The following is a 125,385-nucleotide window of genomic DNA, read 5'->3' on the forward strand; positions in this document are numbered from 1 at the left end:
TATTAAAGGCTGCATGGAACAATCGGGTGAATTTAGATGGTGTTTGCCCGTCTTGCCTCTTGGATGGATTTCATAATCCTTCCAATTGATTGTTAGTTGAGCACTAGCACTAGTAGACAATTTGCACGGTTTCCATGCATATCGCTGTTGTTTGAAACTACTACACAATTTGCACCGTTTCCACTAAAAACGTTATTTACCCGTTTGAAATTGTTGGACTGGTAGCTGATGATTGCAAGAACCGTTTCCATGCATATCGCTGTTGTTTGAAACTACAAAATTGTCGTGGTAATAACAGTACTATATATATATATATATATATATATGATAGTTTGGAGTGAGTGTGATGTAAATGTACTTCGCTTGTTTGTATTTAGACTTGCTAGCTTTAATTAGGTGGGAAATAGACTACATAAGAGGCACTATGGTGAGTTCATCAGGAATAAGGAAAGGTGCATGGACCAGGGAGGAAGATATACTTCTAAGGGATTGCGTTGAGAAATATGGTGAAGGAAGATGGCATCAAGTTTCTTCCAATGCAGGTATGTAAATGACTTCGTTCATGCTTGTAAATCAATAGATTTTCTCATGTTTATATGCCTATATCGAGTATAGTCTCTCGTGTTTGGTTACAGCGACAAAGAATATTCAACTAGCTGGACACTTCGAAAAACTGTACACTGATTCTTAATTTTCATTTGCAGGCTTGAATAGATGCAGGAAAAGCTGCAGGTTGAGGTGGTTGAATTATCTCAAGCCAGGTATCAAGAGAGGACAGTATTCTGAGGACGAAGAAGACTTGATTATCAAGCTACACAGGTTGCTTGGCAATAGGCAAGTGAAAATGTGTAAATATATTATATATTACATGCATTGCAAACCTTGCATGGAAGTATCAATACTCGATCTGAGATTGTTGAAGAAAAAGATGTAAAAAACAAGAGATGAAGAAGTGGTAGACTATATTGCTAGTGATCTAATAAAAATCACCAATGGCAGCTAATAGCAAAAATAAAAGAAATTCTTGTAAGAGAGAGAGGGAGAAACGAGAAAGTTTGAAGGCTTGAATTGATCGAAGCTTACTTTATTTAGAAAGTTGATGAAATATTATTGGAAGGAGCCAACAAGAAAGTGGCTCTAAGAAATTACACAGTTACAAAGCTCAAAATATCCAAGCCAAAAGGCCATGCTGTCTGTGACCTTAGTTTTCCAGCCCTTCAGCAATAGAGTTCCTTTCTCTATTGAGATGCTGAAAACCACAGTCTAAATTACTAATCAAAATTGTAATCCTGCTAAACAAGCCTTGAAATCTCCATGGTCGGTCCTGACCAGAGTCTTCCATCTATTAAACAGCGTTGACCGAATCACTCTCAAGTAGATCGAAGCCATATAGCTTAGGGGAGAGTTCAAAATCGGTACTTCACTTGGAAGCTAAAGTATTTTGGATTATAAAGAGGAATTTTTTTTAATGATAAGAAAACCAATTGTATCGAATTGAAGCCAATTAGATTATAAAGGGAAATTCTTCATTCAGTTATAATTACCTCAATTAATTTCACATATGTTGCGCGATATATGTACATATATACAAACTACATTATGTTTTGTTACACAGGTGGTCATTGATTGCTGGTAGACTTCCAGGAAGAACAGCAAATGATTTAAAGAATTATTGGAACACAAACCTGCGTAAGAAGGTGGTTTCTGGCACCAGAGAAGCTCAAACAAAACCAGAACCAAAAGCCAGCATAATAAAGCCTCGACCTCATAAATTCAAAAGTTTATGCTGGTTAGGAGGAAAAGGTATTCCATTTTTCAATGGTGGTTTTCAATATGGGTACGATCTTTGTAAGCCATGGTCTTCATCAGCATTATCCCCTTCCGATATTATTGAAGTTGAAAGTATGTGGTGGGAAAGCTTGTTAGATGACAAAGAAATTAATGTATCGAGCAACACCGGATGTCTCCGTTCGGGGTCAGAATCTGACCAAGAGCCCATCAAAAGTCTTTTTGCAGAGGACAGCGCTCCAGAAGGGATGAGAATTGGAGACGTGTTCTGTGAACAAGGACAGCATTGGTGGAGTGGCAATTCTTTTGATGCAGCAGGCCTTTGGAATTTAGTCAATACTTGAAATACGTTAGTTTGTATTGTTGCAATATTTGGCGCCCGACTAATATTTGGTGCCCGACTAATGAAGTGCAAATCTAAAAGGGTGGGGGTGTTTACTGTTTAGCCGACAATATTCACACATTCACAAAAAAAAAAATCAAGGATATATTGTTTATTCCTCAAAGTTTTATATATTATTTTAATCCTAATTAAAGACTAATTGCATCTAAATTTTTAGTTAAAGGTGAAATTAAAAAAAACAAAATAAAAAAGATATCAAATATAGAAGGCATGGCAGAAAATGCATGAAAAATACACTTAGATCCGTGATCTTTTAAAAAATACAATTTATACAATTTAGGTCTTTTAAAAAAAAAAAAAAAAAATTGATACACCAAGTTCATTTGCATTATTTGTTTTGTACCTATTTAGAGAGAGAAGAGGAAGGGTTGCTGAATTCTAGTGATGAGATAGAAATTCATTGTTCATTCTATTTTCGGCAACCAAATTTGTACTATTCAGAATGATTTGGTTAATGAGATGGTCTATGTTTTTTTTTGCTTTTTTTAAATTTTGTATATAAATTTAAAAGGAAAAACAATATTGAACCTGAGTTTATAGTCTAGATCACGAATTTGCCGAATTAAACCACAACAATCAACCTATTTTTTTTATATTGTTTTTTTTTCTGATATCTTATTTTGATATATCTTTTTTAAAAATAATTTTTAAATTTATGTTTCAATTGATATCCCGCGTATATATGTCTATTTAATCAATTTATCTAAGCCTTTTAAGACCTTCACATAGACATTATCTTCATGTCAGATTCTAAATAATATGAAGGAAGCCTTAATTAATTCTAAGTGGGCAAAATATCTGAATAATATGAAGGAAGCCTTAATTCTAAATAATATGAAGGAAGCCTTAATTAATTAACAACAGCCTTAATTATTTTGGGTAAGGTTGGTGGCAAATATATATAATCTCACAACTCCATTGGAGCCCATATATATTATTCAGATCTAGTTTTGGCCCATTTGAGTCACCGTGTGGTAGCTGGCCAATTCATGGCTTGGCACGTGGTTCGATATCCTGCATCTAGCTTCGGGGGCTTTTATCAAAATAAAATTCTTCTTGAGCTCGGATTAATGACGTGTCTATGTTCAAAAAAGAAAGAAAAAAAAAGGATGAAGAAAAGGCAACCGCCTATTTTCAGACTTATTTTCTAGGATTAATAATTTGTCAATGTTCTTGAGCGACGTGAAAAAATTATTTCGGTTATAAATATCGATCACATTTATCCGAAAAATATCTTTGTCGTTCATGAAATAGAGATTATTAGATATGTCTATATAATATATTTTTATTCACTTAAAAATGGACCATGATAATTATAATTATTCTATCCAATAAGAGATATGAATGATCAAATGCCTAGGTTACTGTATCAACTTACATGTTATTCAATTAACTTTTAAGTTCAATTTGTTTTTTATTTTTTAGGTGAAAAATAAAAAAAAATCAATTTAAAAAAATGCTTAATAAATTATAAAATCAATTGAATTTGTAGTACTTCACAATAATTATTAGACCGTCTCAAAATTCAAGTCATAACTTAATGAGATCAACTTAATCTACCTCAAACAACATTGTTTTACATATATAAAAAAATTATTTTTTAAAATTAACTCATTTAAATTTTACCTGAATTTAGTTGGATTTTAGTTTGACTAAATTGACTAAATTTTTAATTAATTAATTAAATCACTTTAATTTGATAAAATCAACTTCTAAATGTATCAAAAACAAAACTAATCTAGGTTAAATATTGAGTTAGCAAATCAAGTTAACGCACAAAGTTAAATTGGGTTTAATAATTATAATATTTTAATCAAATGAATAAATTATCCAATTTAACAATAAATCAAACCCAATCCAAAATTTCAAATTTATTAAATATAATAATAACAATCCATGGATACGGTTATTATTTGGACCTGAGCCTGCTCAAAACCAGGCCCATAAAATAACTCCTATAATTAATGCAAAACTATTTATATTATATATTATTTTGAAGCTCATGGAGCTCGAGACACCGCCATCACCAACTAGTGTAAAGAGACCAAATATAGAGACGAAGAATCAGAGAAAGAAACGGAAAGGCACACAAAAATAAAATAAAAATAATAACCTAGTTTGATTATTCATCAGTTTCCAGAAACACGGCTTCTTTATTTGGAAAAGGATTCCAACAAGACCAAAATCAGAACTATAGCGACCAAGAATTACTATTTCAATACCAAAAGAACAAGAACAAGATAGGCAGTGCAAGAATCTCAGCACCACACGGTGGAAGGGGTGCTCTTCCTTCTGACGGTGGTTGCCCTTCTGATCTCCTTTTCTTGGCTGGCGGTGGCAGCTGAAGTTTGACAGTTTCTGCGTTTTCTTCTCTTTATTTATACTAGTTGCTGTATAGAGATATATTTTGCAGGTTTTCTTTAGGAATATTTGTATTTGATTGAAAAAAGATATATAATATAAAGATGGTGCTGACGATAAAGAAGGTTCCTACTGTGGTTTCAAATTACCAGGAGGAGAATTCTGAAAAAGGGTTTGAAGGGTGTGGCAGGAATTGCCTTGGGAAGTGTTGCTTACCTGGTATGTAGGTTTTTTTTTTCCCAGATTTTTTGTTTGATTAATCTAGGTTGGAGATTATGTCTTCGTGTACGTAGAATAAAGAGACTTTTCAATTCTCATGACGTTGTTGTTGACATTGGTAATTTAGTGGCATGTAAAGCCTTGTTTGCTTGTGGAGAAAAAATGGAGAACAGTGTTCATATGAGCGATTGATGATGGGTTGTTAGGCAGGGTGTGGATGAGTTTTCATTATGAAAATCTTGGCTTTTTTTATTTTCCCTGATTTTGATAGCAGGCAAGAGTTGAACTTTATGTGCAAAAACCTTCATACAGGAACTATGTCCTGTTCCAAATAGTGGAAAAGTCTAGGAGGAAAAGAGAAGATGATTCTAGCAAAGCGTTGTGATTAAAAGTGTTATTAAAAAAAGGAAAGCAGCAAACTTGTTTGCTAATTCCTATAGAATTTAGAAACTATGAATGGCTTTGACAGGGAATGTGTAGAAAAAAGGGACAGAATATTATGGATACGCTCTTGTTTTTCTCCACAAATTCTTCTAATGCTGAATTATTTTTTTTTCAGTGTCTAAGCTGCCTCTGTATGCATTCAAGGAAGACAATTCAAATTTGATTGGAAATAGTGTTGAGAAATCATCAGAAGAGCAGCCTCATATGTGTTTCCTGCACAACCTGTTGCTGGGACAATGGGAGGATCGAATGAGCCGTGGCCTTTTCCGCTATGATGTGACTGCTTGTGATACAAAAATCATTCCTGGTAGATATGGTTTCATTGCGCAACTGAACAAGGGCCGCCATCTGAAGAAGAGACCCACTGAGTTCAGGGTTGATAAGGTGCTTCAGGATTTTGATGAGAGTAAGTTCAATTTCACCAAAGTAGGACAAGAAGAAGTGCTTTTCAGGTTTGAAAAAAGCATTGACCACGACAGACATTTTTTTCCTAGTGCGCCGCCTATAACAGCTGATTCCAACAGCTCAAGTGTTGTTGCTATCAATGTAAGCAAATTGATCTTATTATTCTGATTCTCTTTTTCTCTTTTACTGTTTTCCACTTTTCATATTTCATAGGAATTTATGTTTTGCTCGTCTCATTTATTTGTGAAATACTGATGATCAGGTGAGTCCAATTGAGTATGGACATGTTCTCTTGATACCCCAAGTTCTCAATTGCTTGCCTCAGAGGATTGATCATGGCAGCTTCTTACTTTCTCTTCATATGGCTAAAGAAGCAGCAGATCCTTTCTTTAGAGTGGGTTACAACAGTTTGGGTGCTTTCGCCACAATTAATCACCTACACTTTCAAGTAACTTTCTATATCCAATTGCTAACGTTTTGCTATTTATGCGCTATTAATTTATGGTTTAGGGATCATTTGGATTTTAATTACGAATAAATTTTCTAACTCTTGCAGGCTTATTACTTAGCAGCACCCTTCCCTGTTGAGAAAGCTCCAACTAGAAGAATAATGACAATGAAGAGTCCGCAAGATGAAGGAGTAATCGTTTCGCAGCTCCTGAATTATCCAGTGCGAGGTCTTGTCTTTGAGGGTGGAAATACAGTTCAGGATCTATCTGATTCAGTAGCTAGTTCTTGCATTTTCCTCCAGAACAACAATATCCCTTTCAATGTGCTCATTGCTGATTGTGGAAGAAGAATTTTTCTCTTTCCACAGGTAAATATTCCTCTTTCTATAACCCACATGAATTAAAGTTTATTGTTGAAGTCCTTTAGGTACATGATTTTATGAAGTGGAGACAAGATTTGTAAGCTATTTATAATTAGAACGGAATAAAGAGACAAATAATGTGTACGTCCATACTTTAGGCTTTGTTGCTGTCAGGAAAGTTTGTGTTAACTAGAAATCTGAAACAACTATGACATTGACCTTGAATATAATATGTTTCTTAGAATGGTCATAACTTGAATTTCCCAAGCAATTGTTGGCCAAGACATTCTGGCAATTAACCTGCAAAAATCGATTAATTTTAGAGTTTGATTTTCTGCCTATTGTCTGGGTCATGCAACCTGAGGTTTTCTTCCACAAAATGGTGCATTTAGATATAGGACATAGCTTGGAACACTTTAAATCCTGGGCGGTGATTTGGATTTTACCTTTGCTTTATGCAACCTTCACCTCCCAGGAAGACGTACATTTTTCAAGTGGAAACTGCAGTTTTTATTGCTACCCTTTACATAGTGTCTCGTGAGCTCCCCCCCCCCCCCCCCTCCCTCTTTTTACTGAAAGATATCTGAAGTGCTGTTTCCTCCATCCTGATGAACTTTCAGTGCTATGCCGAGAAACAAGCACGCGGAGAAGCAAGCCAGGAGCTTCTGGACACTCAAGTTAATCCAGCCGTTTGGGAGATCAGCGGACATATAGTGCTGAAGAGACAGGAGGATTTTGACGATGCCTCAGAAACATATGCATGGAGACTTCTTGCTGAGGTTTCTCTATCAAACAAGAGATTCCATGAAGTAAAGGCTTATTTATTGGAAGCAGCAGGCTTTCAGACAGATATAGAGGAAAATAACAGAGATCTTGAGCGAGAATCCATCTATGAGCAACCTTCCCCTGAGGCTGTAACACATTTACCTCAAGATTGCATGGTCTTTTATTGAAAGGCTATGTATGGTTATTACAAAACTATCATTTTGTAATAGTTCTCATACCCTATTTTAGCTGTCATTTATACCAGAAACAGGTTCTTTCCATTCCCATACGCTTCGTTCTGGTTTCAATCCATTTAATCGATGTCTTGGTTTAGGCTTTCAATTGAAGTTTTTGCGTTCCATTCATTGCTGAGTCTATCACATTATTGTTGTAGAGGTGCAATGTGGCAGATCATTTTTACCTGGACAATCTGAGGAAGAGAATAGTTTCAGAAACCAATAACCATTTTTTTCAAGAAGCCTGTATAAAATTTCTCCAGCTCACCTATGATCTGCCAACATAGACCACCATGGAAATTTTGAATAGCTGATCCAAAGACCCCAGTAAATTCCCAGTAACGCAAAGAGGTGAACAGCAAAGGTCCACCATCTGTTTTACAGTAATCTTACCACAAAGCCTGTAAGAAAGGCACATCTTTCTCCAATTGATTAGAGGTTCAACTTGCTAAAGAGAAACGAAATGTAATTACAGAAACTGATTTAACACTACTCGATCCAATCATTCAATCCAACAAATAAATGAATAGATAAGGTTAATGATGTAAGCTTTTGCGCAATCTATTAACACTTGAATACGAAAGGATCATATAGTGGAGGACAACATTAGCTTAGCTTCAGGTTTTAAAAGACTGTAGTTTATGATGCTCTGTTAAGATGGCGACCTCTGGTTGTTCAAAATAGCATTACTACTGGTATAAGCTTCTAACAATTCCAGCGGTTGCCTATCCTAATCCTATCTTTGACCACCATTAGTGCTGGTGTAAGCTTCTAGGACTTCCAGGGGTTGCCTATCCTAATTGTTGACCTCCATTAGTAGTGGTGTGATCACACCCACATGGGATAGAGATTTCTTGGAGGGCTTGTCGAGATAAGAATCCTTATAATAAAGCTCAATCAGTCTCTCAATTATACTTGTACAGAAGTTTGCTGAAGGAACAAGTTATGGCTTTGATTCCCACCACCTACACCTCAATCCGAATAATAAAAAAGAAAAAAAAAATCATTTCTGGCACGTAGTTCGTATACATGCCTCGTCAACCAATGAACGAAAAGGGAAATGGATAAAAGAAAGACGTCCATCTATAAATCAACTCTTAATTACTTGTTGACTCAGGGGTGGTGTGTACGGTGTTGCGGGTGTAACATGTGTTTCATAATTTTTAAAATATTTTTTTATTTAAAATTATTTTTATACGTTAAAGTTAAAAATAATTTTAAAAATATAAAAAAATATTATTTAAAATCATTTCCAAAAAAAATATTTTAAAAAGCAACTATATTATATTCTCAACTAAATAAAATTTATAAATGGTGTTGTAAAGAAATTTCTTGTTCATATAAACATTTATTATTTACCTAAATTTAATATAAATTTTTTTAAAAAAAAAACAGTATTCTTCTGGAAAGTAATACGAAAACCTTATTTATTGTCTTCTAAAACCCAATTAGATATAAACTTAATTCCATACACTGTATATCCCAATTACAACCACTACAATTTGACTTTATCAACCATCAAAATTATTATTAATATACAACCACAAGCAACTCCAAAAAATATATTTGAAGTAATCAAGTTTTAGATTTATTTTTTAATTAATCAAGTTTTAGATTTATTTTTTATAAATTATTAGTTTAAATTTTACAAATCTTAAAATTATTAAAAATTTATATGTTCGTTAATTTCAAGTTTATAAAATTAAAAATTTATAAAATTAGTTAAGATGTGAACAAATTAATTTAAATATTTATATTAATAATAAAAAAAAATATAGAACTAGAAGTATCGGAGGAGGAAAAAAACGCGTGACTTGAAAAGGATGGAGCAACCAATTAAGAACCCAAACCAATGCCGTGTTGAGCTCAGCATTGGAAAGGCAATCGGCAGCAACCACACACACACACACACACACACACACACACACACACACACACACACACACAGAGAGAGAGAGAGAGAGAGAGAGAGCACATAATTTTCGTGCCCCCACATGATTCTTGTTGATATAATTTCCACCAATCCCATCACAAGTTCATGAAGAAACTACCTTTCACCTTAGGATAATCACGAATTCAAAATCAAAACCACAATTTATGAAAGATTAATCAACAAATAATACCATAATTTGTTGGTAAATCTTATCTAATAAGAGAATTAATTCCATTATTTCTATGTGACTCCAAATTCATCGAACCATGGTAAATCTCATCTACTTGTTGGCATGAACTTAAGGCGTAAAGATGAGATATTTTTAATTAAATTATAAGGAAAAGGATATAATTATAATTAATTCAAAAACAAAAGGCAAAGAGACAGTCACGGATCACGCAAGCACAAAAAAAATATTGAGAATACAAAGAAAAACAAACAAGGTTCTTAATTATCTCGAATCATGTGTTATTATAATTCATTAAGAACAAAATAGCTAGAGATTTATCAACAATGATCCAAATTAAAAACTACTAAATTCCACCACTGTTTTTGCAGATTAAAGTTGCCTCAAACCCGCAAAAACATCAATGGAAAACTAAAACAAAAGGAAAATTAAACCCACAAACTGCTAATTATATATAATTACACCATTAATTGTCTAAATTAGAAACCTAATCCTACAACGCTAAACCACACCTAAGAAATAAAATGAAAAACATTGTAGTAGTAATTAATTAATTAATTAATCTACGCTAACCCTCTAGTCATCATCTTCTTAAACTCCTCAAAATTAACATTACCATCACCATCTTGATCAACTTCACGTATCATCTTACGACAATCACTCAAGCTACACTTCAACCCCAACATCTTCATTACCGAGTGCAACTCATCAACTGAAATCAGCCCGTTCTTGTTTTTATCATACAAATCAAACGCATCCCTCAATTCTTTACTATCATTGCCACCGCCATCGCCAAGTCCACCATTCTGGATGAAGTCGACAAACTCATCAAGATCAATATAGCCATCACCATCTTTGTCGAATTCTTGCATTATGGACTGGACTTCCGCTGGTGATATCTTGGTGCCCAGTTCTTTAAGGTTGTCTACAACCTCACTACAAGAAATCTTGCCATCTCCATTTTTGTCGAACTTGTTGAATATTTTCCTTATGTCGTCCATGGAACCGAAGGTCGTTGGGTTTTTTGATTTTGCCATTGTAGAATGAAAAGAAAAGACAGACTTTTGGTTTTGCTGCTGGAGGAGGAAATTAAAGAGTAGACTAGAAGGGTTTTTTTCCTTCTTTCTGAGCGTATTTGTGGAGATCAAGAAGCATTTTATATAGGGTATGTGGTGTTGGTTTAAACGCGGCTTCCACGCGTTTTTGTTTTTTATTTTCCTTTTTTGTTTTTTTCCGGCAAGTGACCAAATATTTACTTTTTGCAGAGTGGTTTAGGCGTGGGTGGATATGGAAGGAGAGTGGTTAGGGTGTTTGACCTTTTGAAGGAGAGTTAATTCAATTTTATAAAGTATTATTATGGTGAATTTAAGTCATGCATCTAGACAAATATGTTCTTCAATTTTATATTGGGACAACCTTTAGCATCTTACATTGCATGATTTACCAATAGAGTTAAGAAAAGGTAAAAAACAATTTGAGTTTTTCATCACTCTAATCCCTTAAAGAATCTCGCCCTCTCTTTTATAACCAAGAATAAAAAAAATTATAAAGGGTATAACTCAACTAATTAAGTTGTGGATTTGTTTCCTTATCAGTTTGAATTTTACAAACTTCAAGGCTACTAGATATTTATATAGTTATTAACTTTAAGATCCATGAGATTAGTTGAGGTACACATGAGTTGACCCGAACACGTACATTAATAAAAAAAATAAAAAAAGAAATACAGGAAAAAAAGAGAAAAAGATAATTAAAAACCCCATTAAACTATTGGTTCAAGTATAAGCAGTCTATGAACAAAAAAAAGAGGATGCAATTGATATCTAAACAAGTTTGGGATTAAAATGAAAGTATTTAAAAAAATCAAGTAGAGTTGATAGAAGGTCTCGATTTCAATTCCAAATCTTTTCATGTGCTACTTGCACTGGATTTTTTCGTTCAATGACTAATATAGTCAAGCACGAGGATGGCACGTTTTTATTAAGAAAAAGATAAATATAATCCAAGTAGTGGTCTCAATTTTAATCCTCAATTTGTTAATTAAGGGACTAATTACACTAATACTTTTATTCAATGACTATTTATGCTTTGACTAGAGGGGGATCGATCGATAATATTTTAGATGATAATTTCATAATCAATTTGGAGATTATATATGGGTATGGTAATTTGTTAACCAAATTGGTTGATTTGTTATTAAAGAGCCTATCTTTTAGATATTTTGTTTTATAATGGATCTTTGAGATGATTATAATTAATAATGATGAATACTCCATGGAAGGAAACTTCTTCTTGTTTGCTAATGATAGGGACTCACGCGTGAAGTAAATTAATGGGAGTATATTTATGATTATAGAAACCCCAATCAAATTTTATTATTATTATTAATATGGGTGTTCGAGTCAGCTTGCACGTACCTTAATTAATATATCTCGAAATTAATGATCATGTAAATCTATAATGATTATTATATTATAAATTATAAAACTCGAACCTGATCCTAATTAAGTTTTTAATTCGATTGAAAATGTGGCAATAAAGGTAATATTAGAGATTTTCGAGCCATTTTAAACATAATTTTTCTTCGCTTTATCTTATACTGAATATATATATTAACCTTAAGGAATTGGTTATATCTTTTAATTTTATGGGTTTAAAATTTGGGATTAAATTTATAAAATGCCTTTAAAATCATTTAAGAAAAGTATCTAGTCTAGAAATATCCTTTATCGTAAAATAAAAAATAAATCAGTTTAATCATTGTTAGGCATGTGATAACAATTTTGGACAAGAACCAAATTTCTTATAATTTCTAGATTTATTAGAAAAAATTTATAAAGATTAACAGATGATTATATATGTGCCATGGATGCTAAAATCTGTAGTAATTAATGATGTAACAGAAGTTGGCATCATGATACCTTACTTCAAAGATGAAAAAGAAAAATATATGCATTTAGCCTCTTTGAAGGAAGCGCGTAGTTGCTAAAGCATACCATTCACTTGAAAGGAACATGTATGTTAACATATTATTCTTTCTCGTGGCATGGTATCATTGGAGAAATTGAGATTATATCATTCTCTCGTATTAGGTAAGGAAAAAAAATAGACTATACACAAGAAAATTAAGAAATTTATTATAATTTTTTTTTCCATTTTAGTCTGATGGAGATTTGAATTTAAAAAATTAAGAAACGAATGCATCTTCAATCATCAATTCATTTTTTTTAAAAGATAGCATTCAATTATTGTTTTGCAATAAAAAAAACAGTATTACTTATAAATTCATTCTAAAATTATTTCAAAAACTATTATTTTGTTTTTATCTAATCAATCAAATATAACAATATATTATAAAACATGGTATCTAGAGATAATAAGAACAAAAGCCTTAACTTTAAATAATATAATTTAATTAGTCAAATCCTAGATTTACTCCCTAAAAATCATCAGTTCGAGTCTCATAAATCTTAGAATCACTAGAGACTTACATGGTTGTTAACTTCAAGACCCGTGAAATTAGTCGAGTTATACGCAAATTAACCACACATCCATATTAATTTTGTTTTAAAAAAAGCCCTCGGTAAAACATTTGAAGCTGCTTTTACACCATGGAGTCTTTTTGCAGTCAGAAGGCAAATGTCCACGGACAGAGAGATGATTTATTCTGTGAAGTCGTCCTCATCTCTTGGGTTAAATTCCGTTGTCCAAATTCTTTACTTTCGATCCGCAAAATTGGCCAAGATTGGATTTTTTTTATCATAATTTAATTTCTTGTAATAATAATAGTAAATGGCTAGAAATCGAGTTAGTATATCATAATCAAATTTGGCAACTAGCCTTTATTTTACCATTTATGACTACGAATTAATAACACACACTAAAAAAAACTATATATTAAGAACGACGTCTTAGAAAGGGGATAAAAGACTGCCCACAAATTGAGAGTTTGCTAGTATAATAATGAAGGAATACTTGCTCAACGCATGCGTGCTCCTATTGCTTATGTGACTTTAGAAGCGTGTAATCAAAATCTTGAAGCAAAGCAGAAACGGCTGAAAAGGACATCATTGAAGTCTTTTTTTCTTTTTTTCCTTTTTTTTTTTTTGGTTGCCAATATTCTGAGGAGTTTTGGTAGTTATGACAGTTTGAATCGAGTATTCAAACCAGGCAAAAGGATGGATTCTTGCATTCTAGAAAGAGAAAAGTCTGGTCTAAAGTACATATACCCATGTGGATGCTTTGCTTAACAAATCCAATGGAATGTTATTATTCGTTGTTTCATAATAGTTTATGTTTTTGTGAGATAGACGGTCAGAACAATTCATTTGAGTTCAAATATTCTAGATATATATAACTTGAAATAAAATATAATTTACACGTTGAAACAAAGAAAAATGAGTTGAGTTTATGGGCATTAATTAATTAATACATATTCGTGATTTTTGTTCACTCAAGGATTACATGTCAAGGATTCCTTATACCTTTTCCTCCACCCATCACTCAAAAACTTCACTTTAAATCCTCCCACAAAACATTATAGACTGACTCACTAGGTAGCTGTTAAGAGGGGGGAAAAACTTACTGGTCTTCCTTAGAAAGTTGTGAAATACTGGACAGAACATTGGATCTAATTGGACCTTATTTATTTATTTATTTATTTATTTATTATTATTATGAACTAGAAGATTAGATATTCTGTTATTTTGATATCCGACAAGAGGGCCGACATTGTACCAGTTTTCTGACATATAAATACGCGTCCAAGAACATTTACCAGCTCAACTGGGACACTTCCTGAAAGATCCTGAATAGCCTTCAATGTATACCGACTAGGATATTTTTTTTTTATTTTTGTGCTCGAGTTTTTGTTTTGTGCATACTATTCATTAAAAAATTAGTTTTTATAATTAAATTTTATACATAATTAAGTTATACATAACTTCAACCTTAATTACAACCACTAAAACAAACAAAATCAATTCAAAAGATAAAAGTTTCGTGTATTTAAATTATGTGATAGCAAACAGCTCAAGTTTTTTTTTTCAAAATTTTTTTAAAAAAAATTATTTTTTTTATATTTTCAAGTTATTTTAATATGTTTATATCAAAAATAAATTTTAAAAAATAAAAAATATATTTTTAATTAAAAAATACTTTAAAAAACATTTACTATTAAAAAAAATTGTGTTTGGTATTGTGGTAACTTTTATGGTTGTGGTTTCAAAAAAGTTGTTTTATAAAAAATATAATTGAAGTTAGTTTGGAAAATATATGTTTAGTTAAAATTGTGGTTGAAATTGAGGTTAAACAAAAAATAATTTAATGTGTTTGGTTAAGAATGTTTTCCATGGCTTTCTGAACGTACAATAATATCAGGTAAAATATCATCAGAAATAAATTTGGGATTGCAATCAAATTCTGTAAATGCTACGTCATCATATAATCTTCTTCTAATGTGATTATGTAATGTCATTGAATAATGTTAAACACTAGTTTTTCAAATAAAATACAATGCCTGAGAAATTTTGTTGGATTTTTTTATTTTACTGGGTCAGACCCAGTCCAATGCATTTAGATTTGGGCTGGAACCTGTCCAGGTCATGAACAGTAGAGACGCATCCGAGTCATGAACCGCAGAGATGCTCTCTACTGTTCACGTAAACAATAGAGCGTGAATTACTCTCCACTTCTCCACCTCTCCACCATTCACGTGAATAGCTGAATTAGTTCACGTGAACAGTGTAGCAGAAGCATAGAAATTTTGCTTTTGTTAAACCGCGGTCACAGTCGCAATTTAAGTGTGTTTGGAACGATGACAACTTTTATGGTTGTGATTTGAAAAAAATTATTTTATAAAAAGTACTTTTGATTGAGGTTGGTTTGGTATTTATATATATTTGGTTAAAAATGTGTTTGAAATTGAGGTTGAATAAAAAGTAGTTTAATGTGTTTGGTTAAACATGCTTTTCAAATTGAGGTTATAAAATAATTAAAAAAGATATATATTAATATTGATGGTTTTTAACTTAAATATTGTAGATTTAACTACCATTATTACATCATTAAATAAACAATACTTTATATCAAATATTTTTTATTATTTTATTAACTTATCTACAATTTCGTCATGTATGAAATGCATCTGATAAGAACTATAGTTTTCATGATTTTTTGAGCGTGCAACAAAATCAGGTAAAATATCATCAGAAACAAAATTAGAATTGCGATTAAATTTCATAAATGTTACGTCATTATGCAATGTTCTTCTAATTTATGTAGTGTTATTAAATAATATTAAATACTAGTTTTTCAAGTAAAAAATATTTTTTTAATATAAGTAGTTATAATCATAACACTGTTAACATGAACAGTTCCAGGTGAAATTCATCTGGCACTATTCACATGAATAATGCCCAAGTGAATTATCCAGGTTAGTAGACGTGATAAGCAGCTCTTAGCTGCTTTGTAGAAACCGACGTTTCAACAAAAAAAAAATACATGGGTCCCATACAAACAATCTATTGCATTTTAATGTTATCGAATATGATATTTATATGGTGAGTTTTAAAAAAACAGAAGCTATCACGTAAATAAATATCTTCTAAGTGGGTCTCACCAAAACAAAACTCAATTTTTAAGTTAATCAAACATTAATATTTATGGTTGATTGTCATCCTCGGCTGCAACATCATTACTAATTGGTACGTGTGTTTGTTGCAGTTTTAAATGTAGTGACAAGCACACAATTGAACCTTAACGTCGAGTGAGTAAATTCCAATTGGGTCGAGGGAACGTTCAGCATGATATCTGGAGAAGGGGGAGATAATGGAGTAATATACTGTTAAACGTGAGTGATTGTGTCTGCTGTTGAGTGTTATGGAACGAATTCTGTAGGGCTTGGACTTGTAATTAGTTCAACTAATGCTGCCAGCCAATTATACTTTAATTCTATACTTCAAAAAAAAAAAAAAAAAACCCTAGGGAGTCATTATCGACACTCCCTTTTCTTCTTCTTCTTCTTTTTTTTTTCAATTCGACTTACCATTTTTTTAATGGTTTTAATTAATGGTCATTTTCGACAAAATAATAGTAATTTGTTAACTTCATTCCATGTTATAACACCGTCAATATGAGCTCACAATTATAACTATAGTAACGGCGTTTGTAGAGAAAAATAGTGGGTCAATACGAGTTCCATGTTATAAATTAACCTTTTGTCTTTCAAATATAATTATTAAACCTGGCTCCTTGTAGAAAATTTCAAGCTTGACTAAACAAAGTTAAATTTTATACTGTTTTTTATATTAATTTAGTTAAACATGAATAACTTGACAGGTTAATTCATAATTTAATAGACCTAATCAAATCTGATTAAATTAAAATTTTAAAATAATTAAAATAATTTTGCTTTGAATATAGTAGATTTGAGTTTTCTAGTGTCCCGCAAGTTAACTAATGACTCTAGACAAGCATGACAAGTATAATTTTCACATTTTTTATAGTTTTAATGTATTGTTTATATGATTTTTATTTACTAAAAATATTAATACAGTACATATTTAATGAATATATTAAACAAAAACTATGCATTATTAAATTTTATTGAGAATCTCAATGAATTTATAATAAGGATAGTTGCTATTAACATCCACAAAGCTTGCAGTCCATAATGGCACCATTTAAAAATATAATTGTTCATGAGGATCTGGAGAAATTTTATGACACTCAAATTATAACTATTAAAAACTTATAGTATATAGTATATGAAAGAGATAGATATAAAAAGAGATAATTACAAATAATTTTTATTTAATAGGAAAAGGAATTTTTATCACTTTTTTATAGGATCAGATATCCTTTTTTTTATATTGTAAATATCCAATAATTAAGTACCATAAAATAAAATTTTCGGAGAATTCACAGTGTTTGGAAATAGACGGAAGGAATCAGGAATGAGTTGGGTCGACAAGGAAAGGGCACTGGGCTTTATAACTTTCTGCTTTATCTGGGCTTGATCCCTATTTATCTGGGCTTGATCGCTATTTTATATTTTCTATCTATTTTTTCGTGGGCTATATTTACCGGCCCATGGATAAGATTAAAATGCATAAGTTGTCTTTAATCTTGTGCTATTGAGTCAATTAACGTGTTGCTGGGATAACTATTTTTATTAAAACAATAATATTTCAATCATTTTTTTTTATGTTCATCTGATCAAGTCTAAATTAGATTTAAGTTTGATTAAGTCAAATAAATTATGAAAAATCTATTTAAATTAATATTTTATTTTATTTAACTAAAAACTCTATCCAAATTAAGTTTTTAATTTTAATTTGTAGGTTTTTCTTACTTACAATTGTTTTGATTTCGAACAATACAAAGTGTTTTGGATTGCTATCTAAACAACGCCAATACCATAATCAAAATCATATTTTTTTTTAAGGGAATCATTAAACAAATAGGGAAAAAACTAATTTTAGTTATAATACTCATAATAATTATTTTTAAAGTATTTTTTATTTAAAAATATATTAAATTAATATTTTTTTTATTTTTAAAATTATTTTTAATATTAAAATGTTAAAATAATTTAAAAATATATGTGTAAAAAAAACTTCAAAATTCTTTTATATCACTTTTAAAACATAAAAATAAATTTATGCATTCCAATTTGACTCGAGAGACCAGAGAATAGCCATCAACAGACTACCTAACCAAAGCAAGAGTAAAAAGAGTCGTCTTGTCCATAATCCACAAGCTGACAAACAACAAACAACAAACAACAAACTACTTCACGCTCTTGCATCCTCCGCTCAAATCTCCATTGTTTTTATCCAACAACACTCCCTCCACCCCTCAAAACACTCCATATCTCTCTCTAACAACTAAGTCCAAAACCGGTTTGGCTTATCGGATCATAAAAACTAAGCAACCACAATTTGTTAGCAAGTTTTGATTTTGGAGTGCATGGCTGCTCTTCACTCTACTGCTTTTTGTTTAGGTAGTGTGGCTTTGTCTTCTCGTCAAGAACTTAGTTTTAGACGAGGGAATGTTAAAGCCTCGGCTTTTTCTTGCCCTTCTTCGGTTTCCATTCCTCGATTGAGCTTCCAAAGTAAGCATTTTTTGTTTCTTGGAATCATAAATTACTTCACTTTATCTTGATTTTTGATGTATGTCAAAGTATTTTTTTCCTTGATGGGTTCTTCATAGTCAGTTTAAATTGCACTGATTCTTGTTGGAAACGACCGGCCATGTCTTTTAAATTGAAGTTTCGATGATCAAGTTTTGGATTCTGCCAGTTTTAGTCTCATAATAGCGTAGTAGATGTCAAGTTGAATCTCAGGTTGTGTTTTTGTTTTTAACTTTTTTTGTTAAATGATAAATTTAGAAGAGTCAGAGAATATTTTTGAGCTTTAAGGCCTATAAAGTTCCAATCTTGTAGATGTCATATCATCAAGAAGCTTCCAATTCTTTAATAGTTTTGGCTCATTGAGCTTTGCTCTGCTATCTTGAGAAATATATTCTGCTAGAAGGACAGGAAGAGAGAAGAAATTTTTTTTGCCTTTATAGTTCAAATTCCCTTGGGCATCAGCTTCTTTTACCAAATGCATTACGTTTCTGTTTTTGCTATCTATTTAGATATATGAACTTCTTTTCTCTTTTTTTTCAACTTTTCATCAACTTGTTATGTGACTCTTGACCCTTTAATTTGTTTCCTTTCTTATGCATACTAGGTAAAGCATTAGGAGGTGATGGGTTTCCAGAAACGAAAGATTCCTCTCTTGTGGTTTGCTTTGGTGAAATGCTAATTGATTTTGTCCCGACCATTAGTGGACTTTCATTGGCTGATGCGCCAGCATTTAAAAAGGCTCCAGGAGGTGCACCTGCTAATGTTGCTGTCGGTATTGCTCGTCTTGGTGGCTCATCAGCATTTATTGGGAAGGTACCATTATGATAATATCAATCAATTTTTGTGGAAATGAGTAGAAAATAAGGAAGCAAGGATAAATTCATTTTCAAATAGCCAATTTGTTAAGGAGTGGATTAAAACTTCTGCCTGACTGGTTTTTTGATTCTATAGGGCTGGGTAATCTAGGATTGTGGTATTAAATTTAGGATCTTATTATAGTGTCATCTATGTTTCCTTTCTCCATCTGAATTGCTTCAAGACACAGAACAACCTTCTTGTTTCACAGAGATTTCGCTTGCTGATTCCAGGAGTTTTCTGAGTTTGTATGGCACAGCAGCATAGGAATTTAAATGCTTCCTAGAAATTCATGATATCTAACAGTGAAAAAATGTCATCAACCTCTTTGAGTTGAATGGAAATTGATTTATTGCTTATAGACTATGGATAGTTGGAGATGGAACCTATCTGTAAAAGCCAGGAGCTGTCAAAGCAATAGTTCGCTTTGTAAACAACATAGTTATATTGATTGTTCTTTCAACCTAGTGCATTCTTGACAAAGGATTGCTTATTCCCTCTTTCTTCTAAAAATTAACTGTGCATCAGTTTCATAGCATGCCATTCCATGCTTTTATTTATCATATTTGTGTGTTTTCGACAAAAATTAACCATAGATATTTTATCTCTCGTCTATTCTCTCAGATCTCGAATCTTTTGTACGACATGCACAGGTTGGTGAAGATGAGTTCGGATACATGCTTGCTGAAATATTAAAGGAGAATAATGTGAACAGTGAAGGGATGCGTTTTGATCGTGGTGCACGGACTGCTTTAGCATTTGTTACATTAAGGAGTGATGGGGAACGTGAGTTCATGTTTTACCGTAATCCTAGTGCAGATATGTTGCTTCAAGAAGCTGAACTTGATCTAGATTTGATTAGAAAGGTATGTGAGGTTTATACTTGTAATGATTGCTTAAAAATTAAAAGCGCAAAAAATCCCTTTTATAGAAGATTTTTAAAATGGAAGATGCAGTTCAAATATTGTCAGTTCATCTTCATCTTCATCACCTTTTAAATATTTTTTTGAAATAAAGTGATTTGCTTAGGCACCTTTTGAATTTTTTATAAAAGAATGATAAATCAATAGGGCAGAAATGGTTCTTGGACTCAAAAGTCTGTAGTTTCTTAGAAAGAAACACCTAGCAGACCCAAAATGGAAGCATAGATTTAACTTAGCTATGTAAACTTTTAATGTACGTATGAATTACGTTTCTAATTTGAATGACAGAGATTATAGTTTTTCGTTCTTTTAGAACTTATGAAGATTTTACTGCTCTTCGGGCACCTTATTAGATAAAACTAATTTAAAATCTAGATTTAAGACCCACTGGTTTTAAAAAAGATAAGATAAAAAATCGTTTGTTTCTCCTCTTTTCTGTCCCCTGGCAGGCAAAAATATTTCATTATGGCTCTATAAGTCTTATAACAGAGCCATGCAAATCAGCCCACATTGCTGCAGCAAAAGCTGCCAAGGATGCAGGTGTTGTTTTATCCTACGATCCTAACCTGAGGCTTCCACTATGGCCTTCTGCAGAGAGTGCCAGAGAAGGGATTCTGAGCATTTGGGACACTGCTGATATTATTAAGGTAAGTACCTGAGTTCTTTTTGGCAATTGTTTTCCTTCCCCTAATGTACATACTAGACACAATCTGGATAAAAAAAACCACTCTGACGGTCACATTTAAATTATGTCTTTCAGATAAGTGAAGAAGAGATATCCTTCTTGACTAAAGGAGAAGATCCATATGATGATGTTGTTGTTCGTAAGCTATGCCATCCAAATCATAAATTGCTTCTTGTCACTGAAGGGCCCGAGGGCTGCAGGTATTACACCAAAGTAAGTCCTAAATGTCATTTAGCATTTACTTTTACAACTTACAATACTCCCCCTCCTTCTCCTCACCCATGCATGTCACTGAGAAATATTGTTTTGCTGTATTATTTCTTTGAGATTGGGTGATGACAGGAATTGATGTAAGATGCACTTCCACAGCCTTAGTTCATGAGAGAGAAAGAGAGAGTCTTGCTGCAGCATGTAACATTGTAGAACAACAGGCATGGAGAAGCAATCTAGATATTTTGATTTAGAGAGAATTATTGTGACTGGAAAATATTTTTATCAACTCTAACATAAAACTGCAATTTTATAAAAACCTTCTCTGCTTATGTAAGTTTGTTCTGTTGAGACCAGCTATAAAATGCTGTCTTTCTATCAATTTGGAGGATTTGACTTGTAAATTTAGGGAAAATGTACTATGATTTTTAAACTGATTGAGCTTCTAACATAGTGCTAATGCCTTGTGAAATCTCCCTAGCTTGCAGATAACCTTTTCTTCTAAATTTGTTGCTAAGTAGCTTCTTATATGTTTTCAGGAGTTCAATGGGAGGGTGAAGGGCTTAAAGGTAGATGCTGTGGACACCACTGGTGCTGGGGATGCATTTGTTGCTGGAATATTGTCACAGCTAGCTAAGGATCTCTCCTTGCTCCAGGTAATGCCATTAACAATTTGATTTAAAAATGGTAGTTTCTTCAGGTCAATACTGTTGCTGTATGTGTGCATGCACAAATTTACATGTATGCATCTTCGTCATAATGTAACTTTGTTTGTTCGAATGTATTGCATAATCCTACCTTTGCAATATATCAACTGTTGAATCAAACATTTGAGTTTTGGATCTGCCCTTGGCAATCTCAGTAACCGTATACGCTCCTGTTCTATCATTTCATGCAAACATATAACGAATATAGGGCGCTTTCTTCCATTGTATAGAAGAAACTTGATCTTTGGCTGTACTTAGAAGGGATAATATTTGGTAGGGAGTTTGTTATAACCATGCAAGGACTTCATAGAGCTAGACAATGTCGAGAACTTCTCAAAATTGCTTAACTCCCAATTTATTTTTCTTTCCAGCATCTAAAATTTATGTATCTATTTATGCAATTTTGGTTTCCAATCTCCAGTATGATTATTTTATGATATTCTTTAATTTACAGACATTCCAGGTTAATGTTGTCATGCAAACTAGTGCAATATTGTCTTTGGTTTTCATGATTTCTTGTTTAATAAACAGTGCACTTCATCTTGTAACATCGTAAAGTATTTTACCATCTGATCCATCTTATTTTAATTTTAATCTTTAAGAATGAGGACCGATTGCGAGAAGCTCTGATGTTTGCTAATGCCTGTGGTGCGTTGACTGTTAAGGAGAGAGGTGCAATTCCAGCTTTACCAACCAGAGAAGCTGTGCACAATGCCATCCTTCATTCTGTTGGATAGGGTTTCTTGTGATATCTGTGATTAGGTAATAAATTCCATTCCGATTCATTGGATTGTTCGACAATGCTAGCAATGGAGGGTGGTGGTAGTGTAGGATCTATTTAATTCTATTGTTCAAAACATATCTACCCAGTTCATTGTTGTAAGTTTACCATAATCTGTTGAGTGAAATCATTTGACTCTTGCGGGTAACACCAAACCCCCTGTCTCACACCATATTGTAAACATTCAGCTGAGGACTCCACCAATAAAATAAATTTACAATTTTTGTGATTTCTATGGTCTTTTTCTCTGCAAGTTATATGATTCCCTCACCCTACTAATGAAGTGCTTCTTGACAAATAAGGCCTGCAAAATTTTGATAAACTCTCAGCTGTGATCTTTTAAACAGAAAGAATCTAACGAGATTGTTTCTCTCCCTACTGGCTTCCCGCAGAAAACCTAGCCTTGATATGACCCACATCAACATAACTGCAAAACCAATATTGTAAGTTTGCTTGAATATTGAGCATCATCTAATTTGCTCTCAAATATCTTCTTAATTTTCTACAACGCTTCTTAGGCTACAAAAGGAAGTAACTTTTCCCATTCTTACCCCCTCTCCCAAGATTTGAACCCAGATCTTCGAGGGTAAATCTCAAGTCTTCCAATATTTGAACCTGAGAACTCCAAGTAGAGATATCAAGTGCTTAATAATTTGGAGGCTCTCTTGGGGAGGACTTGCTTTCAAAGTTATGTTGTAATGAAAAGCTTAATATTATTGAAACAACCAAAGAAATTTCCCATTAGTTCCTGTCAAAATTTAGACATTTATCTACACTCGCAATGTTTCAACACGAGTCCCAAAGAACAAAAATCTAAAGTAGCTATCGCTTTAACTATAACTCTTCATTATTTGACAAGCTGATGTCTCAACCAATGACACATCCTATGTTTCCTTGTAGGAGTCGAGTCATACGAATCACATCCCATGTTTTGTCCTAATTTTTCTCTCGTTTTTTTGAACAAATTCTAAGTTTAGATTTGTCCATTTCAACCGATGGATATTTATGGACAAAATAGTTGAGAGTTTTCGGGCAATCCATTCCTTTTCCGAATTCATTGGATGAACTTAGAGTTAAACACAAGCAAATCATCTCTTTAAAAACCCAATTCTTTTACCTCCCAATCATCCTCATTCAGTTACAAGACCAGGATCAAAACACTCTTTTAACACCACCATGGCTGACGAACAAGCTGAGCTGAATCGCATTTTCAAAAGATTCGACTTGAATGGTGATGGCAAGATCTCTGCAGCAGAGCTGGGCGATTGCTTGAAGACCCTCGGCTCAGTCACAGCAGAGGAGGTCAAGCGCATGATGGCTGAGATAGATACTGATGGTGATGGATCCATTTCATATCAGGAGTTCTTAGATTTTGCTAAGGCTAACAGTGGCCTGATGAAGGATGTTGCTAAGATATTTTAATCTTTCAACACATATCCTTTCCTATTCTTTGTTGTTTTTACTATGTGCTGTAATCTATGATTGTTTAAGGCAGCGGCAAGTCTAAATCAATTTTGATTGACACAGACTTGCTTTCGTAGCTACACTACAAACATCTTTATCAACTAATGTTTCTATATGTGAAATTAGGTATCTTGAGTATTTGGATGTGATATTGCAACAACAGAGTGGTTTTGTGGTCAAACAAGACGTTGCCAGTTCACGCTTTCAGATCCCATACTGAAAAATGGCTCCTATTCCAGAAAATTTTAAATGCACAAAAAATTGACCAGAATCTTTATTTTAGCTAGCATGACGACAAAAAATTGTCGTCATGCTATCATTTTATGGTCATAGGATGCTCAATTCCTTGGCTATTTACTACAGTATGATCTTCAAGTTCTGTGATCATGTACAAAAATTTAGTGAAAAACCATATGCTAGTATGCAAGTTATGGCCTCTCGAGAACTCAGAATTCACATTTCATGATGGACTGCTTTGTCCCACTTGATCCATGCCAACAAACACACGCATGAACGATAAGAGGCATCATATTCAAGCTTTTCTACTGTCAACAAGTTAAGAAAACAAGCAAATCTGCATGTTGTGTTTAAGAAATATAAAATAACAACTCTAACCTTGAAATGAATCTATTACTCTCAGTCTTTCCAATCATCAAGGGAAGATTACTAGAAAATCAGCATATTGCTTCCAAGATTATAAAATTAGAAGTCTAGCCTTTAAATAAAATCTATCTTCTTGGCCCATTGAAGCCAAGGGCAGCAGAATGAAAGCTATTTACACACTTCTAAGCAAACTCGTTTTTCCTACTTACAATTTTTACACTCGTTTTGATTCTGATTTTCAGGCTTTTTCTCTTCAGAGAGAGAAAAAAAAGGCAAGCAAAACCAACAAAGAGAAAAATCAGAAAGTTGAATATACCATGTTTTAACGACAACAAAGGTGATCATCATCCTCAAATTCCGAAACTCCTAACATAGCCAAGGCTAAGTGACTATTCATCTCACTTTTTGTCTGTTGTAGTTGAGGGTAACAATCTATAATCCCAGAAAAATTGGACTTCTTCCTGTTTGAGTAGATTGGTTGTTCTTCACCTCTCAGCATGCCAATAATTTCGTCTATTCCTGGCCTTCGAGATTCTTCGTTACTTACACAGGCGGTGGCAGCCTGAATCATCTGGATTATTTGAGTTGTATTTCTCAAAGTGCATTCAAGTCGTGGATCAAGCAACTCCTCAATGGCTCCTTTTCCCTTCTGCAGTATAGGTTTAGCCTGCAAAAGAATGCAGGGTCCGTGATGTTCAATTTCACATCCAAGCCAAGCAGATACTATTCATAATAAAAGAACAAATGTCATCATGTTGCGAACAAATGGCCAATATTTATGATAGGCTTGTTTGCTACTTGCTCAAGTTGAAATGATTTTTCATAGTGCAATCAAATCCTACTATGACTGACCTTGTTTCCAAAGTAAAAGCACGTGGTTTTATTGGAGCTTTAAGGCAAAAATCATAGTAAAATTAGTAATGATAGGATCCTTCAAAATAGCAAAACCATGAGAACAAATAAAATCATCCTCTACATGATATTACAACAAATTTGGCAAATTCGTGCATGATTCTGGGATGACAATTGCTTAATAATTCATATTTTAGCTGAAGTCATCATATAATTGAGGTCGAAAGTAAACTAGATGGAATTGAAAATGGGAAGCGAAAGCCTAGAATTCTAGCCACCAGTATAACAGTCTTTACTGTCAATCGATTTCCCTACAATCTGCAGGGAAAAACTGATGCATAATTTCATCCTTTTTACAGAACTACAGGATAGAGGTTATATTTGCTCAAAGTTTACTAAGAATTGTGATGTTCGCTTGATGTCTGATTAAAGGATTTGACTTAATCTAAATAGATATGATCAGAATGTGGCTTGTAGACTATGGCATTGCCTAATAGAATGCCTTATCTCTTCATGGAAAAGCTTATGGAGGGGCCCTTCAATCAAGCATTACAAAGTCAAAGGGACTAATGGAAATTTTAAAGGAAATAATTCAGTAACCTACCCATAGGACCAAATTCTCTTCCCCCGGTGGCCTTCTTGCTTCAATTGGCTTCCTTCCGGTAATTAGTTCCAGTAGGACCACACCAAAAGCATACACATCCGTCTTATCAGATATTTTCCCATGCTGGAAATACTCAGGAGCCAAGTAGCTGTGCAATAAAGATTTAATCAGAAAATTAGAAAAGAAATATAAATTTGTTGAACCATTAAAAAGACATGTATGGTTTCTTTTCTCATACCCAAATGTCCCCTTGACAGTTTTACAAAGGAAAGGGACTGAAGGTGCAGAAGTCCAAGTAGCTAAACCGAAATCACACAACTGCGAGCAGAATTGTCATTATTGGTCAATAAAAATAGCATGCGTAGACTAAAACTGACTCCGAATACCACAGAACCACTTAAATGAGAGGTTGTAAACCATAAAACAAACCCCCTTACCTTTGGGATTTTCTTGGAAGAAAGGAGTATATTTGAGGGTTTAATATCTCTATGAACAACACATCTTTCAGTTCCATTATGCAAATATGCAATTGCTTGTGCAATTCCAAGTGCAACCTTGTATCTCACAGACCAGGAAAGGCCTGAAGAACCCTTGACTCCTACCTTTACTTTCTTCTTATCTGCAAAAGGGTATTCCATAAATTACTCAAATTCCACCAAATTCAATCAAATTTCAAATTTCCAAATCAAAGAACAAGAAATTATACCGTGCAAATGGCGTTCTAAGCTCCCACCAGATACATATTTGTACACCAAGAACAAACCCTCCTCCGGATCAATACAGAACCCCACAAGAGGCACAATATTTGAGTGGTAAAGAGAACTAGCAATCATTAATTCTCTACAAAATGCTTTTGAAGCCTCTTTATCCTCTTTGTCTAATCTCTTAATTGCCACAGCAGTCCTCAAGAACCCAACTTTACCTCTAAAAACAAAGCTCAAAGCTCCCCTTCCCAAAACTCTACCTACCCATCACAACAAGAACAAATCAAAATCTCAAGCAAGAAACCAACTTCAAGATTCAAAACCGAAAACAAAAGATTTCATTTCTTACCTTTTGAGAAATTATTAGTAGCAGCAAGAATTTCACTATAACTGAATCTGACCAAAGAATTTGCAACTGGAGAGATACTCCTCTCAAGAGACTGAATTCTCCTCCATTTAAGCTCTTTAGCTCTCGTCTCATTCAATCCATTGTCCAAATTCACCATCAAAACAGTTGCAGAAGCTGAAGAATTCATGTTCATTGACTCAAGCTCAACTTGAGAGCATAAACTGAATCTGAAAGAAGAGTGAACTGAGTGTGGATCAGCATTTGTTAACTCTGAACCACTACCACAACCACCGGACTCTGCCAGCAGCCATGCCTTGTTGTGTTCTAAACTTCCATTCTTGTTATTACTCTTTTTAATGGTTTCATCACTATCATTTGGTAAAAAACAGGCCAAGCCAGATTGCCATAACATTTTTGACAAAAAACCTTTCATTTTCAGCTCATTATCATATTCAAAGGAATGATCTTTGGCTATGATAGTTGAAGCGGAGAGAGCATCACAAGTAGAGCTATTTGATGGCTCTTTTGTGTTTCTACAAGTGCCTTGACAGAACCCCATTTTGAAAGCAGATCACAATGAATGCACAAGGGCCCAGAAACCAGAAAAAGAGAATATAAAAAAAAGTTAAAGTTGATGCCTCCTTTGCTTGAAGGGCGGGGGAGAATTTGCTTTTCTCTATACAGACTAGAGAGAGAGTGAGAGATGGGAAAGAAATAAATGGACTTCAATGGTTTATGGTCCTTGTTTGCATAAATCAATGCAAGTATGTATGTATGTATGTATGTATGTATGTATGTATGTATAGGTAAAGCCGTGAAGGGTTGATTAGTTTAATGGGGATTCGAGTAGAGGGAGAAGGTGGCAATGAAGAAGTGGTGTATGGTCCCTTGAAGCTTATAACCTATAAAAATGAAATGGGTTTTATTGGGGTTTGGATTCAGTTGATGGTATTTTATTATTCCAAGGGAAAAATGAGTTGATTACGTAGAGAAACAAGGGATTCTTTCAGCTAATGTCAGAGTGGACAAATAGAACCCCACGAGTGCAAGTTTTAGGCATGAGCTAAATGAAAGAAGAAAGGGCACCAACCAAGAAGATGAAGATTGTGGGTTAAAGGAAAAAAAAAAGGATGGTGGGTTAAAGAGTGTTTTTCAGATTGGGTCATGAAATAAGAACACGAAAGAGATGACGACGAAGGGGGCAAAGGCTTATTATATGTAAAAGGTGAGGCCTGTGACTTTATGGGGTTTTTTGGGAACGAAAATTCAGACAAGAAAAGAAATTGATTAGGACATGTGTATCATACCAAGGATTGCTTTGTAGTTTGGTGACCATCCAAAGGTCTTTACTCTTTTGCCAACCTCCAACAACCTCTCTACCTGTACAGGCAAAACTAGCTATAGCTCGAATTGTCAGAAAACTTTCATGAGAAGGTGAAAGAATTTAAGTTTCAGTTCTAAGTAAACAAAGGAGGCTATATATATATATAACTTATGAATTATCAGAATTCACCTAACTTAGGATAAGAAAAGAAGATTTATTCGTTATTGTTGACTTATATTGTTTTTTTCTTAATAGTAAATATTGATTTAGATGGTAAATGGAATTTGTTTTAAATTTTCTATTTTACCTGTTGGGATTCAAATGGGAAAACAAAATGAAACAACAAAATTTTGTGAATATATCATATATATGTGAATGGTTGGCCTATATTATATCTCGTACATGAAAATTGTTAAAAACTTTAGATTTATGTCTGAAAATTGTTAAAATATTTTTTATTATTTTGATATACTAATATTAAAAATAAATTTTAAAAAATAACTTAAATATATGCGGAGAAAACCAATCACTCAAAACTTTTCTACCATTTGGAAAGGTGGTTAATTCTTATCGTGGATATACATTTTTATAAGTATTAGGTTAAACATACTATGGGTAACATTTTTATAATTATTAGGTTAAACATACTATGGGTAACATTTTTATAATTATTAGGTTAAACATACTATGGGTAACATTTTTGTAAGCACTCCTTTTTCCATGCTTTTATATTTTTTTTAATTAATGGTTAATAAATCACAAATAACCAGGAAAAAAAAAGATTTATGAAGAGCTTCTCTTAATTTCTTATATGAGAAAGGTCTTGCTTCCAAGCAATGGGAAAATAGTTTTAACTTCTCAATAATAAGCATCTCATGTTTCGAAATTAAGCAAAATTTTAAAAGGTGCGTCCCTTTTTTGCATTTTAATAACTTTATAAAAGCCAACTCTGCGAGTTGGCCTTTGTATTTCGATTACTCGGCCCTCACCCAATCTAAATTTAAAAAAAAAATTAATTTGACTTAATTAATCAAAAAGATTAAATATTAGTTTAGTCAATCCAGTCAAAATTAATTTTATTTTTTTATAAAATAGATAAATAATATCTTTTTAATTTTTTTAAAATTAAAATAATATCATTTTTTTAGTTTAACGTGGGTGTCCGGGTCAGTTTGCACACACCTCAACTAATCCTACAGGTCCTGAAGTTAACGACCATGTAAATCCCCAGTAGCTATCATATGAGCAATCACAAAACTCGAACCTTAAACTATAAAAAGAACAAATCTCTTGATTTCAAACTCTTACTCCTAAACCATCACCTAAATAATTAAAAATAATATCATTTTAATTCATCTAATAGTTATCTCAAGTTACCCCTCGCAAAAAGCTATCTTTAATAACTTTGATTTTCTAGGAAATGGAAATTCTGGTATTTACGTCATGATGATGTTATAATGGTATGCTTTGTTATCTATTTGAGTACCTTGTCTTTTTATCAAATCTTCCTTAGTTTCTGTACAAAGATTTTGGGAAAAGAACTACTTACATATTTATCTTTGACAAATTCTAAAACAGGGTTCTTACAATTTGATTGATTTGATGATGAAACCTTACCTACGTAACCTCATCGACTCAATTGCTGGAAAATTCCTTCCAAAAATCATGTTTTTTTGAAAAAGGAAATTCCATAAAAAGGTACGGGAAAAATAATAAAAAGAAAGTTTTGGTAATAGATTCAGAATTAAAGAAACGATCAAATTTGTTCTCTAATTGAATATATATATATGGTAGAGAGTGCGAAAGATTAAATTATTTTCCTTAAATGAATTTATATAATACAAGATGTATTTATATTTGACTAAAGTTACTTCTTGTATTAATATTGTCATATATTTTTAAATATTGCTTATTAAGTACCAAAACGCAACACACTTCAATATGATTTTAAGGGAAATAGGATGGATTCTATAGTTGAGCACACATAGAAGAAAAAAAAAATTGGAAGTTCTTTGTTGTTGCAGTCTGTGATGCTACAACACAAATCAAGAGTGTGATAGGATTAGGAGAAAGATGCTCGACAAAAAAAAACAAAAAAGGTGACCATTATTTAAACAAGATAGAATTTAAGCCGAGCCTAATTAGACTAGCTTGACTATTAATAGTTTTTAAAATATGTTTGGGAACGAGATGCAAACCATGTTTTTAAAAAAATTTAAATTTTTTTTGTTAAAATTTAATATGATTTATATGTTTTTTATTGTTTTAAAAATAATTTTAAAAAATTAAAAAAAAAATCATTAATATCCATTACAATATAAAAAATTATTCGAAAAGTAACTAACATCTCCACAAGAATTATTTTAACATAAAAAGCTTAAGCTGAGCCTCAGCCTATCTTGGTGGTAGAATCATTGATACAAAAGGGACCCAACTTGTCTCCTCACCGAAGAGAATTGGGATGCGATGCCATTCGGGACCCAAGCATTGGATTTTTGACAAGGCTGGCTGTGATGCTAGAAATGGTAGAATTCAGGTAAGGTTGGTCACTTTTGACTGGTCCGAAATAAGGTTATCCAACTCGATAATTATGGTTTTGGTCGTGCACGTGTGTAGCCGGTGCCTGATTAGGACCTACCAAAGAGATTAGGCGGTGATTAATTAGAATTTGTGAGTTTGGTTACAATCATTCTGATCCTCTTGTGCGGCAAAAATCCATGATGCATGGCACACTTTCAATGCTTAAGTACAGACAGATTGGGCATAACCTGTGTAGAGTTGCTTTAAGGTTGATGATTTTTGTTCTTTTTCTATAGTAAGTAACATATTAAAAAGCATCCCATAAAGATGAGTTTATTTTAGCGACTAATTAGGGAAACCCTCTAAAGCTTAGTTTCCTTTTCATCCCAAGATTTTATTTTAAATCCTTTTAGAATATATCAAATTCTAAGGACTTTGTTTCTTTGAGAAAGTTCGACTTTTCCTGGATTTAGAGTGTGTGATTTATAGTTTTAAGATAGTATTTGGTTACTAGACAAAAAAAGATGTAGATAATAAAAATATATGAGACATAAATCCATATATTTATTCTTTAAAAATATTAAAATTTACTAGAAAACAATTTCACTCATTTTATTAGGTATAAAGATGAAAGGTGTTGGAGAAAACATTGTTTCTCAACAGTATTGTTTTTTTTTCTTTTCATCGTGACCCTTTTTTTCTTTGGTTATTGATTTTTTTTAAAATTTAGTTCTTATATGATGTGTTTATAGGGATTTATAGTTGATAATTTATTTTAATTTGCTTTTTATATGGTTATCACGGTATCAAAAAAATATCTCAGCATCAGGTTGATATCACAAAAATATATCACAGCATTACGATATGGTCTATTTTAAAAAAAGTTTAGTTAAATAAAAAATAATTTAAAAAAAAACTATGTTATCAAATTTTGTGGAGTCCATGACTTGGTTTATGAGTTTGGCGAGGTAACCCTGGTTACCTCAGTTCACGTGTTTAGCGATAGTTTATTTTTTACTAATTGAACTCGATTATGTGATTGTCTATTTTTCTTTTTATTATATAGTTAAAAAATAGTTTTTTTAAAAAACATGTTATTAAATTTTAGAAAATCCATGGGCTTGTTGACGGGTTTAGCGATTTTAACTTTTTTTTTTTTCATCCTTCAATATTGAGCTGATAGAAAATTGAGTTTCATAATTTGTTTCATTTTTCTTTCTATAAGGTTATCATAATCTTAAGAGAAGTCTCAATATTTGTTTGATGCTCGATTTCGCAATCATCAATTTTTGTTATCATATAGTTAAATAAAAAACAGTTTAAAAAAACATGTTATTAATCTCATTAAAGTTTATTACCTCGTTTGCGTTTGTGAGTTTAACATGTTGACTTAGGTTACTCGATTAACAGTTTTAGCAAGTTTATCCAATTCTTTTTTAATATTGAATTGATTGAGAAATAAAATTCATGGTTTGTTTTTTTTCTACTTTCTATAGGCTTATCACAAACTCAAATAAACATTTTTTTTTTAAGTCGGTGCTTGATTTTATAAGCATCTAATTCTATCATAAAATAAAATAAAATTAATTTACAGAAACATCAAAGTTACTAAATCCATTGGAGTTTATGACTCAGGTCCCAAGGTAACTGAAGTCAATCTAATTTGGTATTGTTTCAATATTAAAAAAAATTATTATCTTAAAGTTTTTTAAAAAGTTATATTATATTTTTACCTGACATTCAAGTTTTTTTTACCTATTAAATTAAATAATTTATTTTGTATCAGTTTTCACATAGTTTAATTTGAAATTCAAACTAATCGGATTTTCAATCAATTGATTGAATTTAATAATACTACTACTATTTTAAAAGTTTAGGAAAATAATAGTTTTATATGCAGCGGAGGGCAGGCAGATGTAATATTATATATATAAAAAATAATGATGTGTGGAAAAACTTAGTAGATATCCTATATTTTTATTTTTATAACTTTTAAATTGATTTTGTCTACAGCACCATAACGACAACTATTTCCGACATTGATCACTTATAATTCATTGATGTCTTTGACACAATCATTATGCATTGAACTGTTTGAGGCCCACCTCGTGAATCAATTAATTGATTGAAATTGGGTTGAAAAGATATGATATTATCCATAATAATTTCATGGATTCCAGCTAGGGTTCATTGAACGTGATGTTGAAATGATATGATGTTGAGGACATTCCTACATAAGAGAAGAAAGCATGACCAGTTCTTAATTTGATCCCAAGGCCAAAGGCCAGAAAGCATGACCCCAGAGGATATTCTTGAGAAAAAAAAACGACGTTTGTAATTTTATATTTACACTTCAATTAAGAAAGTAAAATATAATTATTTTTTTAGTAATAAAATAGCAACGCTCTATTGTATACCTTAATTGACAAAAAAATTAAAATTGCAATTATACTAAAAATACAATTAAATATATCCTTAAATGATATTAAAATATTATTAAACAAATATATTGTGAGCGATTAATATCAGATTGTCTGTTTAGAAGTGTGGTTGCGGTTGCTTTTTTAAAAAAAATTTATTTAGAAATATATTAAAATAATATTTTTTATTTTTTAAAAATTATTTTTGATATCAGACATCTTAAAATGATCTAAAAACATCAAAATATATTAATTTAAAGAAAAAAAATTTAACTTTTTTAAAAGTATTTTTAAAATGTAAAAATAAACAGTACCCTGTAATACTGAAGTAGTTAAGTTATTGTTTTTAAAATTTCAGGGTTGCCTTTCTCATCCGAACCCCACGATGTTTATAATATTTTTTACTTAATTTTTTATTTAGAACAAACCATGAAAACAATATTTGGCACAAAGTGAAGTCTCGAAGAGTATTATTTGTTAATTTTTCTTTATATTTCATTTTAATTTCTTTGCATTGATAAATCTGTATCCATATTAGCATTTTCTGGTGCTGGCAAAGAAGGAAGGGGACACAGTTATCAATAATTTCTATATATGCATTGATTAATTTGATGTGGATTTTAATTTTTTAATATCATAATAGAATTGTGCTAGCAGAATTAAGAACATCTTCTATGTATTCTCTAAAAAGGAAAATTAGAACATCTTTTTTTCTGGAAAAAAGGGAAATTTGACGAGTAGAGCATCTCTTTCATTTTTCTTTAGGGGCTGGGAAAAGAATAGTATCGTATTTTATAAAAAAGAAAGTAGATTTACCCAGGAAAAGATTGAAAGAAGTGCAGAAGAAGGGAGATTTCTCACGTAAAGAAGAAGAAGCACGAGAACAAAGTGTACACTGTAATGTTCTGTGTAGCCCGGCTAGAAAGCCATGCTCTTTGAGTTGTAATGTCTCCTGTGACGTGATCCCACAAACTAATTAATTGAAAATTATAATTAATATATTTGTCTTTCTCCCGTATTCTTATGTGAGAAAATTACTGTAGGCATTTGTGCTCCCAACAATACAACATTATGATTCTTCTGTTAATTTATTTATTAGTTCTGCCAAATCTCTCAAAACCACTAATAACTAAAAAGCTCGTACAATTAATAACAAGACAAGCTTTCACACCTGTAAATTAAAAAAAAATTAGATTAATATGAGTGTTCGAATTTCTTTTCGCGCACCTCAATTAATTTCATGAGTTTTAAAATTAACGACCATGTAAGCCTTTAATGATCATCATATTAACAACCATAAAGTTCAAACCTGAAACCATATAGAAAATAAATCCCTTGATTCCAAACTTTCACTACTAGACCACTTTCTAAATGGTTACTAAATTTTTCTTTTATCATCATAAGTTGATGTCTATATAATCCTTGATCATGAATTGATGTATTATTAATAAATTAGTTTTGTACCAATATTAGTTTTGTACCAATATTTTTTAGGATGCAAAAAATCAAAATCCTAAATAATAACTTACATGGATTTGTATTAAAATATGAACTTGGGAAGAAATATAGATGAGTCAAATGACAAGATTATTAGAAAATAGTATAAATTATATTTTATAACCATTTCATTTACCTGAAATTTTATCAATATATTCTACAAATTTTACAAGTATGATTATTTAACGGATCAACTTGTTGTAACAAAATGGGTCCGAATTATTTTCTTCCCCAATATTCCTGTTGCTTCGTAGGGCAACCCTGTATATCAAGGTGGACTATGTGGTGGTCAGTATCGTACATGAGCCGTTGATTTTCAAACTTTTGAAAAAAAAGAATGACATAAAAATTCACATGGTGGAGCTTATATTTCAATTGCTTCGGTTTCTTGAATCGGTTTCGTTGACTTCCATGCACATGATCATGATACGTACACTGATGCCCTAATTATTCTAATAATATTATTGAATCTTGATTGAATAATAATGCCATGTTAGAGCCTCTTTTCCTCCTTGAATCTTGATTTCTTGGAGAGTTCATCTCGTGGATTGAACTAATTTCTTCTAACAATATGTATTAAATTTACTTTATCTTTTTTAAATATGAAAATAGCAACACTTGAATCCTTGTTCAATGGCCGAGGTAAGGATCGAAAGAACATGTAATTAATTACCATTTTTGTCTTCTAAATTCGAGAATGGGATTGGAAGCCGATTTGACCCTCTACTCTCTTTTTTTTAGCTTTATTTTAAATTAAAACATCAAAAAAATTATAGTTATTGTTTTAATATATATTATTTTTTAGAACGTAAGGTGATTTTTTTATAAAAACAGCTTAAATTTATATTAGTTTTTACTTTAAATAATATAGGAAACATAGAAAGTGATGTTTACTGAGATTAAAAGGAAAAAATAACCCTGAATATTTTAAAATTAACTAATTTCAATCTTTTTTGTTTTATATATAATAATAAGCTGATATTTAATTACATAGTTAATTATAACCTTAAAAAATTTAAAATTAACTAACCTTAATTATTTTATTAAATATATGAGCTCTTAATTTATATGAATCTTAATTAAATTATTTATATATGAATCTTAATTTATTTACTAAAAAATACTATATAATATTTTGATTATCATTTCATTTTTACTTGTGTTTCTTTAGTTTCGTTAACAACACAAATATCACGATACAAAATACAGGCAAATTATAGGCCACGTGTACAAATATCATCCTGGCATTAACTCTTAATGCTAGAAGTTTATTTGATGGAGACAATCTGGAATATTCTTTCACTTTGCTTTGTTTATTTCTTGATTTTCCTTTTATTTAATTTTATGATGCTCCTGTATAACACATCCATTCAACATAAGGTATTAATAGTCTTGCACATTAACATCCTCAACTGTTGTGGGCGTGCCGGAGTGGTTATCGGGCATGACTAGAAATCATGTGGGCTCTGCCCGCGCAGGTTCGAATCCTGCCGCTCACGATTTTTGTTTTTTCACGTTTTCATGCTATATTTCTTTTGGATCTCCAGAGGGAGACATAACTTTCATGGATGATTTTTTCAGCCCAAGTAAACAAAGGTACTATGGCTTTAGAAGCTACTGCATCATTAGCCACAATAATATTACAGGTAAAATTAATTTTTATATATATAAAAAAAGATATTTAGATATTGTTGGTTTTTTTTAAATTAAAAAAATGTAGGAATTGATCTGATGACTTGGTGGCTTTAATAAATCCAAAAACAATCTAGATAATTGGTAAAAATATAGTTTAAGTCAAAATAAATACTTAAAATGAAAATTTTTTTAATAAATATTGAAACAACAATATATTGAATCGATTCAGGTAAATTCAAATTAACTCAAATTATGAAATCATAATAATTTCATAGAAACAAATTATGAAACCCGATTTCCAATAAATTTAATGTTAAATAATGAAACTGAAAAAAAAATCAATTAAAAAATCTAAAAAAATTAACAGAGTCAACTGAGGTAAACTTGTCAAACTCACGACCTAGATCATGAAACCAAGATAACTTAAAAGAAAGTAACTGAGACAAATTATGAAACTCAATTCTCAATCAACCTAATGTTAAAAGATAAAATTGAAAAAAAAATTAGTTAAAAAAGAACATAAAAAATAACTCGAGTCAACCAGGTTTAACTCACCAAACTTATGACCCGAGTCATGAGATAGGAATAACCTTATAGAAAGTAGACTGAAACAAATCACGAAACCTAATTTTCAATCAACATAATATTGAAGGATGAAATTGAGTAAAAAAATTAATTAGAAAAATAGAAAGAAAACTCGAGTCAATCAAGTTAACGTGTTAAAATCGTAGTTTGGATTATAAGTATGAGATAAACTTACAAAAATTAAAATGAAAAAAATTATGAACTCAATCTCAATAAATCTCATATTGAAAGATATAATTGAAAAAAAAATATTCAAGTAAATAGTGATATATAAGGAAGTGTGCAATGATAAATTATCCTCCTCCTTTAGTTTTTTTTTTAAAATTATTAATGTTAATCTATTTAGCACACTTTATACTTATTCCAATTTCTAAAAACATTCTCATATCTCATACCCAAACCTTTCACATTCCTTGTCACCCATGTCTTGTTCAATTACCATTTTGCACCAAATCAAATGCTACAATTAATAGGAATTAGAGGGTTAGCCATGAATAGAATTCAAGCCATTCATAATAAAAATCTTACGAGTTTTCTCATGTGGATAGTCTACCTTTGCAGAAAAGTCAATTTAATATTGATGTGCAACAATTAATTCAAAATACCTTTAACCACATGAAAAAAGATATAAAAATTAATGCCTTTAACAACCGAAATGTCCATATTAGTTACAATTATTTTGTAAAATAAGCATTCAAGAGGAAAGAAATGTATTCAACGGATAAAGCCTACATTCCAAAAATGTTCTCCTAGAATATTTTACCCCTAAAAATTAGGAGTGTTTGAAAATATAATTAAAATAAAAAAAAATATCGTTTGAAAATAGAATTAAAATATATTGCTTGAGCTCAAAAACAATTTAAAGGCCAGCGAGAGGAGGGGAAATAAAGAAAAATGGAAGCGCTAGAAGGAGGGCTTGAACCTCCGACCTTGTGGTTAACAGCCACACGCTCTAGCCAACTGAGCTATTCCAGCTGCTTGAAATGCTAACAACTTTACATTAATATATACAGATTCACAGACAAGGTTTCTGGACGGTTTATGGCTTCTCTTGAACAATCCGAAGGAAAACAAAGTTTCTGAACGGTTATTTAGCTATATTCTCACTCTTTTTATCCAATAATTGCAGCTCGTTTTTATTTTTTTTATTATTATTCTCATCAATTTTCTTTTTGCTTCTTTCTTATTCAAAAGCCATCAACATGGCATGTCTCGAATGGAAGGTGTATAGCATAAAGAAGCAGAATAAAAAATCAAACTTTTAACTTCAAAAGCTGAGTAAAGGGGGAAAATACCACTAGTACTCGCTGCAGGAGAGACATTTCTAAGGGGAAGAAGTTGCTTGAATGGAAACTTTCATTGAAGTCATGATCTGGGGTCTCAAGTGGAGATGAACTAAATCAGTAAAATCCAGTCATGCTGCAATTCTAACATGGGAGATCTAATCTAGCACCAAAACTACTGCTAGCAAGCTGCGGCATCCTTCGCATGAGTGTACTATACTGAATGGAGTATTGCATAGCAAGCATTTGAAGTGCGATGTGCTCCGTGAAATACAGATTAACAAAGTGATCTGTTTAATCAAACACAGTGCGAAGGAGTGTGTGCATGTGGAGAATCAATACATTTACAAAAACGAATAAGTGAAATACCGTATGCTTATGTAGATTGTGTTTGATTCTTGAAAAAATGAAGGGAAGAAAAAACACGAGACAAGAATAAAAATCCCATCTTTGGAAATCTAGGAGAAACTAGAGGAATAAATAATTCTATACATGCCTAAAATGGAAGTTGGCTTCTGTTCTTCTTAGAAACTTTTTGATTGAATTTTCCAAAGATTCATGAAAGTTCGGAAGGAGAAACCCAAACTAAGGGAATCCCAAGTTTTTTCCTCTCCCCCTCTCATTGAAAAAAATAAAAAAAGAAAAGGATTCTAGGCACAGGAATGGTGTTCCAAGTTCTGCAAGATGAACGCTCAAGTGCTAGACAGGAGAAAGACACCTTTAAATAGCAAGAGAACCACATGTAACACAAACCAAAAGGAAGCCAGCAGGCATAGCGAATGAAAATCCACATAAAAACTAAATGAAAATCCAAATAATAACAGGAGAAAGACACATTTAAATAGCAAGAGAACCACTATCTTGATGTAAGCAATATTGAACCCCCCGCCTCAAAACCTCTTCTTCTTGAGGCACTATTTGCCATGAACATTAGGAACATATTCATCAGGAATACGAGAAACACTGTTCACCATTAATATTGTCTTGCCAAGACAGTGGAGAGGAATCAAGGTGATACATAGATTTACAAACAGGAAAACTATAATAGTGGTGGTATCTACCTCAGAATCTGATATGGACAAAGGGATACTCCTTAGGTAAAGTTGAACGTCCATCTAATAATGATTTGAAGGATAATCAGCTAGAATGACATTACTCAGCATTCTACAAATACATCTAAGAGTCACAATTTTAAATAGCATTATGATAAAAAAGGCTAGGGCACCCATTTAGGGTCATGTGGTCTTTTTTTTATACAGCATGAAACATGTGTGCAAGTCCTGCAGCAATAATTGTAAGACACCAGTTAATGTAAGCATTACTAATATTATTTAGTTTCAACAGATTTTAGTCTACCCGATGAGCTTTCCACTTTCTCAGAAGTTCCTCATACAAAATTGGCTTCTTCTCCTCAGTAAGCATCTGTTTCAACTTTGATAATGACGAAGAGGTCAACTTGATTCCCTTTTCAATCATAACCTCGGCATACTTTACTGCTTCTGGAACCATATGATGATAGCGGAGCTCAACAACCAACATATTTCCAGCCTCTTCCAAGTCTGATTCACCATAATTCTCCATCATGCATTTCCACACTTTTATAGCCATATAAGGTTCCTTCGAATCCATATATGCCTTAATAGCAGCATTGCAATTTGCTTTGTTAGGAAAGAATTCATTCTTGATCATCTCGTTGAGCACAAATGATGCCTCCTTCAACTTTTTATACTTAATCAAGTATTGGAACAGCACATTATATGTTTGTGAGTCAGGGAACACTCCATTATAAATCATCTCATCCAAAAACTTGTTCGCTATATCAGTTTGGTTATCATAACAATGTATAGCAATCATCAAATTATACAGCTGAATATCAGGCCTAAACCCAACCCTTGCCACCAATGTCTCCCAAATCAACATAGCCGCTCTAACATCATTACACTTCAAGCACTCTTCAAGTGCTAGTCTAAAAAACTTTACCCCAGGAAAACAGCCCCTATCCTTCATCGTGTCAAAATGCTTCATCGCCTCGCGCAACCCATCATACCCCATAAGCAAAGTACTCAGAAACGTATCATATGCCGGAACATTCCTTGGATCCCAACCAACCATGCTCACCATATCTGCAAAAGTCGTTCTCGCACTAGCCACATTCATTTCCTTTTCCCACCCCTCTAATAAAATCGCATATGAATCAGCATCAGGTAAAATCCTATTCTTTGCCACATGTAAAAACTCAACAGCATCAAAAGTTCTACCTTCTCGACAAATAGCACTTAACAAAGAATTCAAAGCAACAACATTTCGAGTACAACCATATTGATCCATAACTTCAAAAGTCATAATAGCTTCTTTAACTCTATCAACAATAACATAACTACTAAAAACTGAAGCAAAAGTAGCTAAAGAAACCAAGTTTTCTCTTTTCATAGACTTAATAGCACCCCACATAGCATCAAACATAGAATTCTTACCTAAAAGATCAACAACAAGATTCCAAGAATAAGGACTATGTTTGTCATTAAGTTGCAAGCCAGCCCATCTGAAGAACTTGACAGCTGAGCCAGGTGAAGAATAAGACAATTTAAGAACTTGTTCTACATCGGTTTGTTTAACACGTATAACAGTGGCATCAAGAACTGATTCCACATTATGAGAAGGTGTGTTTGCTATGATTTCACAGAGGAGTTTGATTGTTGGTGGGAGATTTGGGGTTTCAAGATAAGATTGGAAAGAGGGTTTCTTGCTTATTGAGGAAGAGGAGGGAGAGTGATGGTGGCGGTGTTTTCTGATGAGGCCTTGGTTAAGGTCATTATTGAGTTGTCTCTTCTTGCTGTTGCTGGCCATCGATATTTGACAGAGAAGAAAGAAGGGTTTGCCTCTCTGGTAAGACTTTGCAGAGTCGAGGGGTTTTTTCCTATTTATCATTTTTCCAATTTCTTTTATATCGGCTTAATAAAGGAAAGGGAAAATTACTAAAAGTCGTATAATTTACTAGTTTTTTATATTTAAAAAAAAATATAATTTACATAATTATAAAATAGATTAAATTATAAAATAATTTAGAATATAAATTATTACACATACATCAAAGTTTTAAAATAAATTAAATTAAAAAATAATTTAGAATGTAAAATATCATGTATATAATAAATTTTAAAATATAAATCGTAATTTTTTAAAACACAATAAAATAAATATAAAAATGATTAAATCATGGGATGTTTAAATAAATTTTGTTAATTATTTCTATCAATATAGTAAGTATCATTTTTTAAAACAAAAATGATTTAATTATTAGTTAATTTTTATATGAATTAAATTCGGTTTAGAGATATGAGAATTTAAATTTTAAATTAAAAAATTTAAATTTAATTTTTGAATAGAGTGTTCACGAATGATTTTTACCTTTGGATTTATTTAAAAGCTCAAAGGATTGTTTGGATATGGTTTTTTAATGAAAAAAATACAATATTTTTATATTAAGCCCATGTCTCGTTTGAATTTGATGCGATTATCCAGATTCCAACAAGCAATGAAATATACGATGCATAAACAACACACCATCTATGCATATGACACGTTATCTTTATATATAATTTTTTTTTAAAAAAATAAGTCAAACACGAGCCAAAATGAGCCTAGACAGAGCTGGGAATCATTAGTTTTTAGATATGGTTTATGACCAATTTGGTTTAAGATTTAAATTTTAAATTTTGATCAGGTTATCAGGTTATTCAATTTAATTTTAAAAATAAAATAATGTTATTTTAGTAATAAAAAAAAACCAGGTTTTGACCAAGTCTTGTCAGGTCGCCGGTCAACTCGCGAGGTTACACCAGGTTTTTTTTTCCCCTGTTTTTTCTTCAATCTTGTCCAATTCCAGTCTCGGATCGACCAAGTCCCGAGTTGACCTGTCGGGCTGGGTTTTTAAATTATGTTAGGCATGCCCGCCTAGACTCTAGTTTTTTTTTTGTCATATTATTATTATTATTTATTTTTCAATGCTTTATTGTGTTGGATTTTTTTTACTTTTGTTATTCATATGAGTTTTTTCATGTTATTTTATTTAATATCTCACACGTGATATTTTTACAATGAAATTGTAGATTTAAAAGCATATTAAACTAGTTAATATGTTTATGTAACCTTTTTATTATTAATAATTTGTAATTGTTTTTCAAAAAACCATAACGGGAAATTATTAATGCATATGTATAATTTAAAACTTTAAACTATGATTTTTTTTTCTAAAAATAATACCACCATTAAATAATATTAAATGATTTTGAAAAAATAATTACAAAGAATATTTCAAACAAAACTTGGATAACACATTAAGTTTCAAGGATAAAATAGTTTTTTTTATATATTTTAATTTAATTGTTATTTCCTGTGTGTTATCTTCTACTATCACTATCACTTCAGATGTTCCATGAATAAAATGAAACAACAAGAAATTATTTGTTTTTGTATTTTAAAAAAATAAAAATTTTTAATTTTTTTTACTTTAAATAATTTTTTAATATTTTTATATTATTTTAATATGTTGATGTCAAAAATATTTTTTAAAAAATAAAAAATATATTATTTTAATTTAATTTTTAATAAAAAATATTTTAAAAAATAATTATTATCATATCCTCAAATACTCCCTGAATATTGTGGGAAAAAGGGTAACAAAAATCATTGTGCATGCTTTTCACATTTCATATGTATTTATTGTGATAAATGTTTTTCATTTTGATTCCTAAATTTTTTTTTAACCAATTGCATCCTTTTCATACTTAAATTGAAGTGCAATTGCTTTAAATTTATTGACCAAAAACAAGATTGAAAGAATGATGACTAGAGTGATAAAAGAAGAGAAGATAGGTGACAAATTTAAAATTGGATAAAAAAGTTCACTTTGATCCTTTTACTTTTCAAATTATAAATGTTTGGTCTCTTGAGTTTTTAGAAATTTGATTTTGGTCTAACATCTTATTTCCTTTATTTTTCAATATTTTATTTGAGAAATGAGAAAGAAACTGATTGGATTCTGGTTATAAAGAAAAAAAAATATAAATTAACATCAATTGTAAGTATAAAAAAAATTAATTTTAGCATCAATAAGTTATATTTAACCGATGAGAGTTTATCATAAGTATCCTTTTGTCTTAGATGGTAAATATATGCTTGAAAAGTTTTTTTAAAATTTTGGATTGATTTTAGATTTTTAAGTATATTTTTTAATTTTTTTATATCACATACATATTTATATTTATCAAGATGTTTTATAGGTTTTTTTAAATCAAATATGAGTTCTTAGGTAAACAAACCATTAGCCCATATAAAAGTAGCCAGTATGTCATCTAACTTTATTTTTTTTCAAAAACTTTTTGGGGCGGATGACTCATTCCCCCGCTGCCATATAAAGAAATGCTCATATGTGTGAGTTTTTTTAAAATGTGCTAAGTGTACGAGGGCTAGCAGCGCCTTTTTTTTTTAAATTGCATTTTTTTTATATCCTTTTTAATGTGTATTTTTTAAAAATATTTTTTAATTTATATTTAAATTAATATTCATTTTTAGATTTTTTTTAGTTTTTTAACAGTTGTTTTTTTTTATTTTATATCTTTTTAGCATCTCAAAAAGATTACTCTAATTCATTTATAATTTTTTATATATTTTATACAAATAAAATTTATTTTAAAAAATAAAAAATATTTATTTCTAGATAATATTTCTAATATGTTTAACTTTGCATGATATGTTTCTCTCTTTGGTTTTATGTAATCGATTTAATGTGTATCTAATTTTATTATCATTTTATTAAATAAAAATTGATTTTAAAAAACAAAGTCATTAAACATAATACCTAGATTCATATTTATTTCTTAATTTTTATAATTTTGTCTCTAGTTATCATTAATGATTTTTATTTATTTATTGATATAAATGGTTCTTATTTTATTTAATTAGATGTATGTATAGACTTTTTAATTTATATTTATGATTATATATGCAAAAAACACATTGAAAAAACCCATATATTCTATTGTTTTTATTAAAAAAACTTATTTAACCACATTGAAGTCAGTTCAAATAGCTATTTGTTTTCTAATTTATAACAAGTATCATCTTTAAATTAATCATTTTATTAATCAAAACTAAATTATATTTTCAAGAAAAGAATTTAATTGTATCCTTATAATTAACTTTTATGAACGTATTGTATGAAATTCTAATTAATTAAATTCTTGGTGAAATGATGATCCTAAAACATTAACTAATTTCAATTGTAAATTTTATAATAAGAAGTCATTACTCATTAAAATGTACCAGGTAATTTTATTTGTTCTTAGCTGCGAGTTGAATAATTTTTTTAATAAAAATAAAATGCAACTCGATATATTTTTTAGCTCGAAGAATTTGTTTTTAAATATTAAAGTCACCACGTATGTTTAATAAGAATTAAATATATAAATAATTATATTCTTCATTTTTTTTCAAGTTTTATATTGTGGCACTCTCTTTTTTAATTTTGTTTTTTTTATTATAATTTAAAACTTTATTTTATGAAATTAGATCACAAAAACATTAAAAAAATAAGAATAAAATACAAAAAAAATAATATATGAAACACCTTCGTAGTTCTTATGAATCGTGAAACCGACCATAGCTCTTGTATGGTGTATTTGATAATACATTGGAAGATGTTTTTATAAAAATATTTTTTAATTTTTAATATTGTCATATAAAAAACTTTTAAAAAACATAAGAAAAAATAAATAAATTTGAATCACACTATCAAACACTTTAACCAGTGCCACACAAGCAAGTACGAAAGACTCGCACGCACGTGTGCGTGCATATCGTATCTAGCTTAAATCTCTCGAGCACCAGTCACAAAACCAGTTTTCATTTTCACTTTCAAAACCCTCTTTTAACCATGGATAATCCGACCGAATCCGAACTCTCTAACCCAGCTTCACCTTCTCCAGCTCCTCCGGCTCTGGCTCCACCTCCACCTCCTTGTACCACTCCTGATTTGGCTCCACATCCAGTTACATCTCAAGTAATAGCTCCAAATCAGGCGCCAGTTCCTGACCCGACCCCAAACCCGGCGCCAGTTCATGAACCGACCCCAAACCCAGCGCCAGTTCCTGACCCGACGCCAAATCCAGCTCCAGCTCCTTATTCCACTCTATCTCCGGCTCCGGCTGCCTCTACCACTACCCTTACATCTCGGGTTTCTGAAAATATCTCTTTCTCCAAGAAATTAGTGAAAAAAGGTGACTTTTTATAGGTTTGCATTTTGTTGAAAGTCTGGTTTTTGAGTGTTTACTTTTTTTGGGACTTTTTTAATGGGTTTCTGACTGGGTTAGTTTCTGATATATATATATGTATATATATATATATATATATATATATATATATTTGTGGGGAATACAAAGTTTGTATCTTGAACGTTTCTGGGATTTTTCTTCCATATTCTTACGAAACAAACAGAAAGAAAAAGAGAGTTGAATAAACTTTCTTTTTGGTGCATGTCTTGGTTATTTAATTGCATTTCTTTAATGTGTTTTGAGTTTGGTTCAATTTTAAAAAGTACTCATTTTTTTCTCCTATCTAAAAAAAGAGGAATCACTTTTTTTTTTGTTGTTTATAGGCTACCAAGTGACAAAATATCTTGTTTCTTTGCTGTCATGGGACAGTGCTTTCTTTTTTATTAATAGTAATTATTATTGGATATTAGTCCCAGATAGCGTTAGTTTCACTATTTGAAAACGTTGTGATAAAACAGAAGAACACATTTTGTTGGTGTAATAAGTTTCTCTACTTGACTATGAAGGCAAATTATTTAATGATTCTGGAATAATTGTCAGAGGTGGATGTACGCTGACATTATTGGATAATTGCTTGATTAAGGAAAAAGTATTGATTGTTTCATGTAAAATCTGTTTCACTGTGTTCAGTAAAAGGTCACTCTGCTATTATTGACTGTAAATTTGACTAGTTGTCATTCTTGAATCCTATGATTTTTGTTCCAACAATGTTATGGAATTTACCAGCACAAGCTAGCAGATGGCCTTGTGCGTCTTGCTTAGGGAACCATCTTAATTTATCATGTGCAAGTGATATTAATTATTCTGTATTCATGAATTTTAATTGTGGTTTGATGGCCACCCACCATTGATATTTCACATTTAGTTTGTTGCTTGCATGTTTTGTATGTAATTGTTTAAAGTTTGATTATATTTGAATATTTGATAATGCAGATGGATTAAAATTTTTATTTGCATGGAAATTTTCAGGCCTTCCAGACAACCTGATGTACAAGAATCGTCTGCAAGAATACACACAAAAATCATCTTTACAGCTCCCTGTATATCAAACTTTAAATGAAGGACCTGCTCATATGCCAAGGTTTAGATCGACTGTGTGGGTAGATGGAGCACGGTATAGATCCCAAAAAACTTTCTTGCATCGAAAAGCAGCTGAACAAGATGTTGCGAACCTTGCACTTGAGAGTATCCTAAAAAGAGTAAAGGATGAAGGATGTCCACTTCTACTTGGGGTCTGTGAACAAATTGTAAATTTTACCTTGTCAAATGCTATTAACTTTTCTTCTTCCTTTTGTTGTTGATCTTCAGGGAATTTGTTCATATTTTAGTTTTTTATTTTAGGCTAATTACATTCTTCCAAAGATTAAGTTCTTGTTGTGACAAGCTATGTGGCATCCCTTAGTTTTAAAAAACAACAATAGTTTTTTTTGTTCAAATAAATTATCGTTAGTTGTCTTTAATCTTGATGTCAATGTATAGATCCCTCCCCTGTTTGCTTGGCGGTGAATGCCATAGTCCTTGGGAAATTTGTTCACCATAGTCCTTGGGAAATTTGTTTACTAGGTTCAAGGAATGCTGCCTCTGATGCAATATTGCTGATTACTATATTTCAATACTTGATTCACAGTTCATTCTACAGTCTTTGATTTTTTTAAATCCCTTCTTATTGATGCATATAAATGAATAGAAAAAGGCATTGCACTGAAGCATAATGGTTTTGATACTATTTATATACAAACAGTTTTAGTATGTTGGTGCCAGTTTTTCTTAAAATGTTGCTTTGTGTCTTACCTTTCCTTGCTTTTCACTTTCTATTGTTTGGTTATAATTTTTTAATCTGTCCTGTAAGTCAAGGTGAATATGGAATAGCCCAGTTAGAGCACTGTGTTGTGACAAGAATGTTGAATTTGCTTCTTCCTTTTCCACCTATTATTTTCTTGTGTGATTATTTACAGTTTGCTTCTTCCTTTTCCACCTATTATTTTCTTGTGTGGTTATATTTACAGGACACGGTGTTTTGCAAATCCATTCTGAATGAATTTGCAGTGAAGGTGAATCGTGAAAAACCTACTTACAACACTGTTCAGTCGCCTGGGCTGCTGCCTGTTTTCATATCTACTTTGGTTTTTGATGGTGTAAGTTATACTGGTGATGCTGGCAGAAACAAGAAAGAGGCTGAGCAATTGGCAGCACGTGCTGTGATCCTTTCTCTTATAGGTACCCTTACCTATATTTTGAATTGGGAATTTGCTTCATATTATCGATTATATATATATATATGGGTCATGAGAGTGATGACTAATTCAAGCTATGAAACAGGTAATTCTGGGTCATCAAAAATTCTTTATGAAATAATCAAGTCTAAAAGCAAGCTCTATGCTGCATTGGATAGGGTTAAGGACCCAAGCCATTCCCAACCCAACATTGTACCTGTGGCAGTAAAAGTTGGACATTGCTCTGAAACCACAGTCAATCAAGAGCAAGAGGTAAGCACTGCTGTTGTTAGGGATGCTGTACCAGTGAGTGCAAACATTGTACCTGTGGCAGTAAAAGTTGGACATTGCTCTGAAACCACAGTCAATCAAGAGCAAGAGGTAAGCACTGCTGTTGTTAGGGATGCTGTACCAGTGAGTGCAAACATTGTACCTGTGGCAGTAAAAGTTGGACATTGCTCTGAAACCACAGTCAATCAAGAGCAAGAGGTAAGCACTGCTGTTGTTAAGGATGCTGTACCAGTAAGTGCAATTCCACCTGCAGCTTCAGGAATGCATCCTTCCCACCATGACTCCAAGAGACCAAGACCAGATCTGCACACTGTTTCAGAACAGCCTCTGGGTGTTGACTTTGGTTCTAGTTCAGCTAAAAAGAGGAGGAAGAACAAGAAAAAGGCTAACAAAGAAACTGATACCCAGTAAGTTTTAATATCTTTTTCTGTGCTTGCTGCTGTGTTCTTTTGTTTATTTTTGCTTGTGATGGATCATGTGTCTTCTTCTGAATTTGCATGTGCATGTGTTTTCTAAATGCTTTATGGGTTTGACAATTTAGTGAATAAACCAACTTCCATAATTCATCTTTACACGATCAATCTATGCTGTTTGCTAAGAACAAATCTTCTGGAAGCAAACCAGAAGATAATATTGATACAAAAGGATCACCTTCCACCTCTGAAATTTTGTTTTTCTGGAAGTAACCTGAATTTTTTTTTAGGGGAATGTACTTCTATTAAACTTACAAGGCTGATTTATTTCAGTTTATCATTTCATTCATATTGAATGAACACCTTTATACTTTCATTCATTTCTTTGAAGCTCGTTTTTGTGCAACATGCAGGTTTCCTACTGATGCAATTCCTCTGAATCAAGCATCACCTTGTTCTGTAGCCCAATGAATAGCCTGACCTGTGTTTTTCTGCTCCTGCCCGCAGTTAATGACTCTTTATGGGTATGCATATTTGTTAGGAGTATATACTAAAACTTGTCATTTGTTGTAAAATAGGATTAGACATGAGACACTAATGGTAGGAACTATGGTAATTGTTCTGTAGAAATAGTATTTTTTTGTTTATGATTATTGGTCTTCTATGCTTCCTTTTTACTGATATGATAGCTAACAACAATAAATGAGCGTATACCCTAAGCTGCTTCTTGCATTATATGACCATTGACAGTTTGGTTACGACTGGTTTTCCTTGAAACAGCGTCCATGACATGTATTCTGCTCCAACTTTTCATGACATTTATGGGGCAAGAGAGTTTATCCCTGTGCAGAAAGCCCCGGCTGTTATTGAGGATTTAGTTCCTTAAATTGAAGAGTCATGTGAAGGTCCATTTGTATGTTTTGGCTAGTTGAGAATTACTCCCTCAAATGTTAGAGACTTAAATTGGGCCAGCATTTTCTTCCATATTTTTGTTGGTGGATTTCTCTAGCTACTTAGTTTTGTTGTTTGTGAGATAGGTTTTCATGAAAAACGAGATTATTTATGTAAATTGATTATTTTTTATTATTTGATAGCTTCATGTAAATTAAAAATTAAAGTTGGAAAATACTTTTGGAAAAATGACTTGGAAATTGATTTATTAATATTTTATTTTATTTTTTAAGTTTATTAAAAGAATAAAAATAAATATAGATAAAAACGTTAGAGGATAAAATTAAAATAAATTTTAATTTTATAAATTATTTAAAATAAAATAAATAGTAATAAAAAATAAGAGTTAAATTTGATAAAAAAAATTAAAAAAAATAAAGATTAAAGTTAATATAAAAATAAATGAAGTTTTAAGATATTAAATTGAAAAACAAAATTAAAATAAAATATATAGTAATTAAAATTTTGAAAATCAAATTTGAAGCATGAAGTTGTCTAGATTAAAAAAATAAGAAAAAAGCCGCCCAGCCTCCTCATTGAAGCATGCAGCTGCATTTATAAAATTGAACTGAATCTCAAATGGATGCCTTGTTCGGTTTCTATGGTGACCTCGGTTAATGCATGAATGAAAGAACATATATAACACTCCTAAATCAGAATCAAGCTACAAAATCATCGATCTTCCTAGCATAGTTTCTTATAAGATCTGAAACCTAATTCAAATCGAGTTTTTTTAATTAAATTAGACAAGACATTGATCTGATTTTTTTAAAGAAAAAACAAAACAACTTGTTTTAATAAAACACCAAGTAACCAAGTCCCTCTCTCGAGTTAGTTTCCAGTTCGGTCTGCCTTGTTTTGCCAGCAAACCTGCAACGTTGACTCCTCCTGTTAAAAGTATGGCTGAAGCTGATACTCTTCAAGGACTTGATAAAAACTGCTATTGGATTAAAGGACCTTGCAATCTCCATGGCTTATCAGAATCATGCCCATCCACTTAGATGCACTGGAAGAGTCTTTACGTACGTCTATATATGTGATCCAATGAACCTGTATTGCACAAATTAATGAGGAGATTTCCATAGCTTGCTTTGCAGCGCTGTTTTAAAACCCAACTTGAATCTGATGCATATGTGATCTGGATGATTTGGGGGTTAGACTGGGTTAAGTTTTAATAAAAATAAAAATAAAAATAATCTATTATAACCTGGTTAAAATTCCAGTTGATTTGCGACTCAGTTAACTAGTATGATCCTGTTGAACTTCTTTGATTTTTTTTTAAATAATATATATTTTTTTATAAAATAAAATATTAAATTCATCCGGTTCAATCCATTTGACTTGTAACTTGTCCCGAATTTATCCTTAGCAATGAATTCTTCAACTTAAAGGCATTGTAGAAGATCATGGATGCACATTTCGTCTATATGCCTACCTTAGACACGAAGAAGGAGAACTAAAAATGCTGCACAGGATCAAGCCAACATAACAGATCTGATTCTCCTTCCTCATTGTTCAAGTTACCTTCCTAAAAGTGGAGGTTTATATATGTTAGACGACCTACGGTGTGATCTTTGTACTACAATATCACGTCTTTTGTTTTCTTAAGCTTCAACTTGATATAGATGCTTGCAGAGATCAGAATTCATTTCTTGTACATAACAAAATTTAACTCAAAACTCGCTATTTCTTCTTAAGCTTAAGCTATATAGTCTCATCACTATATCTTATAATATTGTATTTTTTTATTAGACGAAAAAATAAGACGGTAGAATTCAAATTCAAAAGTATGTGTTCAATGAGTTTTCAGTACCATAATAAAGAACTGGTTACATCTAAAATTTAAATTTCTTAGGAGAAGTCTGACAGTATGATTATACATTGCTGTCAAAGACTCTGGATGTATTATGTGGGTCTGGCACAATGGAGCAACGGAAACCTATCTGCTCTTCCATGCTGGTAAATGAAAAAGGGGACAAAGAAAAAGGAGTAAATGTAGTAGAGAGATCAACCTTAATATCCATTGAAGAACAGATAATAATAATAATCAATGTTAAAAATAATGAGGAGGAAGAACATGCCAGGTGGATTGAGCAAGCACGTAGTCTTAATATGAGCAATTAGCAACAGTATCTCTCAAGTTAATTAACAATGATGGGATTTTAAGAGAAAAGATGTGTGTTGATCTGCACATAGAGATGAGGTTCAGTAAAGTTATTACAGAGAAACAACACATCTCCTTGAAACAAGGAGTTTGCCTTATTCCAATGCCAGCTCTAACATTTGTGTCATTTTTTATCCTTTGCATTTTTCTTATCTGACAGAAAACATGGCCGATGATCTTCTTAGGGTGTGCAAAAGATATAGTTAAAATGTCTGGTGATTAGCCAAAGAATTTTAACTTCAATGTATTGTTATTCTGTCTTCTTTATAATACAGGTATGGTGGCTTCTGGTGTACGGCTGATTGGATAGTTTTTCTACCCTAAACTATATCTCCACTCCTCGAAGTCTTGTTAACTTTCTCCATTGATGATGAATTTATTCTATGCCCAATAATGCTTAGTTAAATATTCGTTAATGTTGTGGTCCTTTGCGTTATTATAGATCTAGGCATGTAGCTGATGAATATATCATATATTTAAACGTACCAAAGTCAAAAGTGAGAGTTTTACGTATGTGAATTCCTGAGGATCACGCTTGTCTGATTGATTAATTTAACAAAATAGGATGTTCATTGAGTTTAGATGGGACAATATCATAATTACGAGTTTAAACCCACCTCTGCATGAGTTTCAACTAAGGTGTGCTAGTTTTATAATAATAATAATAATAATAATATATAAATCTTCAAATTCATGCATTTTTCAAGATGCATGGTCCTAACTCTTAGAAGTATTGAATTTCTTCTCTGTGTCGGATCTCTGATTTGGTCCTCATAATAAGTAGCCATACCACTAAGAAAACATGGCGGGGTTCAAAATCATAATCACGCAACGATGCTAACATGTGAGAAATTTTGGAAACAAAATTAGTGAACTGTTGAAAAGGAATTTTCAATGTTCAAATAGTTGATGAATTATACCAATCAAGTGTTCGGTTGCAACAATTTTATAATCACCAAAGCGAGTTCACACAGTAGCATGGAATGTAAGAAAATCATAAAATAGGGCATGAATCCACGTGCTTAAGCTACAAGGAAAGATTGCAGGAAGCACCCTCTCTACATTAGTCTAAGTTCTTGAAGGTGTACAGTAACTACATGGGAATCTGAAAGACGTGGGATTGCCGATACATCCGCCGAGGCTTTTGCTGCTTTGCCCTAATTACCTTCCCCTTTCTTCTTCTTCTTCTTCCATTTTTATTATTCACCAATCTGCCAGCTAACAATCCCAATACAAAGATCAAATAAATTCTTTTATTAGTTCATTATTGAAATAAAATACTTGTTACTTGGACTTTTAACCACCAATCACACTTAGCTTAGTGAAAGGATTACATGCAAATTATATATTATTAATATAATACCATTATCTTTGAGTTCCTACAAATAGGGGCTAGAGGTTGTTTTCTTTCTTCATATGCTAGCCTTAGCTTGAGCTAGACCAAAGTAAGTTCAAGTTCTAGTTTATTCTCTCTCAATGGCACTAGCCGAGGACCGTATGGATTCGGTTCAAACTTGCGCCCTTTATGGAAATGTGATGGGGGATCTTTCCTCTTTGGGGCCTAATTATGGATTTGATGAAGAGGGAGATAGGAACTTTGAGAAAAATAGTGGGCTTATGATCAAGAATTTAGCTATGAGCCCTTCTCCTCCTTCTCTTGGCAGTCCCAGCAGTGCAAATTCTGGTGAACTAGTGTTTCAGGCTACTGACAATCAAGTTGAGGAAGCTCATTCTTTGATCAACTTTAAAGGTACTGGATTTGATAGTATCATGCATGCTAATGGATCTTTGATTAGCTTTGAGCAAAGTAACAGGGTTTCTCAAACTAGTAGTCACAAAGATGACTACTCTGCTTGGGAGGGTAATTTGAGTTGCAATTACCAGTGGAACCAAATCAATCCAAAATGTAACGCAAATCCTCGGTTGATGGAAGATCTTAATTGCTATCAAAGTGCAAGCAACTTCAACTCCATAACCAACAGTGCTGAAAAGGAAAACCATGGTGATTGGTTATACACTCATGAATCCACAATTGTTACTGATAGCATTCCCGATTCTGCAACACCAGATGCCAGCAGCTTCCATAAGCGTCCCAATATGGTATTGTCATCAATTATCATCCCCATGTTCTTCATAATTGTTGCCGACCCTTTTCTTGAATTATAAATCAATGACAAAATTCATGGTCCTAACATTGGAAGTGATTTTGGTTGCAGGGAGAGAGTATGCAGGCTTTAAAGAAGCAACGCGACAGTGCCACAAAAAAGCCGAAACCCAAGTCTGCTGGTCCAGCTAAGGATCCACAAAGTATTGCTGCCAAGGTTTGCTTCAACATTTCAAGGCTTACCAGGTTTCAGTATAAAATTACCAATCTTGCTCTCAAATTAAGCAAAATGATTTTGATTCCTCAGAATCGACGAGAGCGGATTAGCGAGCGCCTTAAGATGTTGCAGGATTTAGTCCCTAACGGCTCCAAGGTAGACTTCAATTTCAGTTGTGTTTTCCCTTGGCTTCTAGACAAGAATGACCATGAGTTTCTTGTAAAATTGGATCCAGTTTATTAATTCTATGTTCTTATGATATATCACACAGGTTGATTTGGTTACTATGCTAGAGAAAGCCATTAGTTATGTTAAGTTTCTTCAATTGCAAGTAAAGGTAATTACTTCGATAATTCTATCTCCTTAATTTTTCCTATTTTATAGTGTGGAATAGTGTAAATTGATCCTTGACATTTCTTCTTATTTTTGCTCCTGCAGGTGTTGGCCACTGATGAATTCTGGCCAGTTCAAGGTGGTAAAGCTCCTGATATTTCTCAAGTAAAGGGAGCCATTGATGCCATACTCTCATCTCAGACTAAAGACAGAAATTCAAACTCAAGCTCAAAGTGATTGGTCCAAGAAAATCCAAGAAGAAAAAAGAGAAGTGATTTCCATGTGATTATATCATGTGAAAACAATTACTTCACAGGCAAAGAAAAATCTTTGTTTTGGAAATAGGCAACGCTGGATTTTGTAGCAAATATTTCGTTTGTTTTCATGTGGAGATCTTGTAGACTTGTAATCAAATCTTATTTTCATGATAATGTAATGAAAACTGTGACTGCAACCTTGCCCCAGTTTCTAAATTCCAGAGAATCTATCCATTTTTTTTTTTTATCTTCATGTTAATTACATGAAGACTCCTACACGAAGATCTATATCAATCAACAATTTAATTATGAATTCTTTATCAATAACTTTCATTCTTAGCACACAAAAAAAAAGTTAGCTAGTCATCAAATTGTTCCATCATGTCTCTGCTTACAGAAAAAAATTGTATGCATAAGAGCAATTACATGGTATATAAGGGAATATGCTGACTAACAATTTAGTGTAGCTGATTCCCTGACTCCATAGTTATCTAAAAAAGACATTGATTGATTTTTTCTTGGAATTTACTCAAAGAAATAAGTAAATAAAAACACTAAAATATTGTTAAATACTCATATTTTCATTTTTTTCCCTCAAAAAGTGAGGTCTAATGGGTTTAAGACACTTGCATGTTTGTTTTTACGGCAGAAACAATATTTTTAAAAAATTTAAATTTTTTTCACTTGAAATTATTTTTTTACATGTTTTTATAATGTTTTTAATATACTGATGTTAAAAATAAATTTTTAAAAATAAAAAATATATATATTATTTCTAAACATTTCAGAGCAAAAAAAAAAAAAAACAACCTATATCACAATAGTAAACAAGTTGCCTCACTTCAATTTCTATAAATTTAGGATCTTTAAAAAGAAGATCCCACATTTTTAGCAGCCAGGTTGTCCACTGTGAGACTTTCCACCTCCTTTCAATGAGGCGCAAAATTGATTCCATCATGTATTAAGATTTTCAGTTTTTAGTAAACTAGATTTAAACAATAGCATCTTCCAAAAGAAGAAGAAGAATATCAATGATGAAAAAAGAATATATATATATATATATATATATATATATATATATATATATATATATATATATATATATATATATATATATATGAAATGGAATTTTGGAGACAATTATGAAAAGGGTTATGATATAATAGAGAATCACAGGTACAAGCTGTCGAGCATGTAATTGCACATGACATTAATGCATAGTTTACATGCACCTGTATGATAAGAATTAATTAAATTTATGTAAATTCATCTACGCAAATGTAGCTGGGCCAGCAAACACTTAAAGGTCTTGTTCATCATTAGCTCGTACACCTGCAAAAGATCTTCATAGGAAAAAATTCTGGGATCTACATATTGACTCTCCAATTGTTGCTGATGAGCTAAGAAATATTCCTTTTATAAAGCAAAATTTGGGATTTTCGGACTTTTATAGTATTTATAAAACAAAATACACATCCGAGCAATAGTATATTTATAGAGAGAGTGCACACAGATACAAAAATTATACACACAAACTTGAATGTGATGTATGGGATCATGCATGCATCACTTGTTATATCGATCATCTCCCAAATTAATTGTATTAAATATTAATTATTGTTAAAATTTGTGTATGTAACATTTTTGTTTATGTATTCTTACTTATTTTATAATCGCCTGCAGGTACTTTATTCTATATAATATAATTAATTTTCGTTTTTTGTTGGAGTGAGTTTAGGGAAGTTGGCTGTATAATTAAAAGGATTGGCTCCATCCTGAATCACTAAGGTAGTCTAAAATATGCTGGTCACTGTATGAAACCAAAGACAAAAAGGAAAAAAGAAAATAAATTCAAGAATTCTCTGATTATGATATATATATATATATTTCCTATTTGAATTACACTGTAATATTATCTGTAATGTCATCGATATATATCGATATAATACTTTTATTTATATATTCAAATATAAATTGTATTGTCGGTGTAATTCTATCGGTATTGCGTTTATAAAAACTTATATGTTATAACACTGTTTAGTTTTTTTTTATTTTTTTAATTGTGATTCCCCTGATATATTTTTTTCAGTATTTATTGATGGAATTAGCAATAAAAAAATTCAGTTGATATATATCACAACAATATATTAATGAAAAAAATCATGATAAAAAAAGTTCAATCATTAAATATTATGGTAATATATCTACGGTAAATAAATAAATAGTGAAAAAAATCAAATATAAGCCATCAAACCAAATGAGTTTTCTGGTCAATATTTGAAGTAACCGGACAACAATATCTTCAATCATGCATAACGACTTGATGCAAGTTTAATTTAATTTTGGGAGAGTGAAAAATTAATGCGAGGAAATTTTAGTTTGAGCATGTTTCAGTTTTAAATTGCAAGGGATCACATGGCTAATCACATGCATTAATGCCACTGAGACAGGTGTAATGTACAAAGAATAAACTCTAATTATTTAAATGAAACAGCAGAATGACAGCAAACGAATTTCAAAAAAATGGTCAGTGCTTCTCCGGTTGAGTTGGCCACTACAATCATCGTCGGAAACTGCTGGCGTTTAAGAACATGTACGGCTTCTAATGCTGGTCAATGCTTAATATATAGTCCTTGAACTAAAAGTTTTTATTATTCACTACCTCAAACTTTCAATGGTTTCTCAATTAGCCCTTTCTCATTGGATTTTATTTTGATGCATTTTCAAGAAAAAAACATTTTAAAAAGCAAACACTATAACATTTTCAAATATCTTTTTAAATTTTATAGTTAAAATGCCCGCTAAAATTCTGAAATTCACATTTTTTAAAGAAAAACTAGAATTCACCTAAACTACTAATACAAAACTTTTTTCTTTTTCTTTTTCCTTTTCATTTTTCTAATAAAAAACTGAAAAACATGTTCTTTTGTTAAGAACGAAGATGAATAATATCTGTTTGTTACATAACTATAGCTATAATTATAAAGTTTCATATATATATATATATATATATATATATATATATATATATATATATATATATATATATAGGTTTTTTCACTCACATGGCTCCCATAGGAACTTGCTCATTGTTTTGTTTATCGTTCAGCATGAATCTGCGAGGAGTAGTGGAACTGCATGCAGGCATTACATGGTTTCCACTTCAGCAACCAATAGGTTAGTTTCAAATATAATTTCTCATGCTTCCTCAGATTGGATAATAATCATTTGTTTATTATTCAATGATTGCGTGCTTGCCCTTCTGACCCTTAATTAACTAGATAAGACCTAATACTATTGTCAACCATGCATTTATTTAATTAGATGAAATTAAGTCTCTGATCAAGACAATCAATATCAGTTTAATTTTATATTCATTAATATATGATAGGTTGCTCAGGCTACTACAACGTATATAATTATCAAAGCTTTTAAATGTTAAGAAGTATATGAAGTTAATTAATTATATATGAAATGGCATCAATATATGTTTTATTTTTAAAAAATTCTACAATTTTTTTTATCTCATTTTAATGTAATGAATTCACTATAGCGATAGATTTAGTTTACTATGGATTGTTATAGTAAATTTATCTTTGTGTTTCTCGGTAGAAAAAGTGGACAGTTGAGAGATGATAACATTTTAATCTTTTTATGTTGATTTATTGGTTATTAAAAGATTGAATATAATTATTATTGTCTTCACATATTATTTTATACAGTAAAAATATTTTTTTACCTTTAAAATCGTAAAATTTAGTACTTAATCAATTTAATTTTTTTAATTTGATAAAACAACTAAAATATCTTTTTATATAATATATCCAACGACATATCAAAATCTTTCTCTGTTGAAGTACTAATTAAGCTGCCATCCAAACCCAACAAGTCTCTTTCACTGTAAAACACTTGCAGAGATGCAAAATCCACAGTAGAGATTGTAGATCATGCAATTTGTACATCCGAAAACAGGCTTCTAAGGCCATAGAAACCGCTAGGCTTGACAAATAACCCCATATGACTTTTTGACAAGATTGACAGCAGGACCAAGAAAAACTAAGCACGTCCACTTCAAAAAAAATTCTTCTCTCGTCATGGATGGCATTGTGGCAAAATGACAAGCAATCTCGTAATCTGCACATCCAATCATCTAGCTGCAGAATTAGATCCTATACAAGGGAAAAGGGCGATCATTAGAAGGAAAATGAAGTGTAGATTAACAAAATATCGCAAGCAGCAGAGCATCACTAGAACAACCAAGTCACTCAAATATATGAGCACTGTTGTGCTTCCCAAACCCCAGATTTGACTGTAGAACAAGGGCTTGCAACTTGTTTTGAAAGAGATTGATTAGTTCTATGTTTTTAAAAATTGCCATTGTTTATTTACCTACACCCGAGCTTTCTGCACAATTGAAATTGAAAAGGAAAAGAAAAAGAAAAAAAAATAATGGCTTCAATTATTTATTGGGTTCGGTGGAGATTGAAAAGGTAAAGAAAGAAAGAAAAGATGCAGAAAAGTTAGCCACGAGGACTAAGGTTTTTTTTAGTTTAATGACAAAGTTATAACATTAGTATTGCAAGGTCATTTTAGTAATTAAATAAAATATAATGATAATCTTGTAAATAATTTAATGTTTTTTATTGATTTTTCTATGGATTAACACGATATAAAGTGTTATGAACTTATAAATTTTAGAATATAAAATTTATTTTTTTAAAATAAAAATAAATAAACTATCAAATTCTCGATATAATTTACACTTAAAAAATCTCAAATTAAATATTATTTTATATAAATAAAAGTAATAATATTAACTATCTTTGACTGATTATCAGAGAAAGGAATCACTATTAGTTTACACATCATACATGGTAGAGGGAAAGAGAAATGAAAATCCTGCATAGGAACATAAGAAATCATCTATTTCAGCAGATTGTCTGATTAGGATTCAAAATGAGATTAAATTCAACGCACCATCCATGATTGTAATTAAAAATAAAATAAAAAACTCGTAATGTTTTCTCACATTATGTTGATATAATACATAAACGGAAATGAAAATGGATTTTATAATGTTGAGGCCACCGGTACAGATCATATAATGTTGCATGAAATTGTCCTTTCCAAAAAATAAAAAAGTCATCACAGTTTCATTTACTTTCGAATCAATATATTGGGATTTGTATTCTCCTTTTTTCATAAAAATATTTGAGATTTATGAATAAGTAATTGCATGATGGGTTTTATGTTTTCATGAAGAGAAATTACAATGTAAGTATTTAATAATTTCATAATAATAAATGCTTCCAACATAGGTTCAAATAGTTATTACTAGATATTAATGTAAGAAAAATTGATCAGAACATGTAGAAAAAACAATATTATTAAATATGACCTTTAACCTTGAAAACTCTTAATCCTACTCTTTATTTAATCCAGACTTCAAATTAAATCATGCAAGAGTTGTTTTGATGTAAAAAAATAAAAATAAAATCATTTTAAAAAATAAAATAAAAGTAAATAGTCAACGAGTTTTGACCTGATTTTGAATAGGTTTGTCTTAGGTTGAACGAGTTATGGATCAACCCAATTTTTAATTTTTTTCACACTGGACCCCCCTCCATTTTTCTTTTGAAACATGGCCTAGTCTAAGCTCCGGGTCAACTTGTTGGGTTGAACTGAGTTAAAAAATTATGATTTTTTAAATGAGGTGCTTTCAATTTAATTACTAGCCAGGATCACGAGTTTAAAAATTTAACACAGCTTGACATCATTTTATTTTTATCCCCGATCACATTCTTCTAAGTTTTTTATTTTGAAAAAGAAACTTTGTTATTTTCTCTAGTTTCCTTTCAATCATGTTATCCTTATCTTATGATCTACATAAGAGGTTTGGTTGGGTGATCTAGGTTTATTTTAGACTGCTTTTTTTATCATTTCCAGTTTCATCCTTCAAAACTCGATTCTTTTAATTAAAAATTAAGTCTCTTTTTCTTTATTTTCTTTTCTATTTTATCTTTTATTAAGTTATTATATTTGTACGATCCTACCTGTAAGTTTTGGCGACCTCACCCAAGTTTGCTAGCGCTTTGTTTTTTTAAACTTTTTTTTGTTCACTAATTTTTTTTCCCAATTGATCCATTTATATTTGGATTCTTGGAAATTGACAATCATTTTTTTTTAATTTTGTTTTTATTACATTGAATTGTTGATTTTTCCCTTCTTTAAAAACACTAGACAACATTTGAGTATTATTTTTTAATGTTACAAAAAATTCAACCTGGCTTGCGATAAAACACGAATCCCATATCTAGTGTGTGTGTGTGTTTGTCTAGCTAGATGGGAAACCACCTGGATACATTTAGAGTTTCGCACCCCTTGTAGATGAAGTGTTCATTCACAACCTTTGCCGATAAGTAACCCGATGGAAAACTCAGTATGAAATGTGTTCCCGATTAGGAGAGACGTTGTTGAAGATGAAGTCATTTTTAGTAACCCAGATTGACTAAAGAACACAATATAGAACAAGACACAGTGATTAAACCTGATATGGACGAGTTAATCCAAGTAATCCTAGTCAATTTAGAATTACATAATTTTAATATTAAAAAAAATTAAAATAATATTGTTTTGATAAATAAAACTAAATTTTAATTAAGTCCAACAGGTCTGTTTTAATCAACTTCCACCTAATTTATTTACAAACCTGACAGATTCCAAGTTTACAGGTGCTGAAGCTAATCAAAGCGAAGTTGGACTTGGCAAGGCCTAGTTTAACATCTGTGAAACAATGTACAGTAACTTCCCTTGCTTTCGTCCCTAGCAAAAAAAATCTTCGTTGCTGAAACAAAATAACTACAAATTTTTTTAATGTTATGTTATGGTCGTGAAGTACTAGCTTTGTCGCAAATTTTATATCAATTTCTTTAGGTTTTGACACGTGTTTTTTTATTATAAATTCTTGGGTGAATCATTATTAAAAAAAGAAGAAGGACATTACTCAGAAGATATATAGACAACGTGCATAGCACAATAGTACTATAAGAAGTTTAATTTGATCATTCAATTCATCAATTGATTTCAATAACATATAATTTCATGATTTCGAGAAACATATATGTATCATATTCTAATATAAATTAATTTCTATGTGTGAGGACATTTATCATATTAATTTGATTTGTACAATTCAGCTTGATCCCTTCACGATCGATATCATTTTACCTTTTCTAGAAATGAATCCGTCAAAAAGTCCACACACACACATTAATTAAGAAGAGCCAAATGCATTGAAATTCTCTTGTTCCCCAAATGGTTACTCAATATATAATTGTTCTCTTATTGTCTTTCTAAATATATTTTTTACAAGATCCTGGATATATGGGTAACAAATATTTTTCCTTTATGGGTGCCGTGGAGTTGTGGATTTTTTTTTTATTTGAGTATTCTCATATCCTTTTAAAGGGTGAGACTAATCTCATTCGGAGTTCGCGATTGTTTCTTTTAATAAATGTGTTTTTTAAAAATCAAACTTGTATTCTTATCTTTGCATGGATATAACAATGTTTTAATTACTAAACCAACACTTTATTAGTATGGAGTTGTTGATTTGAACATTAAAGTGAGGGGTTATAATTAAGAACAGTCCATTGATAGTTAAGGTAATGCTATTTTAGATATGCATTGGTTTGAAGTATATCTATCGAATTTAAGTGAATTTATCGTCCCTATAAACTAACAACTCAAAAGATTAGATAGGGGGATTAAAAAAAAGAAAAGAAAAGGGGCACCATAAAGAGTTTTCAAGGATCTTAATAAAAGAAGATAATTAATTAGTGTTTGCTTTGTCTAATTAAGTTTGAGACGTAGGGGACAGACTGGAACGTACTTGGGACTACTCTCCTTGCTTTTTTTTTTTTTATTGAATTTGAAGAAAAGGAGTGGATACCCAGCCTTACAGAGTTCATTATACGGGGAATTAAATTAGATAAGATGAATAAAAGTTAGCTTGAATATTCATATTAAATTAAAAAAATAAAAAAAAAATTGGTGCTTGATAGGACCACCGGCATTGCGAAAATTGGCACTTTTTTATTTTTATTTTATTGGAGTATTAACACGTGTTGTAGAAATTGCTTCAAAAGGAGTTTCAATTTATTAAACATCCAATTTTTAATTATGCTCTGTTTTTCATGCATATTGAATTTTTTATATATAGATAATTTCGGGATGTGTTTTAAGCAAATTAAGTACAGTTTTCTCTCCCATGAAAGTGTATCATCTATATTAAAAATTCTAATATTATAAAAAAATATTTAAATGCATCAAACCAATATAAAAAAATGTTGCTAAAATAAAAAAAAAATTATTTTTACTTAATTTACTAATTAGCAAAAAATGTTTTTTTTTGACATTCATAACTATGTTAAGAATTCATGTTACTTTGAATAGTAAAAACTTTAATAGTTGACTGCAGGAATTTTTATTGCCTCGAATAGTGGGAAATTGTTTTTTTTTTTTAGGGAACGTTATGTGTATAAAAAATAATTATTTGTTTAAGAGACTGTTATTTAATTGATAGGAAGAATTCCTGTTAATTATATGAAACAGCGGGAAATTAGGAAGAAATAAATTTATTATTCTTCGTGAAATTGTAGAGTCTCTAGCCATCGCCTATGAATGGAGTCTGTTTTTACAAGAAGACAAATTGTTACTTCAACTTCCAAGAGCCGAACTAGGCCCGATAGAGATTTAGGCCCATAATTTACAAATGGGTCCAGTATCAATGGATTGGATTTTTCAGAGTGTCTAAAATACTCTGGGCCCAATGAGCCCTAAAATGTTTAGGGTCTTGAATCCATTCAACTTCAATGATTTTAAGGCATGAATAATGATAATTGTTATTAAAAAATATTTATTTCGAAGAGAAGCGCGTCATGTCATTTAACTAAGCTATTTAGAGGGTGTTTGAAAATATAATAGTATTTTTTTTAAATTTATTATGAGCATGTTTAAATTGATAGGTTTTGGTTTGATTTTTTAGAATAAAAACCAGTACAAATCAGTTGGGCTCGGTTTTTTTAGTTTAGTTTAGTTTTTTTGGTTTCAGGTTTATAAAATTAAAACCAAACCGAACCGGTCAGCTTTTTTAAAATTTTAATTGGTTTAATCAGTTTTTTTTTCATGATTTAAATTTTTTTTAATTTAATCAATTTTTCAATTATTTTACTCACCCCTACTTTAAATATAAGAATAAGCTTCTCACCCCTGTAAAGTTGAAAGCAAGCCTCCACACTATTTCACTTAAACCACCATCAAAATCTTTCATTTCCATTAATATAAAAAATAAAAACATTTCTAATAAAATTATTTTAATAGATTTTCAACAAAAATTTATTTTTAAAAAATAGATTATATTATAATACTAAATATACTCAGACATCTACTCATTTTTTTTCTTTTCAATTTAGAGCTTATTTGTTTTGACGTTTCAAAAGAAAATATTTTAAAAAAAATTTGAATTTTTTATTTTAAATTATTTTTTTAATATTTTCAGATTATTTTGATATATTAATATTAAAAATAATTTTTAAAAAATAAAAATAATTATTTTAATTTATAAACAAAAAAACACTTAAACAAAACCACTGCTTCAATCCATGATAATAAATTTCAACAGATCATGTTAGAAGATGGGCTGCAACAAACCTGGTTTTATTTTTTCATAACCTCTAGTAATCTTAATGTACATTAAGATGAGAAAAAAAACTTTAAATATATAATTGATTAATGAAACTTATTTTATATGATCTAATAAATAATTAATGTATATTCTTAAATTTGTTTTTAGGATGCATTTGTTTGGAGTTTAATTTTTTGAAGTACTTTTTAGAATTCAAATTTATTTAAATTTTAGATGTTTTCAATGATTTTAATATATAAAAAATAATAATTATTATTATTCTTATTTTAATATATTATAAATTAAAAGGTATTTTAACAAAATGACTAAAAACACAAACTTATCATGTTTAGTATTAGATAGCGTGCGGCTTGGTTAGATAGCCCAGTCATTAGAGAAGAATAGACTATAGAGTGCAGGGAAGACAACATTTACTAACCAACAAGTCAATTCATGGATATAAATGTTTATTTTTTTAATGTAGAATTTATAAATTTTAGTATATATTTTATATTTATAAGAAAAAAATTTATATTTTTTTTAATGTAAAATAAAAAAATTAATTTAAATGCTTAATTTAAAATGATAACATAATATTTTTGCAATGTAAAATAAAAAATATTTTGAAATAAGTTTTTAAACTTTATTATTTATATATAATTTAGATTTATATGAATTGTTTTTTAATTTTTTTTAATGAAGTATTAATAATTTAAATATATTTTTAAAATTTTTTTAAATTAATTTAAGTTAATCTGTATAACTTGAAATTTGACTTTTTAACCGGGAAAATTGTCGAATTGGGTTGGATAACTATAGCGTAGATAGCGGGCGGCTTGGTTAGACAGTACAGCCACTGGAAAAGAATTGAGTGCAGGGAAGAATACGTTTACCAACCAACAAGTCAATATAGTAGACAAATGTTGTCTTCAAATCACAGCCATGTTCCATTTCTCATCTCATCCTGTTTAGTCAAGGATCTTAGCAGAAGAAAAGCCCATCACCAAACACTTCCACCTTTTCCATTTCTCATCTCATCCTGTTTTATCTTCTCCGTATTTGCTTACCATTAATTTGCTCACCTCCTCTGCTTTTCGTTTTCCTTGCACCTTTTCTACTTCTTCTCTACATCCATTTCTTTCCCATTCCAAAACAAGCTATGGCTGATGCAGTTCTTTCTGCTCTCGCGTGTACAATCATGGGGAACTTGGATTCCTCATTTCTTCAAGAGCTTGGACTTGCTGGGAGCCTAGAGACTGAGCGTGAAAATCTCAACCGCACGATCAGAACTATTCGAGCTGTGCTTCAAGATGCTGAGGAGAAGCAGTGGACGAGTGAGGCTATAAAGGCGTGGCTCAGAGACCTCAAGGATGCAGCTTATGATGCTGATGATTTGCTAAGTGACTTTGCAAATGAAGCTCAGCAGCATCAGCAGCGAAGAGATCTCAAAAATCGAGTACGACCCTTCTTTTCTATCAATTATAATCCACTTGTTTTTCGACGAAGAATGGTGCATAAATTGAAGAGTGTTAGAGAAAAATTAGATTCCATTGCCATGGAGAGACAAAAGTTCCACCTAAGAGAGGGGGCCGTGGAGATAGAAGCAAGTAGTTTTGCTTGGCGTCAGACTGGGTCACTTGTGAATGAATCAGGAATTTATGGAAGGAGAAAGGAGAAAGAAGATCTGATCAACATGCTGCTCACCAGTTCAGATGATTTCTCTGTTTATGCTATATGTGGAATGGGGGGGCTGGGTAAAACAACACTTGCTCAATCAGTCTACAACGACGGAAGAATAGAAGAGCATTTTGATTTGCGGGTTTGGGTGTGTGTATCTGTTGATTTCAGCATTCAAAAATTGACTAGTGCCATCATTGAGTCCATTGAACGCGCTAGTCCAAATATTCAACAGTTGGATACTCTTCTACGACGCCTCCAAGAAAAGTTAGGTGGTAAGAAGTTTTTGCTCATGTTGGATGATGTGTGGGAAGATGACCATGGTAACTGGAGCAAATTGAAAGACGCATTGAGTTGTGGAGCTAAAGGAAGTACAGTTATTGTGACTACTCGTTTGGGAACTGCTGCTGATAAAATGGCCACAACTCCTGTTCAACATCTGGCGACATTGTCAGCAGAGGATTCCTTGCTTTTATTTGAGCAGCTTGCATTTGGGATGAGAAGTGCAGAAGAGCGTGGTCGCTTGAAAGAGATTGGAGTAGCGATAGTTAACAAGTGTGGCGGGGTTCCCTTGGCGATAAGAGCTCTTGGAAGCCTGATGCGCTCGAAGAAAACTGTACGTGAGTGGTTGAATGTCAAAGAGAGTGAGATTTGGGATCTGCCGAATGAAGGAAGCTGGATTTTACCTGCCTTGAGTTTGAGTTACATGAATCTAAAGCAATCTGTGAAGCAGTGCTTTGCATTTTGCTCTATATTCCCTAAAGATTATGTCATGCTGAAGGAGCGGGTGGTAGCTCTATGGATGGCAAATGGCTTCATTTCTTGCAATGGGAAAATAGATTTGCATGACAGGGGTGAAGAGATTTTCCACGAATTAGTTGGGACGTCTTTTTTTCAAGAAGTCAAGGATGATGGGCTGGGCAACATAACATGTAAAATGCACGATCTTCTCCATGATCTTGCACAGTACATTATGAATGGAGAATGTTATTTGATCGAGAACGATACAAAGTTGCCAATTCCTAAAACAGTTCGTCATGTGATGAGTGCTTCCGAGAGATCACTACTGTTTGCTTCAGAATACAAGGATTTCAAACATACATCTCTGCGCTCAATTATTCTTCCTAAAACAGGAGATTATGAGAGTGATAATTTAGATCTTTTTCTCACTCAACAGAAGCATCTAAGAGCCTTGGTTATAAATATTTACCATCAAAATACATTACCAGAGTCAATTTGTAATTTGAAACATCTAAGGTTTCTAGATGTCTCCTATACCTCCATCCAAAAATTGCCTGAATCAATCACCTCCCTCCAAAACCTTCAGACACTAAATCTGAGATGTTGCGCTAAACTCATCCAATTACCAAAAGGTATGAAGCACATGAAAAGTCTCGTCTATATTGACATCAGAGATTGTTATTCACTTCGATTTATGCCTTGTGGAATGGGAGAGTTGACTTGCCTGCGAAAACTTTGCATTTTCATTGTGGGTAAGGAGGATGGTCGTGGCATAGGGGAGCTGGGAAGGCTGAATAATCTTGCTGGTGAATTTAGAATCACATATCTTGATAATGTTAAGAATTCAACAGATGCCAGAAGTGCGAATTTGAATTTGAAAACAGCTCTTCTATCACTGACTCTATCCTGGAATTTGAAAGGAGATTACAATTCATCTTCGGGGCAATCAATACCAAATAATGTGCATTTGGAGGTTCTTGATAGGCTTCAACCTCATTCAAGTCTGAAGAAGTTGAGAATAGATGAATATGGAGGTTCAAGATTTCCAAATTGGATGATGAACTTGATGCTACCAAATCTAGTGGAGATAGAGCTAAGAGACTGTTACAACTGTGAACAACTTCCACCATTTGGGAAACTACAGTTCCTCAAGGATCTTCAATTATATAGAATGGACGGTGTGAAGTGTATTGACAGCCATGTGAATGGAGAAGCGCAAAATCCATTCCCATCTTTGGAGACGCTGACTATTTATTCAATGAAGAGATTAGGGCAATGGGATGCGTGTAGTTTCCCTCGCCTTCGCGAATTGGAGATCTCTTCCTGCCCTCTGTTGGACGAAATACCAATTATACCCTCCATCAAAACATTAACCATCCTGGGAGGCAACGCTTCATTGACGTCGTTTAGGAATTTCACTTCTATCACCTGCCTTTCTGCTCTTAAAAGCTTGAGAATTGAGAGTTGTTATGAACTTGAAAGCTTACCAGAGGAAGGTCTTCGGCACCTCACTTCTTTGGAGGTTTTAGAGATATGGAGTTGTAGAAGATTAAATTCTCTGCCAATGAATGGGTTGTGTGGCTTATCTTCTCTTCGTCACTTATCGATTCATTATTGTAATCAATTTGCTTCTCTATCTGAGGGAGTGCAACATCTGACGGCACTTGTGGATTTGAATCTTAGTCACTGTCCAAAGCTGAATTCACTGCCTGAGAGTATCCAACATCTCAGTTCTCTCCGATCTCTAAGCATACAGTATTGCACGGGATTAACTTCTTTACCAGATCAGATTGGATATCTCACGTCCCTTTCAAGCTTGAATATTCGGGGTTGCTCTAATTTGGTGTCTTTTCCAGATGGGGTGCAGACTCTCAACAACCTCAGCAAGTTGATAATTAATAACTGTCCAAATTTGGAGAAGAGATGTGAGAAAGGGAGAGGAGAAGACTGGCCTAAGATAGCTCACATCCATAACATTATAATCAACCATGAAGAAATCCAATGATACTTGGATTGTTCAAAGGATGACTACTTCATATGGTACTTTGAATTTGAAAGTAAGCTTCTCACCCCATTTATTTTCTTTTTAAATTGCCTTCTTTTCTTTTTCTAACCATCTAAATTGCATGAATGAATGGTTACTTAGACCTCTGGTTACCGTTAAATTTTGTTTTGCCTAGCTCATTTGTCTGATATTAATGAATACCTTGTTACGTTATTCTCGCATTTGATGATATGACATGATTCAAATTTATAGTGTGTTATACATACCACAACTAGAAGAAATGATCAGTAGATTGTATGAATTTTGCCAGCTAATCATACGACTTTTTCTTCAGTGTAACATAAATATTTCCTACTACTGCAGTGAATTTGTCGTTTCAGGGATCTTCTTGTGTGTTCTTGACAGTAAGTCATCTTCTCCATCAGCTGCGTCAGTGCTCCTGTCAGGTACTATGCTATTCTCTATCTTTAGATTCTTATTCCTTCTCTCCATTCAAATTTAGCTCTTTATACTATTGTGTTAACTCATCATGTATGTTAGATACAACGTCTACCTTTATCAGTTGATAAGATCTTTTTCCTGGTAAATCTTTAGAATAAGAATATAAGTTGTCTTGGCAAATAATATATGCTTTTGTTTAATTCTTATACAGGATTGGTAGATCTGGAATGGATGTGAGGGGCTAAGTAAGGGTATATCATTTTGTGCTCTGAAGGTTCTGTGTTTGTTCTTCTACTTCATGTTTTATATTTAATAACTCTAAATTAAATAAAATTGTTTTATTTTATTTTATTTACAGACACTTTCTAGTCCGGTTAGTGATCCCTCAAAGCTTCTCAAGTGGAACTTTGATGGTTTCAGCTTTGACCACATTCCTGGAGAAGAAATTGGACTTCTGTTTTGCCAGGGAGTTTGGAATTGAGCGGGGGCACACACAAATTGCAAGTAAAATTTTGCATCATTGATTGAAGCTTAATTTATCTGCTTCTTTATTCCACGCTCTTAACATTTCTGGTCTCTTACTTGAAAACTCGTCACCTTTTCAGTACCAAGTCTATGAGAAATGAAGGAGGCTATGAAGTCATGAAGAAAGTAATTGAAAAGCTTGGTCTGGGGCATAAAGAGCGCATAGCAGCCCATGGAGAAGGGGATGAGCAGAGACTCACCGGGCGGCTCGAAACAGCTGACATTAATACTTTCAAGTGGGTAAAGGGGAAAAGGAAACGATTTCCTTGCTGCTCAAGTTCTCTTGTTATAAAGTGTTTTACATTTGTTTCTTAACATCTTGGTATGGAGAAAGAAGAAAAGGAGTGTTTTGAGGATAGAAGGCATGCTTTAAACATGAATCCATATGTTGTGACTTTCATGATTGCAGAAACCACCATCTTGTGGAAGCCATGAGAATGTCAACCAACCCTCCCTATGAAATATTGTTGTTAGTAGTAGTAGTCTTTTCAATGAACCATGGGAAAGATTTGTATCAGTAGGATAGACATCTTTCAATTTGTTTCCCTTTGAATTTGAGGCAGCAAGTGACCTTATCGCTTTGCTTGCCTGACTTGTGATTCTGCATTTTGTGTTGAATAATGTAAAGGTTTATTTCCAGTCATTTTCCAGCTTTCCGGTGCCTGGAGATTGGTTAATAAGATTTTGCTTTGATGTGATGCAGATCACATCTCAAGTTGTGCTTTGATTTTATCACGTCAATGCATTTTCATAAGGGCCTGAAATGTGGATGGTTAAGTTGTGCTTCTCTTTTCTTGATTTTCAGTCCATGCGTGTGTAATACTGTGTTTTAAAAGTGATTTTCAGTCCTTCCATTACAATCAACAATAAAGAAATCCAATGATACTTGAATTGTTCAAAGGATGACGATTTCATATGAGACTTCTAATAAAAATATATTATATTGTAACATCTACTAAAACGGATCAGTATTTTAATGTGGACTGTACTGTGCAGTTCACAGTAAAACACAGATTTCTTAGGTTTTTTTTTTTTTAAGTTATCTTATTTTTTTAGCAGTTTTTTTTATGTATTTTGGGATTATTTTTTTCTTTTTTCTTTGTTTTTTTTAACAAAATTTTTTTGTTTAATTTAATTTTTTAATTTTTAATATTTTTTATTTAGTTATCAAACTTTCATAAAATATTTTCTTGGTTTAACGGGTTAACCTGGTTTGACAATTTAACCCAGAAATTTTTTTTTTGCTTTTTTTAATTACTTTTTTTTGTTTAGTTTAGTTTGTTAATATTAAATTTCTTTCTATTTAGTTATCAGACTTTCATGACACATATCTCGAGTTTCACAGGTTAACCTGGTTTCACGGGTGAACCCAGTTAATTTTAGGTTGGCCCGTCAATTTTTTTTGTTTTTTTATTTTCATAATTTTTTTTGTTTAATTTAGTTTGTTAATGTTAATTTTTTTATTTAGTTATCAGACTTTCATAACACATATCCTAAGTTTAACAGGTTAACATGGTTTGACGAGTTCACCCAGATTTTTTTTGTTTTTTTTTTAATTAATGTTTTTTTGTTTAGTTCAGTTTGTTAACGTTTACTTTTTTTTTTATTTAGTTATCAGACATTCATGACACGGATCCCGGTTTTAACGGGTTAACCTGGTTTGATAAGTTAACCTGAAATTTATTTTTTTGTTTTTTTTTTGTTTTTAATTATTTTTTTTGTTTAGTTTAGTTTGTTAATGTTAAATTTTTTTTTATTTACTTTTTTTTTACTTCTTAGAGGTTTTTTTTTTCTTTTTAATTAATTTAGTTTATTAATATTAAATTTTTTTCTATGTAGTTCTCGGTTGATGCCTTTAGTTTTTCTTCTTTTTTTTTTGTTGTTTTTTATACCTTTGACTATGGACTGCACAGTGCAGTCTACAGTGAAAACGCTGATGCCTTTTGCTTTTTTTCTTTTTAATTAATTTTTTTCGTTTAATTTAAATTGTTAATGTTAAATTTTTTTCTATTTAATTATCAAACTTTCATGACACGAGTTTCGGGTTAACCTGGTTTGACGAATTAGCCCGGTTAATTTTGGGTTAACCCATTAATTTATTTTTTTCTATTTAGTTATCAAAGTTTTACGACGCGAATCTAAGATTTGACGGGTTAACCTGGTTTGAAGGGTTAACCCAATTAATTTTTATATATATTTTTTTCTTCATTAGTTTTTTTCTTCCTGTTGGTTTTTTCTTTGTTTTTTTCTTTTTAATTAATCTATTTAATTATCACACTTTTATGACACGACCTTACAGACAGACCCACGTCCAATACTATTGGGTCTAATATTGCAGCCAAACCCACTTAAATTTAGGTTATGCAAGTTTAATATTATTATTAATATTATAGATATTACTCTTGGATTGGCGTTGCAACCAAACCTAAGACTTTTGGGTATAACTTTATAGAAAAACCTAACACTTTTAGATCTTAACTTTTTTTGAAATGTAAAATATAATTTACCAACGGCATCGCGCGGGTCATGTAACTAGTAACAATACTAAATATACTCGCATATCTATTTATTTTTTTCCTTTTCAATCTAGAGTTCATTTATTTTGACATTTCAAAAGCATTCTTAAGAAAATTTAAATTTTTCTATATTTTTTTTATTTTAAATTATTTTTAAATAATTTTAATGCATTGATATTAAATTTTTTTTAAAAAAGATAAAAATAATTACTTTAATTTCTAAACAAAATATACTTAAAAAAATAATTGTTTTAATTCACGATAATAAATTTCAACAGATGATGTTAGAAGATGGGTTAGCCCAAATCTGGTTTTATATTTTCATAACCTCTATTAATCTTAATGTACATTAAGATGAGAGAAAAAACTTTAAATATATATTGGATTAATAAAACTTGTTTTATATGATCTAATAAATAATTAATGTATGTTCTTAAATTTGTTTTTAGGATGTGTTTGTTTGGAGTTTAATTTTTTTAAGTACTTTTTAAACTTCGAATTTATTTAAATTTTAGACGTTTATAATGATTTTAATATATGAAAAATAAAAAAATATTATTATAGTCAAGGATCTAAAATTTATTTAAATTTTAGACGTTTACTTTTTTTAAGTACTTTTTAAACTTCGAATTTATTTGAATTGTAAGAAAAATATTACAATTCAAGAAGACGACGTTTACTAACCAACAGCCATGTTCCTTGTATGAAACTTCAATTGCTTTACTACACTGTTACAGGCATAGCTAAGTCAAGTCTGCACCATGTGGAGCCTGATCAATATAGTCAAGGATCTTAGCAGAAGAAAAGCCCATCACCAAACATTTTCACCTACTCCATTTCTCATCTCATAATGTTTTATCTTCTCCGTATTTGCTTGCCATTTATTTGCTCACCTCCCCTGCTTTGCGTTTTCCTTGCACCTTTTCTACTTCTTCTAAACATCCATTTCTTTTCCATTCCAAAACAAGCAATGGCTGATGCAATTCTTTCTGCTCTCGCGACTACAATCATGGGGAACTTGGATTCCTCATTTCTTCAAGAGCTTGGACTTGCTGGGAGCCTAGAGACTGAGCTTGAAAATCTCAACCGCACGATCAGAACTATTCGAGCTGTGCTTCAAGATGCTGAGGAGAAGCAGTGGACGGGTGAGGCTATAAAGGCGTGGCTCCGAGACCTCAAGGATGCAGCTTATGATGCTGATGATTTGCTAAGTGACTTTGCAAATGAAGCTCGGCGGCATCAGCAGCGAAGAGATCTCAAAAATCGAGTACGATCCTTCTTTTCTATCAATTATAATCCACTTGTTTTTCGACGAAGAATGGTGCATAAATTGAAGAGTGTTAGAGAAAAATTAGATGCCATTGCCATGGAGAGACAAAAGTTCCACCTAAGAGAGGGGGCCGTGGAGATAGAAGCTAGTAGTTTTGCTTGGCGTCAGACTGGGTCACTTGTGAATGAATCAGGAATTTATGGAAGGAGAAAGGAGAAAGAAGATCTGATCAACATGCTGCTCACCAGTTCAGATGATTTCTCTGTTTATGCTATATGTGGAATGGGGGGGCTGGGTAAAACAACACTTGCTCAATCAGTCTACAACGACCGAAGAATAGAAGAGCATTTTGATTTGCGGGTTTGGGTGTGTGTATCTGTTGATTTCAGCATTCAAAAATTGACTAGTGCCATCATTGAGTCCATTGAACGCGCTAGTCCAAATATTCAACAGTTGGATACTCTTCTACGACGCCTCCAAGAAAAGTTAGGTGGTAAGAAGTTTTTGCTCATATTGGACGATGTTTGGGAAGATGACCATGGTAACTGGAGCAAATTGAAAGACGCATTGAGTTGTGGAGCTAAAGGAAGTACAGTTATTGTGACTACTCGTTTGGGAACTGCTGCTGATAAAATGGCCACAACTCCTGTTCAACATTTGGCAACATTGTCAGCAGAGGATTCCTTGCTTTTATTTGAGCAGCTTGCATTTGGGATGAGAAGTGCAGAAGAGCGTGGTCGCTTGAAAGAGATCGGAGTAGCGATAGTTAACAAGTGTGGCGGGGTTCCCTTGGCGATAAGAGCTCTTGGAAGCCTGATGCGCTCGAAGAAAACTGTACGTGAGTGGTTGAATGTCAAAGAGAGTGAGATTTGGGATCTGCCGAATGAAGGAAGCTGGATTTTACCTGCCTTGAGTTTGAGTTACATGAATCTAAAGCCATCTGTGAAGCAGTGCTTTGCATTTTGCTCTATATTCCCTAAAGATTATGTCATGCTGAAGGAGCGGTTGGTAGCCCTATGGATGGCAAATGGCTTCATTTCTTGCAATGGGAAAATAGATTTGCATGACAGGGGTGAAGAGATTTTCCACGAATTAGTCGGGAGGTGTTTTTTTCAAGAAGTCAAGGATGATGGGCTGGGCAATATAACATGTAAAATGCACGATCTTCTCCATGATCTTGCACAGTACATTATGAATGGAGAATGTTATTTGATCGAGGACGATACAAAGTTGTCAATTCCTAAAACAGTTCGTCATGTGGGCGCTTCCGAGAGATCACTACTGTTTGCTCCAGAATACAAGGATTTCAAACATACATCTCTGCGCTCAATTATTCTTCCTAAAAGAGTTCGTCATGAGAGTGATAATTTAGATCTTTGTTTCACTCAACAGAAGCATCTAAGAGCCTTGGTTATAAATATTAACGATCAAAATACATTACCAGAGTCAATTTGTAATTTAAAACTTCTAAGGTTTCTAGATGTCTCCCTTTCCTCCATCCAAATATTGCCTGAATCAATCACCTCCCTCCAAAACCTTCAGACACTAAATCTAAAAGGTTGCAATAAACTCATCCAATTACCAGAAGATATGAGGCGCATGCAAAGTCTCGTCTATGTTGACATAACAGATTGTTTTTCACTTCGATTTATGCCTCTTGGAATGGGAGAGTTGACTTGCCTGCAAAAACTTGGCATATTTGTTGTGGGTAAGGAGGATGGTCGTGGCATAGAGGAGCTGGGAAGGCTGAATAATCTTGCTGGTGAATTGAGCATCACAGATCTTGATAATGTTAAGAATTCAACAGATGCCAGAAGTGCGAATTTGAATTTGAAGACAGCTCTTCTATCACTGAATTTATCATGGAATTTGAATGAAAGTTACAATTCACCTTCGGGGCAATCAATACCAAATAATGTGCATTCGGAGGTCCTTGATAGGCTTCTACCTCATTCAAATCTGAAGAAGTTGAGTATAGAAGGATATGGAGGCTCAAGATTTCCAAATTGGATGATGAACTTGATGCTACCAAATCTAGTGGAGATAGAGTTAAAAGGTTGTTACAACTGTGAACAACTTCCACCATTTGGGAAACTACAGTTCCTCAAGAATCTTCAATTATATAGAATGGACGGTGTGAAGTGTATTGACAGCCATGTGTATGGAGATGCGCAAAATCCATTCCCATCTTTGGGGACACTGGCTATTTATTCAATGAAGAGATTAGAGCAATGGGATGCGTGTAGTTTCCCTCGCCTTCGAGAATTGGAGATCTCTTCGTGCCCTCTGTTGGACGAAATATCAATTATACCTTCCGTCAAAACATTAATCATCAGGGGAGGCAGCGCTTCATTGACGTCGTTTAGGAATTTCACTTCTATCACCTCCCTTTCTACTCTTAAAAGCTTGAGAATTGAGGATTGTCACGAACTTGAAAGCTTACCAGAGGAAGGTCTTCAGAACCTCACTTCTTTAGAGATTTTAGAGATATGGAGATGTAGAAGATTAAATTCTCTGCCAATGAATGGGCTGTGTGGCTTATCTTCTCTTCGTCACTTAGCGATTAATTTTTGCGATCAATTTGATTCTCTATCTGAGGGAGTGCGACATCTGACGGCACTTGAGGATTTGGAGCTTGGAAATTGTCCAGAGCTGAATTCATTGCCTGAGAGTATCCGACATCTCACTTCTCTCCGAACTCTAAGGATATGGCAATGCAAGGGATTAACTTCTTTGCCAAATCAGATTGGATATCTCACGTCCCTTTCAAGCTTGGAGATTTGGGGTTGCCCAAATTTGGTTTCTTTTCCAGATGGAGTACAGAGTCTCAGCAACCTCAGCAAGTTGACAATTGATGATTGTCCAAATTTGGAGAAGAGGTGCGCGAAAAAGAGAGGAGAGGATTGGCCTAAGATAGCTCACATCCCTTCCATTCAAATCAACGACGAAGAAATCCAATGATACATGGATTGTTCAAAGGATAACGACTTCATTTGGCACTTCGGATTCAAAAGTAAGCTTCTCACCCCATATATTTTCTTCTTACATTGCCTTGTTTTCGTTTTCTAATCATCTAAATTGTGTGAATGAATGGCTTCTTAGACCTCTGGTTACCGTTAAATTTTATTTTGCCTAGCTCATTTGTCTGATATTAATGAATACCTCGTTACGTATTCTCGCATTTGATGATATGACATAATTCAAGTTTATAGTGTGTTATACACGCTACAATTAAATGAAATGATCAGTAGATTGCATGAATTTTGCCTGCTAATCATACGACTTTTTCTTCAGTGTAACATGGATACTTCCTACTTCTGCAGTGAATTCGTCCCTTTAGGGACCTTCTGGTGTGTTGCTGACAATAAGTCATCTTCTCCATCAGCTGCCTCAGAGCTCCAGTCAGGTGTTATGTTATTCTATATCTTGAGATTCTTATTCCTTTTCTCCATTCAAATTTTGTCTTTATAATATTGTGTTAACTTGTTACGTTTGTTCTGGGTATGGTAGATACAATGTTGGAGAACATCTTATATCTTTCCACTAGAGATGGCCATTGTAGCTTGAAGTCACTCTCTCGGTTATTGCTGTTGATTGGATTAGTCATGTGTGAAGCTAACTCCTGCTGATGAGAAATAAAGGAGGCTATGAAGTCATCAAGAAAGCAATTGAAAAGCCTGGTCGGAGGTATATCGAACACATTGCAGCCAATGTAGAAGGGAATGGGCAGAGACTTGCTGACCGACACGAAACATCTGACATTAATACTTTCAAATGGGTAAGGGGAAAAGGAAACAATTTCCTTGCTACTCAAGTTCTCTTACTATAAGATGTCTTCCATTAGTTTCCTTACATCTTGTCTGATTGACAGGGTGTTGCTAATCGTGGGGCTTCCATTCGTGTTTAACAATGAACAATATGCGTTGTAAGAGCTTGTAGGTCCAAACAATTTATCTAGCTGATTCTATCCTATATGTTGAAGATAAGTATTGAAGTTATTATATATATTCTCGGAATCCCTCGATACTTTTCTCACGCATAGTCTGATATATGAAAATCTGCTAAAACAGCAGGCCATTAGAAACAGTAGAAATGATAAAAAAAAAAAAAACAATAGACAAAAGAATGGACCAGACAAAGATTGGAGAAGCAGGAACCCAGTGATCATCAGAGGGAGGGCATTTCAATGTCATTTTATAATTGATTTCACATGGATTTTTCTGTAAACTCTGAATCTGCTGAGAATTTATAAGTCTAGCTTTCTATTTTAGTAGTTCATCAGTTTATAAGTTTCTTGTTTAGGTTTTTCTTCCTCAAAATAGGAACAGAGTATGTATTTGACTAGTATGGTTACGGGGATGTCGATCTGCAAAGAATTTCCAATGACTGTGTGATGCTATCAATCTTCTGTGAGATGTCCTATAAACCCTAGTTAGCATTTGATTAATAACTCCAAAACAGAGACAAGTATCGGTGGAGATTTATTTTATGTCTTCATCTTTATCTCTTCTATATTTGTATGTTAACCAAACGTCAATTCCAATTATACACAATTCCATTTACAGAACATAAATACCTTTCTTCTTTAACCTAAACCCTTGAATCTCTAATTTTCCAATCTCTAAACCGTTGAAAACGAATTGAAGACCAAAAATTCAAATATGTGCTCTGTCACCCAGTGGTGTTTTCCGATAACAGCCCAGAATCAATCCACTTGAAGTTTTTCCAATTTCCGAAGCAGTCATGCTCGTGAAAGATGAAAAAACTTGTAAACGTGGCTAACTAAATAAAAAAAATTCCTTCAACAACTACGTATGCCATTAAGATAAGCAAAAACAAATCTAACTTCAAGAAGAAACTGAGCCAACAGTACACACACATGTATATAGACAAAAAAGTTGGAATTCAGGGGGGGGAAACAAGCACATGCATTGATTGCCTTCATCAAATTATAAAGAAAATGAGTTAGATTAAAACGAAACAAGCAGAAAATTCATTACATGTGATGTACTCAATTGGGAGGTTGAGGGAGATGGTAAGCGTGTTTGGAATTATGGCGTGGAGTGTTTTTTTTAAATATATTAAAATATTTTTTTTTATTTTTAATATTAATATATCAAAATAATTAAAAAATAAAAAAAATTATTTTGAAGTTTTTCAAAAAACAATAAAAATTTAAAAAAGTGCAATCCAACTACTCTCCCACGTACGATCCCATAATAGTATTTGGGTATAGCCAAGGTTCGAATTCTTCTGTCTTCATAAATTATATCTCCTGCTATTAATTGTATTTATTATGTCTTAATTTTCTTGATGTGATTCTCAATTTGAGTGATCCTAATTCCTTTCTCCATGCATGGGATAGGGTTGTTCCTGCGAAATCATGATAAATATTGTCAAGGCATTAATTGTTTCTTCGTCAATGCCGTCGTGGGCAAGAAAATTAAAAAGGAGGGAGGGATGTGATGACTCAACGTATACCATACCATCATCTCATTAACTATTAACGGCGGCTTTGTCAGGTTGACTGAGGCAAGGATATTGACACAACCATGCATGTCTTAGGAATACTCTCCATCGATCACAGTAAGTTGCCCTTTTGGAAAGCAAGGCAGTGGCAGGAGAAGGATCGTCGGCAGGTATTCTTGCACCGATTAATTGTAGAAAGCAGATGGACGTGTGGGGAAGGTAATAGCTAGCTAGTTTGGTGTTTTGCCAATCAATGCATTCAAAATTAAAGGTCGCTTACCCTCTTGTATGGTGATTAAGCAGAAGATCATCATCCTTAAATGCAGTGCAAGATCCAATCAATCCTCTAATGAACTAAAAAAAAAAACATGGTGCGTTTTCTATCATCAATATCATGATTTACAAGGATGTTAATTGGAGAACACAGTCTCACCACATCTGCAGGCCTAATAAGATCACTCTTCATCGCAGATCCCTCTCCGATACTGATGAATTGTTATTGACCTCCTATATATTCTCTTGTTTTCTAAATTATTGTTGCTGGGTCTGATACCAAGAAAAAATACCTGGTCACTGAGTCACTGCATTAACCAAGGGAAATACTTAGCTAACACCTTTCCACCATGTTCAAGACAATATTTTTTTTAGAGTTGAGAAAAGGAAACTATTTGACTCAAAAACTTTATTTCGCCTATGATCACTCACAACAGTGACAGAGATGAGAGACAATCCAGGCTGCGCAGCTTCTACGAATGGCTCCTTTCTGTCCACAATATTTTACTACAGCAATGCAAACATTGACCTGCAGTCTCCCAACACTGACTACGTGCCATTGAAAGGAAAGAAAATGATTAATGAAAACAGAAGCTAAGAATGGGAGTGGATTTGGAAGCTAGTTTCGAAGGGTTTTTCGAAGCTAGTTTTAAGAGAATAAATAATTCTTCACGAGAAAGATGAAGACTTTCTGAAAAATCGCTTGACGTTCAAGAAAAGAACATATTCGTTTCTTATTTTTATCTCCATTATTTGTAGTAAATGACTTGCTCCTTCAGCTAAACCTACACTCGAAGAACCCACACGTGAGCAAAATTATTAAACTCGGATATAGAAATCAACTCGGCATAAGTTTCAGATCACGTATCGAACAAATTAACTTACACTGACACGAGTTAATAAAAAAAATTAAAAAATTTAAATTAATATTTATTTATTTTAAAAATCAAATCTTCATAGGTTAACCCACCAATATGTTAATTTAGAGTTGATTTTTTTAACAACCAATTCAAGTAGAGGAGCGAGTATGCCGAGCCCTGAATTAACCTATTATATCAGAGTTATCAGTATCTATTTGGTATTGTGATATATAATGATTTTCAAAAGTTATTATTACTTAAATATATATTAAATTAATATTTTTTATTTTTTTTATTTTAATATCAACACATAAAAAACATTAAATAATATGAATTTAATTTTTTTCATGTCAAATACTTTTAAAAAACATTAAAATATAAATTAAAACACAATGCAAATCAACCAAGTTAATTTAATATGACTGGTAAGAAGTTCCTTCCAGCTAATCATGACCTTCACCAATAAGCTGGTGCCTTCCATGTTTAAAGGGCACGTTTGTTTATTTTAATTTTAATTTTAATTTCTTGACAATAAAAGGGGCTAAACGCCCGGGCACGTTTTTGTTTAATTTGGTATAATGATAACGGTAACCTATCCCCGACAGCAGACAATGATCAACACAATTATTCAGGCAAAAAGATAGCATTATTATAACTAATTACAACATAATTACCACTCAAAATCTCATGAGAATTTTAGTGCCACGATCATATCCTAAAATTATACATTTTCATAGTTTTTCGAAGTTCACAAATGTTCATAATGTCTTGATGGCTTCACGTAGGTGGTAAATGCATTTATTTTCAACTTTATTTTACTATTTATAACGTTGTAATTCGAAAAGAAATATGAGGGATTTCTTTATTTTATTTTTAATGCTAGCTAATATATGGATCTTAATACTATAACTTCTTTGCAGCTTATAATTATCAGTTATGTTTCAATTGACCATATAAACCCTACTTGATTTTACGTTTCAAAAATGATATTTTAAAAAAATTAAATTTTTTTATTTGTTTAAATTAATATTTTTTTAGTTTTTTAGATCATTTTAATGTACTATGTTAAAAATAATTTTTAAAAAATAAAAAAATATTACTTTGAAATATTATATTTCCAAGTAAAAAATACTTTAAAAAACAACTGTAATCACACTCTCAAACATGTAATATCTGATTTACCTTTATTGTCATTTTATTAGGGAACAAATATTCTTTTTTCTCTCAATTTTTATATTTTCATGATATATTTATTTTTCATAAGTATTATAAATAACTCTCTCAATATTTTCTTTTTAAAAGAACTCAACATTTCTTACAAGACACGGAACTTAGATTCGCACCATTTAAATACAAAATCATATAAATTCCATGTATATAACTATTTATATAATTTCATTTATAATTGCTACTTGAAATGAAGAGTTTTTTATCCCATCTCCCCGTCAACGGGCAACTATTGTAAATTTAAAACTCAAGAATTAAGGAAAAAGATATTTTTTATAAAAAATAAATAAATTCCATATTTTCTCTCCAAATATTTATTTTTCTCGTCAATTATTATGGCAATCACAAATAACCTCTTTTTAAAATAAATAAATAAATAAATGTTGCTTAACTAGTTAACTCCAACCCCTGACCCCCACGCTCTTCCACGCAACCAGTAACAGACAAACCTACCACAATCTCTCCCTCTAAAATCCCACTCTCCGATTTTCTCTCTCTCTTACACGAGCTCTCACGCAACGTAAACTACCAGCAAACAAAATCTAACCAACACGCTCCCCCCTTTTCTCACAATGAACTCCTCCTCCTCCTCTTCCTCCTCCTCGCACACCCACTACTCCACCTCTTCTTCCGACACCGACACGCCACCGTCCTCCTCTGCCGCAGTCCGCCGTGCGCTACGGTTAATCCAATCCGAGGATTTGAGTTTGAAAATAGAGGCGGCGAAGGATATAAGGAGGTTAACCAAGACTTCTCAGAGGTGTAGGAGACAGTTAGCTGATGCGGTTAAGCCGCTGGTTTGTATGTTACGAGTTGGTGATGATGACTCAGTTGAATTGAGCGAGTCGGCTCTCTTGGCTTTGCTTAATCTTGCTGTTAAAGATGAGAAGTATGTCATCGTTACATTTTTCTATCTCTCTGGTTTTTTAGGTAGTTTTGTAATTAAGGTGAATTGTGGCGGGTTTTCTCAAAATTTTCAAAGAAGCAATTTTTTAGCTTCTTTTTATTTGAACTGCTTGTGTTCTGCAATTACTTGGAATTTTTGGGGTTCTTTTAAAATTTGAGATTTTTTCATTTTTTTCTCCCTTATCAAAAGAAGTTTCTTGTTGTGACTTGTGAGAGATTGAACTGTGCTTGTTTTGCTCTTTTCTTGGGTCTGTTTCGTTATTAATTGGAATTAGGGGGTTATCTTGAAATATGGTGAATTATGGAGATTTTATTTTATTTTTTATTGAGTTTGTGGTAGTTAAGTTTACATTTTACAAAGGGCTAATGTGAAATCTTGTTTTCTAGAATTAATTGGATTCTAAAGATTTTTATGAGGGCATAGAATTTAGGCTCTGTTTCAGAGTTTGGAAGTATGAGGGATTTGTTGTGAAATTTGTAGTTTGTGAGAGCGCAGGTGAAGTTGTATTTTATTTAGGGTATTTTTGTTGAATTATCAAAAAGAAGTGATGGGTGTTTGTGGGGATTTTGGATGGAGATTGGTTCTTTACTTGATTGACTCTGATTCACTTTCTTTAACTTTTAAGATAAGATTTTCTTGGATTCCTATAGTTTTCTATGTTAAAAATCTATGTTGTCAGAAATGAGAATCTATTCTTTTTCTATGCTTGTCTTTCTTCTCTTTTGAAGTTCATTGATTGGTTTGGATTAGTTTGACTACTTTGACACCTGGGATCATAGTTTATCCAATTTGTGGAAGTAAGTTTTGTTTGCTTTATGGGAAAATTTGATTATTTAATATTCGTACATGGAAGAAGGTCATTAAACATTGGTAAATTTTGGATTTTGTTGACTGTTGAACGGCATAATATGCGTGCTAAGTGCTTAGATATTTATTTGGTGGTTTGGGTTTGGAATTTGTCGGCAGAATTTTTAAATGAATTGAGGATTTAGAAAGAATTGGATGCTTTTATGGTTGGAAAATAGAAGGTTTTGATTGGAGAAGATGGTGGTTCTTTGATTCACAGGTTACTCTTTCCCTCTTTGGTCTTCTCACTTTTTCTTTATCATATGATAATTATGGGCTTCTTGGTGTTCCAAAACTTCTTGGAGAGGGAAAGAAAGTTATTTTCTTTTTCTTTTTTTTAAAAAAGAAATGTGTTTCCTTTCTACATGGGCTACTCTTTATTAGTAAAAACTTTTTTACTACTAATGTTACGCTTTCTTAATCCTTAATTGTGATCTATCTTCCTTTGAGGGTATGGTGAATATATTGGTTTTGGTGTAATATGTGGAGAGTAGAATAAACTAGCTGAATGAATTTAATTATGTACTTAATTTCCTCTTGGGAGTTGATATGAGAAAAGGAGAGAAGTGAAGGATTAATTTCTCCAGGAGAGATAGCTTGGTCATTGGGCATGCTATGTCCCAATACTCTTCTGGTGTAATCAGCTTACTTGACGAGTCTGGATTCTGCTAGGTTTTCCTTGGGCATCCTATGTCTTAGTGCCTTTTCTGGTCTATTGACATCATTTGAATTAGTCTGTTAATTGGTTGCTTTGCACTTGGATTTGTAGATATGATTGGCATTGAACTTCAGATTATTTTGTTGTAAAACTCGTTTGTCAGGATTCAATGGTCAAATTCAATTATGCTGCTGCCATTTGAGTCTTGAACAAGGAAACTGTTACTTTGTTGCTTCCATTTAACATGTTTCCCACCTTGTCTTGTGATTGAGAAGGTCTATAATAGTTGATTCTGTGTTTATAGGGCTCCCATTCTGTCACACCTTGATTATGCTGGAAAAAAACTGAAATCATTTGGGAAAAGGCCTCATGAATAACCCTATACATGTACCATAGATTTTTACAGAATGTGACATTCGATCTATGATATAGATGCAAGTAATGCTGTAGGAGTAAGGTTGTTGACTCATATACTATTTAGAAAATTGAGGCATGCTTTAGTTAAGTTTAGGTTACAATTACAATTTTACCTTTGTCTGTTTCATGCTTCTCTCCATATGAATGTTTTCATGGTTTTGTTGTTTGTATGACTTACTTTGTAACAATGGCTTCAAGGTTGATGATATTTGCTATAAACAGCTTGTTTTTTGGTAACTTATTTTGTAGACATTATCAATTCGGTGGTTAATTGTTTGCTCTCTGCTAATTTCTCATTTCTGCTTTACTTGCAGGAACAAAATCAGCATTGTGGAAGCTGGAGCTTTAGAACCCATAATTAGCTTCCTTAAGTCACAAAATTCAATCTTAAGGGAGTGTGCAACTGCATCTTTGCTTACTCTATCTGCCTCTACCATTAACAAGCAAGTTATAAGTGCTACCGGTGCCATTCCTCTCCTTGTTGACATCCTTAGAAATGGAAACACACAAGCCAAAGTCGATGCTGTAATGGCTCTTTCTAATCTTTCAACACACTCAAATAATCTCGACATAATTCTCAAGACAAATCCAATCCCTTCCATAGTTAGTTTACTTAAAACCTGTAAAAAATCTTCAAAAACAGCTGAAAAATGCTGTGCTCTCATAGAATCTTTAGTTGGTTTTCACGAAGGTCGAACTGCGTTGACATCAGAAGAAGGTGGAATCCTAGCTGTTGTTGAAGTGCTTGAAAATGGGTCTCTCCAAAGTCGAGAGCATGCAGTTGGGGCATTGCTAACCTTGTGTCAGAGTGATCGTTTTAAATATCGAGAACCAATTCTCAGAGAAGGTGTGATCCCTGGACTTCTTGAGCTTACTGTTCAAGGAACACCCAAGTCTCAGTCAAAAGCGCACACATTGTTATGCTTGCTGAGGGATGCTCCGTACCCAAGATCCGAGCTTCAACCAGACACACTAGAGAACATTGTGTGTAACATCATCTCCCAGATAGATGGAGATGAACAATCTGGTAAAGCAAAGAAGATGCTGGCTGAGATGGTGCAGGTTAGCATGGAACAGAGCTTGAAACAGCTACAACAAAGGGCTTTGGTATGTACACCTACACCAAAATGACCTCCCTATCAGTGGTTGCACTTCTGAAGTATCTTCAAAATGACTGTTTTTGGCTATCAGTTTGTGACTTCTTTCCTTGTTGCGTTTGTGAGATGATGTTTTCTTTGTAGAGAAGAGTGGAAAAAAAAGTATAGTGAAGAATGCCAGTCCAGGCCGTTGTCTAGGTACCAGGTGACTGGTGAGTGTCGATAATCTAGAAGTTGTATGTGGTTGAAAAATGTAGTTTTGTCGTTACAAATTACAAAAGAATACAAAACGGGGCTTGTATAGTAACTGGTGTACCAAATTTTATACAATTAGTAAATTTTCCTCTCTTTCATAATTGAGCTTTGTCCAGATCTTCTAATCTTTTCCTTCGTAGAATTGATTGGATACCCCTGAAATCAGACCATGTATCTGACCGGGAATTGAATTCCTTTTAAGTCCATTCTTTTCTGTTTCTTGATTATGACGTTGATATTGGTAGTGGTCTAGGGTGACTCGTTATTCAAGATTGATGGACATGAAGTCAGCATCAACCTAGTGTTTGTTAAATTAATCTTTGCCTGTGTTTGCTCCATAGATTTCTGGGCACGTCTCCTTTGGCTGCTTGATTTTTTCAAGAATATTTGGAACCTTGTCAACATGATATCCTGACAAGATAGGTAAGATAGGGAAAGAAACCTGCTAGGAATCATGGAGGGGGGAGAAATCCTGCTGAAAGCGTTGAATAGTTGCCTGTCTAAACCAACCAAAGCCGTTTATTCCTTTTAACAATTCTTTTTTTTTTCTTCTTCTATTTTGGGTTCTTTATTATAAGTTTGAATTAGAATCTGTCGTTCATTTTGCTGTTCGCAAAGTGACCAATTGTAATTATGCTGATAGCGGCCTGCTTCCTCCGAGGGCAGCTATGCTTTTGCAGTCTTACCTTGGACTTTCTGCTCTCTTCAAGCTACTTAATCTTTAAGTTCACTACAAAATGCCTTGCCACCTTGTGTCCTAGGAAACTATATTTATGCTTGAATCGACATCCAAGTCTCCAAGAGCGAGCTCAAATTTGTTCAAATCTAAAACAGGCTTATAGGCTATAGCTATCACCAAAGCCACAACAATAGGTCATTTTCAAGCAAGCACAAGTTCTTGCTGGAGGATGCTCAAGGAATTGCCAAAGAATTTCATTGATTTGTTTTCCTGTTCTGTTACGTCCGACTCTCTGTATATATACCATTGTAAATTCCAGAATCAATATACTATTGAAGCATGCACATTTTCTTTTTTCCTATCTTAATCTAAAAAAAAAAATAGTGAATAGACCGAGTGAACATCAATTGGGGCTGTTTGGCCTTACTGACAGGAGTGAGTAAATTAACTAAGTTATTCGGGATATCTATAATAAAACGGAATTTAACAGTTTTTGAATTTTTTTGGATAACTTTATTTTGGAATTTTTTTTTATAAAAAAAATAGGTTTTGTTTCCGTTTCCGTTTCAAAAACCAAAACCATATAAACAAAATAAAGTTGAACCAAGTTGAAAAAACTCATTATAAACTAAAATTTTATTAAATCAAAAATTGCCCAACTAAAAAGCCTTTATTTACAGTATTTATAAGTAAAGCACTCCTTTTTTTATCTTTTTTCTTTTTTAATAAGAGAAGTAGGAGAAGATATATTTCTTTCAAAATCAGCACATTTCAAAATATACAGTATTCATTCAAACATCTTTTAAAAAAACACTAATTATTTTGAAAAAACTAATTTTAACATTAATTTTTCTTTAGCTTAAAGGGCTGATTAGTCTTTTTGAGGTCGATCTTCTCGTGATTTTTTTGTTTTTTTCCGGCTGCAGGATGACCTTTTCTGCCTTGTATTCATCCTTTCTTGATGGTAATCCCTTTTCTGGATAATTAATAGAACTCCTTTTGTTACCAAACCATGCTCAAGTTTTATCACTACAGGAAATGAAAACGAAAAACCTTCGAAACATTGTTGCCATTCCATGTGTGATTACTGAAAAACTGATTAGTCGTATTTTCAGGGAAAGAGTTGTGGCACGGACTAAGCCTAGCTAGTCCACAGCTATATAAAACACTTTTAACCCTAACACATGGCACTGGAAATGGCATGGTCTTCATCAAGATTCATATTATGATTGAACAATTTACTGCTTCCCAGATGCAATGGCTCTTTCAAGGGAACCTAGTTCCCTCAAATTTGAAATTTACAGCTATATTCTTCTGCTACAATGAAAATAATTATGCAGATAATTATGATTTTATCCATGCACAAATTGAAAAAGTTCTCCACGTATTCTGAACATCTAAATCAAGAGTAGCTGATCGCATCCAAGTGTACAAGATCTCCTTAATTATCTCTAATCTATCCTAAATTAAATCTGCTTGATGTTTATCTCCAAAAACTACTCTACTAGATTACTCATGCCCAGTAGTCAACAAACTTTTCCTTCATAGCCTCTTCTTATCGCTTTTTACATCATTTTTTTTCTTACTTCTCTCGTAATAATGGCTAGAAAGTCCGATGGAATTGAAAGCCAAGAGATTACGAGCATGGAAGAAGGTCTTGCCACACCCACTGACCCCAAAGAAAATGGAAAATTTGATTGCTGTACATCACCTGCAGCCGTGACCATCACACAAAAGGTTTGCTAGCCCATAGTTATGCTTGGAACTGTCTGTTTTCTTGTTTGATGACCAAGCTGGTTTCCATATACCGTTTAGCAATGTGTTTATTGCGTTTTGTGGATTGTTTTCCAGTTGATTGCTGAGGCTATTGGAACGTACTTTGTGATATTTGCGGGATGTGGATCCGTTGCTGTGAACAATATCTATGGGTCGGTGACCTTTCCAGGCGTATGTGTGACATGGGGTTTAATTGTAATGGTTATGATATATTCACTTGGTCACATTTCTGGAGCACATTTCAACCCCGCTGTCACCATCGCTTTCGCCATTTTTCGCCGGTTTCCTTCATGGCAGGTTAGTGTTCTTCTTCTGGGATTATAATGGTTTCGACGTACTTTTATACGGGAACAAAATTAACTATATTTGGGTTTAGGTTTTTTGTTTTTTTTCTGGCTCTTAAGTTTTTTAGGAAATTGGAGTTCATTAAACATGACTTGAGATGAGGTGAGATTGAGTAAATTAACTTTTTTTAAAAAAGGTGAAAATGACACTCTTAACTCTTAACTTAACTCTTAAGTTAAGAATGTTTGTCCAAGAAATATAATTGTTGTTTAACTCAAGTTTTTTATCCGGTTATATTAGATAAATTCTTTCTATTTATTTTAAAATTTAACTTGAGTTAGGCTCCGAGAGTTAGGCTTCGAGTGAATCCATCAGGCCTAATTGAACTGACCGGTAAACCAAGTTTAAGGCTTAAGTCACAAGGTTGAATAAGTTAATTAATTTTTTTATTTTATGAAAATAAAAATAACACTATGAAATTAAAGATTTTTTATCAAATAAATAAAATCGTATATTCATTCAAGTTTTTATAGGATCATATTTTAAACAAGTTTTTTAATTTTTTTTTAAAGAACTTGGAATTAATATATGATAAATCCCGCTATTTGTGCATAAGGACTAAACAGTACAAATTATCCTCTCTCCTTTTACAATATATACATGTATGGAAGTAACCTGAGGACACTGTTAAGCAAGTTTATGAGAGCATGCTTGTACTTTTCTTGGATATGTACTTTTCTTGATATATTTCATGGTTGTTCTTTGAAGGTTCCATTGTACATCATAGCTCAGCTAATGGGATCGATTCTTGCTAGTGGCACACTAGCTCTAGCGCTTGATGTAACCCCAGAAGCATTTTTCGGAACTGTACCGGCCGGTTCAGATGGGCAGTCATTGGTTCTTGAGATCATCATCTCCTTCCTCTTGATGTTTGTCATCTCCGGCGTATCCACAGATGATAGGGCGGTCTGTTCTGATTCTAGCACAACTTAATTAATTCTAAGCATTGCTGTATCTCTTATTGTTGAAGTTTCTGTTTTAGCAGGTGGGAGATCTTGCTGGGATTGCTGTTGGAATGACTATACTCTTGAATGTCTTCGTTGCTGGGTGAATTTTTTATCATATACTTTTCAATTTAAGCTCATTAATTTGGGTATAATGAGAGAGATTGGTTTCACAAAACAATCTACAGAAAGCAAAACACCCGTAACGTGTTATTTTTTTTGCAGGCCGGTTTCAGGAGCTTCGATGAACCCTGCGAGGAGCATAGGCCCTGCCCTTGTTAAGCATCAATTCAAAGGATTATGGGTCTACATCGTAGGACCGATGACTGGAGCCATAGCAGGAGCCTTCGCCTATAACCTGATAAGATGGACAGACAAGCCGCTCGGTGAGCTAACCAAGGTTGGTTCGTTCATCAAGAGCGCGTCAAAGAACTACGCTTCTTAGTTAATTTCAGAGAGGCCATTTTATTAGAGATTAAGCGTCTAATCCAGATTAGGTTTCTATTAAATCAGATACGATATTCATTAAACAAAACTTTGTTGATTTAATTGGATTTTTTGAGTTTGTTTGTTTTATATTTTAAAGCGTTGAAAAAATTTTAAAAAATTATTTTTTTCTTTGTTTTATTTTTTTATATATATATTTTTAAATTATTTAGATACACTGATACCAAAAATAAATTTAAAAATATTATTTTTATATATTTTTAAATAAAAAATATTTTAAAAAATTATTATTATCATAATATTAAATATACTCTCGATAATCAACACTAATAAAATTGTTGTTTCTTTCAAAAAATTAACTTGTTGACTCCCAGTTTAATCCGAAATAACTATGTGTTTTCCTAGATTAATTTTCTGAGGGAGTCTAAAAACTATAAGCCACCCCGTGAATTTGTCCTTTGTTGGGAATACTGAAATAATCACGACCGAGCCAGATCAAAATCAATCAGCAAGTTAGCTGGATTTGACCAGGGTGAATGGGCTCCAAGAGAGTTGAGCCTGTTTGTTTCTTGGGTTTTTTTAAAAAAAAAAACAAATCACGAAAAATTAATAACTAATAAAATATTATTAAATGAACCTCATTATTAATTGTGTTTAAAACACAGGGTCATTAAAAGTAGCCCAATGCTGCTTTTCTTTTCTTTTCATGGAGAGTGAATCACTCTCCACTATTCATTTAAGTGATCAGTGAATAGTATAATAGTATAATTTACTCTTTATTATTTATGTGAACAATTAAGTTATTTTTTTATTATTTTGATTGAATTGAATCTGGTCCTATCCATAACTAAATACATTAAACTGGATCCGATTCTGTAAAATAAAATAAAAAATTTTTATTTTTTATTTTTAATTGTGTTTTATTCGAAAAACTAGTGTTTAACATTATAAAGTATCACTACATAAATTAGACGGAGATCACTTAATGACGTAGTATTTGCAAAATTTAATCGCAATCTCAATTTTGTTCTTGATTATATTTTATCTGATGTTGTTGTGCGCTTAAGAAACCAAGAAAACTGTAGACCTTGTCGGATGTATTTCATTCGTGATGAAATTATATATGGTTTAATGGAACAATAAAAAATATTTTCTATAAAATATTATTTATTTTATAATGTAATAACAGTAGTTAAATTTATAATATTGAAATTAAAAACCATCAATATTAATATATATATTTTTAAATTATTTTATAATTCACCGAATTCTCTAATTTTTTTAATTTATACTTATATTAATACCCCTTCTCTCTTTCATTTTATTTGGAGAATCTCTTTTAAATGATAAATAGTTTTTAGTTATATATTTAAATTTGAAGAGTTTTTTTATACTTCTATAATTTTTTTTATCTTTTATATGAATGAACTTTATTTTTTAAAATAAAAATAATTATTTTTAAATGATATTTATAAGATGTGCAACCTTACATGATATTTTTTTCTCTTTTATTTTATTTGATTAATTTAATTTGTGTCTCTATTACTATTATCGTTTTTTAAATAAAAAGGTTATTTTAATAAAAAAAATTTAGCAAACACAATAGAGTAAATATCATGTCTTTTGAGATTAAATATCTTGATCTACACTAATCTTTTGATTTCTCAAGTTTTATTTTCAGATATTATTAATGACCTTTTATTTTATTTATTTATACACATAATTTTTTAATTATTTGATTACATGGATATATAAATTTTTTTTATTTGAAGTTAGATGTTTTAAACTAGAAAAATATATTAAAAAAACTTATATATATATAATTTTATTTTATAAAAAATAAAAATATCTTACTCTCGGTGGAATAGGTCGCTGAATGCTGAGTTTTTCGTATACCAATTCCAAATGCGTATTGTGGCCCCGATCCGAATAAACTATTTAGATGCTGTTTGGATTTGATATTACGGTCACGGTTGAAATGAAAATTTGTAATATAGTGTTTGGTTAACACCAACCACGTTTTTTATTGGTGTGGGTCCCAGTCTAAAACTAATGTTGGACTGCTGTTTTTGAAAAGCAATTACCAATTGCTTTTTATGCATTTTCTCTTCTCTCTCATCACCGACACTTTCCCCTTACTTTCCCAACAGTCACAAAATTTTCCCGTAACCCTCACCCAAAAATTGTTCACAGCACGGTTAATTGACAAATCAATTTGGCCATTGATCTACAAACTCCCATTTTCCACCTTCCCCAGACTGTTCCCCTCTCTTGTCTCTTGCCGACAACAACCCCTTTTCAAAATTTTGCAAAAACAACCACGTATAGGACGACGCCAGTTCTGAGAGCATCCTTCCCCAGTCCCTTCTTCTTTCCAAACACCCACAAAGATTGTCACCCAAACCTTCACCGATCTGTCCCTCCATTGTTACCATTGAAGAAAAACCCAACAGCTTCATGCTGGAAAAGGTCACACGAGCGAGAGACCCGTAAGTACCTGCCTTATCATCATTAATTTTTTTAAAAAAATTTAGCTCAAAATTTCATTTCTGTTTTGGGTCTCCATTATTTCTTTTTGCAGAAAAACATTGCAGAACCGTGCTGGGAAAAGTCACATAAGAGAGAGACAGAGGTAAGTTCTTGCCTTTATCTCCATCTTCATTTTTTTAGCTAAAAATTGCATTTCTGTGATGCTGCATGATCTGTTTATTGTGCGTTCTTGGTTTGTTTGAATTAAGCTAAAAAGAGTAGCTTGATGTTGCTGCTTTTCTTCTGTTTATTGTGCCTTCGTCAATTTTTTTAATTGAGCAAATTTCATTGCATTTCTGTGTTGCTTCATGACCTGTAATGTGCGTTCTTTAATTTTTTTTACTTGAGCTAAAAATTTCATTTCTGTGCTGCTGTTTGGTCTTTGTATTATGCGTAATTATGTGTTGTTCTTTGTTGAAATTTGTTTTTCTGTTGATGTCTAGCCTACAGTGCTGCTGCTTCATTAAAATTAATTAATCTAGAAACAATGTCATGCATCCATGCTGATCTGTTTACTGTGCACATTGAGGTTGTTTCTGCTTGATAAACTGTAGAGTTCTTTACTGTGCACATTACGTGTGTTTTATATTGGAATTAAGGTACCATGAAATTAATTTTGGGTCAATTGGATTATTTGCTCTATTGTATTCTGTTCCCAGTTGAAATATCTCAGCCCACTTTGTTGGTTGGTAGTTTCCTACTGTTACAATACAAACTGATTTATTTCTCTGCTTTTCATTTCATAATATGCATTTGTTTGTTGAATTTGATGGTCTTGTCCATAAATGCTGACTTTTTTTTGGTTGTTGGTTTAGATATTTCCCTTATCTCTTTAACAAGATTTTCATACAAGACATGGTCAATAATACATGTATGTAGATCTCTTGTGTGTTTGCATGCTGCGAAACAAAGTTGGGTTACTTTGAATGTAGAAATAGATTATGTTCTGTTTGTTTTTTTCCCTCTTTTTTAGCTTCCAAACAACATGATGACAATGAAGTGTTGCTTGATAATTCAAATATTATATCATGGCTGAAATTGAGTTTTCTGAACAGTTGAAAATTAATGGGTTTCAATTAGTTTTCATTACGCATTAATGGGAACATTTTCATTCAAATACATGAGTGTCTTATTGGTTAATGTTTGTTGCTAACCACACAACTTTTATAAATGCTGAACATTGAGTGTCTTATTATTGTTTTAGTCCACGGTTTATGTATATGCCACAATGTAATTGATATCATTGATTGATTTCAAACTTTTGTTAATTTTTTTAAAAGATATCATGGAAGGTCTTGAATCTTTTGATAAGGCTGCTTGGACAAAGGAAATGGTGCATATATTTTGTGATATATGCATTAAGGCAATTGATATGGGAATGAGACCTAATACTCATTTTGATAAAACGGGGTGGAAATTTCTTATAACATCCTTCAAAGAACAAACTGGTCATGCATTCACCAAAACACAATTGAAAAACAAATGGGATGGATGCAAAAAGGATTGGAGGATATGGAATAAGCTGGTTTCTGAAACTGGTGTTGGCTGGAATAGTGAATTAGGCACAATTTCAGCTAGCGATGAGTGGTGGAAACAAAAAATTCAGGTACATTCCTTGTCATCCTAACAATTTCTTTTATTGTTGTCAAATTCCAACACCAAAATTTTACTAGTCTTGATCCTTCATTACTTGATTTAATTTATATGCAGGAAATTAGAGGAGCCAAAAAATTCAGACATGTCGGTATTGAGCAGTCTTTGAAAAATAAATTTGACCGAATGTTTTCCAACATTGTCGCAACTGGAGCATATGCATGGGCTCCTTCATCAGGTGTACCTGCTGACAGTGATGTTGATCATGGTACAAGCAATGCCGACATTGCTCATGATGGTTTGGAAGAGGGCAGCGGTGATTCGGAGGAAGATGTGATTCCAGATTTCCAGACTGACATGGCTCGAATGGTTGGAGGGATAAATATGTCTAGCAGCAGCAACACAAAAAGCGGTGACAAAAGAAAAGAACGAGATCATTATGATGTGCGAGGTAGAAAGAAGAAAACATCTGGAATTCAGCTGCTGTCAAGGTGCAATCAACTACTTGAGAGTATATCGACTAAGAGTGATTCCACGTCTATTAATTTGGATCGCGAAGGCTGTAGTATTCGCGAGGTGATGGCCGAGCTGCACTCAATTCCTGGAGTTTCAATTGAAGATGAGTTCCACGACTTTGCTACAGAGTATTTGAGTTTAAGAAGAAAAAGAGAAATGTGGGCTAGTATGGGTGATAAGGAGCAGAAGTTGAGATGGCTGCAACGAATGTATGCACGCACTAAACGTGCTTAGCTGACATGGTATTATTACATTTTCTTAACCGTTAATCAATTAACTATTCACTTGCTTAATGTATTTATACAATTTTATTTTATTGTTGCAGAATAATGGGATGCCGGTTTCAAAAATGAGTTTTTTCCAATTGCCAAAGTTTATCCGAGTCATTGTATTCTTCCACATTTCATGTTGAGATATATGGGCATTTCCATTTGCGGTAATTTGTTTATTGTAGTATTTATATTAAACTACTTTTCGGGAGCTAATATACTTGTATGAGGATATTGTTGGTTTTTAATGTTGTATTTTATCAATGAATTAAAACTATCACTTCTGTTGTTATTAATGTTAAATGGTTGATCATTGGATTGAATTTGTTGGTAATTTTCCTTCACTGTGTTGTTCCCTGAAGGTTTTGAATATTTATTGTTGCTGTTAAAATGTATGTTCTATTATAATATACCATGTGCAACCTTGTTTGTTTTCTTTTATGCCATGAGTTGATGGGATTTGTTGCCTTGTATGTCCATCTATAATTGTAATAAACCATGTGCAGCTACTGTGTGAAATGTTGGTGTGTTTTCTTTTCTGCCGTGAGGTGATGGGAGCTGCTGCCTTATGTGTAAAGCTGTATTCATTGATATACCATGTGCAGCTACTGTGTGAATATTTGTTTGTTTTCTTTTTTTGCTGTGAGTTGATGTGTGCTGCATGGTGATAAGAAAGCTGCAAGTAATTGAGATACCATGTGCAGCTACTGTGTGCTTGTGCAGTGTGATAAGGAGCATTTGTGTTCTGTTCTGCAGTGAGAATTGATGGAAGCTGATGCCTTGTTTATTTTATGCTATTCATTGCTGTTAACATGACTGTTTTAGCTATTGTGTGCAAATGAGTTTTGAATATTGTCTTAGCTACTGTGTGCATGGGAGCCAATGCATGAAATATATGTGTATGTGCTACTGTCATTGCTGTTTGAGCTGCTGGATTTGTCACCTATTGTTGAAATACATGCTGCTTTCTTTTGTGCGTTGCTGTTGGAGTTCATATATATAAATAATGTTTATTTTGTGAGGTGTCAATTGAATCTGCAGTTACAGTTCTTGGAATACAATATTTGTAACTTTTCAGATGATTTCTGTACATATTGGTGTGCACTGTCATGGTGATAAGAAAAGAAAAAAAAGTGGGCCAAGGAATCTTGAATAATATAATGAGAACAAAAGGTGAAAAAATATATGTCAGAATATATTAGCTGTAAAAGTAACATTATATGTTATTTTTACAGTCTATTCATGTGAGATAATGTACTAGTATTGTAAGCTGAATAAAATTGCTGGTAAAAGAGACGTAAAAAGCAATGAGTTTTTTCTATATAAAAAGGATTGTTTGTAAGCCAACTTTCAAAGAACTTTTTTGCTTCATAACAAACCTCTCAAACCTCCTCAACTGCATTTCATACAAGCAAGTTGAACACTGTTTTTGTTTGGCTTTACAGGTATGAAAAAACTTATGTTGCACCAACTATTTGATATTTTTTTATTGAATGATATTTAATTATTTAAATATTTTTATTAACAACATATAATTTTTTTTTGTTTTCATGTAATTGAAGTTATGGATGATTCACGGTTTAATGACATATTTAATGGGGATTTCGATTGCAATTATGATAATGTAATGAACCGCATTGTAGACCACATTAATTATCCTAGTTGTGAAGGTAGTGGTGCCTCATTTTCTGGTGCTGGAGATGACAGTGATGGAAACGACGCCGACGATAGTAACGATGACAGTGATGATGACGGTGACGATGACAGTGATGATGACGATGAATTTATTTTAATGACGCATTTTGATATGAAAAAATTAATTATATGCACAGCTGGAGCTATAAACATGTGTTATATTAATTATATGTATAAAGAACCATGTATGGTTTCGTATAATACAGGGATGCGTTGGTTGACAGAGGTTTTAAGAGGTCATTGGAAACGAAGTGTTAACATGTTCAGGATGGATGCAACCACTTTGTTGAGTCTGTGCACTGAATTAGAAACGCACCATGGCTTAAAACCGTCAAGAAGAATGAGCGTTATTGAAAAGGTGGCAATGTTTCTATTTACAATAGCAGTTGGAGCGTCAAATAGACAAGTGCAGGAACGATTTCAGCATTCAGGTGAAACTATTAGTAGATGTTTTAAAGAAGTGCTTAAATCATTATGTTTGTTTGCTGTGGAAGTCATAAAACCAGTAGATCCACAATTTACGAGCATACCAAGAGAAATTGCTATGAATCCAAGATTTATGCCACATTTCAAGGTAAGATGAATTTTTGTTTAATTAAGTTGTTAAAATGAATATGAAATATGTTATAAATGTTTATGAGTACTAAATATTTTTTTTGCCTGTAGAATTGTGTCGGTGCAATTGATGGAACACATGTTCGTGCCTGCATACCATCTGCAAATCAAATTCCATATATTGGAAGAAAAGGTGTACCAACACAAAATGTCATGGCTGCTTGTAGTTTCGACATGCAATTCATCTTCGTGTGGGCAGGATGGGAAGGCAGTGCACACGATACACGTATTTTTCTGGAGGCTATTGACAATAGCAATATCAAATTTCCAAAACCTCCAGAAGGTTGTGATTTTGACTAAATTGAAGATTTGGTAATTGAAGGAATATAATATTTTTTTTTAAGTTTTGTTATTAATTACCATGTTGTTATTATTTGTAGGAAAATACTATTTGGTTGATGCTGGATATCCAAACGAGTATGGGTATTTAGGTCCCTACAAAGGCGAGAGGTATCACTTCCAAGAATTTAGGCGGCGTGGACAACCAAGTGGTCGGAAAGAAGTGTTTAATCGTGCACACTCGTCACTACGTAACGTGATCGAACGTTCTTTTGGGGTATGGAAACAAAGGTGGAAAATTTTGCAAAACATGCCTGCTTATCCATACAAAACACAAGTTGAGATTGTAGTTGCATCAATGGCACTACATAACTATATTAGAAGGAGATCGCAAGATGATGAAGTTTTTTCTGAGTATGATCGCAACCCTAATTTAATTCCAGATGACTTTTTACCTGATATTGTTCAGGTTTCAGCCGTTCAAGGCTCACAAAGGCCTTCACGTAAGGATTTTGTACGCGATGGAATTGCAAATAGTTTGATGGAACAATAAAGGAGTACATTAATGTATAATAATATTTCATTTTGTTATGTAATCATAATTACAAAACATCTATGTTTTGGAATTATATATGTGTGTCTATATATGTCCTTTTAATTAATTCAAATCAACTATAAAACACAAACCATATTAACCAAACAAAAAAAATTATTTTTTTAACCACAATTTAAACCACAGTTTTACCAAATACAAAACTGTTTTTTTTCTAACACAATTTCAACCACAGTTTTTTAACCAAACACAAGAAACTGCTTTTTTTAAAACCACAACTTCAACCACAGTTTTAACCAAACACCAATTTTTTTTGAAATCAATCTCACAAAAAGTACTTTTTATTAAACTGCTTTTTTTAAACCACAACCACAAAAGCTACCACAATACCAAACACACTCTTATTGTTGGGAGCAATCCGAGAATGAAACAATTTAGAATCTCATGTTTTAAACTTTTTACTGTAAACAAAATTATTAAAATGAAATATTAAATACGCATGTAATCGCTCTATATTAAACTTCTCAAACAGTTTAACATTATCTTATTTAAACAATATAAAAATATAAAATAAATTCAATTTTAAATAAAACAACTTTTAAATTTTTTTAAAAATATAATTTGAACAACATTCCTAAATATGCTCTTAATAATTTAGTGCATAGCTCAAACTATATCAGCTAAATAACCCAGATCCTTTCTTAAAAAAAAAATGATGTAGTTTTAAGTTATTTTTTTAGAAAAAGTGAAACAATATAGTTTTCAAAGTTTTCTTTTCTTAAAAATAAAAAAAAAATCAAAGATCCGTTTCATGACCTAAACTTTGAATTAGGTTATTATCCACTACTATGATAAAAGTAAGGCATGATTAAAAAGAAGAAGGCAGAGCCCGCCCCGAATAAAATAAAGTAGCAAGCCGACTCTTTGATATAATTTTTTTTTATTATTATTGTCACATAAAGATAATAAAGATATGTCCCTTTCTATTTTTTTATTTTTAAAAAATAAAACTTCACTTGATTTTTAAAAAGAAAAGGAATTATCAAGTACGAACACAGGTGCAAACAAGTTAAAATGGTGTTTCCCGTTCTTTCCTACCAAAAAAACCATTTTCCTATCTCCCCATCTCTCTCTAAAAAATTCACTCTCATCATTTCACTCTCCAAACCCTAAAAAAAAGAACGCAATGGGAGACCCGCTAGAAAGGCTAGGATCAGAAACAGAAATGGCGAGTCTTGAATCAACCATGAAAGAGGAACTCTGCATGGAAATCGACCCACCTTTCAAAGAAAACGTAGCCACGGCGGAGGACTGGAGGAAAGCCCTTAACAAAGTGGTCCCTGCCGTTGTCGTCCTCCGTACCACTGCTTGTCGTGCTTTTGACACCGAATCTGCTGGTGCTAGTTATGCTACTGGCTTTGTTGTTGATAAACGCCGTGGGATTATCCTCACTAACCGACATGTCGTCAAGGCTGGTATGGTATTTTCTTGTTTCTTGTTTCCTGTTTTCATTTTTTCTTAGGGCTTGACTTGATTTTGGTTTTTGAATTTTGGATTTCTTTTTCAGGGCCTGTGGTGGCAGAGGCAATGTTTCTGAACCGTGAGGAGATTCCTGTGTATCCGATATATAGAGATCCTGTAAGTGAAAATACTGATGACCATGTTGTTTTTTGTTTTGAACGTTGGATTTTTTTATGGTTATTTGTGTTTTTTTGCTGTTTTAAAGATGTTATCTTTTATTTGGATTTATGATAAAGATTGTGATTTTGATGTGAGTTTGTGTGTATAGGTTCATGATTTTGGCTTCTTCAGGTATGATCCTGGGGCAATTCAGTTTTTGAATTATGAAGAGATTCCTCTTGCTCCCGAGGCTGCTTGTGTTGGGTTGGAAATAAGGGTTGTTGGTAATGATAGTGGCGAGAAGGTAATTGGTTGTATGTTTGTTATTTATTTTTACTTGTTTGGTGTTTTGTTGCATTTGCGATGGAAGAATGGACTAGGATTCTTACTTTTTTTGTTTAATTAGTATATTTTGGTTGACTCAATTCGAATTTAGGGGATTTTGATGTGACTTTTATTCTGAATTCTTGGTTTTCTTGGATTGGAAGTTAGAATTTGAATTTTGAGATATAAAAGTATATGCTTAGATTTATTGATAAAAACAAGAAAATACAGAGGAGAACTGAGAATCATTGAAATTATAGAGAGAGAAGGAAAAAATGTTTTTTTTGCAGTCTTACATATATTAGTGTTGATGACTTGTTTCTCTTCTTACATCATGTCTGATTTCTGTTGTGGAGGCCATATTATCTTTGGTTTCACTGAATTCTGATGGTTTTTTGTTGGATTTCCTTATGTGGTCAACGTTCGCTTACTGATTTGAAGATGACATTGTAGGTTTCCATTTTGGCGGGGACTCTTGCTCGCTTGGATAGAGATGCACCTCACTATAAAAAGTATGTTAATATTCCTAATTTGTCTTTCAGATGCCATACTTGTACAGCAAAATGCTATTTGATATAGTTAATAAAATGATGTTTTCTTCGTGTTATATTCATCAATGATCACCGGTTCACCACAACCTCCCTCAGACACCAAAATGCTACTTGTTTCTCTTCGTGTATTGGAATTTTGTTTCCAAATAATCTTTGAGGTTGGGCACCAAAATAGTTGTATTATGATACATATTTGGGCATAGTGTGTGTCTCTTGTTCTCCTTGATTTTTAACTCTTGAAGTGGTTACTGGTGGGTTGGCCACTTGATGTTTCTGCTTCATCATTTAGGGGGTGTATGAGAGTGTGGTAGCGATTGCTTTTCAGATGTATTTTCGCTTAAAAATGCATCAAAATAATGTTTTTTTTAAAAAATTATTTTTGACATCAGCATATTAAAATGATCTGAAAATAAAAAATACTAATTTGAAGCAAAGAAAAAAATAAAAAAATTTTAAATTTTTTCAAAAGTGCATTTGAAACGCAAAAACAAACAGACTTTAATTTTTAACTTGAAAAAACCTTTTAAGGGTCAGTTTAGTTTGGAAAAGGGATAGACAAGGAACTGGTGTTTAAGCATTATATATTATGATACATGCATTTTATGTCAAGTTAAATGGGTCTTCTACCCTTTTCAATATAAAGTGTTGTGCAATTCAGAGCAGAGAGAAAAAAATAGGAGGCCCTCAAATTGTAGTTAATTGAGGTCATCTGATAATGGTGAAAGATTGTTTCTGTACCTTAACGAGTCAAAGTTTGTTGATTTCTTGTCCGAACTTTGCTAACAATTACTGATATTTGGTGCAGGGATGGGTACAATGACTTCAATACATTCTACATGCAAGTAAGTGTTTTAATTTTGGATGCTACTAAATTATGAGATAAGATCTTCAAATAATTTGTGCTTGTTGAAGTGATTTTTGAGTTCATTAAATTTCCCTTCCATGACTGCTTGAAGCTGTTGACTCCCAAATAGTCTAGATGTTGTCATGCTGTCTGTCTAATTTTACCTCGGCTATGCTTTGGATTTTTTTTACAACTGTGATGGAATATCTGTTGGGAAACCATGGGACTGCGTGCTAGAATATTTTTAAGATCTTGTCTGATTAATCAGACAAGAATCAGCAAGATTGAATGGGAAGGAGAACTGTATATGCATGAACTATAGCAGATTATTGAACTAGAAAAAAGTTTAACAATTCTGTTCAATATCATTTAATTTTGGAAATGGTTGAGTTTTGTGATGATGATCTTTCATAGCTTCATATGAGCAATACAATGGCTTACAGTTTGGCTATGCATTTTTTTTAATAGTGTTGACAAAATTATCTTGAGTAGTTTGTTTTACTGAAATTTTTATAATTTCCATGGGTCAAGAATATTAGAAATATCCATGTGGCTTCATCTTCTTTATATGATTGTTTAACTGTTATGCTTTTTTTAGAGTGTCAATTACTTTTGGCATGTAATTTGCTTTATAAGAGGTCATGACATCATAAGGTTTTGAATGGCATGTGATAATCTTGGCTAAGTTTGTTGTGTGATTTGTGATGAAGAACCATGCCCCCATTTTCTATTAACCAGAGCATGCATTAAACTTTATAAGTTAATGATATATCAATCTCATTTCTTGCATCTTGACTATCATTACTGTTTTCCCATTTATGCTTTGCTTTACTTTTAGGCTGCATCTGGAACTAAGGGTGGTTCAAGTGGTTCTCCAGTAATTGATTGGCAAGGCAGAGCAGTTGCTTTGAATGCTGGGAGCAAGTCTTCAAGTGCTTCAGCTTTTTTCTTACCATTAGAACGAGTGGGTGCTTTTCTTCATTATGCTTTGGCTTATTTCTCGACTTTTATGCCATACTCTTAACATCACCTAACTTTGAAGTCTAGTTATGTGTTTTGGGTTGACAACTTATCTAAAATAAGTGACAGGTTTAGGTAAAATAAATGAGAGCTTGAGCTTTATTAGGTTGCGAAATCTTTTAACTGAATTACTTAAAGAAAATGTATAAAGCAAGTTATAATGTTTGCATATCTTGTTGAAAATTGAATTGGATTTTAATTTATGACATGGTTGTACATGTGTTCTCTGACTTCCTCTCCATTCCTTAACCTTTTTGTAAATGTGGAGCATAAGCAGATGTCTATGAAAGCCTGTAACATTTGAAACGAATCCAGATTGTGTCTATTTCTATAGTTGCTTTTGCTTGTTTCTTTGAAAGCTTAATCTTAGTTGAACACCCGATATGCTAAATCTTTCAGGTTGTTAGGGCACTGGAATTTCTCCAAAAAGGAAGAAACTCGTATTCCAATAAGTGGGAGGCAGTTTCTATACCTCGTGGTACGCTTCAGGTTTGTTGTTGATTGTTATCCTCATGGAGTTTGACTCACATTTAGATTGACTTGGATATTCTTGATTGTAATAGAAAGAAGGTTGGACATTTGTTCCTTAGAGGTTGATGTGGAACAATAAGAGTGATATTGAAAAAACAGGCAAAAAAAATTATCAACCAAATTCTGAACATTTTTTCATTAAGATTTTTAACTATTTAGGGGGGTTGAGGATTTTTTCCCCTCTTTTAAAATGGCTTGTCAAATAATCTGAAAGGTTCATTTCCAACCTTTCCCTTTGCTCACCTGTTTCCAGTCAGCACTTCTTCCTTTAAGTGGAATGACTTTTCTCTGATATGAACTATGAATCTTTTCTTGGGTTGGACATTGTTCCATGTGCACCTCTGATTTTTGCTAACATTTTCATTGTGAGCGCTTGAGCAATATTTGCATCCTTACGCACACTATGTTTTTTGGGCTTGCCTTGTTACCATTTAGCCACATTAGCACAGAAACCTGGATTTTGAAATAAAAGCAGATCACTTTTTAAATGCCAGGATAGGAATTAAGAGCACGAAACAACAATAACTACAAAAGGCTTAAGATTCCTTCTGGATAGTGATTGTTCTGGGCTTTTGTCTTCATGTAAAATGGCTGTGGAAAGATAGAAATATCTGCTATTGGAAATGCTTCTGATGTTATATGAAATGATGAGATCTAACTAACAAAATGCTTGGGCAGGTATAGTTTACAGAATGTTTTAAGCTTGTTATAAAACTTGTGTATGGTCCATTTGAGCTCATGTCAGTGTAGTGTATAAAGATACTGGAATGGATGCACAGCTCTCCTAGTAGTTATTTCCCATTATGCTCTTACAGTCTGAAGTATTTTTCTGTACCCCTGATTTTGCGACTGAACCTCATTGTGCACAATGAGATGAACATCTCATTATGAGAAAATGATGGTTCCACTTATGTGTCTTTTTCTTACAATACTGGATGAATTGCTGTTGAATGATTTAGCATCAGATATTTTTGATATAGATGACATTTGTTCATAAAGGATTTGATGAGACACGCCGGCTGGGTCTTCAAAGTGAAACTGAGCAGGTACTAGTTCTTCTTGTTGCTTGCACTTTTCTGTTCTAATGGGTAACTCTTTGAAAGAATAGTGGTTCCTAGTGGCTTACAACACTTTTGACTCCTTTAGATTGTGCGGCATGCATCACCACTTGAAGAAACTGGAATGCTTGTCGTCGACTCTGTGGTGAGCACAGATTCTTTATATTCTCAACTGTTGAAGCGAAGGATTTAGAATGAAGCATATATAATGATCTCTAACATGTTTCAGGTGCCTGGTGGCCCAGCTTATACACATTTGGAGCCAGGGGATATCCTTTTTCGTGTGAATGGAGAAGTGAGTTATGAGTTTAGTCATATTATTTTGGTGCTTTAATTTCTATACAGCAGTGGTTGTATTCTAATTGCTGGACATTATTTGGTATTCTAATGTTATATCTCCTGAACCGCAATCAATGTCCTCCCTCTCTCTCATGTACTCTTATACTATATTTCCATGTGCTGTAGGTGGTTACACAATTTCTGAAACTGGAGACTTTGCTCGATGACAGCGTTGACCAGAAAATTGTGTTGCAGATTGAGAGGGGTGGCACGTCATTGACTGTGAACTTAATGGTGAGACTACTTTTACCCTGTAGCTATAGCTTCTCTATGCTTACAAGTTTTACGGCGCCTTTTCTTTTGTTAGAGGAACAAAAGTTTTAAGGGGGTCTCAATGGACTGTAACTCATTGGATTCCAAAGAAAAAAATCCACTTGGTTTCAGAGTGGAATACTGGAATTTTTTAGACAGATCAGCTATCTAGTGTCCTTAAACTTGGAGAAGTGGCTATTGCTGGTATATCAGTTTTGATACGCTCCTATAAGGCTAATAGCCACTAGCAGCAAGAAGCGCACATGAGAGCTACTAGATAGCATGAGAGGTGCTTGAATGCCAGATCAAATTATGGAACTACTGGCATAAAGTAATGTTTCATGGTAAATTGTATAGGACACATAATGTTGCTTGTTTCACTCATGAAATATATAGAATCTCCATGTTTTCCTCTCTTTTATTACATGCACCCGTTATTGGTGTCAGAGCACTTAAAATCAATGCAAACATCGCCAAAAATTAAAGCAGAATTTTATATTGACATTAAAAAAATTGAAATTCGAGATTGGTGCAAAGGATTGGAATTCTAAATGACATTTAATGTCAATTTTCTCTTGGAGTCCATCGTTGGCATTCGAGTGTCAACATGCATCTTTGTAAGTTGGTTTTGATTTTATAGATGTTTGTCGTCCTGTTTCTGAGAAAAGTTGGAGGAAAAAATCTTGTTTTTATGTGCTTGTTTGAGAATGAATATTTTTGTAGTAGTAGGCCTTTGCTTGAATTCTTGGTATTGCCCTTTTCTCTTAAGCTTATTTGTATTTTCATCATTACAATAAGTTAATTTAGTTTCCCTTTTTGCTTCAGGTTCAGGATTTACATTCAATAACCCCTGACTACTTCCTAGAAGTCAGTGGTGCAGTGATTCATCCTCTATCTTACCAACAGGTAGGCTGGACTTTAAACCTTCTTAAAATAGCTGAAAATTTTTAACCATATATTACCTCAGGTTCTCTGGATACTCTTTACCTGGGGTAGTGCCGGGCTAAGCATGATTGGCTTCCTGGCATATACTCTAGACCTGTGATGTTCTTTGAGAGCTCTCATCTATGCTGTGCAGAGTATTTCCTTCAAAACTTTGTTCTTGCTTTTTTAAAATCATACCGTCCTAACCATGTTGGATTTTCTGAGTGCATGCCTTTATTCTAACTATTTTGTTGCCTTCAACTTGGTTGATTGACATTCTTCCATCATACTTAACTGGATTGAGTGATCAGATTTGTTTCCTTTTATGGAAATGTCCTCGTTTGGATCACCGTGCTCATTCTAGCTCATCATGTCATCATCTTAATACCTTAAATTTTTTTTATGAAACAGGCAAGAAATTTCCGTTTCCATTGTGGCTTGGTGTACGTTTCAGAACCTGGGTAAGTCAATTCTTTTTTGGGTTCATAGAATTTATGTTGTTGATTGGTTTGCTGGACATTTTAATATGTTTCTACTGCATTTATTTGATATTTAAGAGAGAAGAAAGATTTTTATGATGATTTGATACGCTGAGAGAAGCATTTTCTAGCCTGATGAATGATTTACCAGAGAGAAAAAGTCTATTATGATTTATAGTGACTTTATGGGGCTTGTGTTTCCTAACCTAGAATCTTGAATGATTTACTCTATGCATCATTCTCTTTATTTTTTATACTGAGATTTGAATTTTTAAAGGTTTTATTTTCTTTAATTCTTTTCCCTTTAATTAGTTGGGCTTCAACTTTTGGTTCATTTTACTCAATGATGTTATTGTATTACTCATTGCAGATACATGCTATTTAGAGCTGGAGTTCCTCGCCATGCTATCATTAAGAAGTTTGCGGGTGAGGAGATATCTCAACTCGATGAGCTAATCTCAGTTCTGTCGAAGCTATCTAGAGGTGCTCGAGTGCCCTTAGAATATATAAGTTACACAGATCGTCATCGAAGGAAGGTATATGATGGTTAACCATTGCTGTCCTTTTCAAAGTGAACGTATGCACATGACCTTAATAGTTTGGAAAATAATGAAATGTAAACTGATTTCCTTTTTTCTTGGATGAATCAACATTATCTGATCATATAATGTTAGTGCTGAATCTATGGTGGTCAGTAAATTTAAGAGTCAATGCTCTGGATTTTGTGGAATTTTGATCAAGGACTGTTATTATTTAAACTCTCTCTGTTCCAAACAATCGTCTAGTTTTAGATAATATCTTGAAAAATATCAACTTGACTATTTCATATGTTTTGGAAATATTATTGGTTTCCACCATTACCCTTTCTTTACTTTGAAATCAATTGCAAAGTTATCCTTTCATACTTGCATTCCATGTGAGTAAATTGGAAAGTAAAAGAATTCCTTTAAATTGTATGAAATGGTAAAAAATAAATAGAAAGGTGGAAACATGATTTGGGATGCAAGGACTATAAAATCAGTTTTGGCTGTTCAGTCATTGCATCATTGCAAATATAATTTGTATTAGGTATTTTTTTTCATTTCTTGATTACTATGATGCTTGCAGTCTGTCCTTGTCACAGTCGACCGCCATGAATGGTATGCCCCTCCACAGATATATACTCGTGATGACAGCTCTGGTTTATGGACAGCAAAGCCTGCTATACAGCCTGATTCCCTGCAGCTATCATCTGCTGTTAAATATAAGGGACAAAGCGTAACAAGCCAGACTGTTCTCCCAAGTGGTGAGGAAACTCATGTGGAACATGTAAATCTAGGTAACAACCTAGAGTTGGCTGATGGTGTTACTTGTATGGAATCAAGTGATGACCATTCTTCTGAAGAACCACATTCTCGGGAAGAATCTGATGTTGGAACAAAGAAACGGAGGGTATCAGATTTGTCTGCCAACGGAATTGCTGTTACTGATTGTTCCTTGTCTGAACCTGGAGAAGTTAAGTCAGTCGATTCAAGTACCATGGAAAGTGAAGTATCAAGAGACTATCAAGGTGCAATGACAGTGACAACTAATGCCTCATTTGCAGAAAGTGTGATAGAGCCTACGCTTGTGATGTTTGAGGTAAAAAACCTGAGGTTCTAATTGTCTTTAATGAACTGGTCATTTTGTCAGTTACCTTAATATACTGATGTTACCTTCAATATTTCCTCAGAAGACTTTTTGTAAGCCACCTCTATTCATAAGCTACTGTGCTGAACTGTTGATTAAGCAACATGTGTAACAGTTCTTCCTGCATAAGTGATAGGTATCAGTGAAGATATACTATCAGTGATCACTCTTGAATGTCTAGTGTGAAACCTAGATTATTTGTTTCCTCTCTGATAGAAACCTAAAAGGATCATGCCAATGGCCAATGCTACAATTAAGCTTCTATTTTCTGGATTTGCCTCTTGAAGTTCACAAGCCATCTTCATTTTGTGTTTTCCCTTGTTTATACACGTTTAATTTAATTGCCTCTATATCGTTGCTTCTTTTTTGTTCAGAACCAGCAGTCTTTCATTGGCAATGCTGTCAAATTGTCAACTTAGCCATTCACTTTCTTTCTGTTTTACTTTTGTTACGAGAGTCAATCTTAACAAACTTATGTTTGTACTTTTAGGTTCATGTTCCACAATCAATAATGCTTGATGGTGTTCATTCACAACATTTTTTTGGAACTGGTGTGATTGTTTATCATTCTCAAGACTTGGGATTAGTTGCAGTGGATAGGAACACTGTTGCGATATCTGCATCAGATGTGATGCTATCCTTCGCTGCTTTTCCAATTGAAATCCCTGGGGAGGTAAATTTTAAAGAAGTTAAATGTATGGAAAGCCATAAATGGTTTATTTTATTAGGATTAATTTGTACATTACATTCCAGGTGGTTTTTCTCCATCCTGTTCACAATTATGCTCTTGTTGCTTATGACCCCTCGGCTCTAGGAGCTGTTGGTGCCTCATTGGTTCGTGCTGCTGAATTGCTTCCTGGTAGGTTGACTTCCTGCATTTTTTCTTCAATACTATCCTTCACTGTATTGTGAATGCATTATTATTTTTTTTCAAATTCAGGGAGAATTTCTGTAGACTTGATATAATTTTCACTGCCAAAATTTTTATCAGACATCTTTTGTTATAATGAGCTTCTTTGAAAATGATATGGCCTGAACAATGTTTTCTTTTCCCTTTTCCTTCCCTTTTTAGCAATGGATGCTGTTTTTCTCACTGTTTTCAGAAAAGGGGATTTTCTTAGTTTAGTTAGTTTTGAGGTGGTGGGATTTATTTTTTTTCCCAGGTATTCCATTTTTTGTTTATATGAAAACTTGATCATTTTTAATGACCAGTGTGCATGAATGAATTTTGAGACAGAGCCAGCATTACACCGCGGGGATTCTGTCTACCTTGTGGGGTTAAATAGGAGTCTGCATGCGACATCTAGGAAATCCATTGTGACCAATCCTTATGCTGCTTTGAATATTAGCTCAGCTGATTGTCCACGATATAGAGCAACAAATATGGAAGTCATTGAACTCGATACTGGTAAGGGTGTAGATGAAGTTTGTTCTAAAAGTAGCATCAGTTTGCAGTGGATGTCTCAATTTTATACTCTGTTCCAGATTTTGGGAGTTCATTTTCGGGTGTGCTAACTGATGAGCAAGGAAGGGTTCAAGCCATATGGGGAAGCTTTTCAACTCAGGTAATGATCCTTGAACTAGTAACTTAATTTCAACAATTCAATTCCTTATTGCAGTGTTTTTCTGATGTTTTTTCTTCTCTTGTCTTGCATTCTTGATTGCAGTTGAAATTTGGTTGTAGTACGTCAGAAGATCATCAGTTTGTTAGAGGCATCCCTGTTTATGCTGTAAGCCAAGTTCTTGATAAAATCATAAATGGTGCAAAGGGACCACCTCTTCTGATAAATGGTGTCAGTAGGCCAATGCCACTTGTCAGGATTTTAGAGGTTGAGCTTTATCCAACTTTGCTTTCAAAAGCTCGAAGTTTTGCTCTGAGCGATCACTGGGTCCAAGTATGTTATCATCTAGACACTGTTTTTTGTTGTCTTTGTTGTTTCTCTGCATTTCCTTTCCTCTCTGTGAAATGTGAATACCTTCCTTTTTCTCCCCTTTGAAATGCTTTGAAATCTTTTGATATTCTTATCATGTATTGAGCCTCCTTTAACATGAATTCGTGGAGGAAATAGCTGAAATCATTAAAATGATTATGGTACCCTGGGATATTATCAATTTAGAGTAATGATGCCTTATTTTCATTAGACTATGTGATGTACAGAACCCAAGCAGTGCGGCATTTGGTGGCCTTATAACTGGTTGTCTGATTAAGTTTACCTACTTTTATAGTTTGCTCTACATTTTGCTAGGTTTTGTGAAAGATCATGCATATCAGCTTGTTTCGTTTTCTTCATTTCTTGTTAGTGCCTGTTGATATTTCTGTTTGCTGTCCTTTGAATAAGTTACTGCTTAGTTATTTAATGAGATTTTTGAGCTAGATGAGTGTTTTGGAAGGTTACTTGAACATACATATTTGTTGGATATATGATGTAGGTCATGGGCTATGTTGTCATTGTTGTTATTCAATATTGCTGATCATATGTTACAGGCTCTTGTCAAGAAAGATCCAGTTAGAAGACAAGTTTTACGTGTCAAAGGTTGTTTGGCTGGATCAAAAGCTGAAAATCTATTAGAACAAGGAGACATGATTTTGGCGGTGGACAAAGAGCCAGTTACTTGCTTTTGTGACATAGAAAATGCTTGCCAAGCATTGGACAGGTGTAGTGACAATGATGGAAAGCTCAAACTGACTATCTTTCGACAGGCAAGCAAATGGATATCCATCCACATGTGGTTCAGTGTTTTCTCCATATTGTTATATATCCTGATCAATTGTAAATGCTTTTCTTGCCTTTGTTGGTATTAATGTGATATTTTCTCCTTTATGGTTTGTCAGGGACGTGAAATTGATCTTATTGTGGGAACAGATGTCAGGGATGGGAATGGCACAACACGTGTAATAAATTGGTGTGGGTGTATAGTTCAGGATTCTCATCCAGCAGTGCGTGCCCTTGGGTTTCTTCCAGAAGAAGGTCATGGCGTGTATGTGGCAAGGTAAGGATTCTCTTTCAGCTACAATTTTTTTTTTCTTTGTTGTTTTGGTGATATTGAGAAAAAATTGGTAGTAACATTGACATGATAGGAGGCATCCTGTTATTGCCAGTTTAATATATCTTTTAATTTAAATTGAAATGGTCCTGACTGGGCGTGGCTGCATGTGGGTTCCAGACTGGTAATATGGCTTGACAGACTCAGCTAATTTGAGTCGTGTTTTAAAGTCGCAAATGTTTTCTTGGCAAAAAAATAAGATTCAGATGCTGGAGTAGGCCCATGTAGATTCTGCATAAAAGGGAATCACCATGAAAAGATGGAAATGTGGAGTTTAGAACTGTAAATTTTCTGAAAAAAAGAGAGTTATAGGTGCTGGGAATCTAGATAGTTGAGACTAGAGATGAAATACCTCAATTTTACTTTGGTTTTCTCTATAATTCATTCTTTCTCTAGAACAGCATTATTTAGAAAGTATTGCTCACCATACAGTAATTGCCAGGAGGCATGTTGAACTAGGCCGTTTTATTGTCTTGGACCAATGGCTGTGAGCCTTTGTAGTAGTCGGAACTGGCTAATTCTTTGGTTTCATTAGGTGGTGTCATGGAAGCCCGGTACACAGATATGGTCTATATGCTCTTCAATGGATTGTTGAAATCAATGGAAAACCGACGCCTGATTTAGACGCCTTCCTTAATGTTACCAAGGTATATCTGCTCAACATAAATTTTATTGCTTTCCAGTGCGTTTTAAATCATACAGAATCACGCAAATGCTATTACTATTTAACAGGAGCTAGGGCATGGAGAGTTTGTCCGTGTAAAGACTGTCCACCTGAATGGGAAGCCGCGAGTGTTGACATTAAAGCAAGATCTACACTACTGGCCTACATGGGAGCTCCGATTTGATCCCACTAATGCAGTGTGGCGCCGAGAAACAATTAAGGGACTAGATTACAGTGTGTTATCTGAATGAGGCATTCCTAGTTTCTTTTTGTCTATTTAACCTAGGAGGAAACAACCGAACTACAGAATGAAGAGTCTCCTGCCCTGGAGGACTTTGGTCGAACAAGGAATTGTTGTCACGAAATACTTCAACACAGTTTATTTAGAATTGGAGGTGCAGTATATATATTTTAAACATTAGAATCCAATCATCATTATATGCTAGAGAAACTTTTAATGTACTGTATTATTGGATAATAAATACACATTTATTGTTCGGCTCCTTTTCAACACGGTTTACAGTGTACATGCTGTTTGGAAAGGTGTTTTCTTTTTTGTTCTATAGAAACTTTGTCCACCAAATCTTATAACTTCAGGAAACTATGGTTTTCTTAGATTCTCTTGTTAATAATTTCTCCTTTTTTTTTTATTAAATTGGCTGAAAGAAGGGATAAAATTCCACCTCTGAACATTTTTTATTTTCCTGAAGATATGAAATCGCAAATTAATTGCTGTCTTTGAAGAACTGTCTTTAGGCATGCTTTTCTTTTTGTTTCTTTACGCGTATTTGTTCTTGGTTTTTTTATTGCTGTCTTTGAAGAATGTCTTTAGGCATGCGTTTCTTTATGCGTATTTGTTTTTGTTTTTTTTTTTTTATAAAAAATAATAAATTAATGTTTTTTTAATAATTTTGATGTCTTGAATGTAACAAAATACTCACCACAATACTGTAACTTGTAACTTTTAAGATATATATATATATATTAGGGCAAGTTTGGAAGTGAAAGTATACCACGCGGATGATAGAAAGGAATTAAAGATTTTTGGGGGAATAAACTATATAATTGCCATGAAATAAACTGACTTGAAAGGGTAAGATTTTTTTTTTTAAAATGTATAAGGGTTTCCATGTAGAAAAAAGAGAGAAGGAGGAGGAGGAGCACTCAACCCTTCAAAAAAAGAACATTAAAAGAAAATCATATGCTTACGAAGTTTCCTTCTGACAAGATTCCAAACGAGAGAAATAAAAAGGACAGTCAAGAGACAACGACAAACAAATCAGGCCAAATATCATGTTGGTGAACTATTTAATGCAAATTAAAGAGGTCTTGCATGCTGTGTGATTGATGCCTTTCATTAGTTAATTGTGTTAGAAGCAAGCCGTCAGATGCTTTTGGTGTGCATCGACCTTCTTAGAAATGTTCATATGTTCTTGAGCTCGAGCTCCAATCATATACCGATAAAGCTATCGAAATAAATGAGATGGAAAGACTCCATTGAGAAATGTATGATATCTTAGGGCCCAAATGCTTAATGATAAGGATAAATGGATAGGTAGGTGACTAACTTATAGGACTTTTTTGATATATTATGTTAGTCTAAGTTAATGTTTGATAGTGCGATCCAACCGTATTTTTTAGATTGTTTTAGCTTTAAATTATTTTGATGTACTGATATTAAAAATAAATTTTTTAAAATGAAAAAAAAATATTATTTTAAAACATTTTTAATTGAAAAGAATTTTAAAAAACATCCTCTATGATATTATCAAACAGGTCCTAAGAATCAAAACCAAACCTAAAATTGCTATTGCTAGATACCACAAATATTATTAGAGAATAATATAAATCATATCTTGGAATCTTAGTTAAACTTGAATGCGCAAGCATTCTAATATAAGCAACAATTTTTCTAATCAAAATCATTTGTTGTTGTTGAAATATATCTACTTGAATGTCTTCTTACATCATATATATGAGTATTGTCGTTATTTAAAAATTCCAATCCTTCTCTCTCATATTATATAAATACTAGATCAATTTTATCTTATAAAGAAGTAATTTTCTACTACAGCTACAAAATTATTCACACCTTTTGTTTTCTTATCTTTCTTGGAAAAATGGAGTAAAACTTTGTTATTGAACACACCTTGGTGTTTCTTTTTCATTTTTCTTTTGCTTTTGGTACAATAGGCAAACATGAGATTAAGAAAAGACATTACTAAAGGCAAATTCAATGCCTTAAAGAGGAACAAAAATTAGTAACAGGGAGAACAACATGGTAACCACCATACAAGAAAACAAAGAAGGAATTGTCAAGATGATGACTGAATGTTTTTTGTAACTTTCCATAACAAATTCAAAGAATCTTTTGGTGACCACTAGACCTTGGCTTAAGTGGGGATGCAATGTAATGGCCATTCTCTACTATTTTGACCTACTAGTTGAGAGATGGAAAAAGATGGTGTCGAGAGAATCTTCTTGACAAAAGCTTACAAAACTAATTACACATCACTATCATTAGCTTGATAATGACTCTAAAGCCTTAATTAAAGCTTAAAATCTTGAATTAGAACCAAGAATAAGCCTCCTAGTAAACAAATAATACATTGATGATACATAGATCATCACTAATCTTACAAACTATATGATAAAAACAGAAACTTCAAGAAATTATCTTGAGATACTCTTAACACATTGATAGAATTGGAAGATAGAACAGGGGTTTTTCTTATATACATCAGTTGACAATGTTTAATCAAGAAACTCTACATGATCACCACAATGTATGGAGAAAATACTAGGACTCATCATGATGAGTTCTTAATCTTTCACATTTCATCAATGCTCATTATTCCTGCTACAACCTGGACGTAAGTACGATCGATCAAAGTGTAGAATTAGAACCAAGATGTAAACAACGATACCATAATTATGCATGGAATCATCGCCACTGGAATTCCCTTAGGGCTCATTGCTAGTGAATAGTCCGGTGGTGGTGGAGGATACATGTAATACCATGGAAAGTAAGGTAATATGGGGTTTGGAGGAGGAGGTGCATAATCCCAAAATGGGGGGATATTTGGCACATACCCTTCAGGTGACGGATAGAAGGGCAGTGGTGGCGGTAATTGCGGCAGATAAGGTGGCGGTGTCGGTGGCGGAGGCGGGCAAATTGTAGTAGGTATAGGTGGTGGCCGACAAGGGTAGGGGCACACACCGGGAGTACTGTAAGGTGGTGGGGGTGAATGGTATTCTGTATTTTGGCTAGTTTGTGCCACAAATTGGGCTGGTGAAATTGCTAGTGTTACGAGACAAACAAGGATAGAGGTTACATGGATGAAACTTCTGGCCATTGAGAGAACGAGCGTGGCAAAGAAAGATGAGCGAGGAACAGAGTAAAGAGTGACGTGTGGTTGGCTACTTATAAGGCTGTAAGGGCTTTGAATTGTTGCAAATTAATACATGCATGAATAATGGTCATCATTGAGAGCATTAAGATTTGGGGACGTTGTTTAATCAATGCCAAAAGAAATGGCTACATAATTCACCTAATTTTGCAGGGAGTCAGTTGGATACAATTTGTTCACAAGGGAATATCGCCCCTCAATATTAAAATTTCAGAAATTCTTTTAGTCCAATCCTATAAAGAGATGAGGTAGGGATTTAGGGATGGAAAAATCGCTTGTCGGGATGGATGGCAGGCAGGTGCCTTACCCAGCGTGCTAGGCTAGTGTGGTTCAAGTTGAACTATCATGGGGCATGCCCACTTTACTCTAGTTGTGGGGCATAATTGAATGAACTTATAAATTTTTATCATGTTTGTTTTTATATTTTAAAAGTATCTTTAAAACTTATTAAATAAAGCTTAAATTTATTAAATAAAACCGAACTTCAACTAGCAATCGATTTCTCTTTTCATGAATTCAATTTAATCTTACAAGGAAGATTATGTAAGGATTATTTGGCCGGAGAGGGGCGGCGCAAAAAGCTTGTAAAGAAGGGAAACTTGCTGTTCATCAGATTAGATATATATAATCCTTGACTGCTACATCAATTCTTTAATGTTAACACCAAAAGACCACAGCTGTATCATGTGGCTGTAAAGCATTTTGCAAAAAGGGCATGCTACAAAGGGCCTTCGGTTCATTAGCCTGTTTGGTATTGCAATACAAATTATTTTTTAAAATATATTTTTTATATTAGCTTATTAAAATAATTTAAAAATAAAAAAAAATTAAAATAAAAAAAATATTTTTTAAAAAAATATTTTTAATAAGAAATACAATAAGAAATATATCTATGCGCATAAGAATATAATATCCAAATTAAATATCAATTTTGTAGGACTGTCTGGGAATAAGAAAGTGTTTTTAAAAATTTGAAAATCAAATTGTTTAAAATGAAAATTTTTTGTGCTTCTAGTTATTTTGTATATGTTGATGTTAAAAATAATTTAAAAAATATGATATCAATATATTTTTAAACAAAAACATATTTTAAAAAGTAATCATTATCATACTTTTAAACATAGTTTTTAAACCCGGCCTGATCTAACGCTCGGGTTTCGGGTTTTGACCGGGTCAGCCAGGTCAATCTCTATTTAAAAAAAAATTCAAAATGGTGTTATTTTAATAAAAAAAAATCAACGGGTTGCAACTGGGTTTTGTCGGGTCAACTGGGTCGGCCGAGTCACACCGGGTCATGGCTTATCCTATTTTTTCATCAACTCGGCCCGGTACCAGCCCCAAGTCGGCCGTGTTCCAGGTCGACCTGTCGAGATGAAACCGGACCGGGTTTCAAAACTATACTTTTAAATATCCATGTGAGACTTGTGGATCATGGTAACGTTATATTTAGGAAATAGGAAAATTGTGAGGTTTTGAAGCCAAGATAAAGTGTAAATCTCATTTCAACGATGCGCTGATATGGAAGAAGGCAATGAAAAAACAGAGGAAAACTATTCAAAAGGCAAGCCTGTTCACTTTTAGAAATCACAACATTGATCTTTATGAAAAATATTACCATTGCAATACTAATTGCACGGAGGAACGTGCATTCCACGCGCCGCACATGCCCAGTCTAATATTTGCCAAGGAACCGCTTCAAAATGAAATGTTGTTTGTAATTGAAGGATAGAGCTTAGAGAGCTCACATGAACTGTTGTTTGAGTTGTACGGAGGAAAATGCAGTTAAAAGACAAGAAGGAGGGAAAGTCAACCGTTAAAATATGTTACAGTTTCAGTGTTAAATCCAAGTATGGTAGTTTCAGTATATGTGAATCATGGACCGTAGAACTTGGGGTGTTATTTATAATAAGGTTTCCAAGTTTTAGAAACCAGAAATTATTACACAAGTCAGCTCATCATTGATCTGCTCACATAAATTATATAAAATCCCTCTTAAAAAATGATTGTAGGATCAACTACTCTGTGAGTGTAAATTGATGGTGAGTTTCAGATTTATAAAATTTTGCTGCACAACTCTCTATCTACTATAGGTGCGCGAACCTCCAAGAACTTGCTATAGTTCATGGATCGGTGGATTGTGGATCAAAGCAAGGTACACGAGTTCCATGCAAGTGTTACAAACATCCTATAAGTTGATTCTTGCAAAGCTATTTCCTTTGTTTATTTGTGCTGCAACATAAGTACTGTGATAAAACCATTACAGAGTTTCCCTGCCATTGGTTTTTCAAGTGATCTTATTTATTGTGCTTCAAATCATATCCCCCGGAAGAACTCAGGAACTGAATTAATTCTTGACATGAGATTATTGTTATAGGAGAATGGCATTTTCATCTTTTATCTGACAAGGTGGGATTTTCTCTGATATCCCGACCTGCAAGTAGCTTCATTTATGAGTCTTTTGTGGTAGAAAGAACTGACTCACGTACAGCTAGTAAGTGCAATAATGTAGTTGAAATATAAACGCACCAATAGTTTGATTGCTCTCCATCAAAGTCTGCCAATGAAAGTGACTGACTACAACTCTAACTTTGATTATTTTGAGAAAATCATCTGTAATTGACTTATAATTAAGTTTTGAGGTTGTTTTGTATATGTTCTTCTATAATTGTGTTCTAATTTTATTAGAGTTTTATTAACAAAGATGAGACTTGAACATGAAACGTTCTTTTTCTTGCTTATGTGAGAGTATCGGTGAGTTACAAGCTCATTGATTATGTATTGAAACCGGTTGTTAGTCGATCATATGCCAATTTGCGAATGATCTTCACTAAGTTTCTGTGCATTACCAAACACAGTTTAAAAGTATATTAACTTTTAAAAATTATAAAAATCAATTTAGAAATTTATTAAGATAAATCATGAGATTTCTTGAAGCAATTCAAGAGATTGATTCATTTATTATGTAGAAATATATTAGATTTATTTAATTTCCTTTCTGTATGTATCGCCTTGATCATTTATAATCTCTTCAATTTGAACAAATCAATCAACATCAATTTAATATATGTATATATATAGCTCTTGATTTGTGGCTTTTTTATGATAGTAGAGTAGACCACCATGGCTGAAACATGTTAATTTCTTATCATTTCTTCAATTTCTGCTACTCAGATTTCAGAAAACATACTTAACTTAAAAGCAATGGACAAGGATTGCTCTGTACATTTTTTTTCTTTCAGGAACCTGATGTGTAGGTGATATCCCTCCTACTAAGAATGCGTATCGTTGAAAGAGTAAAAGCTGGGGCCAGCAATAGAGAGTGAGTGGTTCATAATAGATGTCGTACCTACCTCATAGAGTAACAGATGCAAATTCTAGCTAGTGTTGGTGGCATCAACTAGTGATGACAGCTAATCAAGGCCTAAAAGGGATAGCTTATGGATAAGAAAATTCCATGGAGGAAACCCATAAATGGCTTCTTTTCTTGGTAAAGAGCTTGGAAATATTCTTTATTTGCTAGGCCCAACTCTAGTATTGACCATATGCTGTTACATATCTGTAATTTTGTAAATTACATTTTTCATCAATTAATCGGTCCATATTGTTTATGTTCATATAGTATCATATAGTACTAGTAGAGATTTGTCGGGCTCTGAAACTGGAAATCTGCAGGAAAGTGTCAAATGGAAATTCACCCCCCCCCCCGGCCCTCCTCATGCTATCTGCTCTGGATGAATTAAGTCCATTAGACATGCACTAGCCATCTACTCTAAAGTGCAACTGGTCAAGATTTCGAGTGAAAATATAGGAAACAAGGTATGGTAGCGTGATTTTCTTGGAAGAGTCTCCTGCTGATAAACAATGCATGCGGCATTTAAATGTGTAATTATGTTATAAAGTTTATACTCTTAGCCTGCTGGAGAAATAAGTTTCTTTATTGATCAAGAAGCTCCTGAATGATCGAGGTTATTCATTCTTGTTTTTCCTGATATATGGAATTGGACGGCATTGTTCTTCAAGAGTTCGACCAGCATTGTGTTAAGACCATTGCAAAAAGCAAGGGCCCACGCATACATATAGCCATCTACCAAAATCTTTACACCATGGCAGGTTGAAACAAATAAAGAGAACAACTCAACTACTACGAAACTGGGCTAATTATTAATTTTGGATCAATAAACTATTAAGCCTCAATCTCACACTAGCTAGGGTCGTGTATATTCATTCATATCTAAGGCTTCAGACGTCTCTAGAACAATTGAAATGAAGGTAAATAGAAATGGAAAAAAGTTTAATATTACAAAAAAAAACAAAAGGGAAAGAAAGGTTACCCTACTCTAAAAAAAAAACCTAAAATGAATGCAAATGAAACAAGATCACCTGAAGCCATAGCCATTGATGGTGGATTAGTCTTTCAACTAGTTCATGGGTCATCGTCAGCTTTTAATCCTATTGATTTATTGGAATAATAATGATATAATTACAATTATTATCTTGCAATAATAAAAAGTACAACGTGTTTGATAAGACCAACATAAAAACATATGACCATCATTAAGATCATTGAAATTATGTGGTAAATGACTTGAAATGGAACCGATTATTTAATTAACTAATTAGAATAGAACTAAGAAGAAACTAAGTTGATTCGACACCAAATTCTAAGTTACCAAATCACCAGAAGCTCTGTGACTCCAAGACCAATCAAAAGCAGCAACCATGTGACAGCATTCTGTCTAGCACCATCGTAAAGCCCCCATCGATAATAAGGATCAGTTTCATACACACTCCCAGGCACAGTACTGGTCACATAATAGAACCTTGGAGGTGGTGGTGCAAGAGGTGTACAATATGGAGTTGGTGGTGGTGGTGGTGGTGGTGGGGGCGGAGGAGGAGGAGGAGGAGGAGGAGGAGGAGGCAGCTGGCCACATGGGTTGACACAAGGGCATGATCCACACTTTATTCCTGCATCGGGTTCTTGTGGCACTAACGTTTGGTCTAGCTTTTTTGCAACGCTAGCTCTACTTATCGGAATAATTGTGCATAACAAGAAGGAAAGAAGCAAGAAGAGAAGTTGATGAGGACCCATTTGATGCATGGGCGACGATATTTTCATGTCGAGAGCGAGCGAGAGAGATGATTTGTAGTTTTGAAGAGGAGTAGAGAGGGTTATGATACTAGTAAGGGAGTGTTTGCACGTAGAAAGGGAAAAGGCACGTATGGGTTACGTTATTTTAGTTATTTTTAGAACAGAAAATGGTGAGAGAGAGAGAGATATGAAGAGATCGTTTCAATATGTTGTAATGTTTTGAAAGCGAAATGCATGTGGAGGTCGTAAATGCGAGGGACCATTTGTGTCCAAATATTCTTATTTAGGGTTAATTAGGCAACAATAAATCATGTTTAATTAATCTTTATCGAATAAAAATTGAATAAAATATTATTTTTGTATAAATTAGTTTAGTGTAAGTTTTCTATCTGATTCTTGAGTTATTTTGTGTTTTTTTTTGTTTTTATTAATTTCACTGGAATTTGGATTTCATCGTAAAAGTAATTTTTTTTTTTTTTGAAGGGAGGGAAAGGGCTAATGTCATAGTTTTAAAATTCATTCCGGCCAGCGGATTGACCCGGCTAACCCGGGGATGGAACTAAGCCGGATTGAAGAAAAAATAGAAAAGAAAAAACTCAGTACAACCTGGTTGACTCGGTCAAAAACCAGATTGCAACCCGTTGACTTTTGTTTGTTTTTTTAACTAAAACGACGTCGTTTTGATTTAAAAAAAATTGACCCGAACGACCCGATAACCCGATCAAAACTCGAAACTTGAGCCTCGAACCGGATCGGGTCTGAAAAGTATAGCTACTGCAATTGAAATTTGGAAGCAAATGATAAAATAATAAAATCCTCAACGTGCATTAGTAAAACCTACATACTGTAATGATTAGCAACCTGCCTTTTGTTTCAAGAAGATTAAAAGCTAAAGTGCTAATTAATTAATTAATTAAATATATTTACTCTATAAAAAAAGAATAAAAATAGTGCAAGGCTGGCATTATTCTCCTATTAAATCCGTGGAATCATTTTTAATTTATAATTTAAATGACTCAAGCTTACTAATCAAGCTCACTTTGCAAATACTGCTAGGCTGGAATTATTCTTCTATTCCTTTCCCGCTTTTGCTAGCTAGAAAAACACAAAGTAAGCCCTCCAAGGCTTTCATGCATATAATTGGCATCATATTGCAATTTAATTGGTAGCAAGCTTTTAAGTATTTCGACTGCTTTCGTACGTTCGTGGGTGTAATATTTGAGGTTGTAGGAATTAATTCTCTGTTCAACAAAATCTCGAATTTTGAAATGTTTTTAGATAATAAAGATAGACAATATATGGTTTGGATATTTGAAAAAAAAACAAACGAAAAAGGTCAAGTTAATGTTAAAGAAGCCTATATTATCTGATAAATCTAACACAATATTATTTCAATATTTTAAAAAAAACTAAAATGACTCTATTTTTTTAAATTTTTTTAATAAAATTAATCTGGATATCATCTAAGTTTTAAACGGATCGACTTCCAACCCAAGTTGAATCGCATATTAACCTACCTGAAAGGCTCGAGTATAATATATAATAATGCTTCCAACTAGCTTGAACCATTGGAAGGGAAAAGAAAGAATCTCGATCATCATCAATGTACTGTAGGGACTTTGCCTCGTATATATATTCCATTATGAGCTAAAAAGTGGTGATGATAAATGAGTAAAATCTGATGATCATATTGATCTGAGAGCCATGATCACAACTTTCCCATGGAAGAAGCATTTTGGAGTGGGCTTGAAGATGCTTGAAAGGGAATCGTATGCCATGGAAATATCAGCTCGATCAAGAAAGCAAACTGATCTTAGATTGTCTCATTTCTTTTAACAAATAAACACTTTTATTAATTGAAGTAATTCAATGTCAATTATGTATGAGTCATCTTAGTAATGTTTTGTAAAAGATTAGTATTTACTTTTTTTTTATTTTTTCTCATGCAAGATAGGCAATTGCCACTTATTTATTATTATTAATTTTTTTTTTTTGAGAATCATTAATTTAATTTGTGGTTAGAAGGAAGAGAGGAATGAAAACGGACCTTTGAGGGAAAGAAATATAGTAATGGCAGAAAGGTAGGAATACGGTGCTGATTTGCTGAGTGATCGAGAAGCATTACCACAAATTATCAGCATTTTATCTTCAGTTTCATCCTTTACTTTTCTCTTTTTATTCCAGACAAATTAGCATCGTAATTTGCTGCAGTAAACACCGACATGAACATTATGTCGGTATATATTGAGTGAGTTGCAGTGAAGATTGAAGAAATAACAAAAAGCATAAAAGTACGATAATATATAATTTTTACAAACTTTACTCATAAAATTAACTTGACAGTAAAATTTGTTTGTAGATATACTGAAGACAATAATTCATCGGTATACACCAATGAAATTATAGATAATTTTATAGGGAGATTTAAAAATACAAATTGTACAGTGACATGATACTCTTTACCAATATAATAACTAATTGAATGAATGAAAAAATTATTTTCTCGCTAAATCTATTGGTAATATTTAATTTATGACAGCCATATTTGTCGGTATATTTCAGAGAATTGAAAAAAAAATTACTGCAAATGTCACTGCTATTGTTAACTCTCTGAAAAAATTACAGATAGTATTTCATCGGTGATATGTTATATTTACCGATTGATATATCAATAGACATATAAAAATACTGATGAAATTGCATATGGTATTTCTGTCAGTTGTATGGCAAACTTCCTGATGGAAATACTGAAGGAATGAAGCGGATAATTTTTTTTTTACCCGCTTTATTCTTCTGTAAATCTATCGGTAAATTTATTACTTACAGACTCACCGACAAACAAAAAATTAACGATGAGAGTTTTTCTGACAGATCGGTTTTGTCTATGAGCTTGTTGATAAAATATATATCGATAGATTATGAATGTAAATACCAACAGAAATCTCCATTGATAAAAATATTAAATCTGCTGGTGTGGCCTTGAATTAATGAAATGAAATAAATTTTGTGAAATCAATTTAAAAGCAACACTTAAACATGAGATTTTACAAATAAAAAGACAAAAAAAAAAGAGTAGAAAGATGTATCACGGCCACCTACCTGGCTTTAACTTATATCACTCTTTTTTTATTAGACAGAAATATGTTTTTTTTTTAATTTTAACTCGTGTGTACATAACTATATGATTTTGAAATATGTATTTTTTACATCATTCAAAGACTTTTAATTAATAAGTTATATTTGATATTGGCTCCAATATTTTTATTTAAAAAAATAAAAAATATATTTCTCTAATCACTAAATGGATTTCTTAATTTTTTTAATTCATCAAAAACATGCAGGCTACACTCGATGTAATGCCAGCACACTGCGGCGTGTTTAATGGTGTTAAAATTACAAACCAGTATTAGATAAGTAATAGAAACTGAAGGTGTTATGGAGCCAATATTATATGAGGGGAAAAAAGTTATGTTGGTGATAAAAAATACTTAGAAATTGAAAATAATGAGTTGTAACAATTCACAGTGTTTTGTAAGGATAGCCACAATGCTTTCATCATATGATTTAGCTTTTCGCTACATGATTTAGTTTTTCTGTTAATAAAATAAAAAAAAAATTACAAAGCTAAATTTTCAACCAACTCAATATTAAAAAAATTAAAATCGACAAAGATAATTTTTTAAAAAAATCATAACAAAAAAAAACGAAAGAAAACAAAAACCATGTAGGGAAACACTGTAGCAATCCATAGTATTTTGTGAGGAAAGCTAGAATTGTAATTCTTAATCAGCTCAATACAAAAAAAAATCGACAAAGATAATTTTGAAAAAAATCATAAATTAAAAATTATGCGGGGAAACACTGTAGCAATCCACAGTGTTTTAAAGAAAAAAAATACAAAGCTAAATTCTCAACCAGCTTAATATTAAAAAAATAAAATCAACAAAGACAATTTTGAAAAAATCATAAAAAAATCAAAACAAAACAAAATTAAAAAAATAAACCATATAAGAAAACACTGTAGCAATTTACAATGTTTTGTGAGAAAAACTACAGTTGTAATTCTCAACTAACTCAATATTAACAAAATAAAATCAACAAAGATAATTTTGAAAAAAATCATTAAAAAAAATAAAAACCATGTCGGGAAACACTGTAGCAATCCACAATGTTTTAAAGAAAAAAACTACAAAGCTAAATTCTCAACTAGCTCAATATGAAAAAAAATAAAATAAATCAACAAAGATAATTTTGGAAACAATCATTAAAAAAACCATATGGAGAAACACTGTAACAATCCAGTGTTTTAAAGAAAAAAACTTTAAAGCTAAATTCTCAACCAGCTCAATATTAAAAAAATTAAAATCAACAAAGATAATTTTAAAAAAAATCTTCAAAAAAAAATCATGTGTGGAAATATTGTAGCAATCTACAATGTTTTAAATAAAAAAAATTACAAAGTTAAATTCTCAACAAGCTAAATATTAAAAAAAAAATCAACAAAGATAATTTTGAAAAAAAAATAAAAAAATAAAAAATAAAAAAAATCATGTAGAGAAACACTGTAGCAATCCACAATGTTTTGTAAGGAAAGCTACAGTTATAACTCTCAATCAACTCAATATCTAAAAAAAATAAAATCGATAAAGATAATTTTAGAAAAAATCATAAAAAAACCATGTGGGGAAATATTGTAGCAATCCATAGTGTTTTTTAAAAAAAAAACTACAAAGTTAAATTCTTAACCAGCTCAATATTAAAAAAATAAAATCGACAAAGATAATTTTGGAAAAAAATCATGAAAAAAAACATTAAAAAAACTATGTAAAGAAACACTGTAGCAATCCATAGTGTTTTGTGAGGAAAGCTAAGTTGTAATTCTCAATTAGCTTAATATCAAAAAAATAAAATCGACAAAAATAATTTTTGAAAAAATCATTAAAAAAACCTTGTGTGAAAACACTATAGCAATCCAAATTGTTTTAAAGAAAAAAGTTACAAAGCTAAATTCTCAACCAGGTTAATACTAAAAAAAATAAAAATAATAAAAATAATTTTGAAAAAAAATCAATAAAAAAATCAAAGAAATATCATAAAAAAATCAAAAAGAAATCCATGTGAAGAAATTGTAGTAATATACAGTATTATTTTGTGAAGAAAGCGATTGTGATTTCCTTTTAGAGTTCTGTTAATACAACTGAAGCGTAATTTACTTTTTTATATATATAAAAAATGATTTTAATGGCTGAACTGTTCAGATTGCCGACAACACATTTCAGATATTTATGTCTGAACTGTTCATATTGCCGACAGCATATAGACTAATCTCGGTTTTTTTTTTTGTTGATTTATATTATTACCTATTAAATCATACTAGAGTTTTCCTTTTCCTTTTCTTTTCTTATATTTATTTTTTTGCATTGTTATTAATTCACAGTTGAATATTATTCAACTCATCATTTCATATAAGCTTAAAAAAATAATTTGTTCATGTACAA

The 125,385-nt window shown here is 32.5% G+C and overlaps 15 protein-coding genes, 2 non-coding genes and 1 pseudogene across 22 annotated transcripts; 14 read left to right on the forward strand and 4 right to left on the reverse strand.

Annotated features, from left to right (window-relative positions):
- Nucleotides 1–418: 418 nt before the first annotated feature.
- Nucleotides 419–2,132, forward strand: LOC133670472 (transcription factor MYB1-like). The gene is made up of 3 exons (XM_062090974.1): nt 419–542; nt 705–834; nt 1,616–2,132. Exons 1-3 carry the CDS (start codon nt 425–427, stop codon nt 2,130–2,132), a joined length of 765 nt encoding a protein of 254 aa, XP_061946958.1. The 5' UTR covers nt 419–424.
- A 2,099-nt stretch (nt 2,133–4,231) lies between these two features.
- LOC133670406 (GDP-L-galactose phosphorylase 2-like) lies at nt 4,232–7,543 on the forward strand. Its single transcript, XM_062090890.1, has 5 exons — nt 4,232–4,771; nt 5,331–5,761; nt 5,883–6,068; nt 6,177–6,437; nt 7,052–7,543. Exons 1-5 carry the CDS (start codon nt 4,657–4,659, stop codon nt 7,382–7,384), a joined length of 1,326 nt encoding a protein of 441 aa, XP_061946874.1. The 5' UTR covers nt 4,232–4,656; the 3' UTR covers nt 7,385–7,543.
- A 2,266-nt stretch (nt 7,544–9,809) lies between these two features.
- LOC133670908 (calcium-binding protein CML24-like) lies at nt 9,810–10,699 on the reverse strand. The gene has a single exon (XM_062091507.1). It carries the CDS (start codon nt 10,587–10,589, stop codon nt 10,116–10,118), a length of 474 nt encoding a protein of 157 aa, XP_061947491.1. The 5' UTR covers nt 10,590–10,699; the 3' UTR covers nt 9,810–10,115.
- Nucleotides 10,700–18,329: 7,630 nt separating this feature from the next.
- On the forward strand, nt 18,330–23,075 carry LOC133670744 (probable fructokinase-6, chloroplastic). The gene is made up of 7 exons (XM_062091335.1): nt 18,330–18,667; nt 19,290–19,498; nt 20,194–20,406; nt 20,913–21,110; nt 21,224–21,361; nt 21,898–22,014; nt 22,668–23,075. The coding sequence occupies exons 1-7, from the start codon at nt 18,523–18,525 to the stop codon at nt 22,800–22,802; spliced, it is 1,155 nt and encodes a 384-aa protein (XP_061947319.1). The 5' UTR covers nt 18,330–18,522; the 3' UTR covers nt 22,803–23,075.
- A 693-nt stretch (nt 23,076–23,768) lies between these two features.
- LOC133670614 (polcalcin Syr v 3-like) lies at nt 23,769–24,425 on the forward strand. Its single transcript, XM_062091151.1, has one exon. It carries the CDS (start codon nt 24,023–24,025, stop codon nt 24,266–24,268), a length of 246 nt encoding a protein of 81 aa, XP_061947135.1. The 5' UTR covers nt 23,769–24,022; the 3' UTR covers nt 24,269–24,425.
- A 548-nt stretch (nt 24,426–24,973) lies between these two features.
- Nucleotides 24,974–28,591, reverse strand: LOC133670457 (probable serine/threonine-protein kinase PBL7). Its single transcript, XM_062090954.1, has 6 exons — nt 27,423–28,591; nt 27,076–27,333; nt 26,807–26,988; nt 26,608–26,687; nt 26,370–26,517; nt 24,974–25,580 (listed from the first exon to the last, which is right to left on the reverse strand). The coding sequence occupies exons 1-6, from the start codon at nt 27,979–27,981 to the stop codon at nt 25,236–25,238; spliced, it is 1,572 nt and encodes a 523-aa protein (XP_061946938.1). The 5' UTR covers nt 27,982–28,591; the 3' UTR covers nt 24,974–25,235.
- An 8,009-nt stretch (nt 28,592–36,600) lies between these two features.
- On the forward strand, nt 36,601–36,682 carry TRNAS-AGA (transfer RNA serine (anticodon AGA)). The gene has a single exon. It is a non-coding gene; the product is annotated as a tRNA-Ser (tRNA).
- Nucleotides 36,683–38,304: 1,622 nt separating this feature from the next.
- TRNAN-GUU (transfer RNA asparagine (anticodon GUU)) lies at nt 38,305–38,378 on the reverse strand. Its single transcript has one exon. It is a non-coding gene; the product is annotated as a tRNA-Asn (tRNA).
- Nucleotides 38,379–39,863: 1,485 nt separating this feature from the next.
- Nucleotides 39,864–41,594, reverse strand: LOC133670885 (pentatricopeptide repeat-containing protein At1g77360, mitochondrial-like). 2 transcript variants are annotated; one of them, XM_062091480.1, is made up of 2 exons: nt 41,161–41,594; nt 39,864–40,860 (listed from the first exon to the last, which is right to left on the reverse strand). In XM_062091480.1, the coding sequence occupies exons 1-2, from the start codon at nt 41,531–41,533 to the stop codon at nt 40,034–40,036; spliced, it is 1,200 nt and encodes a 399-aa protein (XP_061947464.1). In that variant the 5' UTR covers nt 41,534–41,594; the 3' UTR covers nt 39,864–40,033. The 2 variants fall into 2 exon arrangements, with proteins under 2 accessions (XP_061947464.1, XP_061947463.1); XM_062091479.1 differs by having other exon boundaries at nt 39,864–41,594.
- Nucleotides 41,595–45,536: 3,942 nt separating this feature from the next.
- On the forward strand, nt 45,537–50,020 carry LOC133671676 (uncharacterized). 2 transcript variants are annotated; one of them, XR_009834334.1, is made up of 6 exons: nt 45,537–45,963; nt 46,987–47,264; nt 48,024–48,234; nt 48,337–48,928; nt 49,348–49,458; nt 49,715–50,020. XR_009834334.1 is itself a non-coding variant. In XM_062092499.1 (5 exons), the coding sequence occupies exons 1-5, from the start codon at nt 45,621–45,623 to the stop codon at nt 49,403–49,405; spliced, it is 1,482 nt and encodes a 493-aa protein (XP_061948483.1). In that variant the 5' UTR covers nt 45,537–45,620; the 3' UTR covers nt 49,406–50,020. The 2 variants fall into 2 exon arrangements, 1 of the variants encoding a protein (XP_061948483.1); XM_062092499.1 differs by having other exon boundaries at nt 49,348–50,020.
- Nucleotides 50,021–53,440: 3,420 nt separating this feature from the next.
- Nucleotides 53,441–55,176, forward strand: LOC133671627 (putative transcription factor bHLH086). The gene is made up of 5 exons (XM_062092435.1): nt 53,441–54,149; nt 54,266–54,370; nt 54,461–54,526; nt 54,642–54,707; nt 54,809–55,176. Exons 1-5 carry the CDS (start codon nt 53,526–53,528, stop codon nt 54,938–54,940), a joined length of 993 nt encoding a protein of 330 aa, XP_061948419.1. The 5' UTR covers nt 53,441–53,525; the 3' UTR covers nt 54,941–55,176.
- Nucleotides 55,177–65,494: 10,318 nt separating this feature from the next.
- Nucleotides 65,495–70,749, forward strand: LOC133670633 (putative disease resistance protein RGA4). 4 transcript variants are annotated; one of them, XM_062091176.1, is made up of 5 exons: nt 65,495–69,120; nt 69,432–69,514; nt 69,721–69,783; nt 69,868–70,013; nt 70,115–70,749. In XM_062091176.1, the coding sequence occupies exon 1, from the start codon at nt 65,805–65,807 to the stop codon at nt 69,066–69,068; it is 3,264 nt and encodes a 1,087-aa protein (XP_061947160.1). In that variant the 5' UTR covers nt 65,495–65,804; the 3' UTR covers nt 69,069–69,120; nt 69,432–69,514; nt 69,721–69,783; nt 69,868–70,013; nt 70,115–70,749. The 4 variants fall into 4 exon arrangements, with proteins under 4 accessions (XP_061947160.1, XP_061947159.1, XP_061947162.1 ...); XM_062091175.1 differs by having other exon boundaries at nt 69,721–69,760; XM_062091178.1 differs by having other exon boundaries at nt 69,449–69,514.
- A 2,628-nt stretch (nt 70,750–73,377) lies between these two features.
- Nucleotides 73,378–77,827, forward strand: LOC133671619 (putative disease resistance protein RGA4). The gene is made up of 4 exons (XM_062092427.1): nt 73,378–76,833; nt 77,115–77,226; nt 77,331–77,598; nt 77,692–77,827. The coding sequence occupies exon 1, from the start codon at nt 73,401–73,403 to the stop codon at nt 76,779–76,781; it is 3,381 nt and encodes a 1,126-aa protein (XP_061948411.1). The 5' UTR covers nt 73,378–73,400; the 3' UTR covers nt 76,782–76,833; nt 77,115–77,226; nt 77,331–77,598; nt 77,692–77,827.
- Nucleotides 77,828–82,063: 4,236 nt separating this feature from the next.
- Nucleotides 82,064–85,930, forward strand: LOC133671620 (U-box domain-containing protein 4-like; annotated as a pseudogene).
- Nucleotides 85,931–88,107: 2,177 nt separating this feature from the next.
- On the forward strand, nt 88,108–90,097 carry LOC133670519 (probable aquaporin NIP-type). Its single transcript, XM_062091029.1, has 5 exons — nt 88,108–88,245; nt 88,360–88,581; nt 89,338–89,535; nt 89,615–89,676; nt 89,799–90,097. The coding sequence occupies exons 1-5, from the start codon at nt 88,108–88,110 to the stop codon at nt 90,016–90,018; spliced, it is 840 nt and encodes a 279-aa protein (XP_061947013.1). The 3' UTR covers nt 90,019–90,097.
- Nucleotides 90,098–93,834: 3,737 nt separating this feature from the next.
- On the forward strand, nt 93,835–94,892 carry LOC133670831 (L10-interacting MYB domain-containing protein-like). The gene is made up of 2 exons (XM_062091431.1): nt 93,835–94,155; nt 94,260–94,892. Exons 1-2 carry the CDS (start codon nt 93,835–93,837, stop codon nt 94,890–94,892), a joined length of 954 nt encoding a protein of 317 aa, XP_061947415.1.
- Nucleotides 94,893–96,491: 1,599 nt separating this feature from the next.
- Nucleotides 96,492–98,069, forward strand: LOC133670832 (protein ALP1-like). The gene is made up of 4 exons (XM_062091432.1): nt 96,492–96,693; nt 96,829–97,196; nt 97,289–97,520; nt 97,618–98,069. The coding sequence occupies exons 1-4, from the start codon at nt 96,492–96,494 to the stop codon at nt 98,067–98,069; spliced, it is 1,254 nt and encodes a 417-aa protein (XP_061947416.1).
- A 1,062-nt stretch (nt 98,070–99,131) lies between these two features.
- Nucleotides 99,132–111,899, forward strand: LOC133671173 (protease Do-like 7). The gene is made up of 24 exons (XM_062091832.1): nt 99,132–99,544; nt 99,637–99,707; nt 99,859–99,993; nt 100,467–100,525; nt 101,370–101,406; nt 102,247–102,372; nt 102,828–102,917; nt 103,940–104,005; nt 104,106–104,162; nt 104,247–104,312; nt 104,483–104,590; nt 105,434–105,514; nt 105,944–105,993; nt 106,382–106,547; nt 107,119–107,631; nt 108,170–108,352; nt 108,433–108,538; nt 108,917–109,087; nt 109,165–109,244; nt 109,347–109,574; nt 110,165–110,380; nt 110,513–110,670; nt 111,260–111,371; nt 111,457–111,899. Exons 1-24 carry the CDS (start codon nt 99,256–99,258, stop codon nt 111,637–111,639), a joined length of 3,351 nt encoding a protein of 1,116 aa, XP_061947816.1. The 5' UTR covers nt 99,132–99,255; the 3' UTR covers nt 111,640–111,899.
- The last annotated feature ends 13,486 nt before the right edge of the window (nt 111,900–125,385 follow it).

Source organism: Populus nigra, chromosome 13, assembly GCF_951802175.1.
Source record: "Populus nigra chromosome 13, ddPopNigr1.1, whole genome shotgun sequence".
Taxonomy (NCBI): Eukaryota; Viridiplantae; Streptophyta; class Magnoliopsida; order Malpighiales; family Salicaceae; genus Populus; species Populus nigra.

Coding starts and splice junctions, on each gene's coding strand:
- LOC133670472 (XM_062090974.1), top strand. CDS start 425: ATGGTGAGTTCATCAGGAATAAGGAAAGGTGCATGGACCAGGGAGGAA. Junction 543..704: donor TCAAGTTTCTTCCAATGCAG/GTATGTAAATGA, acceptor TTTCATTTGCAG/GCTTGAATAGATGCAGGAAA. Junction 835..1,615: donor CACAGGTTGCTTGGCAATAG/GCAAGTGAAAAT, acceptor TTTGTTACACAG/GTGGTCATTGATTGCTGGTA.
- LOC133670406 (XM_062090890.1), top strand. CDS start 4,657: ATGGTGCTGACGATAAAGAAGGTTCCTACTGTGGTTTCAAATTACCAG. Junction 5,762..5,882: donor CAAGTGTTGTTGCTATCAAT/GTAAGCAAATTG, acceptor ACTGATGATCAG/GTGAGTCCAATTGAGTATGG. Junction 6,069..6,176: donor TTAATCACCTACACTTTCAA/GTAACTTTCTAT, acceptor TAACTCTTGCAG/GCTTATTACTTAGCAGCACC.
- LOC133670908 (XM_062091507.1), bottom strand. CDS start 10,589: ATGGCAAAATCAAAAAACCCAACGACCTTCGGTTCCATGGACGACATA.
- LOC133670744 (XM_062091335.1), top strand. CDS start 18,523: ATGGCTGCTCTTCACTCTACTGCTTTTTGTTTAGGTAGTGTGGCTTTG. Junction 18,668..19,289: donor TCCTCGATTGAGCTTCCAAA/GTAAGCATTTTT, acceptor TATGCATACTAG/GTAAAGCATTAGGAGGTGAT. Junction 21,362..21,897: donor GCTGCAGGTATTACACCAAA/GTAAGTCCTAAA, acceptor ATATGTTTTCAG/GAGTTCAATGGGAGGGTGAA.
- LOC133670614 (XM_062091151.1), top strand. CDS start 24,023: ATGGCTGACGAACAAGCTGAGCTGAATCGCATTTTCAAAAGATTCGAC.
- LOC133670457 (XM_062090954.1), bottom strand. CDS start 27,981: ATGGGGTTCTGTCAAGGCACTTGTAGAAACACAAAAGAGCCATCAAAT. Junction 27,334..27,422: donor TACTAATAATTTCTCAAAAG/GTAAGAAATGAA, acceptor TGTGATGGGTAG/GTAGAGTTTTGGGAAGGGGA. Junction 26,688..26,806: donor CTTCCAAGAAAATCCCAAAG/GTAAGGGGGTTT, acceptor TTCTGCTCGCAG/TTGTGTGATTTCGGTTTAGC.
- LOC133670885 (XM_062091479.1), bottom strand. CDS start 41,533: ATGGCCAGCAACAGCAAGAAGAGACAACTCAATAATGACCTTAACCAA.
- LOC133671676 (XM_062092499.1), top strand. CDS start 45,621: ATGGATAATCCGACCGAATCCGAACTCTCTAACCCAGCTTCACCTTCT. Junction 47,265..48,023: donor TTGGGGTCTGTGAACAAATT/GTAAATTTTACC, acceptor TTATATTTACAG/GACACGGTGTTTTGCAAATC. Junction 48,929..49,347: donor AACAAAGAAACTGATACCCA/GTAAGTTTTAAT, acceptor TGCAACATGCAG/GTTTCCTACTGATGCAATTC.
- LOC133671627 (XM_062092435.1), top strand. CDS start 53,526: ATGGCACTAGCCGAGGACCGTATGGATTCGGTTCAAACTTGCGCCCTT. Junction 54,527..54,641: donor TAGTCCCTAACGGCTCCAAG/GTAGACTTCAAT, acceptor TATATCACACAG/GTTGATTTGGTTACTATGCT. Junction 54,708..54,808: donor TTCTTCAATTGCAAGTAAAG/GTAATTACTTCG, acceptor TTGCTCCTGCAG/GTGTTGGCCACTGATGAATT.
- LOC133670633 (XM_062091176.1), top strand. CDS start 65,805: ATGGCTGATGCAGTTCTTTCTGCTCTCGCGTGTACAATCATGGGGAAC.
- LOC133671619 (XM_062092427.1), top strand. CDS start 73,401: ATGTTTTATCTTCTCCGTATTTGCTTGCCATTTATTTGCTCACCTCCC.
- LOC133670519 (XM_062091029.1), top strand. CDS start 88,108: ATGGCTAGAAAGTCCGATGGAATTGAAAGCCAAGAGATTACGAGCATG. Junction 88,246..88,359: donor CCGTGACCATCACACAAAAG/GTTTGCTAGCCC, acceptor ATTGTTTTCCAG/TTGATTGCTGAGGCTATTGG. Junction 88,582..89,337: donor GCCGGTTTCCTTCATGGCAG/GTTAGTGTTCTT, acceptor TGTTCTTTGAAG/GTTCCATTGTACATCATAGC.
- LOC133670831 (XM_062091431.1), top strand. CDS start 93,835: ATGGAAGGTCTTGAATCTTTTGATAAGGCTGCTTGGACAAAGGAAATG. Junction 94,156..94,259: donor GGTGGAAACAAAAAATTCAG/GTACATTCCTTG, acceptor ATTTATATGCAG/GAAATTAGAGGAGCCAAAAA.
- LOC133670832 (XM_062091432.1), top strand. CDS start 96,492: ATGGATGATTCACGGTTTAATGACATATTTAATGGGGATTTCGATTGC. Junction 97,197..97,288: donor GATTTATGCCACATTTCAAG/GTAAGATGAATT, acceptor TTTTGCCTGTAG/AATTGTGTCGGTGCAATTGA. Junction 97,521..97,617: donor ATTTCCAAAACCTCCAGAAG/GTTGTGATTTTG, acceptor TATTATTTGTAG/GAAAATACTATTTGGTTGAT.
- LOC133671173 (XM_062091832.1), top strand. CDS start 99,256: ATGGGAGACCCGCTAGAAAGGCTAGGATCAGAAACAGAAATGGCGAGT. Junction 101,407..102,246: donor TCAATACATTCTACATGCAA/GTAAGTGTTTTA, acceptor CTTTACTTTTAG/GCTGCATCTGGAACTAAGGG. Junction 109,245..109,346: donor GGGGAAGCTTTTCAACTCAG/GTAATGATCCTT, acceptor TCTTGATTGCAG/TTGAAATTTGGTTGTAGTAC.